The sequence below is a fragment of the Lytechinus pictus genome, chromosome 3, assembly GCF_037042905.1.
Source record: "Lytechinus pictus isolate F3 Inbred chromosome 3, Lp3.0, whole genome shotgun sequence".
Taxonomy (NCBI): domain Eukaryota; kingdom Metazoa; phylum Echinodermata; class Echinoidea; order Temnopleuroida; family Toxopneustidae; genus Lytechinus; species Lytechinus pictus.
The window spans coordinates 26,363,150-26,474,431 of NC_087247.1; the positions used below are offsets into that span (position 1 = coordinate 26,363,150).

Sequence of the window (111,282 nt, forward strand, 5' to 3'; positions counted from 1 at the left end):
CTAGTGTAATTTTACACTCCGATGGCATTTTAGTTATGGACTATGAACACAGATCGGCAATTGAGTAATTGCCGTCGTCAGATGCGTCAATTCTACGGTCCCATATGAATTAAACTTTTTTACATCGAGGTGAAAATTAAGTTGTCTATAATTAATTTGAAAAGAGAACACAGTACAATGATAATATTCTACTTTGCTAATTTGGTCCAAACCGTTTCTTGCAGATCAGCATAATAGAATTTATAAAGATACACTAAATAAGTCCAGGCGTAGTGTAGTTAGCGACCAATCGAATTCAGAATTTAGTTATAATCCTAAAAAATATTCAATCTTGCGGAATTAGAATGTAAATTCTTTGAGATTTAAGAATGAACCTTTAAGATTAAAGCTAAATCCGGAATTCGATTGATCCCTAACTACAATCCACCTGGACTTATTTTAAATTCTTGCAATTTAGAGTGTAGAATGTATGAATCTTTATTGAGAACCCCTCGAAGAGGACGCATAGCTGTCGGTATTCGACTGCAGCTGCGTGCTGAAGTATTGATTTTTCATATATCAGTCGGTTTAAAGACATAAGACCAGTCAATTAAAAAAGAACACCAACAATAAAATGATATGTTCTGCTGAAGACCAGCACAATTTTGTTAACGTAATCGACATGGAACATCCTTCATATGTCATGTAATTGACATGAGTTTGGTGAAAACCAGCATAATTTTTTGAGCGAGTGTTACTGGAAGTTGGTAACTTTTCAGTGTAATAATGTTAATTGTACCATTGTCAAAATTTACGTTTCCCTTTGTGGTCAAATGCTGTATTAAACATCTTTCAAATTGTACTTTGTTCATTTGTTAATCCAAATTGCGATATAGATGTACACAATTTTAACATGAAAATATTTTATCCTATTAGAAATTAGATAATTTTATTTCCCAATTCAATTTTGTACAGTTTCCATTGCCACCTGAATATAGTGCAAATGTCAATTGTTTTATAAACCACATGAACAAAAATGCTCATTAAATTATACCTTTGCGTTTTTTCTCCCTTTTGCTGGGCGTTGCTTGTTTTGTCTTATCATATCACTTTCAAAGTCGATCTAAAAAAAGATTCGATGTCACTTAATATCTGGATTTCTTCTGTTTGTAGGATATGCTTGGATGTCGTCATGATAATACGCCTTAAGGCCCCCTTACACCTAACCGAATTGCCTGAAATATGCCTTGCGATGGCTGGCGAAAGGCATTTTTAAAAAATCGTTTCCAATGGTATCTGAGAGCAAAAGATATTTACCCTTCGTGTTTGGGTTCGTACATCTTCTAAACTAACAGCTGCGATTATTCACATTCGTGCGGAAATTTTGAACATGCTTAAAATTTATCGACGAATTGAAAAATCGTTGGTCATCTGTTTGAATTCGCATCTCTTATTTAGTCTGCGGTAATCGTTCGTTTATAGTTCGTGTGTTTTTTGTCGCGCATAGTCCCTCTTCGCGCTATTGCCAAAGTGGACCGATCTCGAAAGAACCTGTAACGAAGCAACACGATGACACAACGAACAAGATTGCCCGATCTATTCCCTCGTCTTCGTTTCTAACCGCACGCCATATCAAACAATTGCTCACTTTTCGTTCGTCTTATCGGGTTATATCAACCCTTCGCTCGCCTTCGGCCGCAATTTTCTCAAAGATATCGATATCCTTCGCATGTCATATTTATCCTTCGCTTACCGTTCGTTGATCAAATTTGACAATAGTTACTGATCGCATGATTTGACTGAAATTTTATTTGAATTCGTTGAATTCGCGTGCATTTCGTTCATTTTTCCCATTCGTCACCCTTCGTCCACCTACATTCGGTAAGGTGTGAGGGGGCTTTTAAGCTCATATCCTTAAAAATCCCCTCACACCTGACCGTCAAATCATGCGATCAGTAACTATTGTCAAATTTTATCAACGAACGGTAAGCTAAGGATAAATATGACATGGGAAGGATATCGATTTTTCGGTTCAACTCTTTGAGTAAATTGCAGCCGAAGGCGAGCGAAGGGTTGATATAACCCAATAAGACAAACGAAGAGTGAGCAATGGTTTGATATGGCGTGCGATTAGAAACGAAGACGAGGGAATAGATCGGGCGTTCTTGTACGTTTGTGTCATCGTGTTGCTTCGTTAACATGGTTAAGGGTTCTTTCGAGATCGGTCCACTTTGGCAAAAGCGCGATGAGGGACTATGCATGACAATAACACACGAATGATAAACATGATAAACGAACGATTACCGCAGACTAAAATAATAAGAGATGCGAATTCAAACAGATGACCAACGATTTTTCAATTCGTCTGGAAATGTTAAACATGTTCAAAATTTCCGCACGAATTTGAATAATCGAAGCTGTTAGTTCAGAAGGTGTACGAACCCAAACACGAAGGGTAAATATGATTTACTACCAGTTACCATTGAAAACGATTTTGTAAAAAATGCCTTTCGCCAGCTATCGCAAGGCATATTTCAGGCAATTCGGTTAGGTGTGAGGGGCCTTAAACCCACTGTTTATCGATCTTAATTTAATATATACAATATCCCTCCTATCCTCCCTTATATTATATTTCTTTTCCATTATATGCTCTAATTATGTCATTCTCACACTTACACTCTTTTTGTTTTTATGACGTTCCTTTCTCCATTCTTTTTCTTTAATTTTGTACCATGCTAAGTTTACTTCGTGCCACGCTATATATACATGACACAAGACGTTATCCCCCATCCCCCTCCCTCTATATCACACACAAACACACATACGCTCTCACTCACCCACTCACTATCTCTCTCTCTCTCTCTCTCTCTCATCCTCCCCCCCATTCTATCCCGTTCCCCTGAATCAAAATAATCATAATATAAAATCACTTTTCAATCATTTTTTCTTCACAAATATTCTTGTTTAAATAAACCCCCCAAAATAGAAATATTTGATGAATGGAATGGTTTATAGATGAATAAAGAAATTAGAAATCAGTGAATGAATGGATCTGTAAATAACATGGACAGATAATGAAATAAAATAATAAGCAATTTAATGAATCTGAAAATCATATGTAACAAACTAATAAGCAAAAAAAGATTACTTGACAAGGAAATTACGTTAACAGATTAGAATATACCCCTTTATTCCCTGGGTTATATTTTCTTCACTTTCTGCAACCTATGAAAACATTCATCATGAAATTCGAGAATACACAATTGTATGGGGAATATTGCCAACAAAATTCATCTGAGTACTAAATTGGAATTATTGATGCGCCGAGCATACAGGGGCAGACGTGTGCAGTGTACTAAAATTGCTTTACTTTGGAAAAATGTATTGATTAACGTCTGGCCAAGAATAGTCTCGTGTTTTCTTTTTTTCTAGACAAGCTTAATCAGGACTTATTACCAACATTGTGATTTTGTTACGATTATTTGTTGAAAATAATACCAGTGAATTTCGCTCATAAATTCAATCGATCCTGTAATTAAACATTCGTTATAGGCTATGGATTTGATAAAGTGTAGTGGTCTGGTACGGCATCACCTCTCTGAAAAAGTCGATCATGGGTTTGATCCCAGTCTCGTCGTTATAATTATGTAACATAATATTTTCCACGTTTGCCTATTTAACGTTTTGGGGTTTTCCCCCCTCTTTTTTACTGAAACAGTTTTCTAAGATGTAAACTAGAAAGATAAATTGACTTATGTTTAATTTTTCTCTCCCTTTCTAACATGTCTTACAACCGCAATGACGTCAAGTAAAATTACTTTGCACCACAACTGATTAAAAACCATTTTGTGTCACCAAAATGAATAATTTTCGTCTCCGAGCTTTTCAAAGTCGTTTCATTCATTTATTATCAATACGTCGGTAGATTTTTTTCAGAAAAGATTTTAATTAAATTCATGTTCTCACCATTCCGTTTCAAGATTTATGAATCATGAATGTCGTCAGCAATATAGCACGATGAGGAAAAAATGTTTAGACTAACCCAGCGCCAGAGAATAACATTCTTCTGCATATATTTTCTTTGCATGTCAGGCGTTGTCTGTTAACGTGTGTGCGGTGTAGGGCCGGGATAGGGATGCTTCAAGTTTTTCAATTAAATCATGACCAAAAGATATGTTTATGATTAAAAAGTATATGTTATGCAACATTCACATCGCGCTAAATATGTTATAAACTGCTGATTACGATGCCATCCTTGTTATTATCATGAATATTTTTTTACATTATTGTTGTAACTGTTGTTATCCTTGTTATCACTCTTATTATTGTTATTATTCTTGTATTCATCATCACCCTGCAAAAACTCCCATGTTGATTTACCACCAGCCCAGAATCTATATATATGTCCACACCAGAGAAGTACTAAAACAACACCAGTTTGGAATAAAACCGATGCTATTTTAATACTAATTGGTGTTGTATAAACACATGTCTGGTGTTAGACCAAAACCAAACTGGTGTCGTAAAACACTTCTCTGGTGTGGACATATAGATTCCGGTCTGGTGGTAAATCAATTTCGGAGTTTTGGCAGTGCACCACCAATATCATCATTCATGTCATTATCAATATCTGAAATATGTGATCTTGTCTGCCGACCTGGCCTTCCGTGATATATCAAGTACAATTATGAAATTATTCATCTCAAACGTCTGTTACCTCAGCTTCCTCGCGACGAGCTCCTCTTTTGTGGTACCTGGGACCCATTGCATAAAACTTTTGCCATTAAAAAAAGCCTTGGCAAATAAACCAGAACTCTGGCAAACGAAATTATGCCATTGAAAATTACACATTACAAAACTCTGGCAAAAAATTTGCCAGTAGAAATGTTTAAACTTTTGTAGCATAAACAATAGGAATTTCTCTCAAAGCACACACTAGTGGCTGCGTTATACAGATCGATATTATTATTATTATTATTATTATTATCATTATTAAAGTAGTAGTAGTAGTAGTAGTAGTATTGCTATTATTACCATGTTTCCTTCAATCTCACATTCTGCTTCAATGTTTCATCCCGTGAAGGTCGACTCGGGCCGGATGCGCGACAAGGACCTCGTCCGCGAAGTGGACCGGTGGTTCGCATCCGAGTTCCAAGACTGCATATACGAGGAGCACGAGGTTTGTTGGGATGTCAGGCAACGGGGTGAGGTCGGGGAAACCATCCTCCATCTCTGTTACCTCAACAACACCGAGGTCCACCAGGCCATTGCCGAACACCTTCTTGCGCTCTATCCCAAGCTTGCACTGGACATCTACGAAGGGTTCGAGTATTATGGTATCTAGATGAATTCTTCTTTTAGGTACCTTGTCCGAAGTGAGAGCCATAATGTCTTTCCCGCGGGGATCCCGAAAGAGGCTTTTCCTTACCAATTCTGACATTTCCTTATAGACAAAATAATGGAAGATGCAGGAAAGCCATCATGGAAAGGCGCATTGTTCCTTTACAGTGGGATTTCTATTATAGAATATGACACAGGCTTTTGACAAGTCTTTAGAGTCATTCTAAAAGAAAATTATATATATTCATTGTCTCAACCATAATCATAATCTCGCTATTATTAAAGCGCTCAAGACATACATTTCACTATCTAAGCGCTCAAAGATTTATCATTACCTCGGTCATCGGAGTATTTCAATCAGTCACAAATAACTTTTAGCAGTTTAGGCACTTTAGGCCTTTTGCTCCGCACCATCGCGGTTTCTATTACATTGTATTATGGAGGGGGCGGTACTTGGTGAATGAGTAATGTAGAACCCATCGAGAGTCATGATTTTTTCATTATCATGATTATCTGCAAATTATATATGAAAACCGAATGACGCCCAATCTTGTTGCTCTCTGATGAAATATGTTCATGTGGGAGTTGTCAGTGAATTCGAGACATCATAATTTCATTTACAGATGTTGAAGGGCACATCCAGGCTCCTAAACTCCATTTGAATATGTTCGATCTCTTTCATTATGACATTTAAGACATATTCATTGGGCAAGAACCTTGTTCATGACGCTTTCTTTTCTAGCAAATGCTGTAATTTCAGATCGCAATCTTTCAGTAGCTAAAAACGGTAGCTCTAAATCTATCTTTTAAAATACTTCCGTAAAGAAGATACAAAATACTCATTATTGAAAAAGTAATGTATAATAGAATAGATGTTTTAAAGAATAAGGTGTTCGCTCATGAGATTATTAAGCCTGGGAGATTTATGTAGGGTTTTTCATAGACATCTTTCTTGAGTTCGTAAAACAGTTCATCTCTATTTAAAACATTTTCAAATGGTGTCATACCTCATCAAGAATCGGTGAACTGTCACATTCTCTCACTATCTCACCGAAGGTGAATCATGTCTTCATATTGCGATTGTCAACCATGATCTCGATTCGGTAAAGACATTGTGTAAATGCGGAGCAAAGCTCGACCAGAGGGCTACAGGAAGATTCTTCCGACCTTCAAAGAATCTGACGGATGGTAGGTATGTTTTTTTAACCTTCATTGATGATAAACTTGCGGAATAGTCCTTGATTTATATATTCTTTAAACTATAAAGACAATACAATTTTAATGCATTATCAAAGATCGAATCAATTGCATGAATATTTGAGTTAACTTAATTTCTATACAATGAAGTGAGAGATTTTATATTTTGATGAAATTAAATATTGATTTGCATGCGCATTATTGTGATGATGCGAAATATAACAGTAGCTTGTCTTCACCAAACATGGTCAATGATGAATTGACTTGATGTCGTAATTTACGAAGGTGGCTGGAAGTAATATCTTAAGAGATTGTTAAAGAGTGTCATCATTGAAATGGACAAGATGCTGGGAGTTCCAATTCTTGAGGCTGCTGGATAAAACTTCCTCCCATCGATTTTGTATGATTGACTTGATCGGAATTTGCCAAGGCCAATGCGGGCAAATCTATCCCTGATCATCAAATTGAGGACTACTACTTCATTCATAATAATAGTCTGAGGAATAGGTGTCAACAATCCCAGAACTTCTATGACCATGAACTTTTTTTTATCTTCCCTCTCAGGCGTGACCGACAAGGATGAAGAGATGGACTGTCGGGGGCAGGCATACTTCGGGGAGTTCCCTCTAGCCTTTGCCGCCAGCCTAGGAGACAAGGCCATCTATGACTTCCTGATCGAGGAGAGCGTCCGGGTCGATCGAAGGGGTGAGATGGTCATCAAGGGTAGAGTGAACCCCGATGATCAAGATTCTTATGGCAACACTGTTCTGCACATGGTGGTCATCAACAATCAAAAGGTATACTCATCTTCTTTTTCTATTAGGCATCACTATAATTGCGGGAACACGGCATCAGTTAAGGTCAGATGGGTTTTAGAATGTAAACATTCGAAGCCTTTTCTGATTATGGACTGATTGATAATTAGGATGGAATGCATAATCGTTCATCGACTTAACATTATCACATCAACGCTTCATGTTAGTGTACTATACAAAATCTATTGTGCTTGAATTTTCTTCATGGGTCTAATGATAGTATCTTGTGCTCTTTTAAAATCTAGTGATCTTTTTCCATTTGTAACTTTTCTTTTAAAAACAGTAAGATATTCAACCAGCAGCCAAGAATGATTTAGATATCAGGCAAAGGAGTACTGTTGTACTTGTCGTTGCATAATATCATAATTGTGTTCGTGATGCGTCCGCAGCGGTTGGTTCACACTTTGCTGAGAACAGATGCATCAAAATCAAAGCAATTTCATGATTCTTTCATCACCTTTTCTGCAGGAGATGCTGATACATGTTGTACGTCATAGCATCATGCCAGCAAGTATCGTCCTCAGGAACAACAACGGTCTGACCCCTCTGGAACTCTCCTTCCGGCTAGGTCGATGTGCCCTATTCGACACCCTCCTGGATCTAGGTAGCCAGAAACAGTGGACGTACGGTCCTCTGTCCTACGTAGCCTATCCTCTACCGGGTCTTGACTCCATTGGTCCCAATGGAAGACTTGGTGAGTGTCAATTACCAAAGGACCTGTTTCTTGTAGTCAGTGGCGTACCTGGGATTTTTCACAGGGGGGCAAAACCAGAAAAAAAATTGACAAGCAAAAAAAAAAAAAAAAAAAAAAAAAAAAAGGCCTTCAATCACAAATGAAGGATTTCGTACCAGAAAATTTGACAAGCAAAAAAAAAAGGTCTTCAATCACAAATGAAGGATTTCGTACCAGAAAAAAATTTGACAAGCAAAAAAAAAAAAAAAAGGGTCTTCAAGTTCGTCAGGGGGGGCAATAAAGGTCTTCAAGCTCGTCAGGGGGGCAGGGATACGTCCTTTGCATGGGGTTGTGGCTCGTCAGGGGGGGGGGGGGCAGACTGCCCCCTCTGCCCCCCCGTAGGTACGCTAGTGCTTGTAGTGTGTTCTGGAACCTTGCGTTGGTCAGGTGTCCATTCCGAAAATAGTGCTTGTGGTAGAACTAATATAATATTTCAAAATGTTTTACACTTTTGAATATTTGAGTTTTGATAACCCAAAGCAGCTTCAGTTGTGATTCAAATATGGTAGCTCTAGTTTATTTAATTGATTAATATTTAGCTACTACCATCGCTAATCATAGTTACGCCTCAGAGTAGATCATTTCTAAACCAAACCAAACTATTGTGGAACCGAACTCCACCATCTCTACGCCAGTCATCACAAAGCATGCATTAAAAACATCCATAAAAAGCTTCCTATTTACATTTGTAAACTTACGATTCTATCGTCTCCAACTTTCTGTTTGACGTAAGCTTTGGAAATACATCACAAATTAAAATCTTGACTGAAAACAATTATGAAGATGATTTTAAAATCCGATTAGTTATGAGCGTAATTAGCAAGCGAGTAATTGACTATGGATACACCGTTTTAACTAATTAGTTTTAGTTGCACAGCTAAGAGTGCTGTTGACATCAATTCATTATTCTAAGTATTGAAAACCTTATGATTCAACACAAGGTCCCCAGACTATTACAAAATAGTTTGTTCGGTTGGGTAAGCTCCCATCCACCTGAAACGGGCCACATCAGCATCCGGCGAGAACACCCAATTAATCTAATTGTTTTGGAGACGGGGAAATGGTGAAACGGAAATTAAGGATGTCCTCCTCGTATCACGCGGCGATGTTCATTTTAAAGACAACAGTTATGAGCGCAACATTGACAGATTATTCTTCATAATCGTTACACCGGTATTAATCATGATACGGTTCGTGCATAGTCCTATCTTAATGGGGGCAGCACATAATGGTTGTCATAATTCATTTGATTAAAACAAAATGCTATCCTACGTATTCCTGAACTTTTTCCCCGTATGCCTTTGGTATATGATCATTATAGTGTACCCGATCATACGATTCGAGGGGAGTTATCGTACGGTCAGTGCAGGGACATCGTACGATCTCTGTACAACCTCTAAACATGCTAAATATGTTTGTTTCTTTGTTTGTTGTTGTTTGTTTGTTTGGTGTCTTTTTTTTTTTGGGGGGGGGGCTCTCTACGATGCCCGATACAAGAAATTGTACGATCGCTGTACATAATGCACGATGATCGTATTCGTATCTAATATAAATGAGACATAACTAAAATAAATAGGGTCAGGGCCCCGTTGCATAAGATTTGCTATCATAGTAACCAATTGTAACTACCATGGTAACAATGATCAACAGCCAATCAGAATCAAGGATTTCGGGGAAGTTACCATTGCATGGCAGACTTACTATAACTTAGTTTTATGACACGGGGCCCCCGGAGCATAACACAGGCATAAATCTTTTTTTTAATCAATCAATGACGGCTGTACATGTTACATTTGACTTTTGACCTCTTGCCCCCCTAAAAATTATATGTGTATACATAATTATATTTCAATCATTAATAGATGAAAATTCAGCCTTGATGACGATAGTCCGCTGTGGGCAGGCACAGCATTTGAAGATGTTGGAGGTCCAAATCATCCATTTTCTACTCCAAGAGAAGTGGCAACGCTATGCCCGAGTAAGTAGATGGGCCACATGTTGTTTCTGGAAATTGTTTTGTGGGTTCTTTTAAACCAGGTAAAGTAGGTCCAAATCGTCCATTTTCAACTAGTAGGCCCGAAACTTGAAGCTCTGGTTTGGTTCAATAGTGAAATCTTTATAATCTACGGTCCTTTCATATCTGTAAAAAGTATCACTTTTCATTGACCGGCTCTTTGATACGAAAAAAAAATAAATTATATATACACGTATCTATTCCTGCCGTATAACATTTGAAACCGTATTTTACTATTGCATGAACAGTCAGTAATTATCGTTCATGAGCGTTTACCGGAGGAGGGGGCAATTTCAGAATACAAAGAAAATTAAGGTCAAACAACAAATCTCTCCTTGTAGTTCCCAAAATTAACACTCAATTCTACGGCGCTCGTTCATTCAAAATGTCCTCTGCTGAACTTTGGAATAAATTACCTGATATTGTTAAACAAGCTAATACTGTAGAATCCTTTAAGTCCCTTTTGAAGACATTCCTTTTTGTAAAATAAGATATACATGTACCTATTAATTGATATTATATATTTGCTCCTCTGTGAACAGGCTTTTCTTTCTTCTCCATTCTTTCTATTCTTCTTTCTAAAGCGCATAGAGACATGATTTTATCGTCGTTATATGCGCTATATAAGCAATGTTTTATTATTATTATTATTATTACAATCTTCTTAATACAGCTTTCTACAATCCTTTAATTTGTAAAAAATATCTAACGAATGTCTTTAATTAGAAAGATCATTGCAGAGAGAAGGTACTTTAAAATATTATTACGGCAGGTATATATACGTGGTTCCATGACATTTGTTCCGGCGACAATTTATCCGCTGTGAATTCCACACACTAATGGAATCGCCAAATTCAACCCTGGGTTTTAATAGAACCCTATTTCAACCCTAACCCTATATCTGAGACAAAATAAAGCCTGGAGAAATTGCCGCCGGAGCAAATGTCGTACCGTAAAATACATCTTTGTATAGGCATGTTATACCTTCAGCTGGCAATATTAGCTACATTTTCGTGATACGGCATATCAGATTTTGACGAGGCAAGCAATTACATGATGCCACCAAACTACATCAAAATAAACCGTGACAATTTTATTTAGCTAACCATCTGAATTACTCTGTCTCCATAGCAACGCCTGATCATGAAGTTCGCCATCACCGTTATCCAGTTATTAGCGATGTGTATAGTTTCCTTCGCGCGGAAGAGGATAACACCGGGCGACGAAGACAGGGCGACAGAGAAGAAGTTCTTCAGTGGTCAACACTTCGAAAAAATAACACTCACTCCTTTGGTCATCGTAAGCAAAAAATGCATTATCATCTGAATCTATGATATTTGATCCAGCGAACTTTTTCAGATTACTTTGTATGTATGTGATAAGTGTTGTCGATTCTTTATTTTTAGTTCTTTTCATTTCATAATTTTTTGAACGGCGGGCCTTTTTTTTCATAATGCCTAATGTAAGGAAATATCCTTTGATCAACTTGCATATATACTAAATGCCAAAGCAGACAATTATGATTTCTCTTTCTCTTGTATCCTTCCTCTGTTAAGGTCGGAGATCGCTGATATCAGTAGAAATTACTGTAGACACTTCATATCACTAAATCACGTCAGCGTAGTTGGAATATCATGGTAATGCCAATATGGAAAATTAAAACCAAAATTTAGTTCCCAATCTTGCACTATATATTTGATTCATTCATCCATCACACAGTTCATTGATATTAAAATACGAAACAAGTATATGGAAGGAATACCGTATATCTTACATCTAACATCAGGTCTCTTTATTGATATCATTCTCATATCTTTTTTAATCTAGGCAAGATATATAGCGGAGGCTGTGGTAATCTTCATTTGTATATTGAGAATGGGAGAATCAGCTATCGAAGTAAATTCAAGAAAGTCTTTTAGGAGTTACGCTAAGACACTGGTAAGCATTTCATTTAGATCACCTCATGGTTTTTATTTTGAGAATATTTGTTATTTCAACTAAAAAAGTTTTAAAAATTAGCAATTCATTAAGAGAACAGTATTTTCAATGGATACTGCACTAGTTAGCTTATATGCCCAATAATCAAATATTTCATAATGATAGCGCTCAAGTGTGTATACTCGTGTAATTGATGGAGATCTTCTCTTTCCAACATGGGACAATTTCCCTCGCTCGTTATATTGGTCGTTCCGTATTGCTGCCATGTTCCACAATCAATCTTATGTGAATTGCATACATCCTTCGTTTAAAAACTAAGTTTTGGTTTTGATATTGACTCGCTCAACGTTCCAACCCTTTCAAAACTTCACCATGTTCCCAAGTTGCACCTAATGTCGCCTGTTGGGCCTGCACGGGATGACCAAGAATTAAATACAGATTATACTCTTTGTAGTTCGATAAATATCCACTCCTTATGTCTGCCTAGCAATTCCATTGTACACTCTCATGTGTATCTTACAAGATAACTTATGTATTGACGTCATCAAACGGCCATCTTAGAAGCTGACGACATTGCCTTTCGGTTACACGGGCCTAATTACAACTGACAGGCCGAAGATTTTCATTCGAGCCAACACGTTCTCAATTTTTAAATTTAGATATTGCTGATTGACAAAAATAAATTAATATGATTGACAATCTAACACTCATTATAGGGAGGGTATCTATACTGAACTTCCTTTTTTCCAAATTAAGAGATATATCACCACTTTGGAACTGTTCTTTTACTGCGGAAGAATTAGGGCTATTTTACTGTCTCAGGTGATGAATTTCATCCTGTCAGGTGTTGTCTTCATAAATGTCGATTTATTTTTAAAATGAGCCGGTCGAGGTACCCTTTTCTGGTCAGATATGGAATGTCAGACATATATCCGATCCGCTGGTAAACCTTCAACCCTCAAATTTCGTCCTTATTTTTTATGAATTTTTTTTCTATGGAAAATGTTTAGGGCCATGATACCTTGCACGCGTTGGTGATCTGCAGCTGGCGCATCTCTGACGTGAGAACTCCGTTTACGGACATTATCATTTTCGTTGTCAAATTCTTTCAGAGAGGGCGCTTTGGGATCATGATGTCATATGCATGAGGTATATTTGCTCTTTTGTTGGATTTTTTTTTCTTCATTTAAACGTTGAATAAGACTGAACTTTGAATGTTTTTTCTCCTAGATTGAGTTACCTGAGAAGGGGTTCATGATCATAGCAACCATTCTCTTCCTCTTCTGCATCCCGCTAAGGTTCCTGGGTTACAAGTGGGAGGAAGACGCCCTCATCATCATAGCAAGTCCGCTCTCATGGATGTATCTCCTATACTTCTACAGGTCTGTGGTGTTTAAATAATAATTCTTATTTACTCATACAAGCACTTGAACTATTAGCTGATTTTCAAGCGAGCCCTCCCTACATAACATAAAATCTTATTATTACACTTTTCCATTCTCAAAAGTCGAGGGCCTGACAAGCAAGCATATGTCACAGTTCAAAATGCTCACATGCTTTTAAAATTAGAACTTAGTGCTAGTTTGGTAACACTGCATAATGATATGCAGTGATGGCTTCAATGAAGTAAGTGTTGTGCATCGCAAAAGTGTTGAAAAAAATGTTTCTAAGAGAAAAGTAATAACTAAAATAAATGTAGACATGAACTGCTTGTATCACTGGCATGTTCACATCGTGCGAATGACATCTTGCTTGTAATTAATTTCAAAAGTATATATGTAAAGTTGTATACTTCAAAGTAAATAAACGATAAGGTGGCGTTCGAATTAACACAACGCTGTACGTTGACAAGCGATAGTGAAAAAAGAAACGACATTCCCCAATGATATGTATATCGTGAAATAGAGTAAATACTGATCCCGTGATTACAACAATTTTATTATCATTCATATACTATAGTAACTTTGCTTTTTTTTTTCTTTTCTAGAGCTAATCAAAGCCTTGGTCCATTGGTTGTGATGTTCGGACGAATGTGTATAGGAGACATCGCCAAGTTTTCCATTCTCTACTCCACTTTCGTCGTGATGTTTGCTGCTGGTAATTTGTTCAACTTTTTCCCCACTTTTGGGGGGCAAAAATATCGAAACATTGAAAATAAATCTACAGACAATTTATCAAGAGAGAATTTTGAGAATTTCTTTTGTGTCACTTCCAATACAAATATTCTTACCTAATACTTGGATGAGCATCATTGTATGTTACTTTGTACAATAATATCAGGAAGTCTTCAACGTCTACGGTGGCAAATATGTTAAAAATGCAAGTCAAATCACAACGGACAGCTGAGAGGATTTTGTCGAAAGTTGGTGGACCTGGGCAGAAAATCGTCCTAAAGATTCGGACCGGACGAAACATATATGTCGTTGTCAGGGGAACCAGGACAACACTGCTGTTTGATATTCGACAAATAGGGCTTTGTTATGAAGGGCTTTTGACAATAGATTATCTATGTTCCAGAAAGCGTCTGCGTAGTGGTTGCGAAAACTCCCTATTAAGGCCTACGTGACATACCTTTGTTCTAAAAACCATTATATTGGAGAAAAAAAAGTTCAAATAAAGTCTGGACCTAGTCCTCAATATTCGTTAACTTGTTAGTCCCTTAATTCAAACTTGGTGTTCATTTATTAAAGGTCAAGTCCACCCCATAAAAATGTTGATTTTAAATTTAAATCAAACTAGCACAATGCTGAAAATTTCATCAAAATCGGATGTAAAATAAGAAAGTTGTGACGTTTTAAAGTTTCGTTTATTTTTCTCAAAACAGTTATATGCACAACTCAGTGACATGCAAATGAGAGAGTCGATGATTTCCATCACTCACTATTTCTTTTGTTTTTTTATTGCTTGAATTATACAATATTTCCATTTTTACCAATTTGACATTAAGGACAAACTTAACTGAACCATAAAATGTTATAACCATGGTACTACCACATGTTCAGGGAGGAATAAAACTTTGTTTCATGGGACAATTAGGAGAAAATTAGAATATTTCATATTTCATACAATAAAATACAAAAGAAATAGTGAGTGAATGATGTCATCTGTTCCCTCATTTGCATACCGACCAGGATGTGTGAAATTAAGCGAAATTTTGAAATGTCATAACTTTCTTATTTTACTTCCGATTTTGATGAAATTTGCAGTCTTAAGCTTGTTGGATTTTTCTCTTTTTATTCAAATCAACTTTTTTGTTGGGGTGGACTTGTCTTTTAAGTATGTTAGGGTCAGAAAGGTTTTCACGTATTCTCCAAGACAATTTTGGTTCAAGGTTTATACTTCCCATGTCATAAATATGCATCAAATAAAAATGCGCATGCAACAGGCCCCATACGGGATAAACATTGTATAATGCAACGACATTTTTTTCAGTAAAAAATGTTTACACAAATAATGCAGGAATTGAGCGTTAAATAGTTAATAACAAATGTTTAAGTGAAGATGTATATACAAATAGTGCGGGAATTCGGAAGGCATCAAATAATAAACGATGAATATTTAAGGAAAAATGTTTATACAAATAATGCTGAAATCGGGCATAAAAGCACGAAATAGTCGAATCGGAGCTTTATAATCATGATTATGATTTTCTCAATCTTGCTGACAGTATTCAACATTGCCGTGGACAGCGACAGTGAATTCAAAGACTTTGAGGATTGGTTTGAGTCAATAGCTACAACATTCTGTATGACCTTTGGTAGATATGGGGTAAGTTGAAGATGGCTCAAAGTCTTGAATCTTCAATCATTATTTAAATTTTCACACATAGCAGTGGCGTAACTACCGGAGGGGGGGCACGTGCCCCCCCCCCCAATCGGCTGGCAAAAAAAAAATAGGGAAAAGGAGAAAAAGAGGGGAAAAGGAAGAGAAACGTGGTGGGAAATAAGAAATTATTGTTTATTATAATATATTATAATTATGCTATGTTATATTACGTAAAAAAAACATTTTTATATAACTTTATGAATCATAATTTGCTCAGGGCCCCTGTCTTCACTGTTCCTGGTGTTCGCATTGTCTGTTTAACCATGAACCTGTATAATCGTATTGTACTAAAACCTCCCATTTTCAAGTGAATATACATCAATAATATTTCCTCACACTTCGAGTTATTATTGTTTTATGTAGTGACATATGGTAAATAAAGTGATTGCCCCATTTTAAGGTCTAATATAAAACATTTCCTGTCCGTGCTGTACTTCGCATTGGTGGATTGGTGAGATATGTCTGCTCTTCATGAATTCCTAAAATCAGTCATTAAAATGTCCCTTTTTCTGATCTGAATATCAAAAGTTTTCAGCTCGCGCTTAGCGTTCGCATTATTTGATCAGTGAGATACATATCTGGCACTGTCCTTAAATTGTCTCTTTCAGGTCAGTATACCTGGCAACTGAGAAGCGCGCTCAGTGAGCGACTGCCACTGAAATATAGTATTTTCAAAAGGAAAATGTATGTTTTGATAGTCCATCTGGGTGATTCATAAAGCTGTCCGTTACTTACGAATGACTTTTTGTGCAACTTGTGACCCTTTCTTGTCCTAAAAGTGATAAATCTATCGCTATATCATATCATTGATTTAGTACCTAAAACATGAACAGCTTTATGAAACTCCCACCATATCACATGAAAATACGACACTGGGTTCACCTGGATGCGGTATGGGTAATATTTGGTTAACTTGGGGCTTGGCCCAATGCCTGGCAGCTCATCCAGATGCATTCAATGTATACATAATTTCGTGTAGCTGCAACAGTTATTATATGTCTCTGTAATTGAAGAATTTGTTTAATTGATTGGTTTGATATTTTCTTTCTGCCGAATAAAATAATAATAGTGACTGTATGTTCGCTCTTAACATGGCGGAGACTTGTTACTTCTATCGTGTCTATGGATGGATTGTATGATGTGGTGCACTGGTGCTATGATTGTATGATGTGGTGCTATGATCATGAGTAATGATCCCGGGAGGGGGTGGGGGAAACACACCCACCCCCAAAAAACTTGAAAGTTTGTAAATCAACTTATGCGAGAGGGTCTTGCACCCCTCGCCATGCACCTCACCCCAAAACGTCACCACCCCCCCCCCCCCAAAAAAAAAAAAAAAAAAAAAAAAAAAAAACTTAAGAAGTGAATGGTTTGACCAAACATGTCCAAACAATTTTAGGTGAAATATTCAACTTGTGGGCATTATGGGAAAGACAAGACAATAGAATGAATATTAGCTATCCTTTTTGAGAGCTGCCAACAACCTAAGGTGACAAGACCATACAAAAGTCAAGAATCAACATTCCTTGGACAAATTCACTCAAATTTTTTAACAAAAATAATGATAATTTCGTCTTACATTTGCAAAAAAAAATATTATTTTGAAAGTGAGAACCCTTTGGTTCTTGTAGTTATCCAGAAAAAATAGCTCCTGAGAAGTTGGAAGCTATATTGCGACATCAGTAATGTCATAATGTGACATGTGTGGTGACGAGATGAAAGATTTATGTAGCGATTGTATCATCTTGGCGATAAAAGTATTCTCATCCCATTTTTCTAAAATTTTCCCAATATTTTTTTAACATTCTGATTTCAGGTGGTCACTACCAAAGACCATGCGAAGCACCCGGGTATATCTATAATTCTGATGGTTCTCTTTGCAATCCTTATTCCGATCCTCCTGCTCAACATGCTGATAGCCATGATGGCCAAGACCTACACTGAGATCATGGCAAGAGCCGTGATGGAATGGAAGAGGCAGGTGGGTTCTTCAGTTGTTCGGTCAAGGTGGTAAAATCTTTCTGGAAAGACGGGGTGATCCACAGCAGTCTGCTACAGTAAATCATCCCTGAATATTGAATACGACGCATCCTTCAACTAGAATTATTGTTTTAGATTGTAACAATTAAGCTGTGCATATACAGTAGTTACAGATTTATCACCTTCAGTAATATTGTAACCAATACGAATGTCATAATGTGCAAAATACTTTGGAGGTAAATGTTCGACTCTTAAATAAAACATCGTGTACATGTGATATTTATAAACGGAAAAGGTAAATTTTTTCCTACCTATTTAAGAGGGGTGGGATATCGGTGAATATTTAATTTCTTACCCTTTTCCAAATAAAAGTTTTTGATGAAAAATATACTGAAAGCATTAGCAACATTCATAACAATCCAAGGAAATTAGTAGGCCTAGACAAAAATTTGCAAATGCTATTTCAAGTAAGTTACTTCTGCACAGAATCCCAGTTCTGCAATCCCGTTTTCTTGTTTTACTGAATCCTATAGTGGGCGATGATCGTTCTTCAAGCTGAACGTACAGTAGACCCTCAGCAGCTTGTCCGTTACCAGAAAGCATATTCGGCATCTATAACGTTTGACCACCCGCAGGCAGTCAGTACCGAGACCACCCATACCAATTTCTCCAAGAGTTTAGCCCCACCAACTCTACTTACGGTCGGTGCGGAGCTTCCCGGGTCGATAGATATACGCGAGAGGCGCCGATCTTGGGTGACGCTGGCTCGGGAACAGCAACAGTAAGTGTCATTTTTATAAACGTAGTTTTGATATAGATTAGTCGATGATATAGAGGGCTTTTCAATGTTCCCAAGAAGCAGAATACTACAATAGACCTCAGTCGATCATGCACATAAACATAAAAACGTATAAAGAATAAATTAACCAGCTCGCAAAGTATAAGATGATTGTGTTGCATCATTTTCTTATATATTATGCCTTTTTATGGCGTTATTCAGACATTTAACTCTAGAAGGTTCAAAGTATTATCTCGTCAAGTCAACATCCTGTAGAAAAGAGGATCAGACGACAAGATGTTGAATCTTATCACGTTAACATCATGTGAAAGAGATGATTACATGACAAAATCTCAGATCTATTCATGTCAACATCTTTTAGTAAAGATCAGATGACAAGATCTCGGATTTCGTCATGTCTACATCTATGAGCTGATGAAAAGAGCTTGGATTTTTGTCATGTCTATATCATGCAGAAGTGGCATGGCTAGATAATTACTTCGACCAAACATTAATGACCCATACAACTCAGGTAGCAGGCTACATATGGGCAAGCATCTTATCATCCGAACAGTTTCTCTATGGGGATGCCCACATGACGAGATACAAGGCCTTGCTATCTGATCAATTTCTGCTAACGGAGGTCAACATGACAAGATCCGATATCTCGTCATCTCATCTTTTCGTTAGCAAGATCTTTTACTCTAGATAATTATCACAACATCTGGATGTGGATGGTACTTTTAAGCTTCCATACTTATAGCCATAGTCTGAATAAATTAATGCACAAGATAAGAGAACGATGCAACGCAACCATCGTCTACCTATTGCGTGTGAGGAAAGTTAATTGGATATTTATAAATTAAGCTCGAGTGAATTCTAGTGTAGTATTTACATGATTTAGCATTCTCAAGAACGTTGCCGTCCTTTAATGTAAAGTCCCTAATTATTACTATATAATGTTATTGGTAAGCATATAGTATTGTAATTCGTTTTAGTGATTGCTTTCATTTGTTTGTTTGGTATGTTGATAATGAAATGAATAAAACACTCAATCTTATATGAGAATAAAAATAAAGTCCCTAATTATGTGAATACTTTCATTTTTCTTAGGATTGATATGATGGAAGAGGGGCAGTCTTTACTCAGACGTGGCCAAGACGACTGGATACCGATGGCGGGAAAGACTGGCAAGGGAGTCAGTTGTAGGGCTGTACTTATTGAAAAGCTTGTCAATCTAAAATCAGAGGCCGATTGATCACATTATTGGCCATTTATAAGAAAGGAGCTAAAATGTTACATCCTTGATTTACTTTTCTTTTATTTAGTATCGTAGATGTACGTGTCCCCTTTTTTCTTTTTCTTACTCTTCTTCAGAAAGTCTGTAATAATTAAGTCAACGGAATGGTAAGAATGTTAAGAAACATCTGGATTTTGTCTAATTAAGATCTACACTCTATATACTCAATTCTTAGATCAGAGATAAGTCTCAAATATTAATTGAGATTGATTCTTGTCGGACCCAATCCTTATGAGACATGACCTCTGACCAATATTGTCATATTTCTCATTTCAGAGTTGCGTAAAACATCACAGTATGTCGTTTTTATAAGATAAAGCTTGAAAAGTGTGTTTGAAAATATGTCAATTCTATATGTGGGAGATCTGATTTCTACATGGCTCCAGAATGTATGAATTATATGCTCTGAATAATATGATAGTATAGTTGGATGTCTATATAGGCTATCGATACCTGCAGGAAAGAACACAGTGTTCACTCTAAAACAAATATTGGGTAAAAGTGCTCCATGGGGGTCATTATGTGTCCAACCAACACTGGGCATGTCTTTTGGGTAGTTTTATTTATCCCAGTGTGATGAAAATTTTGCCCATTCTAAAGCAATTGTTGCTTATTTTTTAACCTTACTGGACAGTATGCTTCCCGCATTGGGTAAAATACTGCCCTAAATTGGTTGTACACATAATTACCCTCGTGGTGGTAAAATTTTACCAACTGTTTTTTACAGTGTACCACAGTGTGTTCAAACAGTGTGATAGCAGTGTAATAACACTTTCACACTATTAAATTTGAAAAGTACATAGTCCACTTATTGAACAAATGGTGAACACCCCCACCTCGGGGGTGTCTGCAGTATTAAAGGTAAAAGAAAGTTGTTGCATCAAACAATTATTTTTTCATGATAAAGTCTTTTAAATCAAGGTTAATTGTCACCATATTATCATACATAGAGGGTTGGTATATTAAATGTAAAAACAGAATTTAATTTTGTCCCGACGGAAGTTTTTTTATCAACAGTTTTGTAGAGAACTTCAGAAGCGATATATTAAGGAAGGTATAAAAAGGCTGATCGGCAACTTGTTTGCTGGATTCCATGCAGATATGATGATGATTGGGTCTTGCAAATTCGACAAATATCCGAGCCCCAAAACATGCAAAATTACCTGATATGTCATTCAAAATAACAATAGCTTTGATCTTTTTTGTTTTGTAAAAGTATTTGTTTAATTCATTCAGCATAATAAAATAAAGATGTCTTGTTATACGTGGAAACTGAAATAGATATAAAATTGTAAAACCCTCAGTGATTCATAATTGTAAAGACAATGCAAATTTGGGTACATACAATGATCAAGAATCTACACCTGCTTAATCAACTTTTTTAGATAGTGTGTTCGTAAAAAAAGTCACCGAAGTGATTAAGAATACATGGTTGGTTCGAGTGATAACTCATTAGCTTTTATTTACACCTTTATTTCATTTCCATTGTCTCGGTTCAAAGTGGAAAAATACAAAATCTATCTCGAGCATTTGTTTATGTAGTACGAAGCAAACTTTCTGCTTTGTTGTACATTTTTGTGTGTGTTCTATCGTGTGTGGGTTTTGTTTACAGAAACTTTCAATGAGATGTTATCCCGAGATTCCCGTCTGCAATGTTGATTTGCGAGTGAATGTAATTTTCGAGTGAATGTAATGTTAGAAAACAATACAGTCTCACATCCTTTTCTCCATTTATTTCATTGAATAAAATGAAATGAAAAATGATGTATTGTGTTCGGGACCGATATCATTTTAGAAGAGAAGTGTAAATGAAGAAACTCTTGAGAAAGTTATATGCAGTTCAAATCACAGGGTATTTATTAATCAATCAGCTACAGTTACAACTCGAAGCACATGAAGATATCAATGAAGATTCGGATAAAACAGGAAAGGATGGATATAATATTTTCAAAGCATAAGATATATTCCTGAAGGTGAATTGATATGGGATGGACGTCTAAGTCTTGATGTCAGTCAGTTTATCTGGATGAGTACGGGTCTAGTATCTCTATTTAATAATCAAGAAGTCTTATTAATATCATTAGTTTGGGGTGTAACAATTTAAGTGTAAGTGATCTACACTTACTCTGATTGGTTTACAGGTAACTGTATATCAAACTTTATCTGTTATAAGGGGTGTGGTGATGCTCTGTGCAAGTGACTGGGGCTGGAAGTGTGAGTCATACTTCTTAGAACTTTTGTTCCTTGAAGTTAGCTGACTTCACTGAGGGTTGGTCTTTTATGGTCCGGTTTTAGGAGTTAAATGGTAGTGGAGGTTTTGGAATTCTAAGATGACATTGGGGGAATTTGTAAACAAGTGAAGGTAAATGACTGAGAGGATAACAGGAAGTTAAACTACATAACAGTATATTACATTTTTATTTAGCAAGACATTTACCATGCTGCAATGTCAGGTATTCATACCGACATTTGTCTTCGCAGTCTGCTGAAGGGCTGAAATCCTTTCGATCTAACAGCTGCAATGTCAGAAGAACACAGACCCACATTCCTTTTGAAGAACGGTATTGATTTGCTACTTTGTCAGGTAACATCCTATTGCGTTGGAAGCAAGACAATTACTTGGCATTAAGTGGAACAATTTCAGTCTTACAGGGAACGGCAACTGATATCCGATCAGGGTGCAACCTACAGTTGAGCAAAGGACATTATTTTATGGTGGCACTTCACCGTACCGCCGTATCAAATATGGATACAAGAAAAACAATCCGTTTGGGGTCCCCAGTCAGAGATTCTCAACCCAGAAAGAATATCTGGTCAATCTGGACGAACGTACGCAAATACCAATAATACGGAACAAGCCGAAACAGGACGAAACAGAAAAAAAAAAGTAAAGCTAACAGGCTGAGGAGTAGGAGATGTCCAGAACAACATTGAGGCTGTGAGGAATAACTGGAGGCCCACCCAAAGACCAAAACTGCACGCCGTAATTGTTCAGGGACAGGACCAGCAACTTTCCACCGTTTTGAAATATTGGATCTTAATGTGCATCCTTACAGAGTGCATGAGCGTCATTAACTGTTGGATAGGGATTTCCAGAGGACGATCATCCTTTCGACGTGGCTGCTGGGCAGGATTGAGGGCAATGCCACTCTTATCCGAAATCTTGTTGGCGACGAACGACAAAGTCACATTTATTAGCATGGACATGATGGATGAGAGAGCGAATAACCACAGTGTTGTGGAGTACGCAGCTACCAAATTTCAATTATGACGTAAACATAAGCAGACAAAAGTGGAGTGTGTGGGCTTACCTTTCCATAGGCGGATCCAGCTTTTGGCGAAAGGGGGGGGGGGGGCGCACTGCCGATCGGCGCACATATTTTTGCACTTCACCGGCGCCATAAAAGAAAATGTTGAAAAATGGGTAAAGTCTGACCTTGTCAAATGCTCTTTTCAAAATGTAGGATTTCCAGTCATGCCATTTTGCATGACCACACGCAGATAATATTTCCGGGGGGGGGGGCAAGACTCGAAAATTTGGTGCACATCTCACATTTGCACACTTTTCATAGTGTTCATGAAATGTTAAGGGAAAAAAATGTTTTTCACAACAGCAGATCGCGAATGTGCCCCTTCCCCCTTGCTGCGTACGACCATTCCCTGAAGTCCACTTAAACATATCTCATTATAACAGAAATATCCATCAATTTAAACATATAATCTTTCTAAAACATATATAGAGAGAGATTTAAAAACCTATTAAAGAAAGAAACAAGCAAAAGTAACACAAATTTTGCATGTTATGTGCGATTTCAAAATCTCGTGTATTAACCCTTTTATTGCGATGAGGCCAATACTTTTCTATATTAATAGAGATACAAGTTTTTTTTTACTATATGTATATATATATATATACACAGGGGCGTCGATCCTTTTTTTAAGATTTGGGGGGCAAAATCATGAATCAACTTTCCAAAGGCGCTCGATATCACACAAAACAAACAAACTCACACAAACACACACACACATATGCATATATATATATATATATTTATATGACTCATGAGATAGAAACACATATCTCACCAACAAATTAATGTGAGCGCGAAGTGCGAGCTGAAATTTTTTAGTATACTGACCTGAAAACAGGAAAAAGGTGCCTGTTTAGGACTGTTTGTAGTAACTCATGAGGAGGATACATATCTCACTACACAGGTAATGCGAGTGCCGAGGGCGAGCTGAAATTTCTTTATATTCTGACCAGAAAGCTTGATATTCTATGCATTTTTGGTACCAATGATTAAGATGGGTATCTAAAAAAAACAATAGATGCGAGCGCGAAGCGCGAGCTTAAAATTTTGATATTTCGATCTGAAAAAAATGACAGTTTAATGGACGTTTGTAATAAAGAACAAGATTATATCCAGCAAAAGATTATTGCAAATCGAAGCGGGAGTTCTTTTGACGTTTAGTCCTGAAAAAGGGACATTCTATTCACCTATTTAATCATGAAAAGTATTGGGTTCTGCTACAGAAATGATGCGAACGCGAAGCGCGAGCTGAAAATTTTTATATTCCAATCTGAGAAGCGGATAATTAAATATTTTAAATAAAGAACGAGTTGTGAAGCTCAATCTCAATATATGACTGGTTGCGTAATTATACACTCCCGGTACTAGCAACGGGTTTTAGCAAAGTTTTGGGCTAAAATATCGAATCATCTTCATAAAACACTATAGTAGCTGTCTTAAACTAAAGGCCATACAGTTGGCGCAATGTGGAATGTGTAAATAAGAAAAGTGACTGACCTTCTTTTTATTAAAGCATTGAAAAATAAGATCAAAATTAAAGGATTTGCTCTACGCTTTTGTATGATTCTGGGATTTTTAAAATAAATTAAAGATTTCATGACATCTGTCATTCTGTGGGCAACTGCCCCGCCCCAGTCCACTCTGTAAGGGCATGCGATAAGCTTTGTTATGACCATTCAACAACAAAATGTATAACCAGGTGCCGCTGATCATTCTTGACCGGCGCCGATCTAGATTTGGTTGACAATAGGCCCTTCTTCATTATTCTACCGGCGCCTATTTATTGGAACAAGGGGACGCTGATTATTCTTGACCGGCGTCGATTTAGAACAAGTAGTGCTGATTGTTTTTACCGACGTCACGTAAGATTCAGGCAGCGGCAATTCATAATTGACTGGCGCCGATTTAGAACCAGGAGGCGCCGATTATTCTTGACTGGTGCCGATTTTTAACCAGGTGATGCTGATTATTCTTGTCCGGCGCCGATTTAGATTTAGGTGGAGCTGATTATTCTTGATCGGCGCCGGTTAAGACTCAGGCAGCGCCGATTTATAACCAGATGGCGCTGATTATTCTTGACCAGCCCCGATTTAGATATAGGTGGCGCTGATTATCCTTGATCGGCGCCGGTTACGAACTCAGGCAGCGCCGATTTTTCTTTACCGGCGCCGATTTATAACCAGATGGCGCCGTTTATTCTTGCCCGGCGCCGATTTAGATTTAGGTGGAGCTGATTATTCTTGATCGGCGCCGGTTAAGACTCTGACAGCGCCGATTTATAACCAGATGGCGCTGATTATTCTTGTCCGGCCCCGATTTAGATTTAGGTGGCGCTGATTATCCTTGATCGGCGCCGGTTAAGAACTCAGGCAGCGTCGATTTTTCTGTACCGGCGCCGATTTATAACCAGATGGCGCCGATTATTTTCATCTGGTGCCGATTTAGATTTAGGTGGCGCTGATTATTCTTGATTGGCGCCAGTTATATGCAGGCAGCGCACTGCTGATTATTTTTAAACGGCGAAGTTGTTGGGAAAAGGGTAGTTAAAAGAAAAGATAAGGAAGATGATATGATTGTGCTTTGCTGGGGGATAGTCTTTCCTTACTGTTGCTAATATTATATCAGTGTATAATTTTTTTAAGCGGCGCCTTTTCTTTCCTTTCCTTTATTTTTATATTTTCAAGCAGCGCCTTTTCTTTCTTTTACTTTTTTTTTTTTTTTTGAGCGGCGCCTTCGGCGCCGCTCAAATATTAGGGGGGGGGGGGGCGCGCGCCCACTGCACCACCCCCTGGATCCGCCACTGCTTTCTGTAAGTGGTCAAATAATTGGGCCATTCCTTTTCACTAGAAACATGGTGGCATGTACTTAGCCTTGATCAATGAAGACATTCTTTCAAAACTGGAAGTTAACTTTGAAATACAAGATCGAGGAATGTGGAATGTTCCACATTCCACAAGCTTTCGAGCTTTCGTGGGTCATCCTGTGCAAGCCTGTTGTTTTTAATGCTACTGTATATATGTTATGGTGACTTGCCAAATAAAATCAATCAATCAATCAATTCCGGCATGCACATTTGGTGGGTGCATGGATAGGTCCATGGTGGGTGCAGGGTGGTGCTCCAGCTCAAAGTCTTCGAACTGTCTGTAAAGAGGCAGGTAGAGCTATTTGGCCGCTGGCGGGGCGAACGAATAGTATCTCTTAATTATGAGGTAGACTGGCCCTGCATGATTTGACTTGACACCCTGTCAGTTTTACCTCTGGAGAAACCTTAGGAGCAGGGTTCGAATATCCCTACCACTCTGTGATCTGGGTGACTTACAGGCGCATATTCGCCAAGGGATCGATGTTCTCCGTCATGATCCGGCAAGGACCATGATGGGTAGGTGTTGACAGAGTAGATGGACGTACACGTCGAAGGTGCCGAAAAGTCAAGAGCTAAAATGCTCATGCGGTGGAGTGGATAGGTAGAACGCGTTATGCATTATTATGTGGGTGTGTGTTTGTATGGATATAAGTGTGTGCGTTTTAATGCATTCGGGCAAGCAGGTGTGTGTGTGGGGGGTGTACGTGTAATTTGTATGTGTAGTGGCGTACTGAATCAAACATTACGTGAGGACAGAATATGGAATATGGTGAGCAATTTCTACAAATATTGTGAACAAAGGTTGACATTCGAAATTAAAATTTAGTTAATGAAATAATTATTTTGACATAATATTCAAAATGTGATACAATAATTCGATTTTTTTCGATTCTTTTCTTTTGTTTTCTCCCTCTTTTTATTGTGGGACTTTTTTTGGAAACAAGTCCCCCACTTCCATTTATAATGAGCCAGTGTATTTATGTGTATTTTCACACATCCTCGCACATACTTGTTTATTCGAATATTACTGCAAGCGAGCCAGAAAATTGACTTTGAATTATAATGTAGATATTATTATTATTAGAAATGACATTGAAAGTTATAATAATTACAATGATAATAACTATAAGATGGTATGATATAGCATTACATTAAAAAACCTAAAGCGTTGTTCAAGCAAGTTGTTTAACCTTAGGAGTCTGGGGTATTTTGTTTCTTGTCATTCCAGGGGCATCATGCCCCAACCGTCTCATAATCTCGGCGAATGCATAGGTAAATTTTACTAAATTTGAATAATTTTATTTATAATTATGCTAATTTATTAATAAAACTATACATTTTGCGACAATTAATAAATAAAGCTTCTAGAATGTTAATTGTAGGTGTAAATATTGTTTATAGCATTCCTATCAATTGTAAATGAAGACAAATTTCGCCGGGTAATTCTTTTTTTGTTGTTGACACAATTCGTCGGCGAAATTAATTCAGCAGTAAATAACATCAAATTAAATGACTGTTGCAATAAGAATAAAAATAATCACTGCATTATTAATTGATTTTAGCTAGAAACATATTTTGTATCGACTTTGTACATGAAATGACGTTTTGAGCAATTTTTGTCTAACTTGCACTCGCATGATGTTGCGTAATTTCGTAACCGCGTACATGGGCGTCGCAAATTTGGTCTCAAAAGTTGCGTGAGATTTGAAATTAAGAGGCGTGGTCAAAAACTTTCTCGCGGCGGATTTATCGCGAAAAGTGTCAAGGGATGTCATTATAAGGCCCCAGGAGTATTAGGCTTAAAGGGGAAGTTCATCCTGACAAAAATTTTATGGTAAAAATAGCAGAAAAATAATTTTAAAAATATTGCCGCAGGTTTGAAAAAATCCATCAAAGAATAAAAAGTGACGTCATATGCGAGCAGCTTTTCTGCATATCGTATGGTCAAAAAACCAATGAAATGTCGTTTTCTCAGAAAATCGAAAATTATTTTTATTTTACCTTTAGTGTATCAATAGACAAATCATTTCACATCTGTTTCTAAAAAGAAAAAAAAATAAGTCATCGCGAACCCTTCAAAAGTTGAAATTTATACATTTTATATTACATAACATATGGACAGCTGCTTGATTATGACGTCACAAATCCAAAACTTTAAATTCAAATAACTTTCTTGATCTTCAATGTATTTTCCTCAAACCTTCACCAATATTTTTTATTATTTTATTCTGCTATTTTTTACAACACACTTTTCTTCAGGGTGAACTTCCCCTTTAAGCCCATCACTCTACAAACAACTTTATCTCTTGTTTTAACTTTTTTTAATTGTTTAAACTTTTTAAACAACTTATTCATAACAACAGTAGTTTTTAGTGACGAGCTTAAACAACGTGCTTAACATTTTAAACAATGTTTTTACAGTGCACATATTAGAATCAAATCAGAGAAGCAGAAATAGATATAAAATAACATAACATTCACTATCTAAAAAGCCAAACAGACAAACAGAAAAAAATACTCTGAATAGACAGAGAGTCTGAGATAAATGTAGCGAAGCACAAGTAGGTAAGCAATTATCTTAATGGACAAATATCATAAAGCAACCTTTGACACGAATATCATCCATTTAAATACTTCACGAAGGCGATAAGGTATGTCACGAGAAACATTGCGGTGATTACACATTTCAAAGTAATTTCTGAATAATATAGCATTATACATGGAATTGTAATCCGAGTAAAAATAAAAAATATATTTGATATTCCGACGAACAAAATAAAGAAATTAAATATCTAAATATGCTTCCAAGCTGAAGCCAGCAACTAATTGTCGTGCATTCTTTCTTTAAAAAGCAAGTGCACACCTAGTTACCAAGAATGCACATAGTATTTCTATATCCATTTATTTGCATGCTGGATAAAAGAGCATTGTCAATTAAAGGTCAAGTCCACCCCAGAAAAATGTGGATTTTAATCAATAGAGAAAAATCAAACAAGAATAACGCTAGAATATTCATCAAAATCGGATGTAAAATGAGAAAGTTATGAAATTTTAAAGTTTCACTTATTTTTCACAAAGCAGTTGTATGGACATCTCAGAAAAATGCAAATGAGAGAGTTGATGATGTTCCTCACTTTTTCCTTTTTTTATTGTTTGAGTTATCATTATTTTAATTTTTACAAGGATCAGCTTGACTGAACCAGAAAATGTTTAAATAATTGTAATACCCATGTTCATGGAGGAAGAAAACTTGTTTTACCTTCCAATGAGGAAAAATGATAATATTTCATACAATAAAATACAAAAGATATAGCGAGTGACGTCATCAGTCCCCTCATTTGCATACCGGCCAAGATGTGCATATAACTGCTTTGTGAAATAAAGCAAAACTTTAAAATGTCATAAATTTCATGTTATACATCCGATTTTGATAAATTTTTCAATCTCATGCCTTTAGTATTTTCTCTATTTGTTCAAATCAACTTTTTGTGGGGTGGACTTGTCCTTTAATTAAGTACCTTGCTCACGGGCATAGGTGCCGCGGCCGGGGATCGAACCCCGGACTTTCCATGTATGGCCAGGCGCCTAAGACCTCTCGGCCACGTCACCGTGTATTCTTGAAGGCTTTGAGAAAGATGAAGCTCAATATATATATATATGTTATGCATGTTATACAATTTTATATTTAAAATATCGGTTGGCAACCATTACTGTCTTGATAAAAGCCCTTTAAAAAATTAAAAAATCTCTTAAAGTGGGCTGAATATATAAAACGCATCTCAAGAAAATATTATACATCATAATCTGAATAACAAAATACAAAGTAATTTCTCTGCTTACAGGTACATTAAAGATTATAATACTTGCAGAAAAAAGACAAAGTTCAATACATCGTATCAAAATTACTTGCTATAAGACTTTTTTAATATAAAACAGAAACGATTTCTGCAGTCTGTACGATACATATAATGTATGCTGTTAACACTATAGAATTAGTCATACCCGTTGAAAAAAAAATGCAGGACGAATTTTTCCCTGAAAATGAAATAAAAGCCCATTTGTACCGTTGGTAGCTGTCTTTACAAATTAATATGTTGTATGTTTTCAACTCACTTGCATTAAAAAATGAATTTAGTCATTCGTCCAAATGCACAGATCCTCCTCGTCATTCATAGCATTGATGATATAGGCCTATTATTTCATTTTATAAGATCACAAATTGTAATTAAAAAAACAACCATACAATAGTTAGTATTTGTACTGAAAGTGGTATTTAAGTTGCTCAATGTAAATGTAACTTTAGGTGATCGGGTATGTTATCTCTGCTGTTGGAAATACAGTAGGCCTATTATATATTATTCTGTACATAGTGTTCTACGATATTTCTGTGTAATCTGGGTAATATTGATCAAATGAACAGAGATTTGCGTCACACTTGGCTACCGATATGACTAATAATTCATGTTATAATGTCTGTTATTGCGGACAAATCTGAATACCAAACAAAGCTAGCAGATAAAACTAAGAAAGTAGACTAATAATCGGAGTGCAGTTTTACCAGATTCAAAATCTTGGGATGATTTTGGAGTATCACCAGAAAGTATAGATTTTTTTACTACCTAATCATGCTAATTAGTATGATTTTTTTTATATGATAATTATACCCAAAAAAATTAATCGTAGATTTGTTTTGAAGATGCCAATTAGATATCCAAGACAGACGCGAATCCAGAGGCAGTGGGGTGGCAAAGGAGGAATTCGCGTGTCCTCTATCTTACAAAAGTAGCCCGAAGTTGTACGCAGGTAGTATATACTCTCTGGTGCGTATTGCCATCATCTTGTAGTGAGGATGAAAAAAGTTGGGAAATTGAAAGTTTTGGAAATACCCCCCCCCCGCATATTTTTCCCGTGGAACGTCCCATGAAAGGTTTTGTGAGTGATTTTCACTCACTTGTTTTGTCTCGGCCAATCACATGCAAGGATTCCAGAAGCTTATAACAATAAATATTGTCGGTGAGTATCACCGACTATTCGTATCATGGTACACTCAAAAGCTGTGACTATAAGTAACTCAAAATCAAAATCAAGGGTTTCAGGGAAGCTACGATTATATAGTATATTCACCCATGATAATAGCGAGTTTTTGCACTGCCACGCAGACGAATTCGAGAACACACCAAATAACGAGCAAGTCAAACCACAATGAACAGCAGAGATGTTTTTATCGAAAATTGTTGAACCGGAAAAGCAGATCGTCCTAAGTTTCGGAGCTGACGAAAAATTGCAAATAAATTATGTCGTTTGACCAGAGTCCAGAACGAAACTGCTGTTTTAATTCACAGACTTTGGACGAAGACCTCATTCTCATGAAGGGCACAATTTATCTCTATGTTCCCGAATTCGTCCTGCGCTGTAGGATAAAAAAAACTCCCTACACGAGCATTATTTGCAACGGACCCCTCGTCTCACTCGTGAAACGTGTTGAACTCTGATGTTTGTTGTCCACTAATGTGAGATGGAGGTACGTAGCCATTCATAGGCATGCAGTAACTGGCATCGGAATATGCTGATTCCTGTTACAAAAAGAAAGTTAAGGAAAAAGGTCATCGAAATATAAACATTTTCATGAATGTAACCTGACCTGAATGAGAATGAGAAATGTGATCATTTCATAAAGCTGGAAAAGCAGTAAAAGCTCATAGGATGTCGTGGAAAAGTGAACAAGGGCAGTGGGCTAAACCACACACAAAAAATGAAATAATTTTCTACGTCAAATTTTTTTTCCAACCCAACCCGGGTGCCCATTTTACATTCTAATCATAGATGAAAAATTAACATATAAAACTCTGAGAAATGTCCCATCAATGACGTTCTCATTTTTTCTTCAGCTCGTTGTAGAGGTGCCCCTACTATTTTATTTTGCCCCCACACACTTTTTTAAAGTTTAGATTGCCTTTTTGGGGGGACAATATTTCTTACTTAAAAGAGCTCCTATTCCTCTCACAATTATCTGATAATTTCCTCTTAAATTCATGTTACTTGTGACCTTTCTCTTCACTCTCAAATATCATTTTGGAAAAAATATAATGTTTATTCAACTGCAAAATTAGTGTGACGTACCCGATTCCCAGCGGGGGAGACATGGAAAATCTCTGTGGCGTATGGACTGTTTAGTTTTTCATGGAGTTTTGCATATTCATCACCACCCATGGAGGACGGGTCCAATTCTAAATAGCTGCCTCTACATGCTCCGCCGTCTATCGTGTCATAGTAGCTAGGTGGGGGATCGGGTCGGTCTGGAGGAAGTGGTGGAGGAAGAGAACCATTGCTTCTCGGAAAATCCAATCCTTCTTGGTACCGATCAGGGGTTGTTCTATTCTCCTGGATTAGTTCGTTTTGGGAGCACGACGGAGAGACGGCGCTTGACAAACTCCCTGCTTGCTTCTGACTTCGGTAAACCACCACGCCAACCAGGAATCCGATGAGGAAAAAGGCCATGACGATACTAACACTCAGTGCGATAATGAGTACATCGGGATCCTTCGATTCTCCTGTGTTTTTGCCATCTGTTAAGAAATGTTTGTTGAAATCTAATTATCCATCTGTCATCTAATAGCATGAATAGGGTGAAGTATCATCGAACAACTAAATGAACGCGAAAATGAAAAGAAATATCGGTAATATTATAACCAGGCCGCGGATGAAATGTTTCAGAAATATCGCACAAATAGAGATCATAAGACATTCATAATGTAGATGTTTTTTGTGTATAGCATAAGCAATATCTCAATCGTAAAAATCATTAAAGCGATTGACTGCACTCAAACTGAACAGGTGTCCGCAGTGTGGAATAGTGTTTACACTAAAAAGATCTGAGCATTAAAATAACAGTGTGACTCACATCTTCAAATAAGTCCACGATCTGAACACACTGTGAACAAATTTGAACACACTGGGGACACGCTGTTGACACACTGTGAACACAATGGGGACACACTGTGAACACATTGGGGACACACTGTGAACACACTAAGAACATACTGTGAAAACACCATAAACACACTCTGTTCTTTCCAGCAGGATAGACCTCAAAATATCAGCGTCTGATATGAAAAGTAAAAAAAAATATATATATTTAAAACATTCTTTTTCCTTTTCTATATCATGTGATGCTTACCGTTTATAGTAGGTGACATAGTAGAAGTTGGTTCTGAAAAAAAAATCGAAATAAGAAAAGTGATACTGTAAAAATCCCTGAAAATCAAATAATATCGTACATATAATGTATCAAAACTGAGCTTTCGGTAGGAATTTTCTTCGATTCAGTCAATGTGATAAAAAAAATCATACCGTTTTATCCATCATACAGCTGTGAATGAATAAAAAAAATGGTCCAAATAATTAGGGACAGGGTTATACACAGACTAAGCTTTTTGTTTTAACAACACTGGCATTTGTCAGAATTCAAGTTTATTTATAAAAATGAAAAACCTCATGTTCATGCTTGGACCTCGGTTGTTTTTTTGTTTTTTTAGATCTCGAATTTTTCCTCAACACGACAAACTTTTTTCAAATTATTTTCAATTACTTATCACTGCCTGGAATTGTAGTATAGGGAGAAGGAATAAGACATTTTAAATAGCAGTGTTTTTTACACCTCTCCAGCACACCCTCAATGTCAATAATGCCTTTAATGGTTCCTTACCACTGCGAGTTGTAGTCTTCGAAGTTGGGTCATGCGTCATGAAATCTGAAATTGAATGAAAAACTTAATCGGTTATTTTGTCTCCATCTCTCCCCCTCTCTTTCTCTATCCCTCTCTTCTCACCTTTTCTACCTTTCTTCACCCCTCTCCGGAGGTGGAATTTTTCAAATACATGACTGTACTAGGGAGTTTTTGCACCAGGACGTAGAACGCTTTCAAGAACATAGAAAATGTATCGTCAAATTCCCTTCATGACAATAAGCAACAAAGAACACTTTGTCGAAAAGTGATGAATCCATATAGCAGTTTCGTCCAGGACTTTGCATGGACAAACGACATAATTTTGCAATTTTTTGTCGGCTCCAAAACTAAGGAAGAAGTGCTCCCGTTCACTAATTTTCGAAAAAGGCCTCACAGCTGTTCATTGTCATTTGAATTTGACGGACATTTTCAACACATTTACTGTGTTCTAGACATGGTTCGATAGAATTCGTTCTGCGTGGCGGTGCGAATACTCGCTACTTACACCCGTACACACAAGGGCACTAATTACACGTGTACACCTTTCTACTAAATTCACGATAATTTGTAACAATTTGTAACAAGTTTGGGTTCGTTTTGATAGCCACATCGGCATTTTAACAAATTATACAATGTGTCATGAAGTTGCGATTCCCTACACTTCAGTGTAATATCCACATACCTGTTACATCCGTTGTCTGTGTTGCGATCGTCGTAATGTCAGCTAAAAAAACACATAAACATCGATGTCTTTAGAATTCGTAACAAGACTTTATCTTTATGGTGTTGCCTATTCCTAATCAAAATGTAATTAATACAATTACATGGATGGTACAGGCTGGAGATATTTAAATCTTGATAGAGTAAGACTCACAGAACAAAATGCTGAAAATTTGATCAAAATCGGATAACAAATAACGAAGTTATTGAATTTTTAAGATTTGCATTATTCCTGTGGAACAGTTCTAGGCATGTCTTCATGAATTTTCATTAGGTGGGCTTATGATGTCACATCCCCACTTGTTCTTTTGTATTTTATTATATGAAATTAGGTTTATTAAAAAAAATTCTACCAAGAACTGAAACTATTGGATTGACAACTGATTAATGGAGACACATCATTTACACATGTATGAAAAAAAATGTAACAATTGTGATTTCATGTAATAACATAAGAAAAAGGAAAGTGGGGATGTGACATTATCAGCCCAAATGAATATTCATGACGATGTGCATATAACTGTTTTCACAAAATATAGATAAATTTAAAAATTCAATAACTTCGTTATTTGTTATCCGATTTTGATGAAATTTTCAGCATTTTGCTTTGTAAATTTTACTCTATTTATCTAAATTCCTTTAAATCGAGTGACAACAATAAGCGGATAAACAGTACCCTCAACATTAATATTTATTCATTGTCGTAAGGCTTATTGTGAACCCTTATCTCCCATCGTCGATGATACATGGAAAATAGCCATTTCAACACCAGTATGAACTAAAAGTAAATAGTCAATCTAAAATTTACTGGCTTGTGTCATCACATTTGGTTATGTCGTCTGGTCGGGCAATCGTGAAACCCGAAGATTCATGAAAATGTTAAATTTCCGAAACGTCGGGTCCACTTTACCTGTTTACCCTACCATTCGAGAGAAGTTACCCCTAAATTCCCGAAAATTCGGGTCCAATTTACCCGATGTTCTATAAGAATTAAAAAACATTTTGCAGATGGTCGTGTAAACTGGACCCGACGTTTCTGGAATTTAGGGGCCCCGTTTTCTCGAACGGTTGGGTTTATACGAAATTTCCCTACTCGATGTGATGACACAAGCCAATTTACTTGAAATCTTTCAAGATAATTATCCAAGTATGGCAACAAAGATTTTCTTTTTAAAGTGTGAATAAAACAACATTTATAACGGATGTTAGGACTAGGAAACCTTTTCCTACCTGAAGTTGAGCTCTCCGTCGTTTGAATCGGCCTTTGTGTGGTAATTTCTGTTTTGATAATAGAGTAATACTTGTCTTAAAATTGTGTAAGTATAGTTTTTTGTTTGTCTTTTTGTAAATAAATAGTAAATAAAAAAATAGGATGGAATTTCTCAATGTATACGAAATGAAAAATCTCTAATAATATTCTAAATATTATTGATGATTTGCCTGTAAGGGAGAGGTTTTTATACATGTCTTGGAATTTGTCCAAAGTTCTTACAGATTAAACTGTCATAGATCCAATGAAAAACGCGTCACGTTTTATATAGTTTTATCAACACATATTTAAGCTAACATGGATTTCGGTATGAAAGATAAACAAATGATGATGAAACGGGAATAATATCTTGCTTTAAGATAAAGATTTAACTTTGACCCCTTTCTGAGTTTTATGACATCCGTGTAGAGTGTTATCGTTGGCAATTATTTGATCAGGTGACAAGTTTTTAAAACAAAGAGGCAGGAGAAAATAAAAAGATAATTTTACCAGATCACTAACTGGGATTACGTGAGAATGATTAATAAAATAGCTTTATGAAGACGGTATTGTGCGTTCAGAAAATTATTGAACTTTATCCTCGTGTATTGTTAGCAAAGGTTAGGCATTAAACAAGTTTTAAGAATACAGTGCAATATTACACTTTAGTATTAAACATCAAATTCGGGGGTTGAGTCAAAAGATAAAAGATAATATTCACAAGTTACTTGTATATTGTAAGGGACTCCCGTGTGCAGATTTACGATATTTAATCCCCACCCCCGCCCCGCGCCGAAATATCAATCGCATAACTATGCAGCGGGGGGGGGGGGGGGGTGAGTTACCACGCTCATAAATTTTCAACAACAAAAAGTATATGCGAATAGTGCCCCAGATCGCAATAAGTTGGAATATTCAGATACAGGCTATATATTATTCTTGCTTTATTCAGTAAGCTCGTTGTAAGAGAATTTCGACAAATGAACAAAACTCCCTGATTATTTTTTTAAACGCTAAAGTATGAAAAGCAGATTTAGATAGTTCTTGCCAATCTGTAAAAAGGTAACCATGTTCCCACTTCAATGCCTAAAATAAGCTTTCCATCATGTTATAAACTTACGGTTTTGGCACAAATCTCCTTCATACTCGTTGGGACAGTGACATCGGAATGATTCGAACTCGTCGGTGCAAGTTCCTCCGTTTAGACATGGAGTGTTCAAACATTCATCGATCACTGAGGGAAAAATCATGTACAGTAATTTATTTGGAAATCACATAGCAATATTTGTGGTGTTGACCGGTGTACATAAAGGAACTACACCAGAGATTTTATTCGGTGTTAAACGTGTGGTGCTCAACACCTTTTATTAATATAGGATATTTATATTGCGCACATATCCACCTTGTTAGGTGCTCAAGGCGCTCCTACATTACCCGGCTAAGCTAGGCGTTCATAGCGCACACAGCTTTTTAAGGTGATATTGTCACTATTTATTGTCACTATTACACTCTCGAGGGTGTAATTGTAACACCTCGATAAGCCTAAATCTCTTTGTCTTCATCATGTTCATTATGTGCATATTTTGTCCAATATGTTATATTATTAATGTCACATACATGTATAATAACCGAACGGACCCGATTGTTATATACATGTATAACGAAATAAAATCACTGCTACATTTGGGATTCTGATTGCAGTGCTTTGTGTACAAATTATGGGTAAAATTACGTAAGGCGGGAGTCTTCAAGCGAAACTGTTTTTGAGAAGTCAACTTGCAAAAATTGAAAGAGGCGTTTCGATTTGCTATAACCATTAAAATGACAAAAACAAAGATATCCCCTAAAAGTAATGCTTAACAAGATAACGGTAATAAATTGGACAAATTACTTCCATTATGTACGAGGAAATTATGCATTTATTAGACTTTATTGCTTTACTCTGTTAGGTTCACTCGCAAAGATTATATAGATTAATAGTGCAATGCGTTTGAATCAACAAACATTACCGTCATTTATTGGTATATATACGAGAGCTATATTTATTTTGTGTAGAATTGGGGATTTTCCCTACTGTTTCATTTCTAATAAGCACAAGTTGTTGGATTGTTTCAAAGGTTGAAAACTTGTAATTGAAAGCAAAATATATTTATGTTGAAGAAACAAACATCTTCTTGTCGGGAATGCATGTCCAAAATGGCATTTATATACATTCAATATTAAGTTGGGTTTGTCGAACATGCGCATTTATTGCCTATATAACATTGCAGCGTCGTCAATATTTATGTAATATATGCCTATCTTTTCAAACGTCGTTTTCCCCCAACTTCCCTTTCGATTCCACTTACACATTTTGATTTATATATGCTCCTGCCCGTTACTTTTAAGTATAATGCGCTGATCGGTAACAATGGTTGATAGAAATATCTGTATTATCTAGGCATAGCCCTACCATTTCAATCAAAGTGCTATGTAATGAGTATCGAAAGTGTAATCTTAATTTTAGAGGACAAATACCAATATGAATTTATCTGAACATGTATTGAAAACTCATTATTTCATTCACTGATTTATTGATTTGACACCATTCAAGACTCAACTAAATGATGTTCATTCATTTAACAAAAAACTGGGGGAAATGGAGTATGAATACCTCTTTGTTTTCCAGATTTATTTATTCAGTCAATAAAGCGAGTTTTCAGTGATGCGGTCAAGACCATATTATCAACTGAAAAAATGAGTAGTTATTCATTCATATTTAATCTTTTAAATAATCTTCGGGATTCCATGCTAGAAAAATCAGCCATTTTCACGACAATTTTAAACCTGCTGTCCAAACAAACAAGTACTTCATTTTGCTTTGTGGTAATATTAAAGTACTACTGGATAGTCATGTAAAAAATTGACAACCAACAAAAATATGTTTTCCATTGATGAATTAGGGGTGAAAATGTTGCATGTCGTACGGGACATTTTCACATTTAATTCACCCGTACTCTTTTGTTGGTTATCTGACATTCACATCATTACCTTTTAACTTTATCATTGACATGAAAGAAAGTGTTAATGCCCAATCATTCAGCAAAGAGACTATAAATTGTTGTCAAAATGTCCCGTGCGACACGTATGGAATCGGTGTTTCATGTGAAAGGACTTGTCGGATGTCCGATAAAAAGTCAGTTTTATCCTATACCGTAACAACAGCCAGACACATGTGTTTGTTAGCCAATCAAAATGAAGGAAAGTTGTCGAACCTGACAACTCGTCAGATAATAAAATGTTGATAAAATGCACCCTCTTTTGATTTGTATACTGAAATTACAAAAATGATTGATCATACTTGTTATCAGTGTTAAGTTGAAGTAAATCCCTCTGTTGCAACATGTGCCTTGAGAATCCGATTGCAGCAGGAGCGTCAGTCTCGTCGTGTCTGTGAGGATATCGTCTGGAATCCCTGATCCTGTCAACTGCCATAGAGGTGGGTTCGTCTCTGCTACATGGCCAAAAAGGGTGGCCGCACCGATGTCAAAATCGATGAATTGAATTTTGATGGCCGTACCAGTGACACGATTGTCGAACAGCCATTTGAAGTCCATGACCGCATTGGGAAGAACCGGGTAGCCAAGGGAGATGAAGTCCTGTTGGAATGAGGCGTTGTCAAGTTCCATGGCGAGGCCGAAGGATGACAAAGGTTCTGGACCTACATTCAGTATGTCTGTGGATAAGAAAGATTGGGAATCTGCTTATCTTCTAATCAACATGATCAAACGATCATTCATTTTAATTTTTTCTCCCAAACACAAAAATATTGCTGATGTTCGGTTGCTCATGTTCTTCATTCTTTCCATGGGTGTAAATTAGGATGAAATTACAAAAACGCAGATCCCTCCTCCATTTTGACAATGGGGTTAGAGTCACAGGTGTATACCGTTCGACACATCAGACGGTCGTGCACTATCTCAGTTTCTATATACCTCATTATGTAAATAACAATAACCAAAGAGCGGCTTGTTCGTTCCTTCGAATCTAGAGTTTTCGCGTTTACTACGGTGCTGCTCTCTACAACGCACTGATTCCATTGAAAATGCAAGTGAAATCGCAATGGAGAGCAGAGAGGCTTTTTGGTGGACTGGGACAGCAGATCATCCGAAGATTTTCACCGGACGAACAAGTGTCCAGAGTCAAGAGACTACGCTGTTGTCCCGGACCACCAACTTTGGACAAAAGCCTCTCAGCCCTCCATTGTGATTTGACTTGCATTTTCAATGGAATTGGTGCGTTTTAGAGAATGACACCGTAGTAAATGCGAAAACCCTCTACTATCTGTTCAATCTCCGTTCTCCATTCGGCCGCTCTTTTTAAAACCAGATTAACAATAATAGGGCATCTCGGAAATTGATAGTACTATCATCATTTTAATATAATGAAGAAGTCTTACCTTCTGTATATGGTTGCACCATTAGACCAACGTCAGTCCCCTGGTAATCTTTATTCACGTCAACGGAAATATCTGGAGTTGGCGACACAGAGATGATGGGGGGATCCAAAGATCCCATGTGAATATCCGTAGCTTCCGCGAGTTTCAACAATTCCCCAGACTCTCTTGTGTGAACTATAACCCTGTCTTTGACATCGAGATGATGATACTGAATGCCGGCTGGCTGTAATCCGTTGGTGAATGTCATCCTGCACTGGTATCTCACATTTTCAACAGATTGATTGAAGAATGGTGAAGTAAATCTGATGGTTTCTGCTTCCTGTAGAGTCACTTTCGGGTTGCACGATGGTATGGCCAGGGACTGACCATTCCATGTTAAATGATCTGTTGAAAAGCGAAAGAACATAAACTTATTAGGGTTTAGGTCTACAGTCCGGATCTTAAGTGCAATCTATTTACAAACTTAAACTCTTTGTTTGGAGATAGACATTCAAATGACGACTTAAAAAAGGTTACCATGGTAACTACCCGTCGCGACTTCAAATGCCTTTAATTGCCTGCTGCCTTGAAAATCAACGTTCGTTTATAAACCTAGATGTGCGCATGTTAATTGATAAATGATGATTGAGTACACTCCAAAAAAATGAAGTGCCAATTTAGCACTTAATGTCCTTGTAAAGTGACTGCACTTTGAGTGCTGATTTTCTAGTTCAAATTTGAATGACTAAATCAGCACTCAAAGTGCAGTCACTATACAAGAACATTAAATTAGCACTTCATTTTTTAGAGTGTACACACTGTACATCCCAAGCATATCAATAGACAAGTTTATTTGACGTCTGTGCACAGGTTTTCCATGAAATTTGCTCCGGCGACAATTGTTCTGATGGAAAATCTGCACTTTAAGCCAACAAATCTAATCTCCAAATCTAAATAAACCCTACTCGCTATATTCACATTATTCTGAACAAAAAAAAACACTTTTACAATCTTAATATTCACTATGCACTCTGAAATATTCAGAACGGAGCAAATGTCGCAGGAGCAAATGTCGTGTCACCTATCTGCAGCTTCTACACCCCTCTGGTTGTCTCGCCTGCATTACGCGATTCAATATTAGCAGCAGTGCTGACTTTGAAAACAACCAAAATGTATGATTATTAAAAAACACCATTCATATGATAACAAAATAATAAGTTAATTGACCCTAATTGACCGTTGACCTAAGACTAATGCAAGACGATCAGTGATACTTCGTTACTCTTATGTCCAAGTTTCGTGAACTTGATCCATAAACTTTCAAAGTTTATATAATGGACTTTTAACAAATACAACCAAATGGTCAAAGTTCATTGACCCTAAGTGACCTTTGCCCTTAATCATGTGACCTGAATCTCATGAAAGATGATCAGTGATAAACGATTGTATGAAAAAAAATCTTCATGAACTAAATCCATATACCAACAAAATTATGAGGACATTTCAAAAACTTAACCTTGATTGAGATTTCAATGTCAATTCCCCAACACATTGCCTAAGTTCATCGACCCTAAATGACATTTGCTCTTTGACATGTAAGCTTATACTCAGGCAGGATGTTTAGTGATACTTGATTACTATTATGTCCACGTTTCATGAAATAGGTCCAGATACTTTAAAAGTTATGATGTCATTTCAAAAACTTAATGTTGGTTACGATTTAACGACGACGACGACACCGCCGCCACCGCCATCGGAAAAGCGGCGCCTGTAGTCTCTCTCCGCTATGCAGGCAAGACACACAAAAAAAGATTAAACTCTTACAAAAGCCTTTTCACAAAATAATATTACCGATGATAGTCAGCTTCACCGTCAGACCAGCACCAGGCTGATCACCTATTCGGACGGAGAACAACAACCTGATCTCGTCATCGTACGAATACCATGAGGTGGACGATACCGAGTTCGTCATGCACACCCATTCTCCATAGGTGTTGAAGGTGTCGAAGATGCAGACAGTGGCCCCCATTCCTGGCTCCATCTCCAGGATATCAACCTGGATCCAGGAGTAGGAGGTGGCTGTGATAAACCAGTGGAGATCGGCCTCCAGGTCTGTCATGCTGGACAGGTTGGCACTCTGCAAGGTGATGTTTCGATATGTGTCGGATAGGGCAAAGGCACCACCGCTTGACCGGATGAACGGATCTTGTAGCCGATCTAGATAATACGGGGAGGGAAATAATGAAGGAAATAGAAACAGTGTGATTGTGGATTAAAATAAACAAACATCAATCTAAGAATTAAACATTACTTTCAAAATTAGCCCAGCATTATTAAGGGATAAACCATTATAGCAAATCCACGGTTACACTTACTGCGAAATGTGTACATGCACTTGTTTTCCCGGACACCATTCTTAATCTATAGTCTTGTCCCTTTGAAACTATACACTCTAAAAAATGTTGGGCAACATACGGTCCACACAACAATTGGTTAAAATTTTATCCAATTCTGGGTAGTTTTACACCAATAATGTGTGCTTTGGGTGAAAACTACACAGTATTGGTTGAAAACTACCCAGAATTGGATAAAGTTTTAACCAATTGTTGTGTGGACCGTATGTTGCCCAACATTTTTTAGAGTGTATGTTTAAAGGTCATTGAAGAGTTGTTCATAGAGGCCAGAGTTCTGATATTGGTATGTCACCGCCAATTAGAAGTGATGATCACCTTTACCGGAATCCTACGCATTTTAATAGAATGATTCCCCATCTTGAAAAAGTATGCGTATGGAAAGCAAGAAATAATGTTTAATTTCATTTGATAAATTGTAATGAAGGACCTATGCGTAAATTTAACTCCGCCCCCCAAAGAAGAAATTAAAACAGCAAATGTTTCGTAAAGCTACTGGCAAGATATGCACTACTTTATACGATCAAAGCATGGAGCTATTCCTGATCAAAGTGTGATCTTAACAATAATCAAATTTTTATTTTATTTTATGTGTACATGTTTGCGGCTTTCCAGCCAATCGTTTTCAGTTTACGCAACTGCGTTCTTTATGATATTTCTGGATCAGCACTTGTAAGTTTTTTTTTGGACCCCTACGAAAAACAACATTTGCTGATGGGGTGTCCATCATACGACTAGTGAAAAAAAAAAATACCCTAAAATATTTTGCGCATTTACCACACTGGTAAAGACGTTGCAGTATATTTCTCCAACACACCTTCTCATTTGTAATTCCCCAAGCCAGACATATTATGCACGCTGAGAACATTCATTAGGCACCTTTCGCAATCCTCTACAACGCGAGATTAGAGTCGGGTAACTCAAAAGTTAACGATTAATCATGGACTCGATTTTCAGATTGATTGTACGTTACAGTCAATACAATCAAACGTAGAAAACTGTTCTACAATCATTGCTAAGCTTTGTGTTACAGGCCCTATAGATCTTGCTTTTCGTGTGCAAAGCTCTTTCATACGATACCAGCATGGAGCTATAATAGCTCTATGATACCAGCATGCCATGCCATTTGCCTGCCTGAGCTGGCTGGAGACATGCGAAATGTAGATTATGACATGGATAAGAAAGTGGCTTTTCAGACAAATCGAGTACATATGGAGTAAGGAAAAACTTACCGAATTAAGGCTTAGATATAGATCATTACAGTCCATCGAATCGATATTGCATTTAATGTACATTATTGGTGGATCACTGGCAATTGATTCCATGAGTCAGATCACCTCTCCAGCCGGAACCATTTTCGCATGCGTTGACATATACACAACATGCAATAGGCCATAAACCGTCTGGAAAAACATCTAAATTTGCGGGGTTTTCTTCATTTGCGTGCTCTTATACAAAAACGATATGCCTCTAGCACACAATGTAATGGGCAGTATGTTTTACTTTCCGCAGAAATGGGGGATTTCCCGGGGGGTACACTTCCGTTGATGAGTGGATACCAGGCGCGACCATGGGGTTTTGAAAAGCACCCTAAACAATGGAAGTAAGTCTTTTCCAGATTATGAAAATGCATCTCTTAAGTATTTGGGTTGTGACACCCTACAAGTATTGGAAATATATCCCGTTTTTCAGTATTTTAATCATCGTTTTTGACACCCTTATAATGCTACATATGCCTATACGTAACGTACTTACCCACTCTTTCCCTTTTTACGTATGGTCGCGCCTGGTATCCACTATTCAATGGGAGTGGGCCCCCGGGCGGCTTCTCGAGCTCTGGGAAGAACCAAAAGTGGATTTGGAAAGTCGTCCTAAATCGGATAAATCGCTGTTACCATAGTAGCAACCAGAATTTTGCACACGAAACGCATATTGAACGTTTCCGTCGCAGATGCGAAACGAAAAAAAAATATCATGTCACACAATTTGCATTGCAGGACAGAATTTTACGACCATGATGACGGGCCCAAAATGTCTCTTCCAAAATCAACTACCGTCGTAAATAAGCGTGCGCGTCCTCAAACGAAAGGTCGGGATTGTCTCGATTTCTATAGATGAGCAGGTGTACTTTTCTCCATTTTGCCTTTTGCAAAAATAAAATGTGACATGACGTGGCGTGTATGGAAGCTTAAAGGAGCCATCAGCTAGGTGGTGAGACTATCTTGCCATGTAGACATAATGTTGTAATTATGTCAACATGTCGAGATGCATTTTCACGCCAAGTCGACTTATAAAAAGTTGCATGTTGACATGGCGAGATACATTATCTCGCAAAGTTGACTTCGTATGTCGACAAGACGGCATAGGTTATCTAACCATGTAAGTTGCCATTATACTGTAATAATGTCAACGTGGTCGGATATGTTATCTTGCCAAGTTGACTTAATATGAAGAGTTGTTTATCGATATGACGAGATATGTCATGTGGTGGACGTAACATGCCATGTTAATATAACTCAACTTTACAAGACACATATCTCGCCATATTGACAACAACTTTCTATAACGAATTGGCAAGTAACGTACATCGCCATGACGACATAAGTCGACTTGGAAAGAACGTATTTCGCCGTGTCAAAATAATCCTTGCTAAGATAGAACTTTAAAGTTTCTTTAGGAATGTGACGAATGCCTTTATGAAGAACAGTCGGTGGGGGAATTTTGAAGTTCTTTGTTAAAAATTCTTTGGAGCTGCCTATATTACATAGGTATTGAATCTTTTGTAAAAGTGTCGAGAATGTTCTGTGAAAACATTAAGACAAAATAGACTCATATCATGGTGCTGAACCCCCCCCCCCCAGATTGATCAAGAGTAAGAACAACGATCCAACTGATGAAGATTGTGTTTGGATATTCTCTAATCACATAAAAAGCAAAATAAAGTACCGAAACCTCTGAGTCATACCCGGGTATTTATAAAATGAGACAAAATGATTTGAAAAAAAAAATGCATTTTAGAGAAAAAAAGACAAAACATCTATGATTACTAGCCTATGTTCATATGAAACGGAACTCTTCTTTAGATATGTTTTGGTTCACATACCAATGGATCTATTTTTATTCAATATTGTATGTCATCAATATATCAAACATCCAATTAAAATTTTGTCTTGCTGGTCAAAATTTTTGCTATTGTATTATTTGATAAAGAGGAGAAAAGTGTGAACTTTTTGAGCGTTTATTGTTTAAACTGAATTTTATGATATCAATTTAAAGACAAACGTGTGAAATTACACAATTCAGTCTCAAGCAATTATGTTGAATCGGTGACATCTAACTGTTTTTTTTTTTGGGGGGGGGGTTGTTTTGTTTCTGCGTTCATAATCGATCATAAAACTTGTCAAAATATAACATATGTAATAATTTTCTTCCTTCTCTAATAAAATAGGAAATAATTCAACAAATAACTAAAAGTAAACTTCACAAATACAACAAAAATACAAAATAGGTCAAATTAGTTATGTATAATCATAAATTAGTTCATCCAATACTATATAACTGCAGAAGAATGTCTGTCGTTATAAGCAATAATGTGCTTAAACATCGAAAAATGAAATATTAATCATTCTTTCTTTTCTAGTTATCCTTTGCATATAATTAAATTTGTGAAGACACACATTAGCACATATTTTCTTTGTTCATACAAAGTTTGGGAATGAGAAGACTTATCTTTTTTAATTAGGGCGTACTATAAATTTTCAAAGTTTTTGACATAAAATAACATTTGACCATGATGGGCGGCCCTCCAAATTTGAGCCGGGGGGGGGGGGGAACATGTACATTGTCGCTTTCCACCTACATTTAAAGTTATACCTCATCGTATTGGTATCCTCCCAATGTTTCTCTCTCTCTCTCTTCTCTCACTTCTTTCTCTCTTCTCTTTCTCCTTTCTCTCTTCACTCTCTTTTTTATTATCTTTCACGCCATTTAATTTCATTAGTGATCAGCATTTCATTTACTGTATATTTATCAGCATTACAAGGAATACTAGTTTATTATTATATGATTGTGATTACGTCGGGGTATTTTCTTGCCATTAGAGTTCATTTCAAACATTTATTTTTCGGTTCCATGACATTTGCTCTGGCGACAATTGCTCCGATTGAAAATATGAACGTTAAGCCAAACCTAAAATCTAACCTCCAAATCTTTACATTGTTCTGAACCAAAAACTCATTTGCAATCCTAGCTCTTACCCTGCGCCCTTTGAGAGTTTAGAACCCGAGCAAATGTCGCAGGGGCATATTTGTCATGTCACCATTTTTATTTCAAGGAAGTATTAGAATAAATAAGGAAACGATTAAATGACTGTTTGAAAAAAAAAAAAAAATAACAAGAAAGTTATGAACATTTGACTGTTAAAATCACTAGACACTAATGATATAGCCATCCTCTCATTGGCAATAAAGCCAATTTGTGTTATGTCACAGTGGTACAACTCACCAATTACTTTTTTTTACATAAATTTCAACTTTTATCATGTCTGTCCATAGATCAGGTAATTTATTATATGGGAGGACATTTGTTATAAGGGTTCCACAAAATACAGCATAATTTTGTAATATCTTAAGAAAATGGATGTTGGGTGGGGGTTGTACTTCTGTGACATCAAAATGTTTGGTCACATTGCCAATGCGAGGGTCTCTATAGCATTAGTGATTTCGAAATTCAAATGCTTTTATTTGTTTACATAGTCTGATAGTTTGTTCACTTGTTCTCGAACTTTCATTGATCATATTCATTAATTCGTCTGTTCTCATACGAAGCTGACTTGAGCCAATGGTTTTATTCTTCTTTAATTAACTATCTCTCTGGAGGGCGGTGAAATTAGCTACTTTTTCATTATTCCCCACAATGTGAAGTTAGCTACTTATTCCTCATTCCTTATTCAAAATGTGAAAATAGCTACATATTCATTTGTCCTTATTCCTTCTTCGAAATTATTAAGGTTAGCAAATTTATTCAATTTACTTATTCAAAATACACTTTTCTTTAGTGAAATTACTCTTATCCTTCTTTTCCTAATTCAAAATGCACTTTTCCGTATTCAAAATGCATTTGAATAAGGAAACGTGTATAACTTCACAGACCTCTCTCACTCTCTGGGTAAATAGAAATACTCATTGTGATATTGTTTGAGAAAAGTGGATAAACGAAGTTCGGTTCAGTGTTTCACTTTTCTTTTTTTTTAGAAAGCGAATTGTAAGAGAAGTTTGGATTCAAACAAAAAGCGGAAGCGACACGATTTCATGGTAAAACTTCAAAAGTATAAATATGCATCGTTGAGTGATTTTGTTTATTCATTTATTATTTATTCAGTTAGTTTAATTTCAACAGGGTAGCCCCATCACTAATCTAAATACTGTTTTACAAGTGGGCCCTGCATAACATAAAAACACATATAGAATTACAAACATAAAAGATAATACTAGTGAAATAAAGTCAATTGCAATCTCTGCCAGTCAAACTTTTCAAGAAAATCATATAAGATAGAAAAGAACGTGTCAACATAAAGGAAATTCATAATGAATATTCTAACATTGAAAGAAAATCATGGTAAATAACGAGTGGGATAAGTTGGTGTTAAATGAAGTGTACAGTAGGCGTAATCCTCTTATTTTTAGAAAGAAGTTATCAAAAAAGGTATTAAAAACATAAAATACTTCGTCATCAATTTTATTATTTCTAGCATAGTCGATTTGTTTAACATACATGCATGTACGATCATATAAAAACAAGCACCTTTGCCTTTTTACCTTGGTCTGAAATGCATGGGTTCGGCTTACCTATAAAAGAAAATCTCACTTGAAAAAACGTGAAAGGAGGGTTGGTCCCAACGACTTTCTCCACTTCCATTTTCAATTGCGAGGAATCAACATAAATCGGATCGATGACTTGAGATATCCCTGAAATGGCAAGCAACTCCTCACTGGTGTTCAGGTTTGTAAATGTTATCTTATATTCTGCAGGGATTCGAAGATCTATAAAGGTAGCAACGAGGGTGGTTGCAAGGGGGCTTGATACGGAAACAGGTGGACAGGCCGTGGAGCATTGTTGACATGGAGGTTGGGTACATGTATTGTTAAATGTATAATCCTCCTCGGGACTCCCTGGTGTCAGGATGATGTCAGTTGATGCGTCTGCAAGAACAAGAAAACTCACTATTCTGACTCCTGCGTCTCACTACAAGAGTTGAAAGCAAGCTAGCATCGTATCATTAAGAAAAAAAAATAGATAAATTTGGCACAGAATGCATAAATGACAATTATACTCGGTTATTTTTCATTTTTTATTATTAAGTTATTGAAAGTAACCGATTTATATTATTATTTTGTTGGTATATTTATGTATCAACTAAATAAACTGGAATTACCGAGTGTATTCTCTGATTTGCTTTTTCAAAATCAAGAAATCCATTCCTACCCAACTCGACAAATACATGCACAATTTCCACATTTCCCCAGTGCGCACTGTTCTTGCCCTTAAATCATTTGCTTTTACATGGCCTTCCTTTTGGAATAATTTAGACACCCATTTAATTCAGGCGCCCTCTTTATATTCTTTTAAATGTAGGCTGAAAATATTTCATTTACAATCGTACGCTAGTGGGTAAGCGCCTTGCTCGAGTGACTATCATGTAGAACTCTTTATAATGTATTGATTATTTTTCATTTGATTTATCTCGCTTCATTGCGTTAGGAGTTTTTAATCCTTAATTATTTTGTTCTGGGAACCTATATGTCTACAAGCTTTGCTTTTTAATAGGTTCCTCATATTTCACGATATTGTATTTCCTTGTAAACACTACAATTATGTATTTTTTTGTCATCATCTTCTCATAATTATGTTCAAGATGTATGTTTTTGTGGAATGTGAAACAATAAATCAAATCAAATCAAATCCATTATAATTATTTATTTGCGTTTGTATTTGCCATGAATGTTGGAAAGTGAAAATAGTATCATTTCATTAAAAAAATTGAACTCAATGATCATGGAACATTACGAAATTTGTATGGATAAGTGGGCTTCCGCCATCTTCCATCCACCGCCCTTTTCTATTATGCATTTGTCGTTTATAATTATGGAAACGTGATGACGATACTATACCGATGTCTGACGTACTGGGGATCATCATTAGGCATGAGAAAGAAAAAAACCAACAACCTGAAATGTTGAATTTGAAAGAAAATAAATACTTACGAAAAATCGGTATGTTAATTCCGAGGAGCAGACCACAAATGAAAATCTGATAAATGGTCTCCATTTTTGTATTACAAAGTGGAATAATTATGTCCTCATCCGTGTAATGGAAGAGACAGCCTTGCCGCTTCGAGGACACGGTACCGTTTCCTCGTTTTTCGAACTTTGTACATGTACTAAATTGTGACGCCCGATCTATGACAACGCTCGATTAATCAAATAAATTAATGTGAATGTGGACATAACGTAACATAATATTAGGGAAAATCCCGGGATACATATTCATGCCATAGATATCTCTCGATAAGTCACGTCAATAATATGATTAATTTAATACTCATTCAGAATCATTTATTTCGATTGCTTCGCTGTAAATTAATTTTATGTTATACTTTCAGATTAGGTATTTACCTATATAGTTCTAGATTATTTGAATGTTATATTCTGTAATTTGTGTAACTTATGGTATGCTTTTGTTTAATAGCAATTCCGTTATGTTATTTTGTTTAAAAATTCTTTTAGATTATGTGTTAGGTCTTATGTATCTGTTTCAGATTATGTATATGTTTTTTAACTGAATGATCAATTCAATAGACTATTTAAAAAATAATAAATGTCCCACTGTCTTCACGGTGAGCGCGGTCATGGCAGTCGAGGGCAGTTGTAACGTAATGAGCCCAAATTTGAGGGGTCAGACATGGCGTATGGGGCAAAAACATTTTGATTCAAAAATCGAATTTTATGATAAATCATGACATATCTATTTTTTAAAAGAAATGCATTTTTCAAAATTGTTCGCTTTGTTTTTCTTTTTTTCTTTTGTTTTGTTTCTTCTATACCATATGGCCCCAAGCACCTCTATCTAGCCAGTAGGGGGTGGGAGGTGAGTGAGTTGGGACAAGGGAGCGTTTCATGAATAATCTTTTACTGGAAACCATTGCATCTGATTGGCTCAGAGCAAATTATAGTCAATGAAAATCACTGATTAAACTCTTCATGAAATTGTAGTCGACAGATCTGGTACTTTTTGCTTCATAAACTTCCATAGGCCTAAATATACTAAATCATTGATTACTGAGTATGACGATATTCTTGTATATATTATCTATATATCTTATTTATTGGTAATAGTAAATTCTGATTTTGTTTCTTCACTTTTTTAATATGTAAATAGTATAATTTTACCATTTTATTATCTTAATTCTGTATGTCGAGGACCCAACTGGAAATAAGCTTTCGAGCTTTCGTGGGTCATCCTGTGCAAGCCTGTTGTTTTAATGCTACTGTATATTATGTTATGGTGACTTGCCAAATAAAATCAATCAATCAATCAATAAAAATTTTCTTTCTTGAATTCCCATTCTTTATCTTGTTATGCAAACAATATATATTTTGCCCTTTGATGATGAGTGAAAATATATACGAAAAGAAACTTGAGGTTCTAACAACAATGTTCAATTTAATGCATGTATAAGAAAGTAAACATTGTTGTTTTAATTTCAAAGTTAAGAATGTGACAAAACCAGATCAGTTCATAATAGTTAACTTGATTGTATGAAACATTTTAAATTAAATAAATCAAGTAAACAAAGAACGAAGGGGAAGAGACAGGACACGGTGACGGCGTAACACTAGTATATTTCGCAAGAGACCAGGGACAAACATGACAAATGAGGGAAGTCCCTTTTGACTTCTCTTATTCTCCTTATACAATTCTAAGATGAATTGAAAGGAGTTATAAAGTTCAGGTATGTGACTGAACACAGTGAGGTCTTTAGTACTTCCATTATATTAGTTATTGATTTAATATGTATTCAAACCTTTCTTATGAATTGCAGCTCAGTGGTTGATCCAGGATTAGAAATAGAGGAGGTGGGGGAATTTGAAAATAAGACGGGAGCAGACTGGTGCAGACGGCCAATTTTCAGATTTAGCAATTATGTATGTTCATTGATTCTCACAATATAGGAAGGGCGCGCATCACTTGTGATCAAACCTCATTGAGACAGGTCTTCGTACACGGGGGGGGGGGGGGGGTGATTCCATATAGATGTATACATCGTGCCTAATTATGTATGTATACTGTCTTCAAAGGTGTGTGTGCACAGGTGAGAGACTCTCACCTGTGCACACACACATCATCATCCGTTCTTCCGATGTACATCCACTGCAGCTCAACAACGGAAAGAGGGGGAAGATAAGGTACATGGAACCAGGCGCGGATCCATGGGGGGGGAGGGCCGAGGGGGCCTTGGCCCCCCCCCCCCCTTCGGCTAAAAAAAAAAAAGGGAAAGAAAGAGGAAAAAGAGGGGAAGAGGGGAGAGAAAAGAAGAAAAAGAAGAAAGGAAGGGGGGAAGAAGGGAAGAAAAAAGGGAGAGGAAAAGGGGGAGAGAGAAGAGGAAAGGAGAGAGGGGAGAGGGGGAAAGAAAAAGGAGGGAAAAAAAGAGAGGAAGGAAGAAAGAAGAGAACAGAGAGAAAGGGGAAAAGAAGAGGGGAAAAGAGAGGAAAAGGGAGAAGGAAGAAGAGGAAAAAAAAAGAGAGAGGACAAGGGGAAAGAAAAGAAGAAAAAGGGAAGAGGGGGAAGGAAGGGAAGGAAAAGGGAAAGGAAAAGGGGAAAGAAAGAGAAAAAAATAGACGGAAAGGAGAAAAAAAGAGAGAGAGGAAAAAGAGGAAAGGAGAAAAAGAGGAAGAGAAGAAAAGGGAGAGGGGGAAGAAGAAGAAAAGGAGAGAGGGGAAGAGGGAGTGAAGAAGAGAAGAAAGAAGAGAGGGGAAAGAAAAGAAGAGGGGAAAGAAAAAAGGAGAAGAAGAGGGGAAAGAAAGAGAAAAAAAAAGGGGGGGCGCCGAATTGATGTTCGAACTAGGGGGGGGGGCGCCAATTGATACTCGAGCTAGGGGGGGGGGCGAAATGATATTCGAACGAGGGAAGGCAAATTGAGTTCGAAGGGATGCCAAAATGATATTCGAACTGGGGGCCGAATTGATGTTCGAGCGGGGGGGGGGGGAGGGCAATTGATGATCGACCTACATGTAGGGGCGCCGAATTGATGTTCGAACGGGGGGGGGGTTGATGTTCGACGTAGGGGCGCCAAATTGATGTTCGAACTAGGGTGCGCCAAATTGACAAATTGATACTCGAGCTAGGAGGGGGGGGGGGGCGAAATGATATTCGAACTAGGGGCGCCAAATTGATGTAGGACCTACATGTAGGGGCGCCGAATTAATATTCGAACTAGGAGGGCGCCAAAATGATGTTCGAATGGATGTTAAAATGATGTTCGAACTAGGGGCGCCAAATTGATACTCGAACTGGGGGGGGGGGGCGAATCGATGTTCTAGCTAGGGGGCGCCAAATTGATACTCAAACTAGGAAGGCGCCGAATTGATGTTCGAACTAGGGGGGGGGGCGCCAAATTGATACTCGAGCTAGGGGGGGGGGGCAAAATGATATTCAAACAAGGGAAGGCAAATTGAGTTCGAAGAGATGCCAAAATGATGTTCGAACTGGGGGCCGAATTGATGTTCGAATGGGGGGGGGGGCGAATTGATGATCGACCTACATGTAGGGGCGCCGAATTGATATTCGAACTAGGGGCGCCAAATTGATGTTGGACCTACATGTAGGGGCGCCGAATTGATACTCGAACTAGGGGGGGCGCCGAATTGATGTTCGAACTAGGGGCACCACATTGATGTTTGAACTAGGGGGCGCCATGGGCGGAAATCCCAGGGGGACAGGGGGGACACAATATCAAATCTCCCCCTACTATTTTGGTCTTTTATGATGGAGAAAAATACATCATTCACATTCGAAATAATACATGTATTTAGAACTATTAAAATGACGTTACATTTTAAATGGGTGAAAACCATTTAACCTTCTTTTTTTTGCTTGTCAAATTTTCAAGCCCCTGGTCCCATAGGCCGATCCAGGAGGGCCCGAGGGGCCCTCCTGGATGGGCATTACACATTATCACATTTCACCATTTCACATTACACATTTCACCTCGTAAATCGAACTTTCGTTATTTTGTTTGATTTGAAAACTGATTTTTAAAGAGTGCTCTCTAAAAATGACAGCTTTATGGCCTGAATATTGACATTTTCTGCTCGCGCTACGCGCTCGCAAATTTCGATTTATCAAGTACCTATTATTTTCGTGTATTCCATTGTGTTTTAAAAATATCCCATTTCAATTCTTGATTGTCAAAACGTATCAGATTTGATTGGCGAGTTATGTATGTCTCAACATTGATTTTCAGTTTATCAAGATTTTGGCTCGCGATTTGCGCTCGCATTAATGGTTAAAAAATATTTTAACTGATGCATCCTATTCATAATTACAACAGTGCATGAAATGTCCAGTTTTCAGGCCAAAATATCATCAGATTTTCTCGCCCTCATTAGGCATTTATAAATAAGATATTAATTTAATGATTAAATTGTCCCTTTTGTTTCATCTCGCACTTAGCAAGAGGAATTATGATGATAGTCATCATTTTCATATGATGACATGTCCTAAGGATGTCCCGCTCCTATGTAAAAACTCAAATAATAGTGAAAAATATCAGCTCTTTATGAAGTGCGATCCATATCCACCTCACTATTTTCCTACAAAGTGCTTGAAATATAGAGCTGAAATTGACTTTTTTTCAGATCGGAATATCAAATAGTTTAAGCTCGCACTTCGCGCTCGCTTTGATTTGTCATGATAAAAGATGTGTAGAATGCCTAGATTCTAAGTCTAAATCTTTAACACGTGCGCGCATGTTTGTTCAGATATTCAAATTGTTCTCTATTTAAATCATCCAGTTTTAGATCACAATATCAAAAAATTCTGCTCGCGCTTTGTGCTCCCATCATTTATGTAGAAAAGCCCTATATTACTCATCCTTTTCATGATTTACAAAACCTGAATAGAGTGTTCCGTTTTTAGGTCTAAATCTCGAATTTTTCCGCTCGCGCTTCGCTTGCATTAATTGTTTAGTTATATAGCTACCCTGTTCATTGACCCAGGCGGCCAGGCCTGCATTGACCCTAAATTACCTTTGACCTTGGTCATGTTACCTTAAACAAACGTAGTCAGGATATTCCGCTATACTTTATTACCCTTGTTTCCAAGTTTCATGGACTATGACATTTCTTAAATTTGGTTAAGATTTCAGTGTTGACGCCATCCCCATCGTCAAAAAGAGGCGCCAATTATTGTCTCGCTCTGCTATGTAGGCGAGACAAAAATTATGTTCTGTCCTAGCGACTTTTGTAACATGTTTTAGTAGGGGCACGTATACAATTCGTCAATATTTTAATGAGTAATTCGTGAGCTTCACGAGCTGAGCACTCCATAAATCTATTCCTAACAAAAGTCGCTCTTGTTTATTAAAGGCTAAGAAACAAAATATGAATAAGAGTTGTGAATTCTTCTTGCATGAAGGGAAGCACTCTACACTTTGACAAATGTATGAGAAGCGTCTGATTTAAACTGTTGTTTTTATATTGCTTTCAACACTTAAGCCACTAATCCCAAACGGATTGGAAAATATAATGTTAACAAGTGGAATATAATATTATATATATGTCCTATGTTTCAATTGGACGGTGAATGGAGTATACGGCCAACAATTATATAACTTTAGCAGTTGTGAGAGTATTATTCTTGATAATAATAATAATAATAATAATAATAATAATAATAATAATAATAATAATAACAATAATGCAGTTTGCAGTATGCAATTTGGGTTGGATAAATGTGCAATGATTACTCTCATGAGAGGTAAGCCAGCCAATGACAACAACTTCCAGATGCCGAACGGAGAAGAGATCAGATCAATCGAAGGCGGTGGTAGCTATAAATATCTCGGAATATTAGAGGCAGATCAGTTGAAACATCAAGAAATGAAGAAGAAGATTGAGGCAGAGTATATCAGGAGAATTCGGAAGGTGCTCAAATCCAAACTAAATGCTGGAAACATGGTGAAGGCTGTTAACACTTGGGCAGTAGCACTAGTGAGATATGCTGCTGGCATAGTTGAATGGAACAAGCTTGAACTCGAAACCCTGGACAGGAAGACAAGGAAGTTGCTAACTATGCATGGGATGTTTCACCCAAAGTCTGATGTAGATAGACTTTATGGCCCGAATTCACAAAGGTCGACTAAAGTTATACCCGGGGTATAAAACGCGTCATTTGACGTCATTTTAATCCATGGACTAAAGTTAGCACCTAGGTGCTAACTTTTGCGATTCACAAAGGTGGACTAAAGTTGTACCGGGGTATAAAACGCGTCATTTGACGTCACGATTTAGTCAGCTCTTTGGGGTGGACTAAATCGGTGGATTAAAGTTAGTCCACCGTTTTAACCAATCAGAGAGCAGCGTTGCGATTGCGGAAAAGTTTGCCGTAAGAAAAAAGTTTTTTGGACGGAGACGAGATTTGGTGTGATCGGCTTATCTAAAGCTTAAAATTTCACGACTTCAACCGAGATTGTAAGTAAATCACTTAATTTTTTGGAGCTTAAATCATGACGGAGCCTTCAGTTCCATCAGTAAATATTATTGATAGCTTTAACTTTCCAAAAAGTATACTCGAAAACTTGAAATGGTATCTGAATCATTGTTATCGTCGCGTCTCTAAGGTGCTCAGTCCCAGCCATGTACTTTTGTGTGCGTTCATATCTATGAGCAGTGCAGTGCAGTGCGAGACGCAATGAATTTGCGTACACTACACAGGTCACAGGCAAGGGAGGCGTGATTGAAAGGCCGATACTAGTTATGCCAGGCAGTGATTTCGAGTGATTCTCGATTTCGTGTGATTTTCATGAAATTTTTGTTGTCTACGATACCCCTGCCACTCCTCCTGGCTCTGCCAACACAATCTACTGTGCATCTAATTTTGTCTAAAGCAAGGCCAATGCAAGGCCAGGGGCCGATTGCACGAAAGGGTCTTTCCAAGGACCGTCTTTCGTGTCGCCCATCTTTTATGATGCGCTATAAGTATAAGCGGGGTGTTTCTGAAATTTATGATAAACAATTAAATTTGTAAGCTTGCTTTTAAATCAAATTTTATACAATTTCATGAGATATCACATCGTTTTATAAACAAATATTTTGTTTATTTTAACGGACAAATAAAATATATTTGCAGATAATTTATTTGAAATGCGTTTCACATGGTCATGGCGTATCATAAAAGATGGGCGACACGAAAGACGGTCCTTGCAAAGACCCTTTCGTGCAATCGGCCCCAGGACTCCTGGCAGGATAGCAGCAATACAAATAAAAATTTTTTTAAACACTAACGTTACAAATACAGAGCCGGTATAGACATTCTACTCTGGGCTGGCTTTGCCTTGGCTTGGATAGATGGTCAAGCTATGAAGCTTACCTGGTAGCCATGTTAGAGTTAGTCCTACAACATCGTTGGAGTAAAAAAAAAAATATTATAATAAGGGTCACCTCTAAGACTAAGGCTCGTTCGTAGGATGAGTGGGCTAAGCCCTGATTAAATTATTTTTTGAAATTAAAAAAAAAAAAGATTGGGTTCCACTCACCGCTGTTTACTCCAACAGCTATAAATGAGCTGATTTTACTTTTACTAAAACTAAGTTTTACTGACCTTCGGCATCGCATTTGCGATCACTTATAGATTTACGGTGTCGTCAAAACATTAAAAAATAATGGAAATCCTAGGCCTAATTAATAATTTGAGTAGATCTAACTGAGGTCTAACTTTGACAATTTTCTCTTTTGGGGGTTATTTTCTCTACCCCACCCTCTTTGTTTCAAGTATTTTTTTTTCACAAGGTCAAGGTGTCCTTCCAATGTTAAATTCACATGAGACCACAGACAAGTGCATTTGATCTTTAGTCCTCTACATTTGTAGTAGACCGATAAATAGGTTTATTTCTGTCAGGGATATATGCTCCCCTGAGACTTCATGTGGCTCCGCAGCATCCCCTCCCACAAAAAAAAAATCAGAAAATGTTGAAAGACTCCTCTGAAACAGTGGATTTTATCAATCTACATTTGTAGCTGCTTTATTATTTTTTTCTTTGATATACCTTGACATTGCAGTATGATTGATGAATGAATATTTTTTTCATTATTTTTTTTCTTCCATATCAGCAACAGACCATACATACTCGGCAGATTGTGCTCAATCAAGACAAAGCAAACATGGCTCACAATTTTGAACTGCTGTGCCGTCTTGCAAGAGAGTGAGGTATGCCTTATCAATTCATATTAAAAAAAAATTAAATGTCATTAAAATGGCCTTTTTGAATAAAATATTATTTCTGGGATTTGAATTCATCATGTAATTGTAAATGTATCATGTGACATGTATGTTACTTTTTCATTCTTGTCATAGTAATTGACAAAAAAGAAGAGGGGGGGGGGGACCTTGCTTGTGTGTTATTAACATATATATTTGTCTACTGGTCACTAGGCTTGTTGATCTCCAATTAATCCTGACATTTTGTTGAATATTTATTTAAAAGAGAGAAAGAAAGCATTGTCAGTCTGATGAATGCCGGGGGGGGGGGGGGGGTAGAAAAAAAGGTTTAATGAGACTTTGATGAAGATTCATGAAAACATGTTATTCGAAAGTCACTCGCAAGCAATAACCTCTATTTGTGTAAACAAAGTTCCATAAAATTAGTGCCTTGCCTTCATTATTAAAGCCAATTGAAAGTGATTCAGTAAATCAGTTTTCATAGAAGCATCTCTATGACGTGCGTGGTTTGATCAATGATGATTATCAGCAACAATTGGCAGGTTTTTTTTCTTCACTTTTACAAGTAGGTAAATAGAAAAGCTACTCATGTCAATTAGAATTGTTATCCTATCTTTTTTTAAGGATTTATGTATAATCTTTCACATTCTGTTCCTCATTTTAAACACTTTTGAATTAAATGAAATTCAAAGAGTAAATTGCCCATTCATGGTGACTCTTAAACACAATCTTTTAACTTCCATGCAGATTCAGCAACACATAGAAAGACCACAGCATGGATTAAGAGACAGGAAGAATCCATTTGAATACTACGAGGATGAACCTCTCAGAGTGGGGTACCAACAGAGAGAACCACACATTGCCTGTCATGTTACAGGTTTTGACAGGACTTTGTTTTATGTCATTGGTGAGTTTTCATGTGCGAACTAAAGCAGAGGGTAATGGGGGGGGGGGTCAAATTATGTTCTATGAAAGTGATTTTCCAGGCCAAAAATGATGAGATTTTGATAAAGAACAATTCGACTAGCAAAAACCATCAATATTGGATGGAGAATTATGAATTGATTCAGTTTTAAAGTTTTACATAACTTGGGGGAAACAGTTCTGTGTATCTCATATGCAATATTCATATCCCCACTTGTTCTCTAGTGAACTGAAATCATAATCATTATTTTTTTTCCTCCAGGAATGTAAAAATGGGGTTGACTGCTGATTATATATTTAAGATAGTTATTGCGAGTTCAGAATAATGTAAGGATCAAGGATTGGAAGTATCTAGTCATGAAAATTAAGTTTTATGTTTTGCTTAGCATGCAGATTTTCCATTGAGTAATTGTCGCCAGAGCAAATATCATGGAACCCTTGTACATTCATGTGTGGAAAATGTGTGGATGTGACATCATCAGGCTATTTCTTGCATATTCATGAAAACATGCACATGTTTCACAGAAATAATTAATGCAAAACCTAATATTCATTATTAATCATCCAAATTGTATGATTTTTGTTTCTGCTTTCAGCCAGGAGTACTAGGAACCCCTTACAGGGGAGGGGGAGTGTTGGGGGTATTTCACAGAAAGGTTTTTGTCGGAATGAAACATGTAACCCTTTGGGTTGGAAATAGGTGGGGATTTTATTTTTCTCTCATTTTTTACAATGTAGCAACATTTTTTAATACAAATATGTCATATTCAAGTGGGAAATTATCATGAAGGATGATTTATAACCACCCAAAAAGAAATATTGGTATGTCATTTCAGCTTAGAGATATTCTCCATTTTGCATGGATTGTTATTGCAGTAGAGTTTTTTTTTAATGAATCGAAGAAAGATCTCTTTAAGCAGTTCCAGTGCATCATAAACATCAGGTCATAACAGAAGCACAATGTTTGCAAACGTGAATGGTAAAGTATCAATTGGCTTTCATATCAATAAACCAATTACATAACATCACTTATCATTCGATAATTAAAGGTACCTTTTAGAAGATGCAAGCAGACGAAGCAACTATATCACAGTCATCCGTGTGCAGAATCATCAAAGATTTTTCTGAGGCAATAGCAAGGAGTAACAGTCAATGAAGTTTCCGATGACGAGAAATTCAAACCACCCAGCGACAATTTGATGATTGCTACAGGTTTCCAAGAGTCATAGGTGCTATCGATTGGGGCCAATCCAGGCCATGTCTGCATCAGGAGTCCTGATGGGGAACAAGCCTTGTACTTAGCAGGAAGAACAGGTCTTCTGTAAATTTATAGGTTGGTATACTCACTCAGTTTTTAATGTGATATTCTCTGTATTCAACACCTACTAGAGGTATGTGATAATGAAGAAAAAATATATTGGCCCCTACTACATACTGTCTTTTATCAAGTTTCAATCTTGTTGTTGGTCAAATTTTCTTGTAATTTTATACTCTTAATATGTGAAATAAGACAATTTTAAAGATTTCACTGAAGAAAAAAATATAGATAATCTGCTAACTTTCCTATTGCAGGAGAAATGAAAAATAGAAGAAAAAAAAATGCATTTTGCTTATTCAGGTAAAGGAGGTATTAATTGCTTGATCAATGAAGATATATTTGCAAAAAGAATACCGAAGAGCAAATTTTTTAATATTCATTTTGTTTTGATCCTTATTGCAGGTATCCGTTGCTCCCCTCTTTGATGAATTCCTGCCTGCATTCTGTTGTCAATAGAAAAGGACGGTGTGCTACGGGTATAAGCATTCCATTGGATTATCTGTGCATGAAAGTGGACACTTGTGATAAAAAATGGTAGCTTGGTTGTAGTGGCGTACCTAGGATTTTCCACAGGGAGGGCAAAACCGTTCGGCCGAAAAATGTTACAAGTAAAAAAAAAAAGGTCTTCAATCACAAATAAAGGATTTCGTACCAGAAAAAAAATTGACAAGCAAAAAAAAAAGGTGTTCAAGCTCGTCAGGGGGGCAGGTATACGTCCTTTGCATGGGTTGTGGCTCGTCAGGGGGGGGGGGGGGCAGAGTGCCCCCCCCCCCGTAGGTACGCTAGTGCTTGGTTGATAGGATGTATTCATGCATTCCGATTTATCATTAGTGATCAAATGACCATCTTGCTTTTTAAAAACCCAAGTTCACAACATTTTTCTTGTTTGATAAAAGGTTTGGGACGTGAATTCCAGGATATAAATGACACATATGATGGGCTAATGTATAAGCAGGGACATGAGAGGTATAAGCAACATTTTTTTCATGCTTAATTAAGTTTAGCATGAGATGGACTTGGTCTTTCTTATGATTCAAGTCTATTTTATACCAATTTTGTTTTAATCAACAATCAATGTTTTAAGTCTCATGATTTCAATTTCAAAACCTCTTTGTTAATTAAATATTCATTTTTCCTTAGCATTTGCATCTTCTTAATTTATCAAATTTAAATTATAAGATATCATTTTTGCTGAATATCCTTTTTTTTCACCTATTTTCATAGGCCCTAAGATACATTTCTGTAGTAAGCACTATAAATACATTGCAAGCTATTATCATTTGTTTGATATTACTATTTTATAAAATCATCTTTTAATTTCTTTCAGAAAGATATTTGACAAATTACTTGTGATATCCATGCTTTAGCTGTAGAGTTTAAAATCTTCATTAAACTTTATTTAATCCGTTGTTTATCTATTTTCATTCAGAGTTTCTGAAAACGTAAACATATCATTTGTATCATTATGTAAAGAATTTCAATCTACCTTAAAAAGTAATGCACTAAATAAACTGCTCTGTCTACTACACATGTACATATAAGTTTTGATTTTAAAGGTCAAGTCCTCCCCAGAAAAAAATTCGATTTGAATTAATAGAAAAAAAATCAACCGAGCATAATGCTGAGAATTTCATCAAAATCTGCGTCGGTTGTAAAATAGGAACGTTATGAAATTTTCAAGTTTGGCTTATTTTTCACAACACAGTTATATGCACAGATCAGTGACGTGCAAATGAGACAGTCAATGATGTCCACATGTTCGGGGGAGGGGGGGGGACTAATCTTGGTTTCACTTGACAATGAAGAGAAAATTTGAATATTTTATCTCGTAGAATTAAAAGAAATAGTTTGCATGCCGACTGGGATGTACATATAAGTTTGTAGTCAAGCAAAACTTTAAAAATGTCACAACTTAATATCTTTACATCAGATTTTGATGAAATTTTCAGTGTTACGCTCGTTGTGTTTTTCTCTTTTTATTCAAATCAACTTTGTGGGGGTGGACTTGTCCTTTTATATCGTTTTCAAGTAATTGTGTCAGGAGAAAACAAAAATGAAATTCTTTTATCAATTCTGTCCATATGCTGCATGGTTCATCGTTCTTGCAGGAGGCAAAAAATAAATTTATATAAGAAAGTCTTATTTTATTTACTTTCAGATAAAAATTGTGCTAAGGAGAGATTAAGGTTATGTGTAAGACAGGGGTGGTGGTAATGGTATGTTGGTTAAGGTTGTGTATGAAGAAAGTCAAGTGATTGCTTGCTTGTGCAGGAGGATATACTTCAAGAAACTTGTTGTAAGGCATGGGGCATAATGCAAAATTATTTATAATAGAACTTAATTGAGAGAAAAGTATTTGGCACGTTAAGATGCACAATAATGTACATGTGATTGAAGCAAATGAGAAATGAAAGGAGTAAATGTAGCTACATGTGTCACTGAGAGAATTGCCTGTGGTGTTATATTTATAGCATAAATCTTTGTTTAAAAGTTATTTTATTTTAGGAAATTTAGTCCCTTCAGTTTGAAAGTATAGAGGGCGGACCATGGACCACTGACCATGGAAAAAAGTCCCCCCCCCAAAAAAAAAAAAAATAAATAAAATAAAAATATTACCAAGAAAAGAAAGAAAGGTGAAACACATTATTTTCTGAATATTATGTCAAATCTATCACAAAATTGGATATTTGATATTAAAATTTTGAATATTATTCCTTGCTCGCAAGTTTTTATTTTACCTGATATGCCATATTTAGCCCACTGATATTTCCCCAATTTCAAATATATTATTATGATTGGGTGGAATACCCTTTACACTTATCCAGGATTGATAAGTCTTTATTTTTCTGATAAGGAAATTGTGTTTCCTTTAAGGAAAAAAATACTGCAAGCATGGTGAATAGCTTGACCCCCCCCCCCCCTCCAAAGCAAACTGGAGTATATATAGGTTAAGGTTGGGAATAATGCGATTGCAAGAGTGACCAGTGAGTGTGGAGGAGCTACTAATGAGTATCTCAGCTCCTTTTAGAGATGTTGGTAGAACTGACGTATAGAATAGGGAGGGGGGGCTTGGGGCTCTTGCCCCCCCCCCCCCCCAAAAAAAAAAAAAAAAAAAAAATTTTTTTTTTTAAATCAATTTATCGAGATACACCATATAAAAAGACAAGAATAAATAAATGAATTGAAAATATTACTTCGAATGGGAAAGTCAATTCTGAGGGAAAGGAAAAGAGGCACGCTTGTGGACGCGAGATCAGATCAAGGTCATGTCGCTTCACCCCACGCGACGCTGGCCCCCACCCCATTTACCAAGTACATAACCCAAACAAAGATTCAATTCCATATTTCCATTTTCTATCAAAGCTAGCTCCGGGCAAAGTTCCACCGGACTTCGATAAGGTAGGTAGGATTATACAATCAGATTGGTTATGATTTAATTCAAACAAATGTGCACTTGATCTAGATGTAATTGGCGTGTAACGTTAAATTTATGTTTCCGTAGATCTAAGTAACTTCCTCAGGCCTAAAACGCAGTTACGGCACGCTATTATAGGCCTAGATCCACGTCTAACTGCACTGTAATACGATGGCGATCGATCTGGACTTCATATTAGACCAAAAAGGCAAAAAAAAAAAAAAAAAAACTTTGGTCTCTGTCATTGTTCCGCTGGACTCCGTTGCCTCCACTAACCAATTGAGAAATAAGAAATTGAAAAAAAATGTGTAAAACCCCCTCGAAAAAGCCGGCTGCTGCAGCTGTCTTCACGTTGCAGTGCACATACCGCACGGTACCGTACATTGACGGAGTTTGAACTTCTCGATACGGTACGATGCTGCAGGCGCAGTCGAGCTAGCTCGCACGCAGGCAGCGCTAACGTTAGTCCGAACCTAAGTTGGTAAATATTAACAAATAAGTAATGACAATGTTCGTTGTCAACACCTCATTGCTAAGAAATTCAAGTTCATGCTGCTGATACATGATTTTGGGGTTGAGTTCTGCTTCCTAACTCATGTGATGCAATGGCGACATTTCATATGCCCTAGCAGACGAAACTCTCAAATACGGCACTGAGCATGCTCAGTACTGCTTTATTACACTGAGCATGCTCAGTGCAGTGTTATAATAGTATGCTAGCTTCAGTCCATGATTTAATCCATGGACTAAAGTTATCACCGGGGTATAACTCAGCCGTGGACTAACTTTAGCACCGGGTGCTAAAGTTAGTCCATGGATTAGTTAGTCCACCGTTTGTGAATAGCGCGGTGGACTAACTTTATACCCCGGTATTAGTTAACCCCCGACTAAATTTAACCCCGGTATAACTTTAGTCGACCTTTGTGAATTCGGGCCTATGTGTCAAGAGAGAAGGGAGGACGTGGTCTGGCTGGAATAGAGGAGACTGTAAGATATGAGGAACAAAGCCTATACTGCTATATTGAAGGCCAGATGGATAGCATCATGACGGCAGTCAAAGAGTCGATGAGGAAAGGAAAGGATGTGACAGCGAAACAGCTGAAGGCTGATCAAAGGAAAATGAGACTGGAAGGATGGAAAGAGAAGGTGATGCACGGGCAGCATTTAAGACAGACAGAGGAGTTTGCTGGACCAGAGAGTTGGCAGTGGCTGAAACGAGGAAGTTTAAAGAAGGAGACGGAAAGTATGCTAGTTGCTGCTCAGGACCAAGCAATTAGAACAAATTACCGAAGAGCCAAAGTTGAAAAGGAGCATACATCTCCCTCATGTAGAATGTGTCATGACAAAGACGAAACTGTGTCTCATCTGGTGAGTGAATGCAGCAAAATGGCACAGACAGAGTACAAAGGAAGGCACGACAGAGTAGCAGCTGCAGTTCATTGGGGTCTGGCCAAGAAGTACCATTTACCCCATGCGGAAAAATGGTACGAACATCGGGCAGAGCCTGTAGTAGAGAACGACGATGTAAAACTTTTATGGGATTTTAATATCCAGACAGACAAGGTCATTGAAGCTAGACGACCAGACATCGTTCTCTTAAAGAAGAAGGAAAAGGAATGTCTCATCATAGATATTGCGATTCCGGGAGACTGCAGAGCTTGGCGTAAAGAGGAGGAAAAGATACAGAAGTATAACGATCTGGCATGGGAGCTGAGAAGGATATGGAAGGTGAAGACGAAGGTGGTACCAATAGTCATCGGAGCCTTAAGAACAGTGACAACAAGACACAGAAACTTTCTGGCTGTTCTAGGAGTCGAGGTGTCCTTTGAAACGATACAGAAGGCAAGCTTGCTTGGAACAGCTCATATCTTACGGAAGGTCTTGAATTAGAAAGAGAAGTGAACAATGAGAAGAGGACCCATTTGATAGAATATAGAACAATAACCCTAGATTTCTGGAAGAAGTCCGGTTGCTGTTTAATATACCAACAGAACATCAAGTTGTGGACAATGGAAATAACAATAATAATAATAATAATAATAATAATAATAACATTTTATTTACCCAGGGTAGCCACTTCAGTTATAGGAAACTGCTCTATACCAGCGGGCTCTGCATAACATTATATGTTATTCTTTAATCTGAGCAGATTGAATAGGCCTAACCGATTTTCTTTGACATTTCCGTTAATTTCAAGTTACATTTTATACTGACACTGTTTACATTTTGTACTGATACTCTTGATATTTATCAGAACAAATGAGGATTTCTATTCTTAGGTGAATGTTCTCTTGTTATTTCTCTATTGGAAAGCCGTTTGAGTAAAAATCGGTCTAGTAGTATAGTCACTATAGTAAACGTTTTGCATGTTCTAGGTGGGTAGACATTCATACCACAACGCATATCATATTCTGAAATAGGATGTGCAGTATACCACCATGTGAACTTAATTGTGTATAGATATATTAATATATATTATTTACAGAAATGTTGAAGTTTACTTGCAATATGTAAAGGACAAATGAAACTTTCATTTTAATGGTGAAAGTTTCGGATGCGTTTTTTTTATTTTTTGACGAATCGTCAAATACTCAAATAACTGAAATAACTCTATGGTTTACATGTTTATATCGTTCCTATATTTTTGTTTCATGTAGTAATGCGTAAAAGACAGCTAGATACAGTTGATGATACGACACCTTTTCGTTTCCAACCTACAGTGGGAAATCATGTTGTATTTTTTAAAAACGAATTCCACTGAAACTATTACGTGAATATATTTAGGCCTAAACTGTATTGCTATCATTTACATTTATTGCTACATCTTGAAATAGTTGATGTCAGTGGCGTAACTACCTCCCCCCAATCGGCTGGCAAAAAAAAAAAAAAAAAAAAAAAAAAAAAAAAACGGGGAAAAGGAGAAAAAGAGGGAAAAAGGAAGAGAAACGTAGTGGGGAAAGAAATAATGTTATAATATTATGTTATATTACATAAGAAGCATTTTTTTCATAACTTTATGAAACATTATTTGCTTCATTGTGTCTTCATTGTTCCTGGGGAGCATTTCATCAACATGTCTGTCCGACAAGTTGTCAGATCTGATATCTTTCCTTGATTTTGATTGGCTGACAGGCAGTGTTACTATGGTAACTGTCGGATTAAACAGGGGAGCGTTTCATGAAAGGACTTGTCGGACGTTTTATCCAACAAGTCCCATTTTATCCGCCAGTTACCATAGGAACAGTGCCTTTCAGCCAATCAACATGCAGGGAAAGATGTCAGATCTGACAACTTGTCGGATGAAAATGTTGATGAAACACTCCCCAGGACTTGTCGGATAAAACGTCCGACAAGTCATTTCATGAAACGCTCCCCTGGGGAGCGTTTCATGAAAGGACTTGTCAGACGTTTTATCCGACAAGTCCCATTTTATCCGACAGTTGCCATAGTAACATTGCTTCTTAGCCAATCAACATCAAGGAAAGATGTCAGATCTGACAACTTGTCGGACAAAAATGTTGATGAAACACTCCCCTGGTGCTCGCATAGACTGTTTAACGAGATATATAATCATGTTTTACTAAAACCTCCCGTTTTCAAATCAATATACAACAAATATATTTCCTCGCAAATCGAGTTATTATTGTTTTATGTAGTGATATATACTTTTTTTTCATGACTACTTAAAGTGATTGCCCTATTTGTAGGTCTTAATATAAAACATTTCCTGTCCGTGCTAACGTTTGCATTAGTGGATTGGTGGGATTTCTGCTCTTCATGAACTCCTAAAATCGGTCCCTAAAATGTCAATTTTTCAGATCTGAATATCAAAAATTTTCAGCTCGCGCTTCGCGCTCGCAGCATTTGATTAGTGAGATGCGTATGATAATCATGATTACAATTACTTCAAAAATTGCTTCACGTGTTTAGATGTAATTCTAACAAAATCAGCAAGCGCTTGGCACTCGCATTAGATGACTATGGTGAGATATGTATACACTTAATGGATTCCTAAAAAACATAGTCCTTAAAATATCCATGTTTGGGGTCAATATATAACAAAATTTCAACTCGCGTTTCGCGCCCGCATCATGTGGTTGGTGAAATACGTACGGTCTTAGGGAATTCCTACAAACAAGCCTTAGAATGGCCCTCTTCAGGTCTGAATTTCCTAAATTTTCAGCTCGCGCTTCGCGCTCGCAGCATTGATTAGTGAGATGCGTATGACAATCATGATTACAATAGCTACAAAAGGGTCAATATCTCGCATTGTTTGTTTAGCGAGACAGTTACGTATCATGATTACAAAAAATTTGCTTATTATGTCCCTCTGAATATCAAAAAATTTCAGCTCGCGCTTCGCGCTCGCATTATCTAATCAGTGAGGTATATATCCGTTTAATGGCACTGCATGTCCTTAAAATATCTCTATTAGGTCAGTATACCTGACAACTGAGAGCGCTTCGCGCGCTCCCTAAGTGACTCAAAATTTTTGCTGGTGCCCCCCAATGCCGTGACCCACGGTACGCCACTGGTTGATGTATACAAGATACATGGGACCCTGGAATTCATGTTTCCCTTGTATTGTATGAAAGAGAGAGATAAGAACTTATCGTCCAAAATGATGCGAACGTAAGAGCATTGTTTTCATATTTATATAGACATTGCCAATATAGTATATTTTGACAGCATATTTATCTTTAGTATCTTATATTTGTTTTATTTACACCATTTACACGCATTCTGTTTCTTTTTAAAAATCTATTTGGAATATATACAATTTGAGCAAGATTATAAGATGAATAACCTTTTGATACTTAATATGATTGTTGCAAGAGCGGAAGAGCCAATGTTTGTTGAATAGGACTGACAAGACAACTCACTGTTTTGAATGGATTTAAAGCGAATAACAAAAAATTATATAATATATCCAAACACTTACTGATCTAAGTAGGCAGTGCACTCCCAATAAGTAAATGCTGAGTGCTGACTACTGAGTCTACCTCAACTCTATAATAAAAAGCATGTATATCTTTTCAAGAATATATTACCCAAAATAAAACATTAATTTTCTTTCATGCTGAATATGCAATTTAGTTATTGCACAACCAGCATATTCTGCATGAATCGCTAAATATTCACATTGATGGAACCCCCCTAACAAGAGTTACCCAGTGTTAACATTTAGGAGTAATTTTAGATGAAAATCTGTCATGGGGAAAACACATTTAAAATGTGCAGAAGAAATGTAGTAGCGGTTTGTTTATGCTAAAATCGATACGAAGTATGGTTGACAAGGATACAATGATTCTAGTCTATAACGCCCTGATTTCATCTCATTTGTCATATTGTGATATAGTATGGGGAAATTGCGGCAAATGTTTAAAAGATAACCTCCAAAAGATTCAAAATCGGGCAGCTCGCGTTATCAATAATACCGCCTGGGATTCATCCGGAAACGAAAATCTAAATGAACTAAATTGGGATACACTTGAAAAGAAAAGGAATGAAAGTGTTGCAATAATGATGTTTAACATACTCAATAACTTAGCCCCTTTATATCTAATCAATAGATTTTCCCTTAAAGAAAGATCACATAACACAAGAAGTGGGAATCTCAATTTGGAAATAATGCAAATAAAGTCTGAATCTGCAAAGCGCATGTTTATGTACAGAGGCGCCAGTATGTGGAACTCATTACCCACTAATATTCAAGCGGCACAAACGAAACACAATTTCAAAACAGGTCTAAAGAGATTATCTGTGTGATATGGATCACAATGACTATTTTTCTGTTTAATTTTCTGTCCCCAGTACATGTATTATTTTCCAACCATTTCATATGTTTTGCTTTTATATGGCATGAGTATTAAGTATATACGTTTTATAATTAATTTCAGTGCATGTTTAGTTATGTTTAGTTATCATAAATTTTCCAGACATTTTTGTATGTTTAGTTTTTATCATTGATAAATCATGACTTGTATTCATTTTCTTGTACTTGTTTGTCCATTATAGAAACATGTATTTACTTTGACATTTTACTTTACCATGTACACATTTACTATTACCATGTATGCACCGCTTTGTTCCAATTTACCGATAGATATTTCATGTTGTAAATTATTGATGTTTTTTAAAACGGTATATAATTTCTTCGTCTTTTTCTTACTATCATTATTATTCTTTTTCTTCTTCTTCTTTTCTTCTTCTGTTATCTTCTCTGTTGTCTTTTCTCTTTTTCGTCTCCCTCTCACTTTCCCCTTCTTCTTCTTCCTTTTTTTTTTCTTCTCCTCCCCTCCTCTTCACGTTTCAATGATTGTCTTGTAATATTTCATTGATGCTCCTTTTCCGTATATATTGTTCGTTATACACTGATTTTTAAATGTTTACTTTGTCAATTGTATGTTCCACACGGCCCCAATGGAAATCAGTCTGTGAGCTGTTTGGGCTTTTTAACCGTGTATAAATAAAATAAATCTTATCTTATCTTATCTTATACGCGGCGATATAGGGGCGTCATCCCCGTAAGATTGTTCAAGCCCTTAAACAAAAAGTAGAAAAGAAAAATATTGGGAGTACCCAGAAGAACGAAGTATGCCTATACAATGCAAGAGATGTTTCTGTGTTAAGTAACTAGACATTACCCATTCGTTAATAGGAGTCACTATTTTGGCACGATTATTACTTAACTTGAAATTAGGGCCCCCTAAGAAATCCTGGATCTGCACCTGGCTCCCGCTCACATAATTCTAGCAGGGCCTACTCTGATGAGAAGTTAAACGAGATTGAAAGCATCAAAATATTAAAATAGAAATCGCTCGCGCTTCGCGCTCGCATTGATTCTTTTTTTTTTTAAAGTGATATTACATTTATTCATGAACACATCATTATAAAACCATAAGAAATAAGATAATTTAACATGCATTTAAGGCACTTATGATTGCCGGGGGAGGGAGGGGCCGCCATTTTTTTCAGAAAAGTACGCATGGGGCGCCAAAATCAGGTCGAATTTGGGCCCCCTCCCTACGAAATCCTGGATCCGCGCCTGTTAACAATAATGGCAACTTGGGCATTCTTGCTACTGTGCCTTGAAAAATTTGATAATCGTTGTGTAAATGCTGCTTAAAATGATTAGAATAACAAGAGATGAAGTTCTCCATCCACTATATCGACCCAGCAAATCGATTCAATGCTGAAATATTTGAATATACTTGAAAATCGATTCGATGAACATATTGAAATTAGGATGTTTTCATCGAAATTCAATTTGCAAAAACTATACGGCTTTAAAAATACTACGCTTATTCTAAAGTGCCATTGCATCGAACTACATAACTGTACAATGAAACTAATGTTGTAAGTCTAGTTCTCAATTAAAAATATATAACTCACGTTACAATGGTTCTTTTTTTTAATTTGCAATGAGCGCGAAATTTGTGTGTTCGTGTGCGCTAGGGTGATTGAGGGTGAGGGTGTGTGTATGTGTAATGCGTGGGTGTATGTGTATGCAAAAATGTTAATGCATACCAATACAGGTACGTCATGGTTTTGCATACATACACGGAAGAGAGAATGATAACATTGTTGAGAAGGGAGATGTAGTTCTCCATCTCCATTTTCCTTCATCCCCCATCTGTACCCGATTGCAAAAAAGTTACAATTAACGTAACTTTACCATCCAATGGTATCTTCCATGGAATCTTTGACTTTGATTGGCTGATGATCATTGTTGACATGGTAGTTACCACTGGATGACTGTTACGTATGCAACGGGACCCTGGGGAGCACATTATGAGAGGAACGACAAGTCCTACAGTTACCATAGGAACCTTGCTCTTTAGCCAATGAAAACCAAGCAAAGTTGACAAATCTGATAACTTAATATTGTCAGACGAAAAATGTTGATGAAACGTTCCCAAGACCCAAACGGTCATTCCGCGTCTAGTGGCCCATAAATGTAATATGCACCAAAATATGCATAAATTTCATTTTCAATGGTTTGTGATGAATTTTATTTTGAGCGGGTGTGAAATCATTTAAGTGAAAGTACAATAAAAAACATTTCATTGATTTTTACCATACGATGTGCAGGAAAGCTGTTTATTTATTTATTTATTTTGTTTTTATTTATTTCATACTGCAGGGTAGGCCTGTTCAGTTCTTAAAACTGCTTTACAAAGGCGCCCTGCAGTTTAAAATACATGTCAAGATAACTATGAACAACAACAACAAACAACATCAAAAATACAAAATACAAAATATCTAACATCAGAAAAAATTAACACCAAAATATAGAGTGGGAAGTGACAATTTAAACATACATAGCATTGTAAATAAATGGAATATCATTTCGCTCTTTATCAATTCGGATATAACGTCACAAATCAAATAAATTAAACCATTTTTTCACTCTTCGATGGATTTTTCCTTCCGGCAATATTTTTCACAATATGTTCTGCTGTTTTTACAATAAACTAATTTTATCATTTATTAATTACATGTACTCATGGGCGGAAATTCCAGGGGGGACAGGGTGGAAGTGTCCCCCCTACTCAAAATAGTAGGAGGGAACACAAAATCAAATGTCCCTCCTACTATTTTTGGTCTTCAAAATCGAAATAAAACCCTTTAGGACGAGATGACCTTTTTTTTTTTTTTTTTTTGCTTGTAAAATTTATTTTCGTCGAAATGACCTGAAATTTGGGATGACAACCTTTCCCCCCCCCCCTTTTTTTTTTTTTTTGCTTTTCAAAAATTTTCCAACCCATTGTCCCCTTACCTTTTGGGAGAGATTTCCGCCCATGCATGTGGTCACAAGCGGCCCTGGGCGAATCCACTGATGACACTGGGACGGATTCAACTTTTCCAGCTTTTGCAAATGAGGAGGTGGCGGGATTTTCATCCACATTTTACTGAATTCAATAATACAAAGAAATGGCAGTCATTTCAACTTCAGCTTACCAGTCAGGATAGGTAGAATAATACTGCAAACATTAGAATTCTCTTCCCAATTAATGACCTGAAGGAAACTTTTTTCAATTTTAAGAGGAATTGAAAGAAGCTGATATAAAAAAAATACTTCGGCATTTTTTTTTTTTACATATTTACATTTCATAGATATTTGTGCATTTATTGTAAAAGTTTGCTGAACCTTAATTGAGAATATTGCGTTTGATATGATTGAATTCATGAAAATGGTACTGCTACAATTATGTATTTCTGATGATAACTCCTTTTTTTTCATCTAGATATAGTTTTACTTTTATCGCAATAGGCATAGTATACATGTCAAAGACCCTATTGAAATATAGCTGTTATTTCGTGGGTTAGGCTTACACGGGGGCCCGGGGGGGGGGGGCACTTACATTGACGAGTGGATACCATGCGCGACCCCAAAAACACGTAAAAAGGATGTCTTTTTCAAGATGGCACGTTACGTACGTAACGTGATAAGGGTGTCAAAAACACAAAAAAAAAATGAAAAAAGGGTATCTATATTTCGCTCAGAAAAATATACGTGTTTAGGGTCAAATATGCGGGGATGATAAAACAAAATCAAAATGTTTTATAAAGGATGTCCTTTTTGCCCCAACACTACGTGTTTAGAGTCCTATTTGCGCGAGGTGTGGGAGGTCGGGCCGTACTAAACCAAAATAATGGCGTGTAAAGGTAAAACCGACGACCCGTGACATAACAATAAAATATCGCTGTACTTGTTTAGGGTTCATTTCAGGCCTTGCCAAGAGTATCGTTTTGATTCCAATACTTGGGGTGCATTTTCAGACAGGCGCGGATTCATGGGGGGGGCCGAGGGGGCCTTGCCCCCCCCCCCCCCTTCGGCTAAAAAAAAAAGAGGGAAAGAAAGAGGAAAAAGAGGGGAAGAGGGGAGAGAAAAGAAGAAAAAGAAGAAAGGAAGAGGGGGAAGAAGGGAAGAAAAAAGGGAGAGGAAAAGGGGGAGAGAGAAGAGGAAAGGAGAGAGGGGAGAGGGGTAAAGAAAAAGGAGAAAAAAAAAGAGAGGAAGGAGGAAAGAAGAGAAGAGAGAGAAAGGATAAAAGAAGAGGGGAAAGAGAGGAAAAGGGGGAAGAAAGAAGAGGAGAAAAAAGAGAGAGGAAAAGGGGAAAGAAAAGAAGAAAAAGGGAAGAGGGGGAAGAAAGGGAAGGAAAAGGGAGAGGAAAAGGGAAAAGAAAGAGAAGGAAAAGGAGAGGGAAAGGAGAAAAAAGAAAGAGAGGAAAAAGAGGAAAGGAGAAAAAGAGGAAGAGAAGAAAAGGGGAGGGAGAGGGGGAAGAAGAAGAGGAAGAGGGGAAAAGAAAAGGAGAGAGGGGAAGAGGGAGGGAAGAAGAGAAGAAAAAAGAGAGGGGAAAGAAAAGAAGAGGGGAAAGAAAAAAGGAGAAGAAGAGGGGAAAGAAAGAGAAAAAAGAGGAAGAGGGGGAAGGAAGAGAAGAAAAAGGGAGGGGGAGGGGGGAAAGAAGAGGGGGGAGGAAGAGGGGAAAAGGAGAGAGAGGAAGAGGGAAGAAAGAAGAGGAAAAAAGAGAGAAGGGGGAGAAAAGAAAAGGGGAAAGGAAGAGAAGAAAAGGGAGGGGAGAAAAAAGAGGAAGAGGGGAAAGAAAAGGAAAGAGAGGAAGGGGGAGGAAAGAAGAGAAAAAAAGGAAAGGGGAAAGAAAAGAAAAAAGAAGAGGGGAAAGAAAAGAAGAAAAAAGTAGAAGAAGAGGGGAAAGAAAGAGAAAAAAGAGGAAGAGGGGGAAGGAAGAGAAGAAAAGGGAGGAGGGGGAGAAAAAAGAGGAAGAGGGGAAAGAGAAGGGGGAAGAGAGAGGAAGAGGGGAAAAGGAAAAGGAGAGAGAGGAAGAGGGAAGAAAGAAGAGAAGAAAGAGAGAGAGAAAGGGGGAAAGAAAAGAAGAAAAGGGGAGAGGAAGAGGGGGAAGGACGAGAAGAAAAAAAAAGAGAAAGAGGAGGAAAGAAAATGATGTTCGAACCAAAAGGGCGCCGAAATGATGTTCGAAGGAATGTCAAAATGATGTTCGAACTGGGGGCCGAATTGATGTTCGAACGGGGGGGGGGGGGATTGATGTTCGACCTAGGGGCGCCAAATTGATGTTCGAACTAGGGGGCGCCAAATTGACAAATTGATCCTCGAGCTAGGAGGGGGGGGGCGAAATGATATTCGAACTAGGGGCGCCAAATTGATGTAGGACCTACATGTAGGGGCGCCGAATTGATATTCGAACTAGGAGGGCGCCGAAATGATGTTCGAAGGGATGTTAAAATGATGTTCGAACTGGGGCGCCAAATTGATACTCGAACTGGGGGGGGGGGGCGAATCGATGTTAGAGCTGGGGGGGCGCCAAATCGATACTCAAACAAGGGGGCGCCGAATAGATGTTCGAACTAGGGGGGCGCCAATTTGATACTCGAGCTAGGGGGGGGGGCGAAATGATATTCGAACTAGGGAGGCAAATTGAGTTCGAAGGGATGCCAAAATGATGTTCGAACTGGGGGCCGAATTGATGATCGACCTACATGCAGGGCGCCGAATTGATATTCGAACTAGGAGGGCACCGAAATGATGTTCGAACTGGGGGCGCCAAATTGATACTCGAACTGGGGGGGGGGGCGCCGAATTGATGTTCGAACTAGGGGGGGGGGCGAAATGATATTCGAACGAGGGAAGGCAAATTGAGTTCGAAGGGATGCCAAAATGATATTCGAACTGGGGGCCGAATTGATGTTCTGATGTTCGAACTAGGGGTGCGCCAAATTGATACTCGAGCTAGGGGGGGGGGGGCGAAATGATATTCAAACAAGGGAAGGCAAATTGAGTTCGAAGGGATGCCAACATGATGTTCGAACTGGGGGCCGAATTGATGCTCGAATGGGGGGGGGGGAGGGGCGAATTGATGATCGACCTACATGTAGGGGCGCCGAATTGATATTCGAACTAGGGGCGCCAAATTGATGTTGGACCTACATGTAGGGGCGCCGAATTGATACTCGAACTAGGGGGGGCGCCGAATTGATGTTCGAACTAGGGGCACCACATTGATGTTTGAACTAGGAGGCGCCATCGGCGGAAATCCCAGGGGGACAGGGGGGACGTGTCCCCCCTACCAAAAATAGTAGGGGGACACAATATCAAATCTCCCCCCTACTATTTTGGTCTTTTATGATGGAGAAAAATACATCATTCACATTCGAAATAATACATGTATTTAGAACTATTAAAATGACGTTACATTTTAAATGGGTGAAAACCATTTAACCTTCTTTTTTTTGCTTGTCAAATTTTCAAGCCCCTGGTCTCATAGGCCGATCCAGGAGGGCCCGAGGGGCCCTCCTGGATGGGCATTACACATTATCACATTTCACCATTTCACATTACACATTTCACCTCGTAAATCGAACTTTCGTTATTTTGTTTGATTTGAAAACTGATTTTTAAAGAGTGCTCTCTAAAAATGACAGCTTTATGGCCTGAATATTGACATTTTCTGCTCGCGCTACGCGCTCGCAAATTTCGATTTATCAAGTACCTATTATTTTCGTGTATTCCATTGTGTTTTAAAAATATCCCATTTCAAGTCTTGATTGTCAAAACGTATCAGATTTGATTGGCGAGTTATGTATGTCTCAACATTGATTTTCAGTTTAACAAGATTTTGGCTCGCGATTTGCGCTCGCATTAATGGTTAAAAAATATTTTAACTGATGCATCCTATTCATAATTACAATAGTGCTTGAAATGTCCAGTTTTCAGGCCAAAATATCATCAGATTTTCTCGCCCTCATTAGGCATTAATAAATAAGATATTAATTTAATGATTAAATTGTCCCTTTTGTTTCATCTCGCACTTAGCAAGAGGAATTATGATGATACATTTTCATATGATGACATGTCCTAAGGATGTCCCGCTCCTATGTAAAAACTCAAATATAGTGAAAAATATCAGCTCTTTATGAAGTGCGATCCATATCCACCTCACTATTTTCCTACAAAGTGCTTGAAATATAGAGCTGAAATTGACTTTTTTTCAGATCGGAATATCAAATAGTTTAAGCTCGCACTTCGCGCTCGCTTTGATTTGTCATGTTAAAAGATGTGTAGAATGCCTAGATTCTAAGTCTAAATCTTAAACACTGCGCGCATGTTTGTTCAGATATTCAAATCGTTCTTTATTTAAATCATCCAGTTTTAGATCACAATATCAAAAAATTCTGCTCGCGCTTTGTGCTCCCATCATTTATGTAGAAAAACCCTATATTACTCATCCTTTTCATGATTTACAAAACCTGAATAGAGTGTTCCGTTTTTAGGTCTAAATCTCGAATTTGTCCGCTCGCGCTTCGCTTGCATTAATTGTTTAGTAATATAGCTACCCTGTTCACGATTACAAAAATTGATTAAAATTTTTGATTCTTTTTGTAGAAATGTCAAAAATTTTCAGCTCGCGATTCGCGCTAGCATTATTTGATAATTGAAAATATGTAACGTCGTCATGGCTAAGTGCAAGCAGTCCTTAACAAGTACCTTTTCGATCAGTTCAAATTAAACTTCACTTTGCACTCGCATTATTAATGTAAGGAAGACCCCCCAATTACTCATCCTTTTCATGATTTACAAAACATGAATAGAGTGTCTCGTTCTTAGGTCTAAATCTCAAAATTTTTCATTTTCTATCAATTGTTTAGTTATATACCTATTCTGTTTAAGTTGCAAAAAGTGCTTAAAATTTCCATTCTTGAGGTAAAAATTTCAAAAAATTTCAGCTCGCGCTTTGCGCTCGTATTATTTGATTGTTGAAATATGAAACGTCTTCATGGATAACTGCAAGCAGTCTTTAGTTTAACAGGTACCTTTTCCATCAGTTCATTTCTGCTCGCACTTCGCGTTCAAAGTAATTATTTAGTTGCATACATATCTTTTTCAGGATAACAAACATTGCCCAGATTGTTCAGATTTTAGGAAAAAATACATAAAATTTTCCCAAAAAAATTTAGCTCGCGCTTCGCGCTCGCATCATATATATAAGGATTATGATATTATGTATTTATGTTGATTTATAAGAATAAAGCTTAGAAGTGACCATGATGACTACCCTTCAATGAAACAAACAAAACTCATCTTCGAGCGGCCGATCGGGGATTAAAATATGGCTGAAATTTTTTTTGCCTCACCCCCCCCCCCATTGGCGAAGGCTAGATCCGCCCCTGTGGCCCCCCCCCCCCTACCTTTGGGGACAGATTTCCGCCCATGGGTGAGACTGAATGGACTGGCAATGATGTTGCTACATAGAGACCTTGAAGTCGACAATGACAAAGTTGTCAAGGATTTCGCCACTTCCCATCCTCAAAAGATGAGGCTTTCCTGTGTCATTGATGATCCTAAAGATGTATAACAAGTGAAACGCGTAACGTATAACAAGCGGATATTTGATTGCTTTTATGTCTAAATTTCATGAATTACTAGTAAATCCATAACCTAATTTATGTCGACATTTCAAAAAATTAATTTTGGTAAGATTTCGATGTTGATTCTCCCAACATTTTCTAAGTTCATTGACCCAGGCGGCCAGGCCTGCATTGACCCTAAATTACCTTTGACCTTGGTCATGTTACCTTAAACAAACGTAGTCAGGATATTCCGCTATACTTTATTACCCTTGTTTCCAAGTTTCATGGACTATGACATTTCTTAAATTTGGTTAAGATTTCAGTGTTGACGCCATCCCCATCGTCAAAAAGAGACGCCAATTATTGTCTCGCTCTGCTATGTAGGCGAGACAAAAATTATGTTCTGTCCTAGCGACCTTTGTAACATGTTTTAGTAGGGGCACGTATACAATTCGTCAATTGGGACCTTTCGCAGTCCTCACGGACGCTAATATTAGGGTCCCCTAACACAAAAGTTAACGCTTAATCATACACTTTATTTTTAAGATTGATTGTGCATTATAGTCAATAGAATCAAACGTGGAAAACTGCTCTACAATCAATGCTAAACTTTGTGTTACAGGGGGGTTACAGGCCCTACAGATCTGCTTTTCGTGTGCAAAATCCTTTTCCGCGACACCCACCATACATGCATGTATATTACGACTGATGGCTGGAGATATTCGAAATGCAGGACCTAAAATAGATTATGACATGGATAAGAAAGTGGTTTTTCAAACAAATTGAGTACATATTGAGTGAGGAAAAACTTACTGAATGAAGGCTTAGATATAGATCATTACAGTCCATCGAATCGATATTACATTTAATGTGGATTATTGGTGGATCACTGGCAATTGATTTCATGGGTCAGATCAACCTCTCCAGCCGAAAATTTCGCACGCGTTGATATGTGCACAGCATATGCAATACGTTTGAACTCGTTTCTTTTGTTTCTTTGTTTCTTTTGTTTCTTTTGTTTACTCCTTCTACACAAACGATATGCCTCTCGCACACGATGTAATGGGCATTATGTTTTACTTTCCCCAGAAATGGGGGATTAGATTCAAATTCCGGGGGGACCACTTCCATTGATGAGTGGATACCAGGCACGACCATGAGGTTTCGAAAAGTACCCTAAACAAGGGAAGCAATTCTTTTCCATATTATGAAAATGCATCTCTTAACAAGTATTTGGCTTGTGAAACCCTACAAGTATTGGATATATATCCCCCTTTTTCAGCATTTTAAACATCCTTTGACACCCTTATTACGTTACATAGGCCTATAAGTAACTTACCTGCCCACTCTGTCCCCTTTAACGCGTGTTCGCTCCTTGTATCCACTAATCAATGGAAGTGGGCCCCCGGGCGGCCTCTCGAGCTCTAGGAGGAGTCAAATGTGGCATTGGAAAGTCGTCCTCAATCGGATATATCGCTGTTACCATAGTAGCAACCAGAATTTTGCACACGAAACGCATATTGAATGTTTCCGTCGCAGATGCGAAACGAAAAAAATAATCTCATGTCACACAATTTGCATTGCAGGACAGAGTTTTACGACCATGATGACGGGCCCAAAAAGTCTCTTCCAAAATGAACTACCGTCGTAAATAAGCATGCGCGTCCTCAAACGAAAGGTCGGGAATATTTTAATGAGTAATTCGTGAGCTTCACGAGCTGAGCACTCCATAACTCTATTCCTAACAAAAGTCGCTCTTGTTTATTAAAGGCTAAGAAACAAAATATGAATAAGAGTTGTGAATTCTTCTTGCATGAAGGGAAGCACTCTACACTTTGACAAATGTATGAGAAGCGTCTGATTTAAACTGTTGTTTTTATATTGCTTTCAACACTTAAGCCACTAATCCCAAACGGATTGGAAAATATAATGTTAACAAGTGGAATATAATATTATATATATGTCCTATGTTTCAATTGGACGGTGAATGGAGTACACGGCCAACAATTATATAACTTTAGCAGTTGTGAGAGAATTATTCTTAATAATAATAATAATAATAATTTTAATAATAATAATAATAATCATAACAATAATAATAATAATAGTAATAATAATAATAATAATAATAACATTTTATTTACCCAGGGTAGCCACTTCAGTTAGGAAACTGCTCTACCAGCGGGCTCTGCATAACATTATATGTTATTCTTTAATCTGAGCAGATTGAATAGGCCTAACCGATTTTCTTTGACATTTCCGTTAATTTCAAGTTACATTTTATACTGACACTGTTTACATTTTGTACTGATACTCTTGATATTTATCAGAACAAATGAGGATTTCTATTCTTAGGTGAATGTTCTCTTGTTATTTCTCTATTGGAAAGCCGTTTGAGTAAAAATCGGTCTAGTAGAATAGTCACTAGTTACTAGTAAACGTTTTGCATGTTCTAGGTGGGTAGACATTCATACCACAACGCATATCATATTCTGAAATAGGATGTGCAGTATACCACCATGTGAACTTAATTGTGTATAGATATATTAATATATATTATTTACAGAAATTTTGAAGTTTACTTGCAATATGTAAAGGAATAATTGAAACTTTCGGATGCGTTTTTTTTTTTTTTGACGAATCGTCAAATACTCTAATAACTGAAATAACTCTATGGTTTACATGTTTATATCGTTCCTATATTTTTGTTTCATGTAGTAATGCGTAAAAGACAGTTAGATACAGTTGATGATACGACACCTTTTCGTTTCCAACCTACAGTGGGAAATCATGTTGTATTTTTTAAAAACGAATTCCACTGAAACTATTACGTGAATATATTTAGGCCTAAACTGTATTGCTATCATTTACATTTATTGCTACATCTTTAAATAGTTGATGTCAGTGGCGTAACTACGGGGGGCAAGGGGGCACGTGCCCCCCTCCCCCCAATCGGCTGGCCAAAAAAAAAAAAAAACGGGGAAAAGGAGAAAAAGAGGGAAAAAGGAAGAGAAACGTAGTGGGGAAAGAAGAAATTATTGAAAGAAATAATGTTATAATATTATGTTATATTACATAAGAAGCATTTTTTTCATAACTTTATGAAACATTATTTGCTTCATTGTGTCTTCATTGTTCCTGGGGAGCATTTCATCAACATGTCTGTCCGACAAGTTGTCAGATCTTACATCTTTCCTTGATTTTGATTGGCTGAGAGGCAGTGTTACTATGGTAACTGTCAGATTAAACAGGGGAGCGTTTCATGAAAGGACTTGTCGGACGTTTTATCCAACAAGTCCCATTTTATCCGCCAGTTACCATAGGAACAGTGCCTTTCAGCCAATCAACATGCAGGGAAAGATGTCAGATCTGACAACTTGTCGGATGAAAATGTTGATGAAACACTCCCCAGGACTTGTCGGATAAAACGTCCGACAAGTCATTTCATGAAACGCTCCCCTGGGGAGCGTTTCATGAAAGGACTTGTCAGACGTTTTATCCGACAAGTCCCATTTTATCCGACAGTTGCCATAGTAACATTGCTTCTTAGCCAATCAACATCAAGGAAAGATGTCAGATCTGACAACTTGTCGGACAAAAATGTTGATGAAACACTCCCCTGGTGCTCGCATAGACTGTTTAACGAGATATATAATCATGTTTTACTAAAACCTCCCGTTTTCAAATCAATATACAACAAATATATTTCCTCGCAAATCGAGTTATTATTGTTTTATGTAGTGATATATACTTTTTTTTCATGACTACTTAAAGTGATTGCCCTATTTGTAGGTCTTAATATAAAACATTTCCTGTCCGTGCTAACGTTTGCATTAGTGGATTGGTGGGATTTCTGCTCTTCATGAACTCCTAAAATCGGTCCCTAAAATGTCAATTTTTCAGATCTGAATATCAAAAATTTTCAGCTCGCGCTTCGCGCTCGCAGCATTTGATTAGTGAGATGCGTATGATAATCATGATTACAATTACTTCAAAAATTGCTTCACGTGTTTAGATGTAATTCTAACAAAATCAGCAAGCGCTTGGCACTCGCATTAGATGACTATGGTGAGATATGTATACACTTAATGGATTCCTAAAAAACATAGTCCTTAAAATATCCATGTTTGGGGTCAATATATAACAAAATTTCAACTCGCGTTTCGCGCCCGCATCATGTGGTTGGTGAAATACGTACGGTCTTAGGGAATTCCTACAAACAAGCCTTAGAATGGCCCTCTTCAGGTCTGAATTTCCTAAATTTTCAGCTCGCGCTTCGCGCTCGCAGCATTGATTAGTGAGATGCGTATGACAATCATGATTACAATAGCTACAAAAGGGTCAATATCTCGCATTGTTTGTTTAGCGAGACAGTTACGTATCATGATTACAAAAAATTTGCTTATTATGTCCCTCTGAATATCAAAAAATTTCAGCTCGCGCTTCGCGCTCGCATTATCTAATCAGTGAGGTATATATCCGTTTAATGGCACTGCATGTCCTTAAAATATCTCTATTAGGTCAGTATACCTGACAACTGAGAGCGCTTCGCGCGCTCCCTAAGTGACTCAAAATTTTTGCTGGTGCCCCCCAATGCCGTGACCCACGGTACGCCACTGGTTGATGTATACAAGATACATGGGACCCTGGAATTCATGTTTCCCTTGTATTGTATGAAAGAGAGAGATAAGAACTTATCGTCCAAAATGATGCGAACGTAAGAGCATTGTTTTCATATTTATATAGACATTGCCAATATAGTATATTTTGACAGCATATTTATCTTTAGTATCTTATATTTGTTTTATTTACACCATTTACACGCATTCTGTTTCTTTTTAAAAATCTATTTGGAATATATACAATTTGAGCAAGATTATAAGATGAATAACCTTTTGATACTTAATATGATTGTTGCAAGAGCGGAAGAGCCAATGTTTGTTGAATAGGACTGACAAGACAACTCACTGTTTTGAATGGATTTAAAGCGAATAACAAAAAATTATATAATATATCCAAACACTTACTGATCTAAGTAGGCAGTGCACTCCCAATAAGTAAATGCTGAGTGCTGACTACTGAGTCTACCTCAACTCTATAATAAAAAGCATGTATATCTTTTCAAGAATATATTACCCAAAATAAAACATTAATTTTCTTTCATGCTGAATATGCAATTTAGTTATTGCACAACCAGCATATTCTGCATGAATCGCTAAATATTCACATTGATGGAACCCCCCTAACAAGAGTTACCCAGTGTTAACATTTAGGAGTAATTTTAGATGAAAATCTGTCATGGGGAAAACACATTTAAAATGTGCAGAAGAAATGTAGTAGCGGTTTGTTTATGCTAAAATCGATACGAAGTATGGTTGACAAGGATACAATGATTCTAGTCTATAACGCCCTGATTTCATCTCATTTGTCATATTGTGATATAGTATGGGGAAATTGCGGCAAATGTTTAAAAGATAACCTCCAAAAGATTCAAAATCGGGCAGCTCGCGTTATCAATAATACCGCCTGGGATTCATCCGGAAACGAAAATCTAAATGAACTAAATTGGGATACACTTGAAAAGAAAAGGAATGAAAGTGTTGCAATAATGATGTTTAACATACTCAATAACTTAGCCCCTTTATATCTAATCAATAGATTTTCCCTTAAAGAAAGATCACATAACACAAGAAGTGGGAATCTCAATTTGGAAATAATGCAAATAAAGTCTGAATCTGCAAAGCGCATGTTTATGTACAGAGGCGCCAGTATGTGGAACTCATTACCCACTAATATTCAAGCGGCACAAACGAAACACAATTTCAAAACAGGTCTAAAGAGATTATCTGTGTGATATGGATCACAATGACTATTTTTCTGTTTAATTTTCTGTCCCCAGTACATGTATTATTTTCCAACCATTTCATATGTTTTGCTTTTATATGGCATGAGTATTAAGTATATACGTTTTATAATTAATTTCAGTGCATGTTTAGTTATGTTTAGTTATCATAAATTTTCCAGACATTTTTGTATGTTTAGTTTTTATCATTGATAAATCATGACTTGTATTCATTTTCTTGTACTTGTTTGTCCATTATAGAAACATGTATTTACTTTGACATTTTACTTTACCATGTACACATTTACTATTACCATGTATGCACCGCTTTGTTCCAATTTACCGATAGATATTTCATGTTGTAAATTATTGATGTTTTTTAAAACGGTATATAATTTCTTCGTCTTTTTCTTACTATCATTATTATTCTTTTTCTTCTTCTTCTTTTCTTCTTCTGTTATCTTCTCTGTTGTCTTTTCTCTTTTTCGTCTCCCTCTCACTTTCCCCTTCTTCTTCTTCCTTTTTTTTTTCTTCTCCTCCCCTCCTCTTCACGTTTCAATGATTGTCTTGTAATATTTCATTGATGCTCCTTTTCCGTATATATTGTTCGTTATACACTGATTTTTAAATGTTTACTTTGTCAATTGTATGTTCCACACGGCCCCAATGGAAATCAGTCTGTGAGCTGTTTGGGCTTTTTAACCGTGTATAAATAAAATAAATCTTATCTTATCTTATCTTATACGCGGCGATATAGGGGCGTCATCCCCGTAAGATTGTTCAAGCCCTTAAACAAAAAGTAGAAAAGAAAAATATTGGGAGTACCCAGAAGAACGAAGTATGCCTATACAATGCAAGAGATGTTTCTGTGTTAAGTAACTAGACATTACCCATTCGTTAATAGGAGTCACTATTTTGGCACGATTATTACTTAACTTGAAATTAGGGCCCCCTAAGAAATCCTGGATCTGCACCTGGCTCCCGCTCACATAATTCTAGCAGGGCCTACTCTGATGAGAAGTTAAACGAGATTGAAAGCATCAAAATATTAAAATAGAAATCGCTCGCGCTTCGCGCTCGCATTGATTCTTTTTTTTTTTAAAGTGATATTACATTTATTCATGAACACATCATTATAAAACCATAAGAAATAAGATAATTTAACATGCATTTAAGGCACTTATGATTGCCGGGGGAGGGAGGGGCCGCCATTTTTTTCAGAAAAGTACGCATGGGGCGCCAAAATCAGGTCGAATTTGGGCCCCCTCCCTACGAAATCCTGGATCCGCGCCTGTTAACAATAATGGCAACTTGGGCATTCTTGCTACTGTGCCTTGAAAAATTTGATAATCGTTGTGTAAATGCTGCTTAAAATGATTAGAATAACAAGAGATGAAGTTCTCCATCCACTATATCGACCCAGCAAATCGATTCAATGCTGAAATATTTGAATATACTTGAAAATCGATTCGATGAACATATTGAAATTAGGATGTTTTCATCGAAATTCAATTTGCAAAAACTATACGGCTTTAAAAATACTACGCTTATTCTAAAGTGCCATTGCATCGAACTACATAACTGTACAATGAAACTAATGTTGTAAGTCTAGTTCTCAATTAAAAATATATAACTCACGTTACAATGGTTCTTTTTTTTAATTTGCAATGAGCGCGAAATTTGTGTGTTCGTGTGCGCTAGGGTGATTGAGGGTGAGGGTGTGTGTATGTGTAATGCGTGGGTGTATGTGTATGCAAAAATGTTAATGCATACCAATACAGGTACGTCATGGTTTTGCATACATACACGGAAGAGAGAATGATAACATTGTTGAGAAGGGAGATGTAGTTCTCCATCTCCATTTTCCTTCATCCCCCATCTGTACCCGATTGCAAAAAAGTTACAATTAACGTAACTTTACCATCCAATGGTATCTTCCATGGAATCTTTGACTTTGATTGGCTGATGATCATTGTTGACATGGTAGTTACCACTGGATGACTGTTACGTATGCAACGGGACCCTGGGGAGCACATTATGAGAGGAACGACAAGTCCTACAGTTACCATAGGAACCTTGCTCTTTAGCCAATGAAAACCAAGCAAAGTTGACAAATCTGATAACTTAATATTGTCAGACGAAAAATGTTGATGAAACGTTCCCAAGACCCAAACGGTCATTCCGCGTCTAGTGGCCCATAAATGTAATATGCACCAAAATATGCATAAATTTCATTTTCAATGGTTTGTGATGAATTTTATTTTGAGCGGGTGTGAAATCATTTAAGTGAAAGTACAATAAAAAACATTTCATTGATTTTTACCATACGATGTGCAGGAAAGCTGTTTATTTATTTATTTATTTTGTTTTTATTTATTTCATACTGCAGGGTAGGCCTGTTCAGTTCTTAAAACTGCTTTACAAAGGCGCCCTGCAGTTTAAAATACATGTCAAGATAACTATGAACAACAACAACAAACAACATCAAAAATACAAAATACAAAATATCTAACATCAGAAAAAATTAACACCAAAATATAGAGTGGGAAGTGACAATTTAAACATACATAGCATTGTAAATAAATGGAATATCATTTCGCTCTTTATCAATTCGGATATAACGTCACAAATCAAATAAATTAAACCATTTTTTCACTCTTCGATGGATTTTTCCTTCCGGCAATATTTTTCACAATATGTTCTGCTGTTTTTACAATAAACTAATTTTATCATTTATTAATTACATGTACTCATGGGCGGAAATTCCAGGGGGGACAGGGTGGAAGTGTCCCCCCTACTCAAAATAGTAGGAGGGAACACAAAATCAAATGTCCCTCCTACTATTTTTGGTCTTCAAAATCGAAATAAAACCCTTTAGGACGAGATGACCTTTTTTTTTTTTTTTTTTTGCTTGTAAAATTTATTTTCGTCGAAATGACCTGAAATTTGGGATGACAACCTTTCCCCCCCCCCCTTTTTTTTTTTTTTTGCTTTTCAAAAATTTTCCAACCCATTGTCCCCTTACCTTTTGGGAGAGATTTCCGCCCATGCATGTGGTCACAAGCGGCCCTGGGCGAATCCACTGATGACACTGGGACGGATTCAACTTTTCCAGCTTTTGCAAATGAGGAGGTGGCGGGATTTTCATCCACATTTTACTGAATTCAATAATACAAAGAAATGGCAGTCATTTCAACTTCAGCTTACCAGTCAGGATAGGTAGAATAATACTGCAAACATTAGAATTCTCTTCCCAATTAATGACCTGAAGGAAACTTTTTTCAATTTTAAGAGGAATTGAAAGAAGCTGATATAAAAAAAATACTTCGGCATTTTTTTTTTTTACATATTTACATTTCATAGATATTTGTGCATTTATTGTAAAAGTTTGCTGAACCTTAATTGAGAATATTGCGTTTGATATGATTGAATTCATGAAAATGGTACTGCTACAATTATGTATTTCTGATGATAACTCCTTTTTTTTCATCTAGATATAGTTTTACTTTTATCGCAATAGGCATAGTATACATGTCAAAGACCCTATTGAAATATAGCTGTTATTTCGTGGGTTAGGCTTACACGGGGGCCCGGGGGGGGGGGGCACTTACATTGACGAGTGGATACCATGCGCGACCCCAAAAACACGTAAAAAGGATGTCTTTTTCAAGATGGCACGTTACGTACGTAACGTGATAAGGGTGTCAAAAACACAAAAAAAAAATGAAAAAAGGGTATCTATATTTCGCTCAGAAAAATATACGTGTTTAGGGTCAAATATGCGGGGATGATAAAACAAAATCAAAATGTTTTATAAAGGATGTCCTTTTTGCCCCAACACTACGTGTTTAGAGTCCTATTTGCGCGAGGTGTGGGAGGTCGGGCCGTACTAAACCAAAATAATGGCGTGTAAAGGTAAAACCGACGACCCGTGACATAACAATAAAATATCGCTGTACTTGTTTAGGGTTCATTTCAGGCCTTGCCAAGAGTATCGTTTTGATTCCAATACTTGGGGTGCATTTTCAGACAGGCGCGGATTCATGGGGGGGGCCGAGGGGGCCTTGCCCCCCCCCCCCCCTTCGGCTAAAAAAAAAAGAGGGAAAGAAAGAGGAAAAAGAGGGGAAGAGGGGAGAGAAAAGAAGAAAAAGAAGAAAGGAAGAGGGGGAAGAAGGGAAGAAAAAAGGGAGAGGAAAAGGGGGAGAGAGAAGAGGAAAGGAGAGAGGGGAGAGGGGTAAAGAAAAAGGAGAAAAAAAAAGAGAGGAAGGAGGAAAGAAGAGAAGAGAGAGAAAGGATAAAAGAAGAGGGGAAAGAGAGGAAAAGGGGGAAGAAAGAAGAGGAGAAAAAAGAGAGAGGAAAAGGGGAAAGAAAAGAAGAAAAAGGGAAGAGGGGGAAGAAAGGGAAGGAAAAGGGAGAGGAAAAGGGAAAAGAAAGAGAAGGAAAAGGAGAGGGAAAGGAGAAAAAAGAAAGAGAGGAAAAAGAGGAAAGGAGAAAAAGAGGAAGAGAAGAAAAGGGGAGGGAGAGGGGGAAGAAGAAGAGGAAGAGGGGAAAAGAAAAGGAGAGAGGGGAAGAGGGAGGGAAGAAGAGAAGAAAAAAGAGAGGGGAAAGAAAAGAAGAGGGGAAAGAAAAAAGGAGAAGAAGAGGGGAAAGAAAGAGAAAAAAGAGGAAGAGGGGGAAGGAAGAGAAGAAAAAGGGAGGGGGAGGGGGGAAAGAAGAGGGGGGAGGAAGAGGGGAAAAGGAGAGAGAGGAAGAGGGAAGAAAGAAGAGGAAAAAAGAGAGAAGGGGGAGAAAAGAAAAGGGGAAAGGAAGAGAAGAAAAGGGAGGGGAGAAAAAAGAGGAAGAGGGGAAAGAAAAGGAAAGAGAGGAAGGGGGAGGAAAGAAGAGAAAAAAAGGAAAGGGGAAAGAAAAGAAAAAAGAAGAGGGGAAAGAAAAGAAGAAAAAAGTAGAAGAAGAGGGGAAAGAAAGAGAAAAAAGAGGAAGAGGGGGAAGGAAGAGAAGAAAAGGGAGGGGGAGGGGGAGAAAAAAGAGGAAGAGGGGAAAGAGAAGGGGGAAGAGAGAGGAAGAGGGGAAAAGGAAAAGGAGAGAGAGGAAGAGGGAAGAAAGAAGAGAAGAAAGAGAGAGAGAAAGGGGGAAAGAAAAGAAGAAAAGGGGAGAGGAAGAGGGGGAAGGACGAGAAGAAAAAAAAAGAGAAAGAGGAGGAAAGAAAATGATGTTCGAACCAAAAGGGCGCCGAAATGATGTTCGAAGGAATGTCAAAATGATGTTCGAACTGGGGGCCGAATTGATGTTCGAACGGGGGGGGGGGGGATTGATGTTCGACCTAGGGGCGCCAAATTGATGTTCGAACTAGGGGGCGCCAAATTGACAAATTGATCCTCGAGCTAGGAGGGGGGGGGCGAAATGATATTCGAACTAGGGGCGCCAAATTGATGTAGGACCTACATGTAGGGGCGCCGAATTGATATTCGAACTAGGAGGGCGCCGAAATGATGTTCGAAGGGATGTTAAAATGATGTTCGAACTGGGGCGCCAAATTGATACTCGAACTGGGGGGGGGGGGCGAATCGATGTTAGAGCTGGGGGGGCGCCAAATCGATACTCAAACAAGGGGGCGCCGAATAGATGTTCGAACTAGGGGGGCGCCAATTTGATACTCGAGCTAGGGGGGGGGGCGAAATGATATTCGAACTAGGGAGGCAAATTGAGTTCGAAGGGATGCCAAAATGATGTTCGAACTGGGGGCCGAATTGATGATCGACCTACATGCAGGGCGCCGAATTGATATTCGAACTAGGAGGGCACCGAAATGATGTTCGAACTGGGGGCGCCAAATTGATACTCGAACTGGGGGGGGGGGCGCCGAATTGATGTTCGAACTAGGGGGGGGGGCGAAATGATATTCGAACGAGGGAAGGCAAATTGAGTTCGAAGGGATGCCAAAATGATATTCGAACTGGGGGCCGAATTGATGTTCTGATGTTCGAACTAGGGGTGCGCCAAATTGATACTCGAGCTAGGGGGGGGGGGGCGAAATGATATTCAAACAAGGGAAGGCAAATTGAGTTCGAAGGGATGCCAACATGATGTTCGAACTGGGGGCCGAATTGATGCTCGAATGGGGGGGGGGGAGGGGCGAATTGATGATCGACCTACATGTAGGGGCGCCGAATTGATATTCGAACTAGGGGCGCCAAATTGATGTTGGACCTACATGTAGGGGCGCCGAATTGATACTCGAACTAGGGGGGGCGCCGAATTGATGTTCGAACTAGGGGCACCACATTGATGTTTGAACTAGGAGGCGCCATCGGCGGAAATCCCAGGGGGACAGGGGGGACGTGTCCCCCCTACCAAAAATAGTAGGGGGACACAATATCAAATCTCCCCCCTACTATTTTGGTCTTTTATGATGGAGAAAAATACATCATTCACATTCGAAATAATACATGTATTTAGAACTATTAAAATGACGTTACATTTTAAATGGGTGAAAACCATTTAACCTTCTTTTTTTTGCTTGTCAAATTTTCAAGCCCCTGGTCTCATAGGCCGATCCAGGAGGGCCCGAGGGGCCCTCCTGGATGGGCATTACACATTATCACATTTCACCATTTCACATTACACATTTCACCTCGTAAATCGAACTTTCGTTATTTTGTTTGATTTGAAAACTGATTTTTAAAGAGTGCTCTCTAAAAATGACAGCTTTATGGCCTGAATATTGACATTTTCTGCTCGCGCTACGCGCTCGCAAATTTCGATTTATCAAGTACCTATTATTTTCGTGTATTCCATTGTGTTTTAAAAATATCCCATTTCAAGTCTTGATTGTCAAAACGTATCAGATTTGATTGGCGAGTTATGTATGTCTCAACATTGATTTTCAGTTTAACAAGATTTTGGCTCGCGATTTGCGCTCGCATTAATGGTTAAAAAATATTTTAACTGATGCATCCTATTCATAATTACAATAGTGCTTGAAATGTCCAGTTTTCAGGCCAAAATATCATCAGATTTTCTCGCCCTCATTAGGCATTAATAAATAAGATATTAATTTAATGATTAAATTGTCCCTTTTGTTTCATCTCGCACTTAGCAAGAGGAATTATGATGATAGTCATCATTTTCATATGATGACATGTCCTAAGGATGTCCCGCTCCTATGTAAAAACTCAAATATAGTGAAAAATATCAGCTCTTTATGAAGTGCGATCCATATCCACCTCACTATTTTCCTACAAAGTGCTTGAAATATAGAGCTGAAATTGACTTTTTTTCAGATCGGAATATCAAATAGTTTAAGCTCGCACTTCGCGCTCGCTTTGATTTGTCATGTTAAAAGATGTGTAGAATGCCTAGATTCTAAGTCTAAATCTTAAACACTGCGCGCATGTTTGTTCAGATATTCAAATCGTTCTTTATTTAAATCATCCAGTTTTAGATCACAATATCAAAAAATTCTGCTCGCGCTTTGTGCTCCCATCATTTATGTAGAAAAACCCTATATTACTCATCCTTTTCATGATTTACAAAACCTGAATAGAGTGTTCCGTTTTTAGGTCTAAATCTCGAATTTGTCCGCTCGCGCTTCGCTTGCATTAATTGTTTAGTAATATAGCTACCCTGTTCACGATTACAAAAATTGATTAAAATTTTTGATTCTTTTTGTAGAAATGTCAAAAATTTTCAGCTCGCGATTCGCGCTAGCATTATTTGATAATTGAAAATATGTAACGTCGTCATGGCTAAGTGCAAGCAGTCCTTAACAAGTACCTTTTCGATCAGTTCAAATTAAACTTCACTTTGCACTCGCATTATTAATGTAAGGAAGACCCCCCAATTACTCATCCTTTTCATGATTTACAAAACATGAATAGAGTGTCTCGTTCTTAGGTCTAAATCTCAAAATTTTTCATTTTCTATCAATTGTTTAGTTATATACCTATTCTGTTTAAGTTGCAAAAAGTGCTTAAAATTTCCATTCTTGAGGTAAAAATTTCAAAAAATTTCAGCTCGCGCTTTGCGCTCGTATTATTTGATTGTTGAAATATGAAACGTCTTCATGGATAACTGCAAGCAGTCTTTAGTTTAACAGGTACCTTTTCCATCAGTTCATTTCTGCTCGCACTTCGCGTTCAAAGTAATTATTTAGTTGCATACATATCTTTTTCAGGATAACAAACATTGCCCAGATTGTTCAGATTTTAGGAAAAAATACATAAAATTTTCCCAAAAAAATTTAGCTCGCGCTTCGCGCTCGCATCATATATATAAGGATTATGATATTATGTATTTATGTTGATTTATAAGAATAAAGCTTAGAAGTGACCATGATGACTACCCTTCAATGAAACAAACAAAACTCATCTTCGAGCGGCCGATCGGGGATTAAAATATGGCTGAAATTTTTTTTGCCTCACCCCCCCCCCATTGGCGAAGGCTAGATCCGCCCCTGTGGCCCCCCCCCCCCCCCTACCTTTGGGGACAGATTTCCGCCCATGGGTGAGACTGAATGGACTGGCAATGATGTTGCTACATAGAGACCTTGAAGTCGACAATGACAAAGTTGTCAAGGATTTCGCCACTTCCCATCCTCAAAAGATGAGGCTTTCCTGTGTCATTGATGATCCTAAAGATGTATAACAAGTGAAACGCGTAACGTATAACAAGCGGATATTTGATTGCTTTTATGTCTAAATTTCATGAATTACTAGTAAATCCATAACCTAATTTATGTCGACATTTCAAAAAATTAATTTTGGTAAGATTTCGATGTTGATTCTCCCAACATTTTCTAAGTTCATTGACCCAGGCGGCCAGGCCTGCATTGACCCTAAATTACCTTTGACCTTGGTCATGTTACCTTAAACAAACGTAGTCAGGATATTCCGCTATACTTTATTACCCTTGTTTCCAAGTTTCATGGACTATGACATTTCTTAAATTTGGTTAAGATTTCAGTGTTGACGCCATCCCCATCGTCAAAAAGAGACGCCAATTATTGTCTCGCTCTGCTATGTAGGCGAGACAAAAATTATGTTCTGTCCTAGCGACCTTTGTAACATGTTTTAGTAGGGGCACGTATACAATTCGTCAATTGGGACCTTTCGCAGTCCTCACGGACGCTAATATTAGGGTCCCCTAACACAAAAGTTAACGCTTAATCATACACTTTATTTTTAAGATTGATTGTGCATTATAGTCAATAGAATCAAACGTGGAAAACTGCTCTACAATCAATGCTAAACTTTGTGTTACAGGGGGGTTACAGGCCCTACAGATCTGCTTTTCGTGTGCAAAATCCTTTTCCGCGACACCCACCATACATGCATGTATATTACGACTGATGGCTGGAGATATTCGAAATGCAGGACCTAAAATAGATTATGACATGGATAAGAAAGTGGTTTTTCAAACAAATTGAGTACATATTGAGTGAGGAAAAACTTACTGAATGAAGGCTTAGATATAGATCATTACAGTCCATCGAATCGATATTACATTTAATGTGGATTATTGGTGGATCACTGGCAATTGATTTCATGGGTCAGATCAACCTCTCCAGCCGAAAATTTCGCACGCGTTGATATGTGCACAGCATATGCAATACGTTTGAACTCGTTTCTTTTGTTTCTTTGTTTCTTTTGTTTCTTTTGTTTACTCCTTCTACACAAACGATATGCCTCTCGCACACGATGTAATGGGCATTATGTTTTACTTTCCCCAGAAATGGGGGATTAGATTCAAATTCCGGGGGGACCACTTCCATTGATGAGTGGATACCAGGCACGACCATGAGGTTTCGAAAAGTACCCTAAACAAGGGAAGCAATTCTTTTCCATATTATGAAAATGCATCTCTTAACAAGTATTTGGCTTGTGAAACCCTACAAGTATTGGATATATATCCCCCTTTTTCAGCATTTTAAACATCCTTTGACACCCTTATTACGTTACATAGGCCTATAAGTAACTTACCTGCCCACTCTGTCCCCTTTAACGCGTGTTCGCTCCTTGTATCCACTAATCAATGGAAGTGGGCCCCCGGGCGGCCTCTCGAGCTCTAGGAGGAGTCAAATGTGGCATTGGAAAGTCGTCCTCAATCGGATATATCGCTGTTACCATAGTAGCAACCAGAATTTTGCACACGAAACGCATATTGAATGTTTCCGTCGCAGATGCGAAACGAAAAAAATAATCTCATGTCACACAATTTGCATTGCAGGACAGAGTTTTACGACCATGATGACGGGCCCAAAAAGTCTCTTCCAAAATGAACTACCGTCGTAAATAAGCATGCGCGTCCTCAAACGAAAGGTCGGGAATATTTTAATGAGTAATTCGTGAGCTTCACGAGCTGAGCACTCCATAACTCTATTCCTAACAAAAGTCGCTCTTGTTTATTAAAGGCTAAGAAACAAAATATGAATAAGAGTTGTGAATTCTTCTTGCATGAAGGGAAGCACTCTACACTTTGACAAATGTATGAGAAGCGTCTGATTTAAACTGTTGTTTTTATATTGCTTTCAACACTTAAGCCACTAATCCCAAACGGATTGGAAAATATAATGTTAACAAGTGGAATATAATATTATATATATGTCCTATGTTTCAATTGGACGGTGAATGGAGTACACGGCCAACAATTATATAACTTTAGCAGTTGTGAGAGAATTATTCTTAATAATAATAATAATAATAATTTTAATAATAATAATAATAATCATAACAATAATAATAATAATAGTAATAATAATAATAATAATAATAACATTTTATTTACCCAGGGTAGCCACTTCAGTTAGGAAACTGCTCTACCAGCGGGCTCTGCATAACATTATATGTTATTCTTTAATCTGAGCAGATTGAATAGGCCTAACCGATTTTCTTTGACATTTCCGTTAATTTCAAGTTACATTTTATACTGACACTGTTTACATTTTGTACTGATACTCTTGATATTTATCAGAACAAATGAGGATTTCTATTCTTAGGTGAATGTTCTCTTGTTATTTCTCTATTGGAAAGCCGTTTGAGTAAAAATCGGTCTAGTAGAATAGTCACTAGTTACTAGTAAACGTTTTGCATGTTCTAGGTGGGTAGACATTCATACCACAACGCATATCATATTCTGAAATAGGATGTGCAGTATACCACCATGTGAACTTAATTGTGTATAGATATATTAATATATATTATTTACAGAAATTTTGAAGTTTACTTGCAATATGTAAAGGAATAATTGAAACTTTCGGATGCGTTTTTTTTTTTTTTGACGAATCGTCAAATACTCTAATAACTGAAATAACTCTATGGTTTACATGTTTATATCGTTCCTATATTTTTGTTTCATGTAGTAATGCGTAAAAGACAGTTAGATACAGTTGATGATACGACACCTTTTCGTTTCCAACCTACAGTGGGAAATCATGTTGTATTTTTTAAAAACGAATTCCACTGAAACTATTACGTGAATATATTTAGGCCTAAACTGTATTGCTATCATTTACATTTATTGCTACATCTTTAAATAGTTGATGTCAGTGGCGTAACTACGGGGGGCAAGGGGGCACGTGCCCCCCTCCCCCCAATCGGCTGGCCAAAAAAAAAAAAAAACGGGGAAAAGGAGAAAAAGAGGGAAAAAGGAAGAGAAACGTAGTGGGGAAAGAAGAAATTATTGAAAGAAATAATGTTATAATATTATGTTATATTACATAAGAAGCATTTTTTTCATAACTTTATGAAACATTATTTGCTTCATTGTGTCTTCATTGTTCCTGGGGAGCATTTCATCAACATGTCTGTCCGACAAGTTGTCAGATCTTACATCTTTCCTTGATTTTGATTGGCTGAGAGGCAGTGTTACTATGGTAACTGTCAGATTAAACAGGGGAGCGCTTCATGAAAGGACTTGTCGGACGTTTTATCCGACAAGTCCCATTTTATCCGCCAGTTACCATAGGAACAGTGCCTTTCAGCCAATCAACATGCAGGGAAAGATGTCAGATCTGACAACTTGTCGGATGAAAATGTTGAGTGAACACTCCCCAGGACTTGTCGGATAAAACGTCCGACAAGTCATTTCATGAAACGCTCCCCTGGTGCTCGCATAGACTGTTTAACGAGATATATAATCATGTTTTACTAAAACCTCCCGTTTTCAAATCAATATACAACAAATATATTTCCTCGCAATTCGAGTTATTATTGTTTTATGTAGTGACATATACTTTTTTTTCATGACTACTTAAAGTGATTGCCCTATTTTAAGGTCTTAATATAAAACATTTCCTGTCCGTGCTAACGTTTGCATTAGTGGATTGGTGGGATTTCTGCTCTTCATGAACTCCTAAAATCGGTCCCTAAAATGTCAATTTTTCAGATCTGAATATCAAAAATTTTCAGCTCGCGCTTCGCGCTCGCAGCATTTGATTAGTGAGATGCGCGTGATAATCATGATTACAATTACTTCAAAAATTGCTTCACGTGTTTAGATGTAATTCTAACAAAATCAGCAAGCGCTTGGCACTCGCATTAGATGACTATGGTGAGATATGTATACTCTTAATGGATTCCTAAAAAACATAGTCCTTAAAATATTCATGTTTGGGGTCAATATATAACAAAGTTTCAACTCGCGTTTCGCGCCCGCATCATGTGGTTGGTGAAATACGTACGGTCTTAGGGAATTCCTACAAACAAGCCTTAGAATGGCCCTCTTCAGGTCTGAATTTCCTAAATTTTCAGCTCGCGCTTCGCGCTCGCAGCATTGATTAGTGAGATGCGTATGACAATCATGATTACAATAGCTACAAAAGGTGCTTCATGACTGTGCTTAGATGTAATTCTAACAAAATCAGCAAAGGATGGCACTAGCATTAGAGGACTGTGGTGAGATATTTATACTCTTAATGGATTCTAAAATATAGTCCTTAAATTTCCCAGTTTAGGGTCAATATCTCGCATTGTTTGTTTAGCGAGACAGTTACGTATCATGATTACAAAAAAATTGCTTATAATGTCCCTCTGAATATCAAAAATTTTCAGCTCGCGCTTCGCGCTCGCATTATCTAATCAGTGAGGTATATATCCGTTTAATGGCACTGCATGTCCTTAAAATATCTCTATTAGGTCAGTATACCTGACAACTGAGCGCGCTTCGCGCGCTCCCTAAGTGACTCAAAATTTTTGCTGGTGCCCCCCAATGCCGTGACCCACGGTACGCCACTGGTTGATGTATACAAGATACATGGGACCCTGGAATTCATGTTTCCCTTGTATTGTATGAAAGAGAGAGATAAGAACTTATCGTCCAAAATGATGCGAACGTAAGAGCATTGTTTTCATATTTATATAGACATTGCCAATAAAGTATATTTTGACAGCATATTTATCTTTAGTATCTTATATTTGTTTTATTTACACCATTTACACGCATTCTGTTTCTTTTTAAAAATCTATTTGGAATATATACAATTTGAGCAAGATTATAAGATAAATAACCTTTTGATACTTAATATGATTGTTGCAAGAGCGGAAGAGCCAATGTTTGTTGAATAGGACTGACAAGACAACTCACTGTTTTGAATGGATTTAAAGCGAATAACAAAAAATTATATAATATATCCAAACACTTACAGATCTAAGTAGGCAGTGCACTCCCAATTAGTAAATGCTGAGTGCTGACTACTGAGTCTACCTCAACTCTATGATAAAAAGCATGTATATATTTTCAAGAATATATTACCCAAAATAAAACATTAATTTTCTTTCATGCAGAATATGCAATTTAGTTATTGCACAACCAGTGTTCATACGCGGCGATATAGGGGCGTCATCCCCGTAACATTTTTCAAGCCCTTAAACAAAAAGTAGAAAAGAAAAAAATGGGAGTACCCAGAAGAACGAAGTATGCCTATACAATGCAAGAGATGGTTCTGTGTTTAGTAACTAGACATTACCCATTCGTTAATAGGAGTCAATATTTTGGCACGAGTATTACTTAACTTGAAATTAGGGCCCCCTAAGAAATCCTGGATCCGCGCCTGGCTCCGCGCCTGGCTCCCGCTCACATAATTCTAGCAGGGCCTACTCTGATGAGAAGTTAAACGAGATTGAAAGCATCAAAATATTAAAATAGAAATCGCTCGCGCTTCGCGCTCGCATTTATTCTTTTTTAAAAAGTGATATTACATTTATTCATGAACACATCATTATAAAACCATTATTCAATTGCCTCTTCTTCATGTGCCTATGAAATAAGATAATTTAACATGCATTTAAGGCACTTATGATTGCCTGGGGAGGGAGGAGCCGCCATTTTTTTCAGAAAAGTACACATGGGGCGCCAAAATCAGGTCAAATTTGGGCCCCCTCCCTACGAAATCCTGGATCCGCGCCTGTTAACAATAATGGCAACTTGGGCATTCTTGCTACTGTGCCTTGAAAAATTTGATCATCGTTGTGTAAATGCTTCCTAAAATGATTAGAATAACAAGAGATGAAGTTCTCCATACACTATATCGACCTAGCAAATAGATTCAATGTTGAAATATTTGAACATCGATTCGATGAACATATTGAAATTAGGACGTTTTCATCGAAATTCAATTTGCAAAAACTATGCGGCTTTAAAAATACTACGCTTATTCTAAAGTGCCATTGCATCGAACTACATAACAATGAAACTAATGTTGTAAGTCTAGTTCTCAATAAAAAATATATAACTCACGTTACAATGGTTCTTTTTTTTAAATTTGCAATGAGCGCGAAATTTGTGTGTTCGTGTGCGCTAGGGTGAGTGAGGGTGAGGGTGTGTGTATGTGTAATGCGTGGGTGTATGTGTATGCAAAAATGTTAATGCATACCAATACAGGTATGTCATGGTTTTGCATACATACACGGAAGAGAGAATGATAACATTGTTGAGAAGGGAGATGTAGTTCTCCATCTCCATTTTCCTTCATCCCCCATCTGTACCCGATTGCAAAAAAGTTACAATTAACGAAACTTTACCATCCAATGGTATCTTCCATGGAATCTTTGACTTTGATTGGCTGATGATCATTGTTGACATGGTAGTTACCACTGGATGACTGTTACGTATGCAACGGGACCCTGGGGAGCACATTATGAGAGGAACGACAAGTCCTACAGTTACCATAGGAACCTTGCTCTTTAGCCAATGAAAACCAAGCAAAGTTGACAAATCTGATAACTTAATATTGTCAAACGAAAAATGTTGATGAAACGTTCCCAAGACCCAAACGGTCATTCCGCGTCTAGTGGCACATGTTAGTTACCAATCGTATTTATGGACATTTTTTCTCTCTTTAGTCTACTATCATTTAGTAATTTTAGTTTATAGATATTTGTTTTATTTCATTCCATTTTAAACAAAAATACAATCAAGTGAAAAACAGTTTCAGTTTGGTCAAATAGATTAAATCAATGCAACGGCAGGGTCGTAGCCGGGGGGGGGGGGTTCCCTGGGTTCTGCGGAACCCCAACACTTGCCAACAGCCAAAAAAAAAGCAAAGAAAAAGGAGGAAAAGGTGGAGGAGAGGAGGTAAGGTAAAAAATAGATAAGAAGAGTATATCCCGTTTTCCAATTGAGTTAAACAGATTATTATGCTTACGATTCGAATTTTGTAGCTCTGTTTTAGAGATTACTCATCCTGTTCATAATTATAAACAGTGCTGGATGTAGAAAAAAATGTGCCATTTTAAAAAAGTGAATACCATTTTTGAAGTAAAACATAATACATTTTAAATTAGAAAATCACAAACTTTTGGCTCGCGTTCTCATTAATTATTTTTTTACAAGAATGCTTAGAATGTCCAGTTTTCAGGTTAGAAAATCGCAAATTTTCGTCTCACGTTTTGCACTCGCAACTATTGTTTAGTAAGGCACCCATTCTGTTCCTGGTTTACAAATAAATGCATAAAATGTCAAATTTTCAGCTTAAAAAATCACAACTTTTTGACTAGCGTTTCGCCACCTCCCCTCACAATTATTGCTTAGTTAGTGAGGTACTCATTCTGTTCCTGGTTACAAAAAAAAAATGTTTAGAATGTCCAGTTTTCAGTTTGGAATATCACAAATTTTAAGCTTGCGCTTCGCGCTCCCATTATTCCATTGGTGAGATCCTAGTGAGATCCTAGATTGGTGTATCCTAGTCATAAGTTATTAAATGCAGTCCTTAACAGATTACTTTACTGGTAAGTATATAACAAAATTACAGCTCGCGCTTGGCACTCGCTTTAAATCTTTAGTTAGATACATATCTTTTTTCACGATTACAAAAACAGCTCAGAATGTTTAAGTTCATGTCTTATTACATGAAATGTTTAATAGTTTGAGCTTGTAATTCGCGCTTGCAATATCTCGCAAGGATGCCCTTTTATTAACAGAAATTAGCGCCATAATTGTCCAAAAGTGAGTTTTACAACTTTATATTTGATTCCTAAATATTATCAATCAGAAATCACTTCAAAACGGCTTTGCTCAACTTAATTTCTACAAAACACGCAACTACTTCACTCACATGATAATCTCAGGGTGAAAATATCCGTTTGCCCCCAAATGCCAATGTTGCATATTAGTGGCCTTTTTACTTTGCCACTAAACGAAAATACGTTCCGCCGCCCCTGGCTTCATTTATAGTAACAAAAAACTGCTCTCTTTATAATGGCCCTACATGTTAAACAGTGCTTAATGAACATTCGATCTTCAAGCTCGCATTGATTTGTTTACTGAGATAAACAACTCGTTCTTTATTTAAAACTGTGCTCGAAATGCCCGATTTCACATTGGAATACGGAAAAATTTAAGCTCGAACTTCGCGCTTGCATCATTTCTTTAGCAAGAAACTCATATTTTTCATGATTAAAAAGGGAATAGAATTACCCATTTTTAGTTCAAAACCTCGAAAAAGCTCGTCCTTCGGATTTGCAACAATCGTTTATTGGATATATATTCGCATACATTCGTAATTCCGAAGCTTCGTTTTTCCGAAGATTCGCTTATTTCGAAGGTTTGTAATTCCGAAGATTCGTTTTTCCGAAGATTCGCTTATTTCGAAGGTTTGTAATTCCGAAGATTCGTTCATCCGAAAACGAAATAAGGTTCGTAATTCCAAAGATTCGATAGTCCGAAAACGAAATGAGGTTCATAATTCCGAAGGTTCGTTAGTCCGAAAACGAAATGAGGTTCGTAATTCCGAAGGTTCGTTAGTCTGAAAACAAAATAAGGTTCGTTAATCCGAAAATTTAATAAGGTTCGTATTTCCGAAAATGAAGTTAATTCATTTTGGTAACAAGAACGATATTGTCCTTACAAGGAAACAAGATATTATGCAATAATTTGCAATAATAGTAATAACGAACGATGGTACATGTGTGTGCTGTGGCCATAACATGTATTGCATTAAGAATAGGCGCCCGTATCAAGCATAGGCTTAATTTCGATTGTACCTGAGCAATTGCTGCCTAAGCTGGTTTAAGAATGCATGGGATTAAGTGTGTTGGTCGCGTGCGAGTAACCTCCAGATAATAGGATTTGTATAGGAGGGGATGTCATTTTTAATAAGAGCTTCTGCTGGCAATAAAAATAAAAATGATACGAATGATGATGTTACGATACTGCAACAAATAACAATGAAATATTTTTTGAATTTTTGATGTATAATTTCCTTTTTTTTTATTACAGGAAATACAAGTATATTAGCTAACAAAATTAAAACAAAATATCCTACAACAATCTCTTGAAGTGTCCGATGTACAATCCAGGGCTATAGTTCACAGTTATGATAGTTCAGTATTTAATCCAAGTTGGCTGGCGAACGATGAAACCGATGTTGAAGCACGATGAATAACAAGAGTCACTGTAACGAGTTGAAATGTCCGTGAAGACGATGTTGATGATGATTAACAGTCAAATTCAGCAATCCATGGGTTGAAAAGCGTTCATTGAACAGGTTGATGATGTTGATGATCCCGATGAGAACTGAGAATTCCTCTCTCAAAATAACTGCAAACAGTTCATTGATGGCGGGCAAATAATTCCACAGAAGATAAATATTCCAGGTGGAAATAAACTCTGCTCTGACATAAAGTCTGGCGTGAAACTCTGAGTTCTGATCTGATGTGATGAAGTGATCTGATCTGATCATGTGATCTAATATGATGTGATCAATCATCATGTCTTCGAAGAAACTCCAGCTATATATGCACATTTCAGCTATTCTAGATTATTCTAGTATTCACTATTCTAGATGCTTCTATATAGTATTCACTATTATGGAAGGTTCTAGTATTGTCTACAGTGCACATTTCTAAAACATTCCTGAATGACCTCAGTGAAATGTCAACAGTGTCAACAAAATAGCTAAGCCTATTGTTATTTCCACTACCAATACAAGTATATTGTAAAATAATCTCTATTCAGAAATAACAAAGAGTATTCAAAGATTAGTCATGTGTAACACAGCTGTACTATAGAGCTTTCTAGAACATTCTTAATCATTCCAAAATATCCTTAAAGAGGAAATAACTAAATAAGTGAATGTAATTGCTCTTACAATTTTTCTTTTATATAACAATGATCATAATAATCTAAACGATGATCATAATAAAAATGGTAATAAAGAATACAAATCAATACAATTTTATTGATCGTTACGCCTAGTGTTAACAATGTTAATCCCTTTTTCATGATTCCAAAAATGTTCGGAATGGTTACTTTTTATGTGGGGCGTTGTGGCCCAGTGGATTAGTCTTCTGACGATGAAACAGAGGGTCGTAGGTTCAAATCCCAGCCATGGCGTAATTTCCTTCAGAAAGCTGCACTCAACCCAGGTGAGGTAAATGGGTACCCGGTAGGAAGAAATTCATTAAATGCCTTAGGGAACTCCACTGGCTACCTCTATTCCAACGTATTCAGTTTAAAGTCTGTTTATATGTATACAAAATTCTGAATCAATTGGCACCTGAATATCTTAATAATACCATCAAATTATACACACTCTCTCGTAATCTTAATTTAAAAGAAAACATCCTCAGTATAACGAAGAAACGTCCTCAATATAAAGAAGTAAAAGAAAACATCCTCAGTATAACGAAGAAACGTCCTCAATATAAAGAAGTAAGAGAAAACATCCTTAATTTAAGAAAAAAACATCCTCATTATAACGAAGAAACGTCCTCAGTATGAATAAAAAAGAGAAAAATTTACCTTCCTTATATTGAGAATATTTACTTCCTTATAACGAGGACATTTCTTCCTTATAACAAGGACATTTCTTCGTTATATTGAGAACATTTACTTCGTTATATTGAGGAAGTTTTTCTTCCTTATATTGAGAACATTTACCTCCTTATAACGAGGATATTTACTTCGTTATAACGAGGATATTTACTTCGTTATAACGAGTACATTTACCTCGTTATAACGAGGACATTTACCTCTTTATAACGAGGATATTTACTTCTTTATAACGAGGATATTTACTTCGTTATAACGAGAGCATTTACCTCCTTATAACGAGAACATTTACCTCGTTATAACGAGAATATTAACTTCCTTATAACGAGAACATTTCTTTGTTATATTGAGAACAATTACTTCTTTATAACGAGGACATTTACTTCGTTACATTGAGAACATTAAACTCCTTATAACGAGGGCATTTACATTTACCTCTTTATAACGAGGTTATTAACTTCGTTATAACAAGAACATTTACTTCTTTATAACGAGAGCATTTACCTCCTTATAACGAGAACATTTACCTCGTTATAACGAGAATATTAACTTCTTTATAACGAGAACATTTCCTCGTTATATTGAGAACAATAACTTCTTTATAACGAGGACATTTACTTCGTTACATCGAGAACATTTACCTCCTTATAACGAGGATATTTACTTCGTTATAACGAGGATATTTACTTCGTTATAACAAGTACATTTACCTCGTTATAACGAAGACATTTACCTCTTTATAACGAGGATATTTACTTCTTTAAAACAAGGATATTTACTTCGTTATAACGAGAGCATTTACCTCCTTATAACGAGAACATTTACCTCGTTATAACAAGAATATTAACTTCCTTATAACGAGAGCATTTCTTTGTTATATTGAGAACAATTACTTCTTTATAACGATGACATTTACTTCGTTACATTGAGAACATTTACCTCGTTATAACGAGGGCATTTACCTCGTTATAACGAGGACATTTACGACATTTACCTCGTTACAACGAGGACATTTACCTCTTTATAACGAGGATATTTACTTCGTTATAACGAGAGCATTTACCTCCTTATAACGAGAACATTTACCTCGTTATAACGAGAATATTAACTTCCTTATAACGAGAAAATTACTTCTTTATAACGAGGACATTTACTTCGCTACATTGAGGGCATTTACCTCGTTATAACGAGGGCATTCACCTTGTTTACCTCGTTATAACGAGGACATTTACCTATTTATAACGAGGATATTTACTTCGTTTACTTCTTTATAACAAGGATATTTACTTCGTTATAACGAGGATATTTACTTCGTTATAACGAGAACATTCACTTCTTTATAACGAGGGCATTTATCTCGTTATAACGAGAACATTTACTTCGTTACATTGAGAACATTTACCTCGTTACATTGAGAACATTAACCTCGTCATATTGAGAACTTCTTTATAACGAGGACATTTACCTCTTTATAACGAGGATATTTACCTCGTTATAACGAGGACATTTACCTCGTTATAACGAGGTTATTAACTTCGTTATAACGAGAACATTTACTTCTTTATAACGAGGATATTTACTTCCTAATAACGAGGACATTTCTTCCTTATAACAAGATCATTTCTTCGTTATATTGAGAACATTTACTTCGTTATATTGAGGTTTTTTTTCTTCCTTAGTTTGACAACATTTATCTCCTTATAATGAGGACATTTCTTCCTTATATTGAGAACATTTACTTCGAAAATATCCTCAACATAAGGAAGAAACGTCCTCAATACAATGAAATAAATGTCCTTAATATTATAAGGAAGTAACGTCCTCAATATAAAGAAGTGAGAGAAATCATCCTTAATTTAAGAGAAAAACATCCTTAATATGTGGAAAAAAACGTCTTCAATATAAGAGAAAACATCCTTAATTTAAGAGAAATTTAACAGAAAAACAAAGAAACGTTCTCAATATAAAGAAGTAAGAAAAAACATCCTTAATTTGAGAGAAAAACATCCTCAATATAACGAAGAAACGTCCTCGCAATAAAGAGGTAAAGGAAAAATATCCTCAGTATAAAGAAGAAATGTCCTTAAGAGGTAAAGCTAGGTTAAATTATACTACTGTAACTCTGTGGAATGAGTTTTTTAGTAAATGAAAATAAGTCATTGCTGTATGTAGAATGATATAGAGCAGGCATGGATCCAGGGGGAGGTGGGCACAGGGGGCACTTGCCCCCCTTTTTAGAAGCAAATTTGTAATGTAAAAATGCCATAAAAACAGAGGTGTGTCCCCTCTTTTGAAATTGAAGACTTTTTTTTTGCTTGTCAAATTTTTTTGGGTACGAAGTGTCCTTTAATTGTGGTTAAAAAAAATTGCTCCACCCCCCCCCACTTTGGAAAATCATGGATCCGCCCATGATATAGAGTTACTTGCTTTAAAAATTTCGAAGTTTGAAAAATAAAAGGCTGTGTTACTCCTATTCATTTGGCACCATGTAGAGCAAGCATACAGAGAACATCCAAAATCAAGAAAAAGGTCGATTTTGACAAACAAACTGAGAGTTGCTTCCTTTTGTCATGGGACATCAGTATATACCTCCCAAGAGTGTTCATGATTTCTATCAAATTTGGTTTCTGTCTGCTGGAAAAACAAAATTTGAAAAAAAGTCTTTTTAAATATACACAACAAAAAAGTGAGTCCCCCCTAAATCGAATTGCTGTAACTTTTGAATGGAATAAATTGAAATATGATATTTCGTAGGTGGATTTCTACACTCATTAAGCAACTCCTGGAGAAAAATGAGATGATTGGTTGAGTCATGCATGAGTAATCAAAGATTTAATTAAAAATAATCATTTTTAAAGTCACAAGAGTTGTTTTTTAGATTGTGTAAATACAAAGTTGGGCAAAGGTCGTTTTTAGGTGAATGTCATGGTGTTAATGCTGTTTTACTATCTATCATTTAGCCACCTCACACAAAATTTTGATATTGTATGTTTATTGTTGAGTGAGCGCAATGTTTTGTAACGTATCATCAAAAGGGTTTATGGCAGTATCCCCTACAACTTGTTAAAACATGTTAAAATTGGAAAATGTTGGTGGCTCTCCCAATTATTGGCCCCTCCCCATTTTAAAATTCTGGATCCACCACTGATTTGTCCATAAATTCAACTGATCCTGAGAAATTGTGAGGAAAGGAATACATTTATCCAGTATAAAGGGTATTCATTTCCAAGTTTTTTAATGTGCTCGCTCGACCATGAAAATGTAAAAAGTTTGAAAAGTGTGTGGTGATAAAACTGATGGATGATAAAAACAACAGCAGTTAAGTCACATTTGAAACCGAATTTGCCCCCATTATTCAATTTATTACCCCTCAAAATGAGTCTGTGACATTGAAAATGCCCCATTTCCCACTTTGATGCATGCTCACTCATCCATAAATAAACATATCGATTTCATTTTTGCACAGAATTCTGCCCGTAGGTTGATAAACATAACTGCCAAATGACATTGCTATAGACAGCCTTGAAAAAAAGTTCCACCATATCAAATAAGGTTACCTATTCTTAAACATATGCACCCGTGGTGTACACAATGTCTATAAGAGAGGAAGTCAAAATTTTAACAAAAATGAAATGAGGGTTTGTTTCATGGACGGATTTTGTTACCTCTGCCGACAATTTTTAATGAAACTTCGCACATGGCTTCAGATTAATACTATCCAAAAGGCGCGCACACCAAAATAATCATTCGATACGGCTCAGAGTGGGGCCAAGGCCTTAAATTTCCTTCTCATTTGCATAATTTTCCAATATTGTGTGCTCATTGAAGCATTAGACATCGGGATTTTTACAAAAATTTAATCAAATGAGCTATGCAAGGAGGTTTGTGACAGATATCCATAGTTAGCAATTGCATTTTTTCCAATAACGTAAAAAAGAGCTAATCACATTCCACATGTTCATTCAAGTGTGAATGTTTAATTAAACGCATGTTAATTGGTCATGAACATAACGAAAAAAGTTGAGAAAAGATCACTTCAGTTACCAAAATGAAACAATACTTGCCTATGATATTTGAAATTCGTATTTTTTGCTTTCATTGAATTTTCATTGATCCGTGAAACGATGAATATTGTTGAAGATACTCTTCCCCAAAATAATGTCATTATATTCAATCATTTTCATCGATAGAAACGTGTAAAAAATCAAATTATAGCAAATTTTAACTTGTGTTTATTCAACCATGAAATTTAGCCCAAAACTTGTATCATCTTTTAGAAAGTACCTTTTACAAGCCTTCTTACTATTTTTCATGATGAGAATGTGGAATTTGTTCCAATAAAGTGGAATCAAAATCATGATATTTTGCTTGTGACTTTTGAAAGTGACAATTTTGCTTTCTGGTGGTACACACTAAAGCATGACATAAAATACATCCATAACACTACTCAGAGAATAGCTTATAAAATTACCTACACGCTCATGTAAAAATATATTAAAAACTCGCTCTGGTTCAGAAATTATGGATGTTTGTTTAAGGGGGGACTTACTTTTTTTTGTTGTGTATATACATGTATGTGTTTGTCTATAGATCATCAAGCAACATACAATTTTTGGATGAAAAAGGAAATTACCTTAGTTCAGTAATTGTAATATCAGATAAGCTGTGATTGAATTTTCTTTTTTTCTATTTGACTTCTGGCTGCTATTATACAGAATGAAATTGTTTTATGCGAATAATTACAGATTATGAAACTGCTCCACCCCCTTCCCACATGAATGGAAATCTGTCATTTCTTTGAGAAAACTAATTCTATTAAATGTACACTGTAATGTCATTTAAAATTATCCGCATAATTTGTCTTCTTCTGCTCTCTTCTCTTTTCTCCTTGATTCATTTTTGTACTTCAGATATTTCATAGGCACTGGTCAATCCACTTTTTCATTCCGTATCTACGAAGAGCGACAGCTACTTGGGTTTGACACCAAAATGACGTATAATAGATTCGGTGGTGATGGGGAACCAAAAGACTGTGAACCCCCATCAGTATGGCCAGTCGTATACTAATCCATCCACAATGGACATTATTTATTTGGCTGAAGAAATGTTCACCCTTAGATTGGCAATAAAAATATTTGTATTTTATGCTTATTTAATCTAATGAGATGCAGAATGTTTGAAAGTAACCCTTGCCAGGGAAAAATTAGTTATTTCAGACCTGTTATAATACTGCCACGCTGAGCCTGTGCTTGGGCTGACACCAAGATAATAGATTCTGTGTTGAGGCCTTTAAAAAATGTTTGTTTTCCATTAGAGAGGGGAAAAAATAAGGGTCTGCAATTTTTTAATTGTGAAATTATAGATATTTGAGAAATGGGTGTGCCTTATGTGTGCTATTATCACATGTCAGTATTGTCTTCCAAGTGGAGGGATAGTTCTATTATAAGACATTGGCTAACATTACGTACATGTAGGTCTTACTGAAATCCTGATTTTGATGTTTGTTGTCTATAATATTGTCTGTAATGGATGAAAAACACCCAGGAAAAAAAATATATTATTTGTGCCAGCACTTTCAAGATATCTTGGATGGACAAATCTTTTAATTGATCTCCCGGGGAGATTAATTTTAACACATGTAGAATATTGAAGAAAATCAGGAAGGTGTTATAAATAATGAGAGGAACATATTTTTCATAAGTGAATTAACAAAACAAAATAGAGATTTTTAAAGTTTCAATCAATCTTGCACAAATTTGAGATATGTGTAAAGTCATTCATTGTGCACTGCAGGATAAAGGGGAATCCCTAAATTTTTAGTGAAAAAAAAATTATTTTCACCTGTAACCTATCAATTTCAAAAATATGTTTATACAACTCTAGAAAAGGAAACCCTAATATTGTATAAAATGATGAATTTTTTTTGTAATAGCTTGATTGCTTGCAAGGTGTATCCAAAGGTTTATTAGATTACAATGTTATTTCATACATTCTTTAATAGTTTTGTCATCATTCTATTGGACTTTAATTACTTTTTCCTATAATTTCTTTCTTCTACTTTTATGTAAACCAAATCAAAGTCAAGAGGATGTTTCCCTGAAAATGTTTTTGTGTTACTATATATTTGTCTATATTGTTATTTATGTTAGCATATTGGTTTTATCAGGGAATCAACATTATATTTATTATTAATAAATGTCACTTTATGCTCATGCATTTCCCCTTGATTAAAGACATTATTAACTTAATGATTTGCTGCATTTGTATCTATTTGAAAAGATGTACTTACTGTCATGATTTAGAGTATATTCACATTTGCTGTTGGTCTATTTCTAAGATAATCTTATACCACATTGGCTGAACCCATTTGGTATACTATCAATTTGGTATAAATGCTGATAGGTTTCACTACACCTGGTTTAAAATTCCCATTTAGTGTGGTAATTCTCATTTGGTCTAATTTCCAATTTGTATTAACATCGTCAAATCAAATTTTAGCATAACAGCAGTTCATCTAACCATATAGATGAAGTGGTGCTATGCCAAGTGGATGTTATGAAATGGGTATTGCCTATTACTGAAAATTAGACAAAATTGTTATTGAGCTAAATGACAAATAGACCAAGTGATTAGTTGATGAGTTGATAAGATTAGACCAAATCGGATGAAAACCAATCAGCAGTTTACCAAAATTTATGCAAGTAGAATAGTATTGTATTTTTCTTACTATGGGATATGCAAAAACATAGATATGTTATTTATTACTCATTGTCACTGTTATTTCATGATTAATTTACAAATTATAAGGAATATCAAACCTGGACAGAATCAATTAGCAGAGCTTTAATATTGTTTGGAAATCTTTTTTTGTTTCAAGAGATTGTTTACGTTGTGATGTGAATCAATTGATATTGATTATGAATTTTTTCTTATTTTCACTCTTGCTATTATTCCTGAAAATAAACAAAGAATGTATAAATTAAGGCCAGGTTGACCAACATGTTCTTTCTACTATCAGTACTTTCTGAGATGTTTGCATGCATTTATTGTTAATTAAAGGAAGTTGGTTTGAAAAAAGCTGAAAAACAATCAATTTACTGATGAAGGGCTGGCAAAAAAGGTCCATAACAATGACAGATTATTATTGAAGTTTTAGCTGTATCCCACACATTTTTTTAATTATAAAATCATGTATTTGACGTCAATTAAATGTTTCCAATCAATTTAATTTCATTCAATTCAATTCTATGAGAATTGCAGTAAACTCCATTGTAAAATACTTATTTCATTTATATCAACATGAAAATTCACAAAAAGATAAAACCCTTTTTAATCTAGAAAAGAAGTGACTTTTTCTTTCCAAACACTATTCCTTAAGACAAAAAACATATATTCTAGATGTTTTACCAAAATTATATGTAGAAATTATCAATACGCAAATACTTATTTTTTGCAATCATATTACATAACACATAACACAAATCTCATGTGACTTATGTTCTGTTTGTAGAAATGTGATATCAAACTATCAAACTAGTTTGTGTTATTTGGATATTATATCTAATGTAACAGTTGAAAGTGTTTGTCTAAAATTTGTACTAATTCAATATTCCTTGTTTTTATTATTTTCTTATTTTATTCCTGTCAAAGAAGATGAAATCCATTAAATACTATTAAATGACACCAATTTTACTTCAAAAGTTCCAGTCCTTTTCATATCTCTGTCATTACATTTGCTCTACGGCGGCCGTACGGCAAGTCATAAACAGCCGTTTTATTCATTTTTATTCAAACCACCTATATGCAGCTGGTACAAAAAGTGTTAAACCGGCTGTTTTCAACTCGCCGTACGGCCGCTGTAGAGCACATGTGACCAAGGTATAAAATAGGATGTTTGTAGTTTGCAAATATTGATTGTGAATTATCAACTTATAGATTCATTTGAACCATCTGCATATCAAGTTGAATTATATGTAGTATCCATTATAAGTAGACCTGGGCCCCGTTGTACAAAGAGTTACGATCGATCTAATCAATTGCAACT

The 111,282-nt window shown here is 36.8% G+C and overlaps 2 protein-coding genes and 1 long non-coding RNA gene across 4 annotated transcripts; 2 read left to right on the forward strand and 1 right to left on the reverse strand.

Moving 5' to 3' along the window:
• Window positions 1-5,068: 5,068 nt before the first annotated feature.
• On the forward strand, window positions 5,069-21,426 carry LOC129256422 (transient receptor potential cation channel subfamily V member 6-like). Its single transcript, XM_064096717.1, has 13 exons — window positions 5,069-5,315; window positions 6,376-6,507; window positions 7,081-7,313; window positions 7,800-8,025; window positions 9,927-10,042; window positions 11,210-11,377; window positions 11,906-12,016; window positions 13,247-13,398; window positions 14,004-14,113; window positions 15,684-15,784; window positions 17,658-17,822; window positions 18,355-18,602; window positions 19,713-21,426. Exons 1-13 carry the CDS (start codon window positions 5,078-5,080, stop codon window positions 19,855-19,857), a joined length of 2,145 nt encoding a protein of 714 aa, XP_063952787.1. The 5' UTR covers window positions 5,069-5,077; the 3' UTR covers window positions 19,858-21,426.
• An 8,388-nt stretch (window positions 21,427-29,814) lies between these two features.
• On the reverse strand, window positions 29,815-50,051 carry LOC129255742 (uncharacterized). 2 transcript variants are annotated; one of them, XM_064096718.1, is made up of 12 exons: window positions 49,859-50,051; window positions 48,443-48,796; window positions 42,037-42,402; window positions 40,207-40,590; window positions 39,109-39,483; window positions 36,889-37,002; window positions 35,750-35,797; window positions 34,482-34,523; window positions 33,779-33,823; window positions 33,251-33,283; window positions 32,194-32,639; window positions 29,815-31,646 (listed from the first exon to the last, which is right to left on the reverse strand). In XM_064096718.1, the coding sequence occupies exons 1-12, from the start codon at window positions 49,920-49,922 to the stop codon at window positions 31,539-31,541; spliced, it is 2,379 nt and encodes a 792-aa protein (XP_063952788.1). In that variant the 5' UTR covers window positions 49,923-50,051; the 3' UTR covers window positions 29,815-31,538. The 2 variants fall into 2 exon arrangements, with proteins under 2 accessions (XP_063952788.1, XP_063952790.1); XM_064096720.1 differs by lacking the exon at window positions 29,815-31,646 and having other exon boundaries at window positions 32,628-32,718; window positions 49,859-50,027.
• A 6,173-nt stretch (window positions 50,052-56,224) lies between these two features.
• On the forward strand, window positions 56,225-62,469 carry LOC129256054 (uncharacterized). The gene is made up of 5 exons (XR_010293007.1): window positions 56,225-56,344; window positions 57,983-58,079; window positions 58,839-58,998; window positions 60,065-60,348; window positions 60,736-62,469. It is a non-coding gene; the product is annotated as an uncharacterized LOC129256054 (long non-coding RNA).
• Window positions 62,470-111,282: the final 48,813 nt, after the last annotated feature.

Coding starts and splice junctions, on each gene's coding strand:
- LOC129256422 (XM_064096717.1), top strand. CDS start 5,078: ATGCGCGACAAGGACCTCGTCCGCGAAGTGGACCGGTGGTTCGCATCC. Junction 6,508..7,080: donor TTCAAAGAATCTGACGGATG/GTAGGTATGTTT, acceptor CTTCCCTCTCAG/GCGTGACCGACAAGGATGAA. Junction 11,378..11,905: donor CACTCACTCCTTTGGTCATC/GTAAGCAAAAAA, acceptor TTTTTAATCTAG/GCAAGATATATAGCGGAGGC.
- LOC129255742 (XM_064096718.1), bottom strand. CDS start 49,922: ATGGAGACCATTTATCAGATTTTCATTTGTGGTCTGCTCCTCGGAATT. Junction 39,484..40,206: donor GGTGCAACCATATACAGAAG/GTAAGACTTCTT, acceptor TCTTATCCACAG/ACATACTGAATGTAGGTCCA. Junction 31,647..32,193: donor TCTCCCCCGCTGGGAATCGG/GTACGTCACACT, acceptor TTTTTGTAACAG/GAATCAGCATATTCCGATGC.